This window comes from Myxocyprinus asiaticus, chromosome 21, assembly GCF_019703515.2.
Source record: "Myxocyprinus asiaticus isolate MX2 ecotype Aquarium Trade chromosome 21, UBuf_Myxa_2, whole genome shotgun sequence".
Lineage (NCBI taxonomy): Eukaryota > Metazoa > Chordata > Actinopteri > Cypriniformes > Catostomidae > Myxocyprinus > Myxocyprinus asiaticus.
In genome coordinates, this window is record NC_059364.1 from 19,827,815 (window position 1) to 19,971,993 (window position 144,179).

Below are 144,179 nucleotides of genomic sequence, written 5' to 3' on the forward strand. Positions count from 1 at the left end.
GAAAAATAAAAAGAACAGGGAATCTGAAGGGAAAAGAGCAACAGCTGCGGGCAGGATGATGTGGTGCTGAACATCAAATGAAATCGCAGAGAAGTGATGCAGCCAGTCAACCAAAATGGGACAGTGAGGGAAACAAAAGTATTTCACAAAATAAAGGACATGCATACATACTGAAATAGATTAATCCTCATGAAGATGCACAGACTTCATCAATATATCATTGAATCATTAACTAGTGTTTAAAAAAGGAGAACATTTTCATGCTTTTGATCTAAGACCCTGTCTTTGGCATGGGCTACCTCTTGCTGCTATGATTTTCTTTTGCACCTCATATAAATGATTATATTCAAATCTAGATAATCATTGAAAAAAGATGTAGCTTTCAGCAAATATAGAAAGTGAAGGCAAAATGCTCAGGCGCTCAAATGAACACCTATGCATGCAGAATTGTGCAATATGCATATCTAATTCTTAACTGGCTAGTTTAACTAAAGCGTGACAGTAGCCGATAGTCTTTATGCTTAAAGATACAGCTGTTTTATGCTTATTGGTTAGAAAAAATTTTGCTTTTCTAACCATTTTTCTTAAGGAATTAAATTAATTCTAACTTCTGAACAACAAACTTCCTTTGCTGAAAAGTCAGTTCTCAAATGATAATATAGTTTCTTATCTCTCCCTCCATGAAATAGAGAAATATAGAACTATAACCAGTGAGCCAATCCACAGACCCAAACATAAAGTGTTGTCTTGAAAAAAAAAACCTGGATCAATTCCAAGTAGCATCAAATGCAGGAACTCTCTCTTCCTTGTTTGCATAAAACCTCACCTATCCTGGTAAACTCTGTACATTTAAACCAATCCAACAAGTAGATAGTAAGCCTAGACAATTTTTTTAATAAATTAGATGTTTGAGAGGAAAGTCAAAGAAACTGCCACCTTGATGTCCAATTAAGGCAGCAAGACAGCTGTAGTGAGAAGCCCACAATAAAACATACCAGCTCTCCAAATACTACACTGCAATCACAGCCACTGACCTAAGCACAGATATTCGCCACTATGCCGCCCAAAAAGTCCCTGCTACTGTGAGAAGCAACTCGTGAACATGAGTGTTACTCAGACAGCAGTGGATGATTACCTTCTTACACAAGGCAGATCCCTCCAGAAGGCTTCAGATACCAGTGGGATCAAACTACAGGGCAGTTAATCTAAGCTTGGGCCAATCCGTGTGCATATGGAGGGCCACGCCAATGTGCACATCATGGACTCTCTAAATATGGCCTCTACCTACTAATAAATGATTTTATATAGACTCAAACGAATTTGTAATGGACAGACAAGCGTTACAGTTATTGCCACATAAAGTGTAAATATCTTTGACTATAGGCAGCAATCAAGATGTACTAATGAACACTTTCTTGAAAAAGAATTTTTTAAATCTCTTATATTTAGCTTTATAATCCTGTGCATTCTCATTTATTCGTGTCTTTAGAGGTTTACTCGGTGAGCAGAGTAACGTTTAAATCCCAAATAAAGCCAATATTTTACCACTAGGCGGTAATGCTCAACTGTAACCTACATGTACTTAATGCCAGGGAAGTATATGGCACAATTTGAATGTCAAGTTTACTACATGCTTTAGTGCAAAGACTAATGATTTTGACTAGGAAATTTAAATGGAATGAAACCTGTTTAATACACTAGCAGTGTCTAATTCTATTTCAATGTAAAATATACAGGAGGAAGTGTGCTGCAAACTGTGCCATAAACAGGGTTGGGAGGGTTACTTTTGAAATGTATTCCACTACAGATTACAGAATGCATGCTGTAAAATGTCATTTGTAATGTATTCCGTTAGATTACTCAAGGTCAGTAACGTATTCTAAATACTCTGGATTACTTCTTCAGCACTGGTAGATTTTTTCACTTGTTTTGACTATAAAAACTCTGCCAGTACAGTAAGACAAAATACACATTAAAAATACATTCTCAGAAAAACCTAAATATCTTATGCAGTGTTGTTTCTAAAACAAGATAAATCTAATTAATTGAAACAGGAAAACAATACAACAATTATTATCAGGAATATAATTTGTGCCCTAATGGCAAAGGTCTTACTATAAAAAAAATTAATTATGATCTAATGTGAATTTTCTTGATAAAAAAATATGATCGTGCCTGGTAACATGTGCATGTAAAATGGCTAGAAATAGCTTTTTAGCTTAGCGTAAAGCTGACAATTTACACAAGGTTTATTCTATTTCTTGTGCTCAAAACTTACTTAAACTTTCTTCTCTGTAACACATCATAAGAAACGTTTCACTGCTGTTCAAATGCACTTTGGATCACATAATTTATATGTATACATTTTTTCCATCTGAAAGGACTAAATATTAAATGAAACAAATTACAATAAAATGCAAAGTAATCTCTTCAGTAATCAAAATACTTTTTGAATGTAACTGTATTCTAATTACCAACGATTTAAATTGTAACTGTAGTGGAATACAGTTACTTATATTTTGTATTTTAAATACGTAATCCCGTTACATGTATTCCGTTACTCTCCAACACTGGCCATAAATATAAACACACTCGTGTTGTGTTTTGACTTGCAAATTAGCATTAAACTTTGCATAGTGGCTAACAAAGCAAGCTTTATATATATATAAAATAATGACCTACAAAAATCTACAGACCTGATATAGTAACAACAATATACAGGAACATAGATCAAACTAGAACAAATAGTTTATACCACAGAGCTGTTGCTAAAACAAAATTTACCAAAAGAGTAATTAACCCCTTAAACACATTTTTTTCTAATTTAAAAGCTCACCATTTAAACATACTGTGGACTTTTTGCAAAAACATTGTCAAATTATTTCAGAACACCCCTCCCCCCCCCCCCCCATTAAAAAAAAAAAAATAGGACTCATAATACTGTATATGTTTCCAATGTTATGATGAACATATATATTTTATATATATAAAATACAAATTTTTCCTAAATTCATTAGCATGTAATTCTGGTTCTGTTCACTCTATCTCCCTTTAACAAGTCTTATTGTTTTCACTAGATGGCAGCAAGTAGTAGAAATAATATTTTTTCCTCTTTCACCTTCCATCACAAAATGCAGATCTGGAATGTAGGTGGCGCTCTGACGCATCTCACCCCTTACAGATGTGCTCGTCCATAGACATTCAGTCTAATTATCAGTTCATGGAACACCCCCACTGTTTCATCAAATATCTAAGCCTCTGAGTGGACTAGAAGATTAATCTAGGTGTCAATAGAAATCTCCCATGAGATTCTCCCCTATGTGGTGATATAAAATATTTTATCACCAATAGGCAATAACATTTTTCTGATGATTTGTTTAGCATGCTTTTCCTGCGGGACTGCATATTTTGTTCTGGACATCTTAGATATAACATTTACACTGAATATTTCCATTAAATGGAAACACTTCAGTTTTTATTTCAAGAGATCCCATTGCAAAACTTGGGTTTGAATCTGACACTGCACATTCACTTACATTTATTGTATAAGACACAATTATTACACATTATACAAAAAACAAGAATATAATTCTTAAAATTTAGATCACCAACATTAAAAATATAGAAAAAGAAAAAAAACTGTAGAATTACAAATGATTTGTTGTTTGCAGTTAACAACGTAAGATGTTAATTTTGCTGATTTACAGTTGTTTACACTTATTCCTTACTTAGCTGTCCTGTGACAAAACTTCTGGAACAGGGATTAGAGCTTCCTTAATATCAAAGGCATCAATGATTTCCTGCAACAACAAAAAAAGATCAAGGATATTTATCATTTATCATAACAGTTTCATGGTAAATAACCATTATTTAAACATGGCAAACAACTTTCATTTTGTAATCCATCTTAAATAGCTCTGGAATTTTCAAATAATTTCCGTGGCAATTTTTGCCATTCAGAAAACCCTTTATTAATATTTGTTTTTAATTCCAACTCAAATTTGCTTGAATAGTGAAAATGTCAATCAAACACACAGTCATAAGGTACTCACCCTCCAGCTTGCCTGGCTGATGGAGACAACACATTGATGACGGACTGCAGATCCACCAGGCTCTATCTCACCTTCCTCTACTGGAGCTATCACACACAAATATTAAATATATAAATATCATCTGCAAGTAAATACACACTAAAAATGTATCTGTGCATCTGTCCCCTGAATGCAGAACCAAAACGGTGACTTGTTCATAAATGTATCAGCAATCTTACCTATACAAGGAAACTTATCCTTATTCAAGTACATCCTCGCCAGACCATCCTGAGGGTTATAAAAATAAACATTTAATTTGTATTATACTCCATTATGTGACCGATGTTGAAACTCCGCAGCTACTGTAGCCTCTTGACTCACCCTTATGAGAAAAGACGTATGGAAAATGTTTTCCACAGTCCGAGAGAAGGAATGGGGGTCGATGACGAATTCGTAATACGAAATGGGTAACTCAGCTGTTCCGAAAAAGGTTGATGGTGTTTTTTCATAGATTCTGCATTTAAAGAATTAAATCTGTGTTGTCAAGAACTACTAAGACAAATATGCTTACGGTCATCGGCGAAGTAACGGTGCAGACATGCAAGAATCCTTTCAACCTCCTTCTCTGTAGCCTCTTGGTGCGATTCTTCCATTTTCTTCAGCTGTGATGACAAGATATTTTGTTAACCCTAAAACAGGCAACATGCACCACAAGATACATACTCTTTAGTTTCTTATAGGGGTATGAGAACGAGTTTCTCACCCAGTCTTCTTACCATTTATCATAGTTGGGTCTGTTTTGAGTATGTGGGTCACATGACTTGGTTCAAATTGTTTGTGATCGTTAAGTCAGCCTGACCTAAAACCAACATGGCCGCCCATGGTGCAGGACATGCTGACTTTGTGATAATTAATTATATATTAATCTTACTTTTCTTCAGTAAAAAAAAAAAAAAAAAAAAACCTTTAAAACTGCTATTATTAAGATGCGGATGAAGAAAATTGTTCATGCTTTTGTTTAGCACATTTTGAAGTTTGCGTATCCCCTGAGATATGTTGCCAAATTAAGGGAAGAAAAAAGGGTTAATCCACTATATTACACATACACATTTATAACACTTACACATGTCATACATGCAACCTTAAAGCTAAACTTTTCTCAGTTTTGTTACAAACAGTGCTGGGTAGTAACAGATTGCATGTAATCTGGATTACGTAATCTGATTACAAAAATCACGTACTTGTAATTGGATTAAATTCAATTTTAAAATATTCGTAATCGGAGTACAGTTACTTTTTTATGGATTACATGATTACATATTAAGAAGGCAACGGCAGTGAATTGTTAATAATGTATTGATCACCCTAATCATTCTCTTGTTTTCAATCTTTTGCATTTTTCATTCTAAATCAGCATAACACTGATATAGCTAGCAACGCCATTGTTGTTGATTTTATGGTTATTAATTTTTGTTCATTTTAGAATCCTTTTATGTTGATTTTATTATTTTATGACCAATTAATATTTGTTATGTTTCTATTGTTTTATGCACTTAAAATGAACTTGTTGTCTCAGTGTTTTGAATTATAAACTTTGTCCATGCCCTGTCATTGCTGTTAGATTTAATATTTATTGTTTGTTAATTCATGTAATGTTTGATGATCTTTTTAAAAATGTCACAAGGCACTCTTTTTGTGAGGCTCTATTTGTTTGAAATAAAGAATGGAATACATTTTCTTTGTTATTGTACTTTTATGTTAAAATGATACAAGTTTATACTACTCAAATGCATGTGACATCAAATAAAATAGAATTAGGTTGGAAGTAATCAGATTAGATTACCCCCAAAAAATTTAATCAACAAGTTTACATTACTGGTTGCATTTTTTTGTCATGGAAATTGTAATCAGTATCTGATTACAATTCACAAGTAATCTGCGCACACACACACACATACACTCTCACACACACACACTCACTCGTATATGTTTGAAAATATGAGGAGAAGTCAGAAACTCATCATTTTTCGCATCAACTAAAACAGAAATATTGATGACTTAGACTTTTTTGCACCTTAATAGGGCAACATGTCCTGGGAGATACAACTCATAAAAATTATATAAATATATCAAATATATAAAAGATTATTTTAGATATGTTTTACTTAAGTCAAAATGATATAAAAAGTGACATGAAATGATTTCTTGCTAATTATTTTCAACTCTTGCCTGCTCTGGGGTTAATTTCAACATTACTTTTTGGCAGCCAACAGGAACTGGAACTAACCAGATAGATAACAAAAGATATTTGGAGAGAAAATGGATGCTTGCTTGTGCACACCTGAGTGGGGATAATTCGTTTTGCTTCTTTGCTGGGTGCTTTCCTTTGTCTTTCAACTCTCTGCCGTGGCGGGGGAGGCTCTGCCAAAAATGAGCCCAACCTTGAATAAAAAAAAATAAAAAAACATTAATGCAAATTTTATTTGTAAACTCTCCTAAAAGGCTATGAGAGGTATCTGCAAAAGATATAAACTTGTAGTAGGCTATTCATCACAACAAATCAGAACATTCTCCTTGTTAAAAGCTATGAACAAATATCTGATCTCTATACTTCACTTGACTAACTACAGACTTTACTCACATGTAGTGGAATGAAGGGGCTGTTTTGAAGCAGTACTCAGATCTTTTTGCAAGCTTCTGCCAGGCATCTTGTGGTAAATATCCATCGTTTCCATCTTGATTATCATCATCTTCCTCCAAACGATTCAGACCCATGAAGGACAACTAGAATGATCAACATGAAAATCAGTTCAGAGTGAAAGTGCAAAAGGTTACATTTATATTCTGAGCTGAAATACGAGATATGGCCTCTTCTTCTCCCTGTAACATACCAAATGCTCTGCAAATGCAGTAGGATCAAATGCAGAGCCTTCAGCATGTAGTTGGCTGGCCTTCTCCTTGCCCAGATCAGTGGCAAGTACCAAGAGTTGAGCGTCCAGTGCTGCTTCGCGAGCCTGTCTGACTGAAAGCAGAGACACACCACTGCAACCCCACAGAAGAAGATTCACGCAAACACCATAAAATCATCATACATAGAAACTGTGTTTGTAGAGGTGTGGCAAATCATGCATCCAATTAATGCACCGAATTGCAATAGTAGGTGCCAGAATATGGAGTGTGTATATTACCACTGGAAAACAGTTTGTTGGCCTCTTCTAAAACATCAGTGAGTTTATTGTTGGCAGGGCTCAACATGTCCTCACGATTTTCTGTGAACAAAAAGAACAACGCACTTTTCAAATATACTTTACACTACATTACTTTTGTAACTTAGAGCTGAAGTGTGTAATTTTTTCAGTGTTAAAATACTTTATCCTATACCAGCTTAATGTGAAGAGTCAGCTATAAGTAAGCAATTTGTGCATTTATTTTGCCGAAAAGAATAAAACACTGTGGACCGATTAAAAAAATGTATCTGTTTGTCTGGGTATCCCAACCAGCCCACCACAGCAAATTAGCTGAACCAATGGTGTGAGTTTGGGGGGGGCTATCTGTTTTGACCGACCAATGGAAGAAAACCTGTATGACAATAACAATTATTTTTGCAATTCCATTGCTCAGTAATTACACATTTTATCTTTAAATAGCAAACTGCATAAATAAAGCAAACTTTGACAGTCATACAGAGACGGAGATTTTGCAAATCTTATACTTACGTTGGACAGAATTGATCAGATCCCTGTACTTGCTTCTGATCTCTCTCCTGCGTGCTGGATCATCATCTTCCTCACTAATACCAGAGGGTCCGGCACCAATATCATCTTCATCACCAATATCACCAGCCCACTCTGGCCTGCTCCGCCCACCCACTCCATTGGATGGTCCTGCCTGCTCCTCTTGACTCCCTCGAGACTTCCTCTTCCGATCAGACATCTCCAGTGTTTGAAAAGCTGCTTGATTTTCTGTTCAGAAAGACACAGTAGTCAGGTCACGAATAAAAGAAAAACTTAAATTTTTAAAACTATGAATTTAAGTCCCAATAAAAACAAAAATTAAAACCATCTACCATCAGCCAAAATTATCTTTTACATTGATATGTTTTTACCCAAATTAAACAGCTTTCACCAAGGTATAGTATAGTATTGTACAGTATGTGGGACACTGAAAATAAATACTTTAACAGGACTCAACAATAAGAACCCGGTGCTGGTGTGAGATGGAACTGTCACTTGCACAAATGGGCCAGTACTGTATTGTCACAATGTCTTACGCTTGTTTATCATGTAAAAACATATATTTTTATTTGGTTTTGTGTGATGTATTGATTGTTATTGTGAATTCTGCTGATTTAAACTCATTACAAATGTTTATAGCTGGCTGATATAAATGAGGTTTCATTTAATAAAAATTGTGAAAATTACTTTTAAAAGAGTTGTAAGCATCAAAAGAAAAAATAATGTTTTTCATGGATTTACTTTATAATTGTATAATTTCTAGCTCTTATTGGAAATTAAAAACCTTATAAATTATTTGCATTAAATTGCTTTAAATATATATATTAGTTTTGCAATGGTATGAGATTTTCATGGTATGATAACCATCTCAGAAAATATCACGGTTTCACGGTATACAGTATTACACAATTATTATTATCAGTTACAATTACCCTTAAAGGAGTGAAAACAGAAGGTTTTTTTTTTTTTGGTTGAACAAACGCTTTACTATAATTGAAATTTGAAACAATTTTTTTTTTTTTATTGAAGTATGTGTAAAAAAAAAAGTCTCCCTTTTGAAAATACAATAAATAGAATAAGAAAGCTAACAGAATTATAAACATGACAAAAAATAGCATGTAACTATAACATGTTATATAACTAAAGCATGTTAGTTTACTTTAGTTAACTACTAAATGAAAAATAACATCAACTGTGTGAGCTTTTAAAGTAATGTCCTATGATAATTAACACATACTGTAGGTGTGCGACCGCACAGCCAGACTGCTCCTGTCTGTACCTTTAACTCAGTGGTTCTCAACTGGTTTTGCTTCAGGACCCAGATTTTACATTGGAAGTCAAGTGTCGAACCACCATAGTAAAAACATAACATGTATTTAATGCATCCTGGGTCGTATTTCCTTTTATGTTGCATAGTTTTGTTCATGGTTTTCAAGTACAAGGACATGCATCAAGTGACATTTTTGTTGTTGATGTCAAAATAAAATCAATATTTTTATATTATTTTCTCATAAACATGTTTTATAAATATAACAATATAAATGGTGTTACTAAAAATACATACATTTTTGTGAAAAGGTTGGCAAGTAAATATCTGAACTACTGAAAAGCAGAAAAAAAAACAATGTTTAACCTTGTTTTTTGTTGTTTTTTTTTTGGGGGGGGGGGGTTTGCTAATTCTTTTATAATTACTATGCATGCTGTTTTCATATTAAAAGAGAGAAAACGTGGGATTTTGTAATTTTAAAACATTATTTTGCACTACTTAAAATGAAATAAATTAAGGCAAAAGATGGTTAAACAAATGGTGAGCAGTCACAACATCTAAACATCCACATTCCCTTATACGTACGCACAGTATAAATACATTTTACGCTAAAAATTTACGTTGATTTAAAAAGAAATAATGCTGGACATGTCAACTCCCCCATGTGTTTCTGCTAATCACAAGGTAACGAGACAACAGTCCATGCTTCACAATGTATACCAACGAATCTTGCAGACATACGTCTTTTTAATAAGTTGGCTCATTAAACAATAAAGTAGGATAACTTGTATCTGGTGATCAGTGTAAATACAGAAATTAAAAGCCTTTGTACTAGTTGATGCTAGCCATATTTGTTGATTCCGGTCTTGCTATTCACTGCAGTTGATCTATAAACGCGATCAGGCTTAAAAAATAAAGCCAGTGAACAATCAACCAACACCGATGTATAGAAATCAGCAAATCATATTATACTACGTAAACTTACAAACTTTAAAACGTGCACAGTCCATCCCTGTCATTTGCATCAACCGTAAAAACTTCGCGGGACTTCAAGGAAGTTTATTTGCTTGCCATACGTCACTTCCGATAGCCTATATTTTTAGAGCGTGGTGATAGTTCGTGTATTTGATGCGATATTTTATTTTAAATGTAATATTTTGAAATGTAAAGAAGTATTTATATTGTACAGGTATAATTATACTGGGAAAATAAATACCATACACAAAATAAAAAATGGTCTGTCTATGTAAAGCAGATTTCTCACATTTTGTAAATGACGTTGAATTATATGTTAAAAATTCCATTTTAAAAAATGCACCGAAAACATGCAACAATATAAAGGAAATGCAATCGATGTAAAATTATTTTCTCTGTGATTATTTTCTCTGTAATGTTATTACGTGACTATGTACAAATACTTATTTTCTGTCTGACTGCAGATATTGTTGACTTTTGTATGACAAATTGCTTGCTATGTTCTAAATCGCTTTGGATAAAATTGTGTGCTGAATGACTAAATGTAAATGTATTCTTGTGTCATTTTTACCATATCGAAAATGCACAAAGTTATGAGTATGCGTTTTGTATCTTCAGCAATATAAGCTCATTAAATAAATATCTCCTGTGCAATAATATAATATTTGTGTGGACGAAAAGTGAAAAACAGATAAATAGCTATAGGACTTCTCATACAAATAGTTTCCGATCATAGAGTAGGGTGATTGTTAACTCCTCCCTTCTGCAGAGTAAAAAAAAAAAACGTTTAGGCCGCGTTTCAAAACTTAGAGAGTTTCCTACCTAGACAGCATTTCAATGTACCAAAATCGCAGCGAAAGTGCTGTCTAGGAAGGCGGATACTCATTTTTGACACCCAGCCATTCCGTGTCCGGAAATTAACAAACTCGTGATGTCAGGAGGAGTGGGAGAAAGAGACAGCACAAGAGAAATTAACGGTTATTTCGTATGATTTATGGACTATAGAGCTGACATTCGCGACCATGGAGTTAATAAGTGAGATGACCGTCGGAAGTGTTTTTAGAAGGTCGTGGATGACCGTTGGTCTAAAGTGAGAGTGTTACGCGTTTCACGCGCATCTTGTGCTTCCTATCCACATCGACTTTTATTTCTGCAAACATGACGCGACTTGCGCTGGAACAAGTGACCGATTTCGGCGATTTCACGAGAGGAAATGATTTAAAAGAGTTTTTAAAACAGGCGTACTCCAACATCTCCTCTGAAAACTGCCTGTCTGATGTTCGCGTGAGTCCAAATGGACGTCACATTCATGTTATTGTGCGTCAACCCAACAGTGGTCTCGTGACATATGATAAATATCTGAGACCCCATCTCATGCAGTCACAGAGACATGCTGATTTAGCGTTAACGCGGAATATGCCGATAGTGGATGTGATTTATATTGCCCAAAGCAAAGCGGATGACGGGGCCTCTGTCCTGGGAGTGATTTTTGAGAACGGAAAAGTGGAATTCTGGAAATTCCTGGAGTGCAAATCAGGCTGGCATTTACTACACACTGTGGATCTGTGTAACAGCCCCAGAGCAAAAGTGGTATCCGTGTGCATGTGTCAAAATTTCATTATATGGTGTGAAGAGAGACCCCAATCAGAGAGCTCCGGTAATGTGTGCAGCAACTTCAGATACTGCATATGCAAAAAGACTATAGAAGTCAATGAGGGGGGTGTCAATTTGGGCAGTGTGAAAATGGCATTGCACAATAATCCTCGATACATGGTCATCAGTTCTGGGGATTTAGCATACCTGCTGCCTGACATGAGGGAAACCTCTCCCGTGTATGCTTCCAAAGTGTTTCTAGCGTGGTCACCCGAGCATGATACTTTTAATGTGCATAGTGCTTGTATTGGGACACTTCTTATGAAAAGCTCAAACAAGGAATCTGACTTTAAGAGACTTGTTACAGACTGCATTGGCTTTCTCTCTTCCATTAATCCTCCAGATATATGTGGATTCTCACCTGCTGGTTTTGGAGATCTCCTACTTCTGCTCAGCAGTGGATGGGTGTGCATTTTGAAGAGGGACGGCAGTCTACAGAAGATATACAAATTGCCTGACAATTGCCTTAGTGCATGTGGGACATTAAATAGCCTGAATATATATAATGAAACCCTGGCACTAACAGTAGGCAGGACTCTCTTCTTAATCGATACAAAATGTGGTTTAGAATTGGAGAGAATAAGTCTGAAAAGAGAGGGCCTTCTGTTTATTAACTCTTTGGAAAGTCACTCTCCGCAAATGTTATCAGAGACAGGGCTATTTGTGGTCAAGCAAACAGAACTAGATGCTAAACCAAGGTCTTCGTCGACACATTCAGAAGCCATTGACTCCAGTGCACGCTTGGTTGAAGCTGTGTTTGAGGAGGCATGTAAATATTATCAGCAGAGAAGTCTTAGTAGCACACAGCTCACAGTGGAGAAGCTCAAAAAGGGGGGGATGTTTCAGGCTCCCATTTCACTAGCTGCCATCCTCAGGGATTACCTCAGCAACCAGAGGTCCAAAAGTGCTGAGAAAAATTCCTCAGGTCAAGAAAGGTTGATGCACTCGCTCGAATCCGAGCTTAGGAGTCTTGTTTTGCTAGAGGATGTTAAAACATCAATGGTTAAGGCCTCCAAGAAGGACTTGGAAAGCTATTGTGGAAGTCTGGTGCAGCAGGAAATATGCAGACTCCTCAGCTCTGAAATAGAGAAGGAAAACCTTCAATACCTGAACAGCATCTTCCATCTCTTTCCCACCGAATCCTGGCATGCCATGCAAGCTGTCCTGCATCTGAGGTGCAGCGGTGAGGGTTTGTTATCTTCCAAGGCCCCTGCTGAGTTGTGGAAAATCATTCTCAGCCCTGTCCAACCAACAGCAAACTTTGCTCACTGCAACGGTCAGCAGAAACACACTACGGTGAATGTAGCACTCCCTGTCTTTGAGCTGCTGTGCCACTCTATCTTCAAATTCCAGTCAAGCTGGCTGCCCAGGTTTCTCGAGCTGGCACAGCAGCAGGCTGGCGCTTCCTCTACCTCTTCATGGAGTTACAGTGTAAAGGAGAGCTCTGAGAGTTTGCCACTTTATAAACGGGCCTTGACAGTGCTCCCGTGCCAAGGGGCCAACCAACACCTTCAAGTGGAGCTGCTTTTGTGCAGTCAGAGGCCTAAAGCCATAATGCAGGCTTTGCAGATTCTCATGAAACAGGGCCAGTGGGAGCGGGTCACCCAAGTAGCTGAGAGGTTTTGCCGGCAGAGCCCACTTCTAAATAAAGAGATTTTCAGCACTCTGCTGTGTAAAGTGGCCCAACATAGGGACCTGGACCCATACTTGGACCTATTGTGGACCCTGTGCCCTGAGGACATGACTGTCACTAGCATACTTAATACAGTATTGAAAAACCTGCCTCCATCCACGCAGAACTCAGGACCATTTGAGGCCCTTGGCAGCCAGGTCACAATTGGCCTTCTGAAACCACTGCTGAGGAAAGTTCTCCAAAGGGAGACCAAACCTAGCCAGAGGTATGCAGATATCCTTCAGTCACCCACCACGCTTCCTCCACCTACTCCTCCACGCCAGGCAAAGGGACTGTCCAGAGCTGGTGCTGAGATGGACAGTGAGCTACAGGCATCTAAGCAGAGAACTCTCCCTGGTCCTCAAGTGACATCTTAAGCTGGTCCTCTTTGACTTTCTCCCTCACAAATCATATGGCTACCCTTCCTATAGAAAGTGGACTTCTATTCAATACTGATTTCCTGGTCTTAAGAAGTATTAATTACAATGCATGGTCTGAACAGAATAATGGGGCTTCTCTGAATCAGACGATTTTCATTAAAGCGATAGTACACCCTAAAATGAAAATGCTGTCGTTATTTACTCACCCTCGTATCATTCCAAACCTATTTGCTTTCTTTCTTCCATGGAACACAAAAGGATATGTTCTGCAAAATGTTTGGCGCTGTTACCATTCACTTTCATTGTATGGAATACAGATGCTAACATAAGTCTCTGTTTGTGTTCCATGGATAAAAGAAAGTAAAATGAGTTTGGAACAATGTAAGTGTGAGAAAATTACGACTTCACTTTATCCCTTTAACAATTAAAATTGTAAAGTACTAACTGCATTGTACAACTGTTTAATTACAGCTTGAATTATTACTGTTATAGACTGTAATATATGTTGTTGTAACGTTTATTTGGTTTACTGCATTTCATCATGTTTAGTTTATGGACTAGTCTGTTTTTTAACAGTATTCCTAATTCTCTTTTTTTCTAACCTTAAGAAATGTCCTTTTAATGAATCACCACATGCAGGCATGCTTTCACCCTGATCCTATTGGAAGGTCAGAGATGACTAAGCATTAACAGCTAATTGTCCTTATCTTCATTTCATGCTCTAGATAATTTATTTATAAGCCCTGATGTCTTTTTTGTTGTTTGTTTTTCTATTGACACTACAGTTGCCATCATATGCTGGTGTAATTATTTCAAGACAATCTCTTGTGAAGATCACAGCTAAGATTTATATTGGTCATTATTGAAGTGAGCAGGAAATGTACAGCAGCATATCATGTAATGTGCATGCTGATGTATCAAACTATTCAGACTTGGTAATTCAATGATACACATGCTAAATGCCTTACAAATGTGTTTTTAAAGGTTGCTCTTGTATCAACATATCCTTGACTTAGGACAGTGCTATTACAGGGATGTTAACATTGTAGAACGCAATTAAATGTGACTAATTAATTGCTGCCACTCAGTCGTTGTCGGCAAGATTTCCAGGTCTCTTCCTCAATCCAACAATTAAATGAGGAGCTATATTTCACTAAAGTGAGCAATTTCTGTCATGAAATATTGTGTAACTTCCCTCACAGACATCAAGGTTCATCATTAGTATACAAATAACTTCTGTTTTTTTGGTCAGAGAGGGGAATTCAGAATTCATACGAAGCCTGTGCAGCCGCACCCACTGCATTCCCTTAGGGCTAAGCAGAAGAAGCATTCATACAGCACTGCTTCAAATTGAATTGAACTAAATTCTATTATGCAGTAAATTAAAGTTTCAAACTAAAACACATAGCAGGGGCTTGTGCTGTCCTGAATCGGCTCAGCACAGCAAAATTGTATTTGGAGACCTGAAACCCTTTAAGTTACACTTCTTTCAGGGGCTTGTGTTGTATTGAATTGGCTCGGCACAGCTAAATTCTATTTGGAGGCCTAAAACCCTTTAAGTTACACTTCTTTCTCTTTGCAAACCACATGTGTGAACTAAGTATGACAGAGTATACAGAGGCCATTGAGTTTAAAAATTCCAAGTGGCTGCTTTGTTCACTGTGTACATTCTATGATCTAAAGGAATTACCTAAATGCACAGAAAATTAGATGCATTAGCCTATAAATAAATTAGATATCATTTTTAAAGGGATTGCTCACCCAAAAAAATGTAATTCTGTCATTGTTTACTCACCTTCTTGTTGATCCAAACCAGTATAACTTTTTCCCACAGAACACAAAGGAGATGTTAGGCAGAATGTTTGCCTCGGTCTTCATTTTTTATTGCATATTTTGTTTTTTTCACACAATGGAAGTGAATGGTGACTGAGGCTAACATTCTGCCTAACATCTCCTTTGTGTTCTGTGGGTTAAAGAAATTCATACTAGTTTGGAACAACATGATTGTGAGTAAATTTCACTTTTCGTTGAACTATGCCTTTAAGTTTGTGCGAATATGTTGGGGTAATTTTAAAAACAATTTATGCACATGTACTAATAAGTATTAGACAAACCTGTGCTAAATTCTGTCTGCTGAGGTTGATTGATCCATTTGATCAACTTGTTTGAATAATCATTCCAAGGCTTGGCATTGTTTAATGCTAAGAGAGCACATGAAATCATTTTTCCATGTACTGCACATAACATGAGAGAAAATGGATTTACATAATATCAAGACCAATTGCACGGTTATCCCTGGTATGCCCCTGTTAGCACACGTCTAAGTGTCCATGACACTTTATAATACAAATGCTTAGTAGACCTACTCTAATCTGACAAAATTTCTTTCATTCAAATTAAGTCAGTTTCATTCAGCCAATATAATTTAGTTGGATTAGGTCAAATCAATGCGCTATAGTAGTGTTAACTCAACATTATTAGGTTTGTCAGACAAGTGTTACTAATGTTTAATACATTTTCTTATTTTGGTCCTACTTAACTTGTTTTATTAATTATTAGTATATGCCTGGTGAGTAAGTATAAGGACAGTTTAACTGTTGCACTGTCATTTTGATAGCAACTGCTTATAGAGCTAAGCAGCCCTCAGATCAGAGGTCACTTGAAAGTGCAAGTCAATCCTCAAACTAACCACAAGTGCCAATCTTCACCACAATGGTAACCCCCAAAACTCCAGCCTAACAGACACACTTTTTAAATCCCAAAAAAATCAAGTTGTGACAAAATGTTCTAGAAATGTGTTGATTTAGTTCATTTTAATTAAGTAAACTGAACAACCTGCAAACATCCTATTTCAAACAATATTCTGGCACACTTTTAAACTGAAGTCTTTTTCAAGCTGTACAACACTAATGCTTTTTGAAAGCTACTATACTACATTACTTTCTAAACATGTAACATTTTCATCAGAGTATCAAACTCGTGAATAAAGTCTGTTCTGTGTGATAGCTGTTCCTTTCTCCTAAGCAGCAAAGATATGTGTGGAATGCTTGTTCCACTGCACTAGCACTGACTTCTCCCTGATCTGCACACTGCTGTCATGGCAGTTGTGTCATGTGGCCGCTGTTACAGGACAGAGTGGTTGCTGGTGGGGAGGGGGTTCTAGAGGGGTCATCTTTACAGCAAACAAACAAGTTCAGCATGGTAGTATGAGCACCTTTATTGCAATCAAAGAGTTGTGGTTAATTCATGAGGCTAGACAGAAATGTTTAACAAGACAGAGGTAAATGCACCTCTAGACCATACCTCTTCAAAGAAAGGTGATAACACTTGGTGCAAGGTAAAACAGTCTCCAGTTATTAATTGGCTAGTTAAAGAATTCCTCATTAAAACAGTCATCTGATAGAAATGTTTGGTCTTAAAAAAAAAAAACATTCACATTTTCAATGTCAGCAGTATGTCTATAACAGCATATCAATATTTCATATTGAAAATGTGGCATAAATAAATCCCTTGCCTGTAAGACCACATAAAGTGCTTTCTAAAACATGAACTTACAAGGTTGTCTTATAATAATAACAACACACACACACACACACACACAAATGTATTACAGTAGTTGCAATTTGTACTTTTCATTAATCAAACTATAAAATGCTCAAATAATTTTGTCACAAGAAACCATATTTATGATATATTCCACTGCACTAGAAGTGTCTTCTTTGGCATTATGTTTCCTACATTCATTGTCTACAGCAGGACAATCTAGTTTTGTTTATATGCTTATAATATAGCGGCCTATTATCTAAACCCCCAATATTTGTAGCCCAGGTAATTTCATAAATACACTATTACTACAATATTTTCAAACATCAAACACACTATGAAGAAATGAAAAAAAAAAATAAATAAAAATATATATATATATATATATATATATATATATATAATTTTTAAAGTGAACATTTTTTATATTAAGAATTCTTCATTGTATAATATAATATCATAATATTAGCCTAAATTAGGGATGTAATAGTTAAGGTTTCACATGGTTTGGTTTTCATTTTTCAAAGAGCCACTTTCTCCCACATTCATTGCAATAAAGAAAACAGGTAAGATCAGTTCTGTTGTCACTGTCAAAGACACTGTCATTATAAACTCCATGAGCGTTCAACATCACACTCAACTGAGATACTATGTTCCAAAACAAGAGAGATTTATCCACTATTTAGTCCAAAACTGCTCCAGTGAGAAGCCATAAAGATTTGTTCACCCTCTTTAGTGTTTTGCGGTGGTATAACGCAGCTCACTAATTAGCATTTGCATGGTGTCTCAACACCTTTATTGCAGGATAAACTATTCTTTTTCCTGTTATGACTTTTCATGACAAGCAAATATCTCTGTTAAGCTATTCAAATGAGTTTTACAGATTTGCGCTGATGAGTGACTTTCAGGTGAGATTGAGCAAGCATTCTTGATTGACAGGCCACGCGTGTGCACACATGCTGTTTCTATGAACGCGCCCGCCACTCTCATTAAACATAAGCTGTGCTCAGATATTCTTTGTTTATTTAATTCGTTACATCCTTTTGCAGATTATTTCCCCTTCTAACTGTGCTGTGATACCGTAAATAAAGGAACACCTCAGTTGAATTCATGCACATTTGATAGGCTATTGATAAATATATTTTTTATGATGAAATCATAACGCGGGACGCTAAAGATGGCTCGAGGGCCGCATGCGGATTTTTTGTATCGTTGGATCTTTGGTGTAGAAAGACTTAACTAAATTGTGCCCAAGACAAAAATGACCAAAACGGCAACTGCGAGTGGGGTAGCCAATGGGGTGGTCAGGCTTCGGTCCATGGTGGCCACGGCCACCCCTGGTCACCCCCTAGCTCCGCCCCTGCCCACGTGCCACGTGTTGAGTAGCGCTGCCAGCGCATGCAACGCTACGTAAAGAGACCTTGTCCAAAAAAGAACGATTCATAGCATTTATGGATTAATGTGATTGGACAGCTAATAATTAACATCAGAAAAATGCAGCCTCTGACTTAAAGTCATTTACGCAAACCTGGAGATATTAACATGATTTGACAATAGAGGTCACTGTTTCCCCAAACGTTGCAAATGTACAGTTCTATCTTTCTCATTGGTAATTTGTACTCATGACAGAAAAGATCTCGCAACCCAGCAGACAATGATCAGCAACCCACTTTTGGGTCGTGACCCAGTGGTTGAGAAACCCTGGTCTACAGTACAGAGGAAAGGTGAAATGCAGTAACTACACATTTTGTCAAAATTTAGACAATGCAGGATTTGGCTCACCTAAAGTCTAAAAATTGCAGTAACTACAATAAAACCATAAACTTTGAAGCAATTTTCTCAGCTTCAGTGTTGTCCAAGTTGTCCACTGTGTTTTGCCTTTTGTAGGCCAGTACTGTACAGAAAAATACTTATAATAAAAACCTAAACACATAACTAGAATTTAAAATTCTCAAATGTAGGTGTGTATGTGTTTTGAGTAAATGTTCATTGATCACTTGGTCAGTGTGCATAAGTTAAACTTTACAGTCTTTATAAATATTAATTATTTAAAGGTCAGTAATGGGGCGCGTGGTAAATTGTGCGTGGATCGCGGAGAGTAGCATGAGCCCCCCATGCTGTGAGTCTCCGCAGGGTCTTGCACAGCGAGCCACGTGATAAAATGCGCGGATTGAATGTCTCAGAAGCGGAGGCAACTGAGACTTGTCCTCCGCCACTTGGATTGAGGTGAGTAACCGCGCCACTATGAGGACCTACTAAGTAGTGGGAATTGGGTATTCCAAATTGGGAGAAAAAGGGGATAAAATGAAAAACATATAAAAAAAAAAAATTAAAAAAAAGGATTATGATAAGTCGAGGGCTAGGAGCTGCGTCAACATCGGCGAGGCTTTTCAGCGATGGAGAGACCTTCGAGAGGTAAAAGGCTTGAAGACGGATGCAGAAGTTGCTCTTTTTCTTCTCGATAGGTGGGTAACATAAATTTTGCTATGTTTCACAGAACCCATATATGCTGTTGTTGTGATGTTAGATTTAGTAGCAGAAGAGTTGTGTGTCTGGAGCTGGTGTGCATAAAACCGTTTTATCTTCTCTGCAAGTTATCTCAGCAGCAGCAACTTACTGTAGCAAATGTTTGCTAACCCACTACATAGCTAACGTTATTTTCATTATTTGCTGTGTTGTTGTTCATTCTAATCGTCTAATGGTATTTGTCCACACAACATTTGCAAAAGGTTTTATAGCCACGAAGATTTAAAAACACATATTTGGTAGCACCCTCTTCGGTCACTGTGGTAAAATCAAACTAAACAACCAACTCTCGCTAGTTGCTGTGTTATGTATGCTGTTTTTGTGCTTGCTGGTCTGTCGTTTATTAATGTATCAGATTATTACTTTGCTTCAGCTATGAGAAAGAGGCCTCCACTTCCACGCCTTAAGGCCCAAACATGCGGGGGGGGGGTTGTTTTGGCAGTTGAGTTCGAATATCAACAGTGTTTCTCAGGAATTGCTGAGTGCACCTTTAAGCACTGAATATGGGTTGTTTCCCATTTTTCATTGATGAAGATTTGAGTTGAGCCCTGGGAAAAGGATTCACCATGATGTGGTTGTTCCTGTACAAAGAGATATCAGAAACCATTTGAATTGATTAATTTCACCATCTGCTTCTTTTTTTAAGGTGTAAAGCAAGTAATGCTCTGATTTAGAGTATGGCAAGTCATGATCTACCACAATACATTTAGAAAACTAATAAGATAACTTACTCATAAACATCTGCATACTTCATCCTGCGGTAGTATTTGGCCAGCTTAACTGAGAAAATTATGCTGGGGATGAGGAATAGCATACACCAGCCCAAACTGAACCAAAAAGAATTCTGAGAACAGAGATGGGTCATAAAACACAGCAGTTCGACAGAAGTCCAATAGCCCATTGTTAAGGATTTATTATATGAAAATCTTGACCTCTTATAAATCTATATGCACTGTAAAAAAAAAAGAACCAAAAAACGCTAGCGATGATTCTGGATTGAACAATTCTTACCAAAGCCGCCACAAAATGACCACAGACTAGTTTTGCTGATCTATCTATTGCTTCAACTGCAGGCCCACAGCGACCCACCCTCTCTGTAATCTGACACAATACAACACAATAATATGAGGTCAGCAACAAGTTTGTTTAATATTATTTGACACCTTGAATATAAATAAATAGGTGAATATATATTTGAACATGTACCGTTTGATTTGCCCATTGAACGTATGCCAGAAAAATGTCCAACTGACAGTCTATGAATGTCCTGCTCATCTGCAGAAAAGGAGGAACAATTATTGTTATAATAGGCCTACTATGAGTCAGATTTATTTTATGTAATACATAATTTCTACAGTAATCATGTTGACTGATTTAGCTAAATATATCCCTTATCTTGCAGCACTTACACTTTTCACTATTTGTGATATGTTGTAGTTCAGGACGTCCTGAGCATAGTCAACTTTCAGGAGAACATTCTCCACAGTTGCCTAGAAAATAAATTAACAACAATTTGCTAACCAGTGTATAGCAGTGGTTTTATTTGTTAAAATGTAAAAAAAAAAAAAAAAAAAGGGCATTTTTAAAGTGAGAACCATAAAGAATTCAAATTTAATTTTTTTTTTTTTTTTTTTTACATTTTAACAAATAAAACCACTGCTAATGCACTGCTATACACTGGTTAGCAAATTGTTGTTCATGCTAGTCACACAGAAGACAATATACAGTATGTACATTTATGTATACTACATCCTATGTATTATGCAGCATTGCAGAGCTTTGGCAACAATAATGATTCCAGTGTTTACTTGCATTGATTTGTGAGGCTATTCCACTAAGATTCTTAATGGTGGAGTTCAGCTCCAGCTGCAAAGAAGAACATAATGTATGTCACTGTAAACCAAAGCAAATGATGCAAACTAGTGGAGTGCTTAGAATAAACATGTCTTTGTTTATCAAGACAACACTTTGTAATTAATTAATTCCTTAAATGTTAATGTCACATTGAACTGAAATTCAGATTCTGGGTACTATTTTTTCGTGTTGTTTTAACATACCAGCAAGGGCAAAATGGTAGAAGTAATCCCAGTCTGGAGGGCTCGCAGATCTTTAGCTTCACCATGCAGTTCATTTCTGATAATTTGGTTGCTCTGAAAGACACAAATAACCGTCACAGTCTGTCTCCCTCGTTTTCTTCAAGGACTCTTATTTTGAAGTATCTCCCATAGTTCACTGCCCTCATCACTTCCATCTGTTTCTTATTATCCTCACCTGTATTCCACCTGTGTTCCTTTTGTATAAATAGCCTCTAGTTTTGCCCACTCCTTTGTCAGTCCTTAAAGTGTTACGTTGAGTTATCGAAGTATTGCTATATTGTTAAATTGTTTCCTTGATTTGCTATTTTGTTATGTTAGCTCTAGCATTTGTTCCACTCCAGCGTTTGTTCCACTCCAGCGTTTATAATTAAAGGATTGAAAGAATCCACTCCTGTGTCTCCTCTCTTCCTCTTCCACTCCTAGACACCCAACGTTACAGAAGGACTGACCTACAAAGAGTACAGATTTACTTACCTGTTCCTCCCAACGTCCTCCTCACAAGACTCTAAGCGATCCCACTTATCCTCCTCTCCCAGAAAGCCAGACCCCGACAAGCACAACACATTTAGTCATGGAGCTGATTGGTCCTTTAATGGAATTATTTAGACAAAACCTTCCTCTCCTGGATTATACCATCAAATTCTGTCAACTCATCGCTTCCTCCACTGTCTCGGACCCCTACCTCTGTGCCATCTATGGAATGGGCTTAAACTTCCATCATCCCACAGCCCTTCCGCAAGTGGAGAATATTCCCTTTTTAGAATATGTCTGAGCCACGCTGTCCTTACATCTCCTCACACCTCTAACGAATCCTCCTTCCAAGCCTTCCACGACTCCTCCTTCCACACCTGCCAGGGTCAACGAGCCAGCGCCCTCGCCTGCCACGGTCAAAGAGCCAGCGCCCACGCCTGCCACGGTCAATGAGCCAGCGCCCACGTCTGCCACGGTCAACCAGCCAGCGCCCACGCCTGTAGCCTCGACTGCCACAGAGCCAGTGCCTGTAGCCTCGACCGCCGTAGAGCCAGTGCCTGTAGCCTCGACCGCCCCAGAGCCAGCTGTCGCCAATTTAATAGACCTGGACTTGCTCCCCACCCTAGTTCCCACCCTGACTACCCTTCATCCTCCGCTGGTTCCAGCCAGCTTAATGGAGACTCTGGTTCCATCCAGTACCCTGGCCCTTCGTCCTCTGCTGGCTCCACTCAAAACATTTGCTCCTCCTCCTCCTCCTTGTCAGCCGGCTCCTCCCACATCACCAGCTCGACCTTCACTCCCTGCAAAACCACAGGCAAGGGGATCTGTCGACCCTCCGACTCCACCTAGGCCCTCCGATCCCTCAACACCTCGGTTCTACGTCCCTTCGTCTCCACCGTAGGCCATCAGCCTATCAGCATCACCGGGGTCCCTCATCCCCCCAGCTCCTCCTTGGTCCAGCGGTCACCTGGCTCTGCCTTCAGCTCCACCAGGGACCTCCTCCCCTCCAGCTCCGCTTTGGTCCTCAGTCCCACCGGCTCCGCCTCAGTCCTCCGATCCCCCAGCTCTGCCTCGGACCTCCGAGCCTTTGGCGCTGCCTCGGTCCTCCGAGCCCCCGCCTCCACCATGGTCCTTCGAGCCTTCGGCTATGCTCCGGGCACTAAGATCCCCAGTTCCGCCCCTCGAGCCTCTCACGGCTCTGTCTTCCATGGCTCCGCCCCTCAAGCCTCCCATGGTTCCGCCCTTACAGCCTTCCATGGCTCCGCCTGCCTTTGTCGAGCCTCTCCTAGCTCCGCCCTCAGACTCTTCCACGTCTCCTCCTCCAGCGGTTCCGCCTCCTGACCCAGTCCCTGCCCTGTGGCTGCCTCCCAGGGTTCCGGATCCATTCCCAGCCCTGAAGCCACACCCCAGGCCCCCGGATCATCCTCCTTGGATCCTTCTTCACCTTCTGCGTCACCCTACCCTCCTCATCCCTCTTTGGGCACCAAGAGCCCCCTTTAAGGGGGGGGGTAATGTCACAGTCTGTCTCCCTCATCTTCTTCAAGGACTCTTATTTTGAAGTTTTCCCCCAGACTACATCTCCCATAGTTCACTGCCCTCATCACTTTCATCTGTTTCTTATTATCCTCCTGTATTCCATTCCCTCATTAGTTCCTTTTGTATAAATATCCTCTAGTTTTGCCCATTCCTTTGTCAGTCCTTGAAGTGTTACGTTGAGTTATCGAAGTATTGCTATCTTGTTAAAGTGTTTCCTTGATTTGCTATTTTGTTATGTTAGCTCTAGCGTTTGTTCCACTCCAGCGTTTATAATTAAAGGATTGAAAGAATCCACTCCTGCATCTCCTCTCTTCCTCTTCCACTCCTAGACACTCAACGTTACAATAACTGTATGTGAGTCCCCTCATTCACACTCCAGAACAGGAAGGCATTAGATCAAGACAATAACATTACTCACCTGTTTGGAAGCCAAGACATCCAAACTTTCTGCAGCCAAGCTCAAATTAGTCTCTGAAACATTAGTGATCTGAAAAATAAAATAATAAAATATTAGAAGCTTCACCAAGATTAATGCCTTTTGAAATTAGATGCCAAGCCCCATGTGTACAAATTATCCTTGATTTATTTTTGTTTTTATTTGTGCTACTGTTCTGTGCTTCACTGGGTACCTGCTGCATAATGCTGCCACATTTCATAGTACTGGCACTGCCAGAGAAGTTTCGTAGCTGGTACTTTATCTCCGGAGTGAGGATTGTGATATTTGCAATGTTGATTTGTGCCTGCTCAAAGGTCCGATAGATCTGCCCTGTGTACTGTTGAGAATCAGCAGGTTGAACTGTTATTAGAGTCTGATAAGTAAAAACTATTTAGAGATTATCAACAATTATCTTTAAAAATCAGCATTTACAAAAGAGTAATTTCTTACCGGTGAAACATTTAAAATAATATTTAGGTCGATAAGCTCATTCAGATGAAGTGTGGTCCATAAAGGCTTATTCATTTGGCAATCACTGGAAACGAGAAATGTATATAATATTTTGCACTGCCTTAAGTCATCTCATTCCATGCACACGGCACCTTATTTGTTGTATTTTTTTTATATTTCAATTTTTTTGCATTAATTTGTATGTTATTATACTTTTATTTTTACATGTGTCTCTTTCATTTACAACTTTTTAATATAAAGGGATAGTTCACCCAAATATCAAAATTCTTTAATCATTTACTCACCCTCATGCCATCCCAGACGTGTATGACCTCCTTTCTTCTGCAGGATACAAACGAAGATTTTTAGAACAATATCTCAGCTCTGTTGGTTCTTACAATGCAAGTGAATGGTGACCAGACATTTGAAGCTCTAAAAATCACAAAGGCAGTGTAAAACGAATCCATAAGACTCCAGAAGTTAAATTCATATCTTCAGAAGTGATATGATTGGTGTGGGTGACAAACAGATCAATATTTAAGTCCTTTTTTTACCATAAATCTCCACCTTCACTTTCACATTCACAAAGTGGAGATTTATCGTAAAAAAGGACTTAAATATTAACCTGTTTCTCACCCACACCTATCATTTCGCTTCTGAAGATATGATTTAACCACTGGAGTCTTATGGATTACTTTTATGTGGCCTATATGTGATTTCTGGCGCTTCAAAGGTCTGGTCACCATTTACTTGCATTGTATGGCCCAACAGAGCTTAGATATTATTCTAAAAATAGTAATTTGTGTTCAGCAGAAGAAAGAAAGTCATACACATCTGGGATGGCATGAGGGTAAATGATGAGAAAATTTTCATTTTCGGGTGAACAATCCCTTTAATAAACTATACTATTTATTGTACACAAAGAACAAAACTGCACAATGAAAAATAATGCAGATATGACAATCATTAGTTATGCTGCCTTCTGTGACTTACCTGTACACATTGGCAATTGTCAGGTTTGTCTTTAAATTCAGAGTCCTAGCCAGGTCAAACCCTTGAATCAGCCCTGGAGTATCAACAACCTTATAAAACACACACACACACACACACACACACACACACACACACACATTAGCTATAAATAATATAATTTAGCATATGATATGATACAATATGAAGGCTGAACCAACATTTGGAAAGTACCAAAGAGACGAATCTCTTGGCAAACTGAACAAAGTCATACTGACACAATGAGTCATCATTGCTGAAAATACCTTGATGAGTTCATTGTTCTCCCATGGTTTACAGACAAGGCTGTAAGTATTCCCTCCTACAATGAAAAGTATCAGCACCACTATCATGCAGATCCAGGAGACCAGGAAGCTGAAACCTACTCCTCTACATGGACATAATTGCAGAGGAAATAACTGCAGCTCCAATTATATATTTTATTGTACTGTATATCACAATGGAATGCACTGTAACAGGGTAGTTCACATGAAATACTACTGGGAAATACTTTTGATATGGCCAGCGACAAAACAAACTATTTAAAACCACATTTTGCCCATTATTTTATAAATATTTTTCATGACCTCGTATTAATAAAAAGACTACATGGAATAAGTTTACTTTTAAAAATTAATTATATCACACCACTTAAAATGAACTTGCGAAGGCAAAAATGTGATTAAAAATTTTGAGATTGTACTCACATCATGAAAAATATTCCTCCACAGTTGGATGTGCAGGAACGTTCGGTGGGTTTATCTTTGGGCTGTAGTCCAACTGGACCCAGCAGCAGACCCAGCAAATTACATACCACCACCAACAAGATCAGACAGCTCAGAATCAATCCAACAGCCCAGCTATAAACAAACAAAACATGTTTACATTTTACTTTGAATGGGAGATATTGATGGGACACAAACTTGCCAATAACAGAGAATCATGTAAAATTAAGGATACAAAATGGTGAGGAAATTACCTGATTTTCCTTGACTTCTCAAACAGTGGAGAATAATTTGAAATAGATCTCTGCATGTCAGTTAATGGGCTTGAGATATTCTTCAGGGCACCAAGAGGAAGATCTTTAGACACGCCTGAGATCTGGATTTTTAATTTTTCAAGCTCCCATAGAGCCACTTTGAAAAGCAAAAGATAAGACATTAACAACTAGACTGATCAGCAAATTATAAAGATATACAGTATACAAACATTAGCCTACACTACTTAACCTTTAAGTAAATAAACATTCATGGGTTTATATGGTCTTATCAAATGCAACACATTCACACTGGTTGTTTGGTTACCAGAAAGCAGCTTTACATACAGTATAATATCCAAAAAGTATTACTACAAACAAATTGTCCAGGTCACTAAACAACACACTTACCGAGCACACTTTGCCTGGTCTCATTTCTCACCTTCTGTGGAATGCTGTCAAAAAAGTCTCTCCCCTGGGAAACAGAAATTAATAACACTGACCAAATTGCTCTGCTTTAATGTGTCAATAGGGAAAATCTATTTTATATTTCTAAAGATTCCTTTTGTAATTAGAATAGAAGTAGAAAAGGGAGTCCTGCAACAGAGGGGATGGCCCCCACAGAGCCTGGATCTCAACATCTCTGACTCAGTCTGGCATTACATGAAGAGACAGAATCAATTGAGACAGCCTAAATACATAGAAATGTGGCAAGTTCTCCATGATGTTTGGAAAGAACCTATCTGCCGACAAAATTCTATATGCTTTATTGACAGCATGCACTCGAGTTGGCATGGAACATGGCACTCCAAAAGTTTGCACAAAAGCTGATGAGCCATGCAATGGCAGCATTATAATGCATTCATAATGTTTCATAATACACCTTATATGTTGCAACTTCTTATAAATAATTGCATTATTATACAGTACATTAATATTACATAATATTTACCTATTCAAAGTTATACCTTAAATAGTATAATGCATTATAACACAATAAACATTCACTTTTATCTGCAGAAGTTGTAATGTAATATATATATATATGTATGTATATTAGGTATCTCATATTGCTGTCATGCAAAAGAAGCATAGTTTAAACAGACGTAGAGCTTTATGACATAATCGTATACCATTATAAGTGGTCTTGGTCTGCTTTAAGTAAAGTTACAAAAGCAATGGGTGGTAAGCACTTGACACTTGGTGAGAAATTGAAAGGGATTTTAGAACCTGGGCTCACCAATCACAGGAATGGGCAATAGTGGCACAGGTGGAATCACCTGATTAGGCTTTCCCATCAAATGACCTGTTTGGCATGTCCGGCAGAATTTGGCTACATCTTTCTTGAGACCGGGCTAAAAGAAACGTCTGAGAATACGGCTGTAAGTTTTCATTACCCCCAGATGACCGGACAGCTGGTGATCATGTGCGAAACACAACACCTGCTGCCGAAAAACAGCGGGGACTATAATCTGAAACACAGCATTCCAGTCAAGGTCAGTAACAGCATTAGAACACCATTTACGCATTAGCAAACCATCTTCCACAAAGTAAGCAACCTTTTCCTCTTTGGCAATGTCAGGGTCCACAGCAGAGGAAAAACATTTACTCAGGGATTGATCAGCTTTTTGTGCAGTGATAATTTGTTCACAAGTGACAGACGAGGTTAAGTTGTCAGGGCTTGTCACAGCGTTTTCTGTAGCGTTTACAGACTTTGTACTTGTCTGGTTTCTCACAGATAGGGGAAGGTCAGACTGAGTTGGAGGCGATTCATTTACAAATACAGAAGCCATAAAAGAGTCAGTCAAGCTAATTCCATTGCCCATTTTACATGACCGAGCTCACGTAACAGTGCACGCAGAAAAAAAATCAGGATAAGCTTTGGTTAACTCACCTGCATGGGAAAAAACATCTGGTGTGTCCAACAACTTGAGTGCATGCTGCCATTAAAGCATATAGAATTTCCTCCTACTAGGTCACTCCCAAGTATAAAAGTTATCCCTTTTACAGGAAGTGAAAAACGTGCCCCAACCTTTACAAAACCAGTGAGTAAATCACACTGTAAATGAATAAGGAATAAAGGTACTTTTACACCACCCATTTCAATGCCTTGAATAAGCACACTTGAACCACAGTATGACTTTTCTGACAACGGCAACATGTCAGAGACAATAAATGACTGCGCAGCACCTGTATCATGCAGTATTTGAATTTCTTTTTGATCTTCACAATTACCAGTCAGTGAAATTAACCCTTTCATGAGAAATAGTTTAAAGCTACAATCAGATACATCATCATGGGGTACAGTACTGGCTATCTCTGGGACAGTTTTCACAAAACCTACACTCTTTGGCTGTGGCTGCAGTTGCTTTCGCTTCAGCGCAAGGTAGTCAGCAATTACGTGACCCTGCTTATGACAATAAAAACTCAAACTCTTTAGGTTGCAGAAGACTGGGTTTCGGTCGGGAGGGCTGAGATTGAGAAGACATGGACATTAAAGTCTTCTCGGTGTGCGCAGATGAACAAATTTTTATGCGCGAGCACAAATTCATCTGCTGGCACGGGTGCCTGAGACAACGAAGTCACCTTCTGCTCATTTAAATGTACCACAACACACTCAGGTAAGCAGAACTTGAACTCCTCAAGCAAAATTAACTCCCTCAACCCACTGAAATCAACAACTTTGCTTGCAGCACACCACTTGTCAAACAAAATGACTTTCTCCCATGCAAATTCTACAAAGGTCTGGTTTACACTTTTCTTATGGTTTCTAAATCTTTGTCTATTGGCTTCTGGAACCAACTCATATGCACAAAGGATTGTTGATTTAACAGTCTCATACTTCAAACTCTCTTCCAAAGAAAGTGTGGAACAGATTTCTTGGGCCTTACCAACTAACTTACACTGAAGTAACAGGGACCACACATCCTTTGGCCAACGGAATGATGCAGAAATGCGCTCGAAAGTGCTGAAGTATGAATCGACCTCCGTCTCCCTGAACTGAGGCACAAGAACTATATGTTTATTAACATCAAAGGTGGTCGAGGGTGGATCAACTACCAAAGAGACATTACCGACCGATACGGGGCTTGGTTGCACAGCCGAACCGGCAGCAATTTTCATTGCCTCCAGCTCTAGCTGTCGCAACTTTACCTGTTTATCGGCCTCCATTTCCAATCTGCGTATTTCCAGCTGCAGCTCCAACTCGGCCTGGCACTCTTGAACCCTCTCGTGCCTCCATTTACAAACAGGCCAGGAAGACTTTCAGCCGCGCTCCATTTTTAGACCCCATGGAGGCGGGAGAGAAAGTATCAAAGGGCGGCAATTCAGCTTTGGCCTCGGACTCCGCCTTGACCTCTGCTCCAGCCTCAACCTGCCCATTGTTCCGCTCGCCCACTGAACTGAGATGCTGCACACCAGTGCCAAGAGGGCCTGTCTCTTCGCCACCATAAGCACCCGGCAAAACAAGGACACTGAGCTCACTCAATCGATCAAAAATAATACCCTTCATTTCTCGTTTAAGAGCTTGCCTCACAATGGGAATATTATAATGGCCTGCAATGGCAACCAAATCATCCTTCCTGCATTTTTCAAACTGTTCAGCTGTTGAATTATTAATAAATACCTGCAAATCAAATGACCATGACTGTTATTGCCAACGGGTAAACCACGCACACACCAACACACCGCATCAATCTAAACCCTAACCAATACAACAACAACAAACTAACTCTAACCTGTTCCAACACAATTTCCACAGTACAAAAATAATTTTTAACAGCTCGGGAAATGGATTTTAACATCCCGGACGAGCCCCCAATAATGTTAGGACCCCAGATGTATTTTAAAAGGGGTAATAGGGTGTAACATTGACTATTAAAAATTACCTTATGTGCTGGACAAACAGGTAACCAAATAACAATGATGCGGAGCATCGTGGTTTACAAACAGAAATGTATAATAAAGTGAAAAGTGAAAGTGCAACAGTGAATGTGATATTTAGAATATTTACAAAGAAAATAACAAAACAAAGCCTAACTCACGTTAAGAACCCTCTACACTGACTACTAAACCAAAGAGAATGAAAAGAAAGTCTTCAGCGTCAGTGACACGCCCTAACTATTTTACACTTTATCAAAACCAAAAGTACAGTGGATGGCATTTGCCCCTAACCTAGTGTGTCCCCTACGTGTTGCGCAATGTATGACACGTGACCTGCTTACCTGTCCGCTTCTCCCGGTGGGCAAACATACACAGAATAAAAAAATGGCAGATGTAATGACTGGTTGAATATATATGGGATTGACGAGACTGATACACGAAAGCAGACTAACATACAGTATTTTACAAGCAACACAGAATCGAATTTTTAACAACAACAGCAGCAGTGATGGCAAAAGCAAAGTGATAGCTAAGGCTGGGAATCGATTCCAAATAGAATCGATTCCTCGATTCTGAGGCGTTTGGAATCGAGAATCGATTCGAAACGTTGGAATCGACTACAAAGCTGGAGTTGATTCCTTCCGGGGAAACCGGTTGATATTTTCGGACTGTGTTTATTTCCTCGACCACTGAACTACTACACATTTTAGAAGCCTAACAGCACTATACAATTTACAAAATGACTATCTTAATGATCATCAATCTGACTCCGAGTCAAATCCACTCCGTTTGTTGATCTGTATGAAGCAATCACACAAGCCCTTCAACATATCTGCTTTCCAGACCTGGATAGTCTGCCGGGTTGTTTTTTGTTTTTTTGTTTTTTTGTTTTTTTTTTACTTTGGATTAAACTAATAATCAAGTAACATAACAAATTTGTGACAGTAATTTGGCACACAGTAATAACTTCCCCGATGTTACAACACAAGTCTGCAACAAGGAGATGGCAGAGTTGAGTTAGCTTCCCAGATCACATCAATAAATCGGTATGTTAAAGTTTAAATTATAATTGTGCTGCACTTATAAAAGCGAGAATCTAACGCTTCTCTACTCGTTCTCGACATTTTTACAGCGTTTAAAACATTTTACATATATTTATTTTTTTAGTAGCCTACATTTTACACAATTTTACATTAAAATTATATAAAAAAAATAATAATTCAAAAACAAAAATGTTAAATACACGTTAATATATATATATATATATATATATATATATATATATATATATATATATATATATATATACACGTATATATTGTATAAACCAGTACAACAATGGATTTTTTAATAAAACTGAAATGTATTGTTTGGACATTTTATTCAGTGTACAAAAGGTAGTTGACAATTACTGTACATTTTAATATAAACCTCTTTCTAAACAAGAACTCATGCGTCGTAACATACAATTTAAATGGTGTTTTTTAAGATTATTTTGGAAATGTAAGATTTATTTCTTGGAAATGCAGGCGCATCTACTCAAACTTCCCTCAAATTGATCTCATGGGACTGAAGCATCGCGCTTTCGTATGTGCGTATATGCCCTGATTTAATCTTAGAATGGACCTATTAATAGTAAATGTCATTCATGCTATTATAAACAGTGCAAAGAACGATTTGCAGTGAGCTGTTTATTATGATATTTAACTTAGCCTCCCGGTTTTTTCGGAATCGAAAAAGAATCGATTAAATTGGTCTGGAATCGACTCTTAGAATCGATTCTAACGATTCCAAAACCAGGAATCAGAATCTGAGTCGATTCCCAAATTTCTGGAATCGAACAGCCCTAGTAATAGCGTTAGTGAAGCTGCTGCGGGTGGTCTGGGGGCTGTTTTATTACTCCTGGTATGGGATTATTGAAAAGGAGGGGTAGTGACGTCAGCGGGTTAATGATGATTGACGGATGAATGGACCAATAACGGGGATCTAAGAAAGTGAACGTAAACAGACAGACACGGGTAAAAAACAAAACGCATACAAACACGGCACAGGGACGTAAAAGTATTCTTATAAACAGCCATAACATAAACTTGTAACATACATTTATCTAAAAATGCACAGAATTTTGCCCAACAGGCTGTAATTGAAGTGGTACATTGGCCTAATGAAAATACCTATAACAAATTCAAATACATTATAAATCAAGAGGAGTAATGAGACTTAAGCTTTACTTGTTATATTTCCCTAAAAATGTTTAGTCACTTAATGAAAGTGATTTTGTATATGTCTAGGTTATTAATGTCTTAATTGGATGGACTGCACTGTACCATACTTTATCCATTGTATTTTAATGCTTTTTTTCATATCAGGGCATTTCTGTAGTTTTTATGTCTGGACAAGTCCAGTATAGAATCAGTTAGATTTTTTTTATTATTCTTGGGTGTGTTTTGTATAAGTAATAACAAAGATTTGGCTACATGTATGATCAACATGCATTCTTTTATCTGAGAATGAGAGCTACTGATATGTTTGAACTTTGTTACTCAACAAGTGTCTTTCTTAATGTCTCAGTTTACATTGAATGTGTTTTTCTTTGTATTCTGTGCATTTGTAAATAACTTCCATTTTACAAGCTTGTCTTGTAATGTCTTATAACCATTTTAAAATATCTTATGGATGTTTATAAAGACTAATTATGGGATGTTTGCTTTTGTCATTTTTACTTAAAGCATAACATATAACTTCTACTGCTGTGGAGACTGATGTTGTAATGCATTTTACTCAGCGGTATGATTATGATAAGTACAATATTTTATTATGATTGTGGTTAAAATTATTTATGTGAAGTTATAACATATAAGGTGTATTATGAGACATTAAACATGCATTAATGCATTTACAATACAATGCATTTTAAATATGGGCTTCATTAAAAGTGTTACCATAATCTGATCTGAATGAGTTGAAATGGTCAATGACAAAAATGTGCTAAAATTTGATTAGTGATCTGGAAGATCCTGATTTCTGTCTAGAAGATCTTTGTTTTTATTTTCACATTTCAATATGCTAAAATTGTAATTTTTACAATTCAACTGTAGTTTAATTGAAAAACTATATATAATAATAATAATAATATATATATATATATATATATATATATATATATATATATATATATATATATATATATACACACCCCATAAAAAAATTGCATAGTTTTTATGAATTATGAAATTTTATCCCAGTGAAAAATGTTAGCCATTTCAGTTTTTTGTTTGGACTAAAATTGCCCGCACCTTATTTGCCTGTCCAATGATGTCCACATTCTCTGCCTTGTTTACAGCAGACCTCAGGCCATTCTGATCAGGAAACTGAAAAAAAAAAAAAAAAAACGAATGAGAGAAACATATGTAAATGTCATGATACATAACTTTTACTCCAGTTTTCAGAGATCTCCTCCCGACCAGCTTAGACCAGTATCAATTTCCATACAGGTCTAGCTGGTGGACCAGCAAAGCCAAGCTGTTCACCACCAATACTTAATTACTTAATTTGTAAAACTGGTTGAGAGAGGAAGTCTTGCTGGTTGAGATATGCAAGTATCCAAAAAATATATAAGCCCCTATTTTAAGAGCGCAAGTGTTATGCGCAACACAATGCCTTAAGTCATAAGCGCAAAGTCAATGGGCATGGCCATGAAGTATTGGTATTTTTAGTACAAGCATTCAAGTCTAGGCGCAAGTGGGTTTGGCGAAATCACCCGCGCAACGCGCAAAATGCGTGACCAAGTACTGTTTAATTCCGAGGTTCTTCTCCGGTTATTTAACGTCTGCGTCCTATTATATAGTCCATTCCCTCAAGCACCAATTAATTAAACAAAGACAGCACATTGATAAGAAGTTGGTAGTGTAAATGGTCTGTATGCAATGAATTAGAAGAATTGAAAATTATGTTCTTCTGTGCATTAACTGCGTTCTTGATGAATGCCAGACATATTTCTATGACAGTGACACGCTCCTTTAATATGCATGGAAAATGTGATTCTTGTAAGAATTTGGATGTATGCTCCATTAAATTAAGTAATTATTATTAATCATGTTCATCGACTGACACACAAATCATGGCTTGAATTAAAAGTGATTGTATCAGAACGCACTTCACTTCTACCAGTCGATTTTGATTTTGAAAATTTTTATTAATTTATTGAAACCAAATTTATTCAAACCAAAAATATTTCTAAATTCAATTTACACTTCAAATGAAATGAAAAATAAAAATAACGAAGTGGTAAAATATATATTTTTTTTAAATCCAAACATTTTATTCTATCCAACTTGTTCCACCAGCCCCTTTTGCAGTGACTTAAAATTCACTATGACAACTGGTGGAAAATTACTAGTCAAAATTAAATCATAAATACAATTGTAAATATACAAGAATAGTAATACATATACACTCACTGGCCACTTTATTAGGTACACCTGTACATCTACTTATTCATGCAATTATCTAATCAGCCAATTGTGTGGCAGCAGTGTAATGTATAAAATCATTCAGATAGGGGTCAGGAGCTTCAGTTAATTTTCACATCAACCATCAGAAAGGGGAAAAATTGTGATCTCAGTGATGTAGATCGTGGCATGATTGTTGGTGCTAGACGGGCTGGTTTGAGTATTTCTGTAACTGCTGAACTCCTGGGATTTTCACGCACAACAGTCTCTAGGGTGTAAAGAGAATGGTACGAAAAACTAGAAATATCCAGCGAATGGCAGTTCTGTGGGCGAAAACGGCTTGTTAATGACAGAGGTCAGAGGAGAATGGCCAGACTGGTCCAAGCTGACAGGAAGGTGACATTAATCCAAATAAACACGCATTACAACAGTGCTATGCATAAAAGCATTTCAAAACACACAACATGTCGAACATTGAGGCGGATGGGCTACAGCAGCAGAAGACCCCTTCAGGTACCACTACTGTCAGCTTAGAACAGGAAACTGAGGCTGCAGTGGGCACAGAAACTGGACAATAGATGATTTGAAAAACATTGCCTGGTCTGACAAATCTGGATTTCTGCTGAGGTACACAAACGGTAGGCCCACTGCAGTCTCAGTTTTCTGTTCTTGGCTGACAGAAGTGGAACCCAACGTGGTCTTCTGCTGTTGTAGCCCATCCGCCTCAAGGTTCGACATGTTGTGCATTCTGAGATGCTATTCTTCTCAGTACAATTGTACAGAGTGGTTATCTGAGTTACTGTTGCCTTTCTATCAGTTTGAACCAGTCTGGCCATTCTCCTTTGACCTCTCTCATCAACAAGGCGTTTTCGTCCACAGAACTGCCGCTCACTGGATGTTTTTTTGTTTTTCGCACCATTCTCTTTACACTCTAGAGACTGTTGCATGTGAAAATCCCAGGAGATCAGCATTTACAGAAATACTCAAACCAGCCCATCTGGCACCAACAATCATGCAACGGTCTAAATCACACAGATCAAATTAACATTAACTGAAGCTCCTGACCCATATTTTGCATGATTTTATACATTACATTGCTGCCACACGATTGGCTGATTAGATAATCGCATGAATAAGTAGATATACAGGTGTACCTAATAAAGTGGCTGGTGAGTTTAAACATGACAATAAAAATAATAATTGAACAATAAAACATGACCTCTAGAAAGTTTAACACAAATCTCATAATTGTTTCTTTCAACAAACGGCTTCAACAGTGATTGAAGGGACATCATTTTGATGTTCTGTACTTTCAGAAATTGGACATGAACTTTATTACACCTGCTGATGAAATCTCCAAACTGCAAATGCAGGAACTGAATTTGGACAAGTTAAGAGGGGGTATTGAAACGTTGTTGTGCTAAGACCAAATTCTTAGGAAAATAGCAAATTGCGCTTTGCGCCACTTCATTTACATACAACACACCCACAGTTTGGGCACCTACACCCACAGTAGTGCCAACACTTCCACCCATGCCCAGTTGTGCTTTGTGCTGGCACAAAAACTGCGCTTAGAAGTAGCGTGAAAATTGGATAAGACGTTGCGCACGGTCGTAGCACGTAGTGCTGCGCTTTGCGCACTCACGAAAATAGAGCCCATAGTCTCAAATCAAAAAGAGCTTGCACATTTATTATTAACTGCTCCACAAAATATCTTTAATAAATAACCATGTGGTTAATGTTTCAACCCACACTTCTTAAGAAGACTCTTGTGTGGGTCGAAACATTAACCACATGATTATTCATTGAAGATATTTTATGGAGCAATAAGTAAGTGTGCGAGCTCTTTATTTTTTTCTTTCTTTGAGCTAGTTAGCCTAGTGCTGACACCAGCAAACCAGCATCCCATACTGGGGAACAGCATCATGTCAGGGAACACAGCTTATGTTGGTCTTTTCAGCAGGGGAATCATCACAACATTACACATCCCTTACAGCATTCCCTTTATTGTCTGTGTTTCAGTGTTCCTGCTTCCCATCAATGGGAGCATTTAAGCCTTTGCGTGCAACAGCTGAGCAGGTTATGCATATTGCTCATCTGTAGTTTGAGAAAAATTGTGTGTAGTAGACATGTAATCTAAGCTAGTAAATTGTTGTGCTTATTGTGCAGGTTTTACAGTACTACTTATAATGTTTCCATGCAGGAATATTAATGCAGAACTTACTGTGCTCTAAAGAGGGACCTGAGACAACAATTACATGTCTACAGCTCAAAGAAACTGAAGATAATTGTAGAACAGTTCGTTCACGCTTGTATTTTATTTGCTCTTAAATGTTCAACCTAAAATCTATCAGGAACACTGAAGTGGAATCAAAATAATAAGGATGCCTCACTAAGCAGCAATTACAGAATTCCCCAATGAGCTTTTTACTGGTTTGTGCCCATGATTACAGTTCTGGTTTAACTTACATCAAGATTTGCATCCACAGATAGTTTGTCCAGTTGTGGCTTAAGGGAAGTGCAGTTTACACATTCTGACTTGTGTAGAGTGGTATTAATGCGCTGCGACACTGCAAATAAATTAGCATGTAGCTCATCCACCTTTGGTTTCAACTGCTCCAAGGTCTTATTAACCTGCAGCAGTCCAACACTGGTGCTGTTTATCACTGGAATGGAGACAAACATAAAAAAAATAAAATCTTTCTTTGCTGTTTAAATCAACTGATTAATGAATGCTAGAAGGCTTGAACATGCATCAAAGTCAGTGTTCAACTAGGTTTGGGACAAAAACACCACAAAATTGGACAAAAAGTGCCCCCGTTGTGAATACCTCTGTTTTTAGTTATCTAACATTTTATATATTGCATAACCTACACTGTAAAAACGTTTTATCAGCTAACCTAAAAAAAAGTAACATCTAAATTAACTGGTTTTATCAGAGTCAAAAATGTTATTTAATCTGGTTTAAACAATCTGGCAAAATAGGTTACACTAACTTTTCTTTTTTTCAGTGTAGGATTCTATTCTAAGTCTATGTAGTAATGCGTTTAGCACATTTGGAGACACTATAGCGACCTGTTGCTGCATCTATGTGTATTCACTCAGAGTAGCGGTGTGTGTTGTTGATTTTGAAGCTAATATGAAGTGTCTTTTGATTAACAAATTTAAAATCTACTAGGAAAACACTGAACGCAAAGAAAACGAAGACAAACAACTCCTAAACCTGAAACAGCGATAATATCAATATCTACTCTGACAGTACACATTGTAGACTGTAGTTTATTGCGTCATGATATGTCTTGTGCATATATTAGAGCTACTTTTGTATATGATGTTGATTTGACTTCAAATAATTGATCATTTAAATTACTTGACATAAATGGGGCAAACAATTAATAAAAATAATCTCGGGCACTGCCATGCATACATAAACTATTGCAGGTACAAGCCCTCCTAACATTTCTTTTGGAGCACTGTGCATTGTCCAAATAATTCACAGTCACATTACTGCCTCAAACAGAGCATATAACCAGCTAAACACCTATAAGAATATTACAATACTTATTCTGCAGACTACTAGCGCAATAATTGGTCATCAAGGGCAAGTTGTGCTGGGTGGACTGCTGTATTGTTTGATGTGTCCACAAAGATGTACCTTGAGCTATTTCCATAATGGAGTTTAGTGCTGGACTGAGGGGATCTTTAAGACCATTCTGGATCAATTTGCCAATCAAGGGCCCTGTTTCTATGAGACAAACAATACACTAATTAACTGTGAGATCAGTATAAAACAAACATAGCTTAATAGCATTCAGGGTATCAAAAGAAAAAACTCTTGAGAGGTATGAGACGTACCATTTAAGTTATATTTAACCTTATCCACGGTCACTGAGCTCTCATCCACCACTTGTTGGATTTGCTGTTTAGAAACAGAAAGTTTAAGTCTAATGCTTTATCATTTACATATTAAATTAAATTCAGCCTTGTTTTTAAAATTTGATATGCATGTCACTTGTTAAGGTAAAATGCCCTGGCACATTGTTTACTGTAGGAATAAAGTTTAAGAAAAGGCCACAATATATACATCTGATGTGTAACATTTAAATTATTCATATAAAATGCAATGCTATACCACTGGAACAGAGGCAAGATAGACTCTGAAATGTTCCAAAATGTTGGTGAGTTCACTGGAGCTGTGCATCACAGTCTCTGAAGTGTATGTACTGCTGAGGAACATGCAAACGTTCCCAGCCCTGCACAGAAATTCATATTAATAATACAATTAATATAGTAATTAACAATAAAATTTACAATTAAAATATTATAATTAAAAATCTAACATTAAAAAATAAAAATAGTATATCATTAATAGACTATTAATATATCATCAACAATTGACAGACAAACAATTCCTCTCAATCAGACAGAAGATTCTGGTGTTTATACAGAAGAATGTATAGAAGAATACAACAATAAATAATTAGTGAGTATTTGTAAAAAGTTTAGAATCTGTAAGTAGTGTGTTAGCCATCATTTAAAGGGATAATTCACCCAAAAATGAAAACTCTCTCATCATTTACTTACCCTCATGACATCCCAGATGTATATGACTTTCTTTCTTCTGCTGAACACAAACAAAGATTTTAAGAAGAATATTTCAGCTCTATGGGTCCTCACAATGCAAGTGAATGTTGACCAAAATTTTGAAGCTCCAAAAGGACATAAAGGCAACATAAAAGTAATTCATACTTTACAGTGGTTAAATCTATATCCTCAGAAGTTATATAAAAGGTGTGGGTGAAAAACAGGTCACCATTTAAGTCCTTTTTTTAGTCTCAATCTCCACTTTCACATTCTTTTACTTTTTTTTTTTTTTTTGCGATTGCATTCTTCATGTATATCGCCACCTACTGGGCAGAGAGGAGAATTTATAGTAAAAAAAGACTTGAATATTGATCTGTTTCTCACCCACACTTATATCGCTTCAGAAGACATGGATTTAACCACTGGAGACGCATGGATTACTTTCATGCTGCCTTTATGTGCATTTTGAAACTTCCAAATTTTGGTACCAATTTACTTGCATTGTGAGGACCTATAGAGCTGAAATATACTTCTAAAAATCTTCAGCAGAAGTACATAAGTCATACCCATTTGCGATGTCATGAGGATAAGTAAATAAGAGAATTTTCAGTTTTAGTTGAACTATCCCTTTAAGATCACTAAATCTTAAATTCAAACTGGTGCTTACAGAATTAGTGCAGTGATGACAAATGTGGACCAATAAAAGCTCTTCCGCTTGCAATGGATGTTCGCTGTCTGTTCCTGGTACATGCGACCCCCGCAGTTGCCACAGCAACGACAGCAAGCAAAGATTAGGCCAATTAGAGGCATGAAAATGATGAAGAGGATACCAATGGCCACGCAGACCAGAAAACCTAACTCATACTGCAAAATCTGCCCATAAGTGAGAGAGGTTAGAAAGGTTAGTTGAGGGTGAATAACTCCGAGCTATATGTTACATTACAATACATATTAGGTTATGGATGAGATCAATTGAAAAACTTCTTGATGACTCATAATATACACATGCATTCTCATGTGCTGTGTTCCAAAGTACCCATGTGATCAAAGTTTACACAACACAATATGCCTGCATTGGCATCATCTGCCTATGGTAATCATTTCCTGAGCAATTTGTATACACATGCATATACTACAATTTGTTGCCATCATGACATAGCATTATACTAAGAATTTAACAGAACTCCCCTTAATAGGCCTGAAGCTATTTTTGATATGTAAAGTTTTTCTCCCTGTTAAACAAAGACTATTATTAATGGAAAGGATGTTTTAGGTACTTGTTTAATTTATATTCCTTAGGGGTTTCCTCTCTCCTGTCCAAGCAGTGCCAACTACATCTGAGTAAGAACAGCCTCCCTAAATATGACAAATCATCTAGTCCTACTATGGTCTCATAATTTGTCTTTAATTAACTGGAGATAGCCAATATAGCTCCCGACGCCCAAACATAAACACACAATAGAGTTCAATAGGGAGCTGGGGGGGGTCCTAGAGGCATGGCCTGGCGAGACAGGGCATGGGGCAGGAGACCAGGGCAGAGCCAGTGGCCTGAGAAGTGGCTCCAGGAAAAGAGCGGGGTCCAGTGGCCTAGGGGGTGACCACAGAGTAGGGTCAGGAGGTCAGGGAGGCAGCCACAGGACATGGTCAGGAGGCCTGGGAGGTGGCCACCAGACATGGTCAGGAGGCCTGGGAGGTGGCCACCGGACATGGTCAGGAGACAGAGGCTCAGGAGGGTGGCGGGGTCCTAGAGGCATGGCATGGCCTGGCGAGACAGGGCGTGGGGCAGGAAACCAGGGCGGAGCCAGTGGCCAGAGAAGTGGCTCCACGAAGAGAGCGGGGTCCAGTGGCCTTGGGGGTGACCACAGGGTAGGGTCATGAGGCCTGGGAGGCAGCCACAGGACATGGTCAGGAGGCCTGGGAGGTGGCCACCAAACATGGTCAGGAGGTGGCCACCGGACAGGGACAAGAGACAGAGGATCAGGGGGGTGGTGGTGTCCTAGAGGCATGGCCTGGTGAGACAGGGCATGGGGCGTGGCCTGGCGAGACAGGGCATGGGGCAGGAGACCAGGGCAGAGCCAGTGACCAGAGAAGTGGCTCCAGGAAGTGAGCAAGGTCCAGTGAACTGGGTGGTGACCACAGGGTAGGGTCAGGAGGCCTGGGAGGCAGCCACCGGACATGGTCAGGAGGTGGCCACCGGACAGGGACAAGAGACAGAAGCTCAGGGGGTGGAGCCGTGGAAGTCTCAGGGACTGGCCACAACAGGGGAACAGTCTTGGTGGCTGTGAGCACAGGCAGTGGAAGGGTAACAGTCTCCATAGTCATGAGCATGGGCAGTGACAGGGGAACAGCCTTCGCGGTCGTGAGCATGGACAGTGACAGGGGAACGGCCTCTGTGGTTGTAAGCAAGGGCAGAGACTGGGGAATGACCTCCGTGGTCGTGAGCATGGGCAGTGACAGGGTAAAGGCCTTCGTGGTCGTGAGCATGGGCAGTGACAGGGGAATGACATCCGTGGTCATGAGCATGGGCAGAGACTGGGGAGTGACCTCCGTGGTCGTGAGCATGGGCAGAGACTGGGGAGTGACCTCCGTGGTCGTGAGCATGGGCAGAGACTGGGGAGTGACCTCCGTGGTCGTGAGCATGGGCAGAGACTGGGGAGTGACCTCAGTGATTGTGAGCATGAGCAGAGACTGGGGAGTGACCTCCGTGGTCGTGAGCATGGGCAGAGACTGGGGAGTGACCTCCGTGGTCGTGAGCATGGGCAGAGACTGGGGAGTGACCGCCGTGGTCGTGAGCATGGGCAGAGACTGGGAAATAGGAGCCCTTCTTTTCGTCTTCTGCTTCCAGACGGCCTTGAGCACAGCTGTGGCGGAATTGGAAGATGGAGCCATGGCAGGCTCAGTGGTCATGGCTTGGCATGACGGGATAGGCGTGCTGACTTGAAAAGGTGTGGCAGACGTGGCGACATGGCAAGGTGGGGCTGCTTGACTAGGCATGGCAGGCATAGTGGTTTGGCTTGACATGGCAGGTGGGACAGCATGGCATGATGAGTCAGACATGGCATGACGTAGATGACGTGGCAACACAGCAAGGCAGGGCTTCTTGACTGGGCATGGCAACAAGGCATGACCTGGCAGACGTGGCGGCCTAGGCATTGCGCTGGCCTTGGGACGGACAAGTCTTCAAGAACTGGCTCGTGGCAGATGGGGAACTCTGGCTCGGTGGCCATGACGGGGAACTCTGGCTCGGCGGCCATGACGGGGAACTCTGGCTCGGCAGACTCGGACGATGGCGAAATCAGGGCAGCTGATGGCTCGGATGAGACGGTTACTGTAGGAGTGCCATGTTCTTCATCAGCCACTCCCACAGTGAAGGCTGAGCCACTCAATCGAAGAGCAAAGTCAATATTTTTGACCAAATTCCAACTATATCTGCCTCCAGGCAGCATGGAGGATATAGGCTCATTTAGCCCAAAACGGGAAATGTACTTAAAGGCGATCTCATTGAAATCCACCTTGCTAGCCAGAGCGCAGAAGTCTTCCACATATTCCTACATGGAACGGTTTCCCTGGCATAACTGCAAGAGGCAATCTGCTGGGTTCATGTTGATGGTTGAGTATACTGTAACGTTCAGGCAGGGCAGAGAAAGCATGAGCAGGATGAAGACGATGACGAGATGAATGTGAGAACCCAAGTGCAGTTTATTATTCAGCCTTGCCTTGCCTTGCCTTGCCTACCATTACACCAAAACAATACTCGACAAAGGACTAGAGAACTTGAGGGCTATAAATACACAGACTTGGTAAACAAGTTAACAAGACAATGAAACATGAACCAATAACAAGACTAAACTAATAACAAGATAACCAGGCAATAACCATATGAACCAATGACATAACAGAACTGATAACAAGACTCATGAACACAAACCAATGAGGAGACAGGACTAATAAACATAGTGGAACAAGAGGGACATATGACAGAAACATGACAAGGAACCAATAAGAACTAAACACGTGAAAACATGGCAGGAACAGGAAATCACATGACAGGAACGAGGAACTTAGTTTTCAAAATAAAGACATAAAAACACACGAAAACATGACACCTTACATACCTCTTTAACTGTGTCTCCTTGTGTGATTACACTTAAGTCTTCTATCATTCTAACCACCAAATCTACAGGGAACAAATATGCCATTAAGTCACATGCATTTCTTTTTCATATTTATTTACATAGCACAAAATAAACAGTGTTCAAGCATTTTGATTTTGCTTTAAGCTTCTCAGAGGTAAACAGTAATAATATGCACAAGGCTCTTTTACAACACCCAGTGAAATATCATTTGTTATTTGTTTTTTAATTGTTTAAATAGTCGTTGATGTGTAGCTAATAGGCATTGTAATAAAATACTTTACTGAAGCAAACGTAGAACAGTATGAATAGAAGTTTGTCATCACTGGAACAACATTGACTTGTTTCTATGGAGTAATATTCTATTCTATTGTTAAAGCAAGGCATGGGTCTGTAAAAAATAATTAATGTTTATAAATCTATCTAGTGCAGGGTGGCATGTAGAGATGTAGATCAAAAAGAAATTGTTTACATTTTGGGAACAGCTTTAACCTTTATAAGGTCTGCGATACAAATAAGTTTCTCTCATCTTAAAAGTTATTTCCTTCTCAGAAAAGACTGATTAAATATTTGCCTTTCCATTTGAAGTCCATCTAGATCACAACTATATACTTAAGAAGTGCACAGCAATAAAAAAATTAAATAATAATGGTAAACAAATGACTTTGGAATGGAAGGGAAGGGAAGGGGAGGTAATTCAAATCTCATGGACTTTTGCATGGTATTTGCACAGTGGTTTTGCTTCTGACAATTAAAGTGCTTTTATCCCCACTGAATGAATACCATGTTAAAAACAAACCTAGCCTATTAACCTCCAGTAATGAGCCTAATATAGCCATGCATAGATGAACCCAGGTAACAAGGATTTCTTGACAGATAACTCAGCTTGTAAACAGCATCTCCAACTAGCTTTTTCCATTTGTATTGAATACACCTTTGTTGAACATGTGGCCCAAGACTACATCTACAAACACATAAATGGTGAACTCACCTTTAGGGAAAGGATTGGGCTGGACAGAGCCCAGGAAAGAATTTACAATTGGAGACATAAAGGCACTATTGAAGGTCAGTTGAGAAGCTGTTATATTTGCACTTTGTAGCTCTGGTCTCATTGTTTCTACTGAACATGAAGGCTGCACACTCCCACATGGCAAAGGAAGCAGCAGCAAAAAGCATCTGCAAATGAAAGCCCCAAACTCCAAGCCATTCATTCTGGACTCCATCTTGATTAGTAGTCAATTATAATGGGCTTCCGGCTCATGTCTCTGTTCCCGTGGCTCTCAAAATTCACCTATAATATCATAATGAATGTCACAATTACAAAAAACAGCCATAAAAAATTTATAAAAAATATATTTTTAGTTTATTTAGTTTAACCCTCATGTTCTGTTTGGGGTCAGAGAAGTATTTTTGCTGCTTTTCAATTTACTTCATTGTTTTATGTCCTATCCATTTAAATTTGTAAAATCGAAGTTAACTTAATTAATTTGAGTTGGGGGTACATGAATACTTATTGTGGTGTTAATGTAGCTGTGGAGGTGTGGGCTTGGTTGAGCTTTCGTCCAGAGAGAGAGAGAGAGAGAGAGAGAGAGAGAGAGAGAGAGAGAGAAAGAGAGAGAGAGAGCGGGTGGTAAGTGTTACACTCTTGAAGATTAACTGCTTTATCTTGTTGCAGAAATGCTTGGGAGAGCTATAAAGAAGGGGAGAACATCAGAGGCGGGGAGAGGGACTGGAACGCATGTTCTCTGTGTGTCTGCGTGTTAATGTGTTTTGAAGACTTTGCTGAAAAGCAGTATTTGATGTCATTTACGTTAAAAACGGATCTTTGTTTGTTGTAAATAAATCCCACGTGGAATTGTTCTGCCGACTCCTGCTTCCTCCTTCCTCATAACCACGAACGGTGTTACAGTAGCATTGATAAAACTTGGCAGGGGATTCCCATTTCCCAGCATTCTTTGCACCAGACTCGATAGGGAGAGTAAATGTTAAACTTATGTGTTATTTTATGTGTTTTCATGTAAGATTTATATAAATGGGGATATTTGTTAGTGTGAATGTTTTATGTTGAGATTTAAAATAATTTATATTATGTTGGGGGTTACCATTACGGTGAAGAGCAGACTTTGAGCTAACAATAAGTATAGGCAGATATCCCAATGAAATTGATAGCTTGTTTTCTTTGAGCAAATACTGTGCAGACCATAGCATATAGATACTAAACTACACTCTGTAGTGCTTCTACATAGCATGTTTATCTACCATTTTCCTGACTTCTCCATGGGCGGCGCCATGAGACTTATTCTGGGATGCTCCACACTTCCACTTAGTTGTTGTTATTAGCTAGACTAACGTTACTGGTGATTGCGAGCAGCGGAAACTCTGGATGAATATGCGCTGTTATAGGGTGTTATAACAACTACAGGTGGCTTCAAAACTACTGTAAAATGAATGTCACAACAATAAGCCCCTACAAAAGCTGTCAATGCTGAAACATTTAGATTCATAATAATAATTTAATTAATTTTTCTTTATTTATCACACATTTGCAGTGAAATTCTTCTTTTTCACATATCCCAGCTAGGCTGGGGTCAGAGTGCAGGGTCAGCCATGATACGGCGCCCCTGGAGCAGATAGGGTCAAGGGCCTTGCTCAAGGGCCCAACAGTGGCATCTTGGCGGTGTTCGGGCTTGAACCCCCGACCTTCTGATCAGTAACCCAGAGCCTTAACCGCTGAGCTACCACTGCCCCTCAAACCATTTTTGAACCACCCGTCATTAAGAGGTTAAGTAAACACAGACTGTTCTTCCGTTTTTGACTGTTGTTAGTCATATTATAGTGCTTGGTAATGGAAATAAGTTGCAGAGCGGAAGTCTGTAGCATCCACATTGGAAGAACGCGCTAAGCAAAATGGGTAATTTCGCTGCCTGTGAAAAAGGTGGATAACATGCTAACATTTACTTTCACTAGTTAGTACATAAGAGTTACATTGACAAGTCTAATTTTGTTGGGTTTACCTAATTCAACAAGAGCGCAAGATCTTGCTGATGAGTCGGCTGTCACTGCCATTATCGCCATTGAGAAAGAGATTCTTATGTATTTAAAAACAGATGTTCTGCATGACCGTGTGATTGCTTAATTTATTAAACAGGAAAGGAGGACTGATTTTCACTTCAAGTAAATTGGTAAGTGCTTTTTGCATTGTTATAGCAACATCAGGAGTTTTGTGTAAATTAGGCTGCTTGAGCATTCAGTGTCGAATCAAGGTTTGAAAAGTAGTGCTGTGCGCCATTCAACTCGGAAAGTCGGATTTTACAACTTCCTACTAGGAAAAGTGCAATGGAATGCATCTTTAAGTCAGAATTACAACTTGTAGGCTTGTGCAGAAATTCTCAACTCCAATTTCGCCGAGATGCAGGGGCATGATATCACACAAACATGTGGACACTCAGGGAGATATACAAAGTAAGTGATAAACATTCACTTTATTAAGTAATATCATTAAATTAGTTTGTTTCCACATTATAATTCCAATATTATAATTTTAATGATATTAAAGCTTGTTTAACTAACGCCTGCAGAAACAGGTGTATAAAACATTATAATCTCTTTTGATAGTCGTACACCTGAAGCACAAATGCTAGTGCTGCAGCATTGTTTATCAGTTGGGTTGCTAGGAGACGTCTCTAATGAGAGTCAAACCCCTGCTAAGCTAACGGGAGTGGGGAATGGAGTGCATATTTGGTTGGAGATATCAAGTATAGGAATATCCCACATCCAACTTGAATGGAACGCAGCATAACCGTGTACCCTGACGAAACAAAATTTATTGCAAGCAACAATTAAATCGCAAATATTATTAGATAGATTTTTCCCGGTATTATGGACCTCCTTGGTAGATTCATATGAAAAATTATGATTTTGAATGTCTAAGATGTTCATTTCACAAACAGTCATGCTGCAGTTAAAATTAGGCTTGCTTGAGCATTAAGTGTCATTTCAATTCTGGCTTTCGTGTGTGGATGTGTTTTTTAAATGTCAATTGGTATTACTAGTTAGCTGCGACATAATGTATGATGCCCAAAAGCATAGGGTGTAAACTTGTGTTTTCTTAATGGCATGAATCATACTGAAGGCCTAGACTTTAAATGCATGGCCCGCCACTGGTTTCAACATATAGTAATACATTTTTTAAATCAAAAGTTATATATGTTAACATTAGTTAATGCACTATTAACAAACATAAACTAACAATGAACAATTTTATTTTTATTAACTAACATTAACAAAGATGAATAAATGCTGTTAAAAAATATATTGTTCATTGTTAGTTCATGAAACCTAATGCATTAATGTTAACGAATGAAACCTTATTGTAAAGTGTTACCCAAAAGAACAATACTTCTACAGCATTTGTTATTATTTCTTTCAATTTAAACATTTATAGTTGTATAAGTTAACATTAGGTAATAAAGTACGAACTTGAAAAATAGTGTATTTATAACAGTAACTAAGATTAATTAATGCTGTAAAATGATTGTTCATTGTTAGTTCATGATACCTAATGCATCAACTGCAGTTAACAAATACAACATTATTGTAAAGCGTTACCCAAAATTGTAATAAATCACACATCCTACATGAAAAATAAATAAATAAATCTGTTTTGGGGTCATAGAAACCCCAGATATAAAACTTGAATAAATGACATTTGTTTTAACATGCATTTCTCATTGTTGTACACTATAAAAGGTCACTTCTGCCATTTGTCTTTGTTATTAGTTGTAATTAGTTTTCTTGTATTTTTCTAAAATAAGTTAACAATGTAAAACAGAAGCAATGTTACTTTATTGGATAACACTCATATTTCTGGAAAAAAAAGAGCATGTCTACTTAGTGATACAACAGAGGGTTGAAGATTCAAAACTAGCTTTTGAAATAGCTTTGATTAGGTCTGTGAAACATATTGAAAGAATCTGACAAAATACTACTCTAGAGCATATTTTTGAGACCCAAGCTGATATGAAGTTCGGAAAAAAGCAGACTGTCAGGAATGGAAATTCTACATCCTCTGAAAGCTACAAAGCATATTTGTTTGAAAGCTTAAAGTCAACTTTAAACTCTTTTGTCTTACAATTTCAAACACAAAACAGAAGCAGACCTCTCTCTATAACTGCTCTTTATGACAGTATGTCAGACACATTTGAATAGGTCATTGCTGCGGCATCAATTGTATTAGCATCAACTTACTTAAAAACAGTAACCTGAAAACAGAATAAAAATAGAGGAAGCAAGAGAGAGAGAGAGCTAACATTGTTCAGAGGCAGGCACACACAAAAAACCCCTGTTGAACAGTACCTGTTGTCAATTTAGTCCTCCAGCTATTGTTGAATTTGTTCTTCTTCAACCCAGTTCGAACGTGGTGAGATCCAGTGACTGATCTGATCTGATCTTTCTCTCACAGAGAAACCTGAGGTCAACTTTGAAGCTGCATTGACTGAAGCAATAAAAGAGTGAGAGACATCGAGACTGAAATGGGGAGGGAAAGGAAGGGAGGCTCTAAATATCATTAGTGAACCAGAAATAATGGTCAGTTTTCAGAAAGGAAGTAAATACAAACAGAGGATAGGTTGCTTGACGGGGGTGGGTGACAGCATTTGATTTTTTTTATTACTTTAAAAGTAGATTTTTTGTTGTTGTTAAATTGACCTTGAGTGAACAAAGACAAATTTTACTTGAAACTACTGATGACAGTCAACAAAAATCCTTAAGGGCAGAGGAACAAACAAATGCACAAAATAACTCATAATCCAATCAGTGATTTTCAAATAGGGGTACACAAATTTAGATTTATTAAACCTATAAAAACAAAACTTACAACATATTATTGTAATAAAATAAATATTAAAATGATGTGTGTATTGTGTCTTCATATGTGACTAATAATATTAATGATAACGCAAAAAGATATCCAATATATCATATGTTAAATGGTGCATATATGGTGTTGATGAAAGGATATTTGATCCTTATTGCTGGGGCTGAGGGTGCTTAAAACAAAAAAAAGGTTGAGAAACACTGATAAAAGTGAACAAGAATGTAAAGATAAAGATGCAGTAAGTAATTTCTGCAATACACAGAATTCAGATTTAAAATTTCAAAGTGTAATCATAAGACCAATTATATTGTTGAGTTTCATATGGGTATATACTTGACCTATTTTTCACTTTTATGTTCCTGTTTGAACTTATAAATGAGAACATTTGTTTGTCAAGGATTTTTTAAACAGTTTCTTTATTGTTTCTGTTATAGGGTTCTGTGAAAAGCAGGATATACTTCCTGGTTATACAGTATATCTACCATGCAAACAAACAAGTTGGGAAACAGCTCCCACCGTAAAGCACACAGTGATTCAGATCCCAAACTATTTGCAGTCAAGCTATGCTTTGAATATGCCGTGCCAATAAGTTTTGACTATTAAAGCTTAAGGAAGTTTCTCATATTCCTAATATTTTGACTCTTGCTGTGCATGTTTTAGACACGTACCACTCATAATAGATGTGAAAACTTGTTTTATTGGTACCATACATCAATTGTCAATGGCAGACATTATAGGCAAAAATATATTTATAAAACAACCACTAACAAATGGGCTCTTCAAGGAAAGAGCACACCTGTGTTTGTGGCTGATTAAGTTAATGAACCCAAAACAACACTGTATTTTATGAGTGACAGATACATGAGAAATTAATTTAGGTTTTGTATGAAGTTGCCAAAAAAAATAAAAAAATAAAAATAAAAATCAGTGTGAAAATGATACAATTTGCTAGTTGAGAGGGAATTTTTATAAGGCAAATTAAGACCTTACAATGGAGTGCCCTCTGGTGTTTTAAAACCCAATACACTCTAACCTGATGGTGGCTTCTAGGAATTAGCAACCTGGATTTTATGAATTCTTATGGATTCATTGAATTTTATATAACAATTTAGGCTAACAAAATAACATAAAATGTGAAATTACATAAAGGCAACATCAAATACACAGCAACATGTTTTGTCTTGATATATAATGCAAATGGCAAAGACTATAAAAAAATAAATACATTGTACATTGACTTAAAACTATAATCTACCTTTTAGTTAGGTAGTTGTACCTTTAATGCATCTAGAAACATGTTTTAAGAGGTTCAGCTTTACTTTTGACATATGACAGATTCTTTAGCAAGGGGTGAAGGGAACAGGGTTTCTAAAGAAGAGTAAATAGAATTACACTTATACAGAACTTGGCTACAATCTTAAATATACAATCACAAATACATAAACAAAATGATGAAAAAACAAAATCTTTCTATAAATGTGTTAAAGGATCTTGCTCCTTGGTCTGTAGCATTAGGGAAGAAAAATTCCTGGGATCCTAAATTTATTATCTCAGTTTCTCAGAAAATGACACTTTCCTACACTTTTAAAGCAAACTAATCAGTGTGAATTACTGGGTTTACACAAAAGGTATTGGGTTTGTTCTGTTCTTTTCAAAAGGCTAAAACTCTCCAAGAAACAAAATGTTCATAGTTATGGTCTGGCCACCAGCATTTTGTCTCTGGACAAAATGTGCCACCAGCAGTTGTAATACGTTGTAGGATTTAGATCTGCAAACAATGAGACTGATACAGCTGCAATAGCTAATGTCTGATACATGCAGTTCCCAGACATTCATGCTATGATCATGTAATCTCATTTTTCAATGACAATTTAAACAGAAACAGATAGACAGTTCGGTGTAAAGCTTAGAGCAAAGTAGCATCTACTTATAATAATATTGATAACAATACAAAATGTGTTATTTTACATTGAGATTGACAGCATTTTCCAGTTAAAGATTATCAATTTTTGTGTTTTAGTAAGAACAAAATTCATCATAATTTTATAAGAAAAATAGATCCAAAATACAGTGACAAGAGTGCAAAGGATATTTAGAGTTTTTGTTTGCTTGCTTATTTTCTCCTTAGAAATTGCTATAAAAATAAAAAACAAAACAAAATGCAGAAAATGACAATAAAACACTTCTTTTGAGTCTGGCTTTATGGTCATGCAAGTTCTCCATGACCATTTTTGGCATGACCAAACTCAAGACCCTTTACACTTTAATTAATTTTACTTAAAAGGGCTTTACGTAGTGGTTCTCAACTCCGGTCCTCAAGCTCCGGAACTGTACAGGTTTTTGTTCCAACCAGGTCCTACAAAACAAATAATTTAGTTTTTAAAAATGGAGCGTTGGGTTTGAATCTGAGGTGCACACAATGGTCATATCACCAAACGGTCAGATAAAAGTGATCCTTTCCTGTCAATTGAGCACAACAGAAACGGCCATGCGTGTCAAAAGCACAGCGCGCACATAGAGAGACCCGAGGTTGGAACAATAACCCGACACGGCTGCCTTCACAAAGTCTGACTGAGTCGAGGCTCTATGAGATCAAATGGGCCAGACTAAACTAATGGTATAAAACAACTCTGAAAGAAACAAAAGAATCAACAAAACGTCATGTCTGATGGTGATAGTGCAGGATGATGAGGTGTTTAAATCTTGCACCATAATTTCAGAGTCTGACCAATTAAGAACTCATCAAGGCAGAAGACTTATGACAAGAATGTCGGCTTTAAGAACTGTCATGCGAGGGCCGATTTAAACAAAGGTGTGAATGTCCTCTGACAGCTATGAGCCCTTCGCTAGCCCCTAATACTTCTACTGGGATGACTGTGAGGTGGGGTTGTCATTTTTGCTCTCCTGGCTGGAGGGAGCTTTGCTGTTCCAGGGGCTGTTGGTGCCCAGGGCAGGGGAACTGTTGAAACTGTCCTCGTCGTCCATGCCATTGGCCGCATCAAACTGTGTGTTCTCCAGCCGTGTGATCAGCCTCTCATCCTCGTCCCCGAACTCCCCTCCCATCAGAGTGGGCTCTCCCACCACCATCACATCCTGCAGGGGACAGGAAGGGGCGCAAACATTATCCCCGCAAGCCGGGGGTGCTCCGTTGGGGACGCGGTGGCTTTCTACACCACATCGCAACTGCAGAAGGCACTGAGGAACTAGACCTTCACTATTCTGCCTGCTACAAGACATTTGAGCCCAAATCGTCAAGCCCAGCATTTAACCAGCCACAGGAACTTAAACCTTCAAGAAGTACTGTATGTGAAAAGGCTAAGTTCAGTCATTGGGGAACCAAGCTAAACATCTCTGCCACAGTGAAAAGATCAGCGGTGGGCATCCCGGATCCTTGAGCGCCGCACGGGTTCATTCCACCTCGGGTCTCTAGTATTGGCTGCGTCTTTGGAGCTCAGAACACCCTACCCCAACAGGCTTTAACAGACATCACAAAAAACCCCAGACCTGCGGCCCTAAAGGACCAGGGACTGCCCAGCATTGGATCATGTCCACTTGTCTCTATGTTGGGTCTTCCTATTATTACTCATAATCTTTAGAAGATCAATAAAAGCCTTTCTCACGTTCAACCCCCACCCTCCTCCCGCACCCCACCTGAAAATGGACGTCAAAATGAGATGCTTACAGGTACCTGGCTGGAGAGCGCAAAACTGCTGGCTGGACTTTTCTTTTTACTGTTGCTGTTGTTGTTGCCCCCACCCGAACTCATGGTGCTTCCACCAGACATTTTTCGTTTCCTTCGTTTGTTGGGAGCTTGTCTCGCAGGCTCAGCTGGAGAAGGAGCAGAAGACATCATATCTGAAACTCACAAGGTGAACACATAGGACATTTTTGTGGATGTTTCATAAACGTCAGATCAAATTGGCCTGGTTCTCACCTGGTGGGGCCACCATCCTCTGCCATTTCTGAAAAAGACAGGTTTTGAGGCAGTCCCGTGGACTGAGACTGTACGTCTTGTGTCTGGACATCAGCTCCTGCATGGGCTCCAGGATTACACAAAGCTGTATAAAAGGCAAAAACTACAGGTTACTGTACTTAAGTAGAGTAATTTAAACCTCCAAAAATTCTGAAAAATTAAGAGCAGATATAAGCACAGCCATAGCAGCTAGTAGGGCTGGGCGGTACGATGGTATATACCATAAAACTTTGCTACACCATATATATCGCGGTAAACATATTTGTGGGGCTATTAGTGGTCAGGACTACTTTACGATATTTAAGGTCTGTTCACACCAAATCCATGACGATTTTTTTAAACAAACTTCCGACAGAAGGTCTATTCACAGAGTCCATAAAAAATTAAATGAAAAAGTATTTCACTCCTGTACACTAGGTTGCGCTGTTGCTGTTCTAGAAACATTTATACCAGTCTCCTGCCCTACCCAGCTGTCAATGCTAGAGATTAACATATTGAACACTGTTAAAGCATTTATTTACCTAATTTGGCATAACTGTTTCATTATGTTCTTTACATGGTGTTGAGTACACGTATAATCTGGGTTTTTTATTCAAGTGAGTCAAAAGCGCTGTTGCATATTTATTTGCACATGTATTTTACTATGAAAATATTCCAAACGTACTCCTGAACCGAAATTGTCTGGATAATATAACACAAGGTATGGTGATATTAACACATGTGGAATAATGTACATTAAGAGTAACATGTATAGTACAAAATATGATGCATATTATTAAAAATAATATAAACACTGTCTCACTGTCTTTAATTTAAATTATTGTAATACTTTGTTATATTATCCTTGCAATAAAAACAGCAGTGCGGTTCTGCAATGCTGAAACTTGCTGCTATTTTTAATGCCATGAGAATATGACAGGAACAGTGATATACTGAATAATGTACATTTAGACAAAATAATTTTGCATTGCTGGTGTTTGCAAGTTGATTAGCATCACCAACACACTGGATTGAGCAGCTGCAGCGACTCTGGAAAAACGACAAAAAGTTTGTATCTCGTTGGTCTGTCAATTTTCATCGCAGTTCGAAGAAAGAAAAAAAAAAAACAATCAAACCACTCTCCTTAATAAACAACTTTCTGATTGTCGGCTTTTTTAGACCCGGTTTCAATAGCGCAATGGGATTCCATTGTTCCCGTTCAAAAGTTTGTTCAAACCAATCGCACCGAAAAACTGATTTGGTGTGAACACCACAGTGACAAAAACCTAATGCAAATATACAGAGTGGGATGTGTCCCACACCAGTCAAAACGTGGAAGAACTTGTTAAGGGGTGTAACGTGAAGGAGAGTTTAGAAATACAATTTCTATCCATCCTTCAGATCCCATCTATAATTCCAAAACTATCAATTTTATAATATTCGTTTTACCATTTTAAGTCTTTTGTTTAACTGAAACAAGTGTTGCATAATGTAAAACTGCTTTTGCACTGACGCCAGACTTATTTGTTATGAACAATTATCTTTTGATTTGCATTTGGTTTTGCCTTTAAGTTTCAAACTAGCAGAGAAAATTCTTAATTTCAAGTAGCCTATATAATTCTCAATAAAATATAAACAATTTTCCCCCCCAGCAAAAATCTTGCAATATATACTGTTGCCGTAATATAAAATGACTCATCCTTTAATAAAAGATTTTGGTCATACCACCAACCCCTATCAGCTGGATATGTTTTCAGATTTGTTTCTTTCTGTATATTAATGTTAAATTAACTTACTCGGAGGTAGTTCAGTGTCGAGTTAGATAAGCCACACCTTGTGATGTTTTTTGATAGCTGGTCAAGCATTTGAGGGTCTTGGGACTGTTGGGGGAAGAGTTGAATAAATCAACATAATTCATAGCATACATATGGTTTACACTCATACATTAATAGAGATGAGCACAAATATCATTATGAAAAACATCTACTGAAGCTTGGTGCATAACACAAAATCATGCTGATCATTTTGTTAACCCACTAAAAATAGTAAGGATAAACATCCAAAACTCACATGCATTGCCAGTATGCTCCTCGGCACGACTTCTCTGTGCTGTCTGATACTGAAGTGCCACGTCTTTATACGCATCATGTCATCAAACATAAACTCCAGGTACAGCCGGCCCTCCACACACACCTGAAGATACGAAAGGACTTCACAGTTCAAAAACTACAAGTGCAGTTCCTCCAAATGGCAGTGGCGGCCTCTAATGGCTAGATGGTGTTGTTCTTATTATAGAGCTTATTTAATGGAAGTACTTTGATTTCCATTTAAGATCACAAGAGTTGATGTATGCATTTTCTGACACCACATTCATTTTGAAAAGATAAATGAGCGGGCAACACATAAAGGCAAATTACATTATAGAAAAACTAACATATGACACAAACGTTAAGATTTGTTACTGATTAGCAACTATCTATGATGTGCATTGTATACCTATGGTCTTACCAATGAATCTTGTATTATTTTACTGTTGCATTGGCATCAGACTTCAAATACAAAGCCTGAATACAGTTCACCCAAAAATGAAAATCAATTCATTGTTTACTCACCCTTTTGTTGTTTAACCCCATATAACTTTCTTTTTCTTAACACAAAGGGTGAAATTGTGAAAAAATGTTGCGCTCAGTGATGTCATACAATGCCAGTTTCTGGTGACCACCTCTTCAAGCTTCAAAGGCCACATTCAGAAGCCTAATAAAGTATTGTATCTGACTCGTCTTGTTCTGAAGGAATAAGATCAAATTTGGTGAGAAACAAAACGAGATCTAATGTATTATTAAGTGAAACTCTTGACCAACAGTTGATCTCCTGTGCACGTTCATGAGTCTGCACACAATCTTTAGAGCTCCTTGCATGAGAGCAACAGTAGTTACGCTGTCGTAAGCGAGGTGGGGCGTTCAAGCAAAAACTTGTTTCGCTTCAACAGGACCGCCAGCAATATTAACAACAGAAAACACAACATAGCTAAACACAAACCAGAGAACAGAACTTACTAGACATGTCTGAAGAGTTTGTAGTTGAAGAATAGATGCATATCTATGCCCAGCCTTATTTTTTTGAACTGGAGTCCTCAATCAAACACACAGATAGAGTAGGCGGGAATGTCTGTCACCTCTTCTCCATCCTGAACTGGTGAGTATTTGTCACAGACCTGAAGAGAGTGAGACCTCTGCAAAAACATTCGGTAGGCGTCACATTTTCAGCCAAAATCAAGTATTCTTTAACCAGCTCATTAGATGCTGGCTTTAATATACTGTTTTGAGAAAGGTTTTGGAATGATGCCAGTTCACAGTGGACGGATTTACCCGGTGCAATGCTGAAAATAGAAAACAAGCAATTGATAGAATGTATTGTGTTTCTGTTTGATTTCTGAGTACTCCATTCCAAAAAATAAGGCTGGGCAAAGAAATGCATCAATTCTTCAACTACAAACTCCTAGTTCACAGTTCTTCTCTGGGTTGTGTGCAGCTGTGTTGTGTTCTGTTGTCACTATCACTGTGGGGGACATGTTTTTAGATAAACTAATCAAGTGTTCGCTTGAACGCACCAATGTCACGAGGGGGATATGTGAGCTCTTGCTCTTGTGCCCCATCATGAACATGCACAGGAAATCAACAGTCGGTCAGCAGTTTCACACCAAGCCTTATCGTATGCTTTCATAAAATCAATAAGTCTCATGAAGTAATTAATTAGACTTCTGAATAATACTTTTGCCTTCTTTTGAAGTTTGAAGAGGTAGTCATCATAAACTGCCATAGCATGACCTCACTGAGCACAACATTTTTTCTAAATTTTTCCCTTTGTATTAAGAAAAATAAAAAGTCATATAGGGTTATAACAACACAGGGGTGAGTAAACATCACTGAATTTTCATTTTTGGGTGAACTATCCCTTTAAGTAAGCCTCTAGGCGCAGTACTATGGAAATATAGTTCTTAAAACTAGGAGGCCATAAAAACAGAGGAAGGTGATACCTGTGTGAACATGGGTTTGCCATTCTGCGTAACCATGGTGCACTGGTCGCAGTCCAGGGACACAAAGTTATTATGGAAAGACTCCTTGGGATGTTTAAGCACATAGAAGAGTTCAGTGGCCCCACCCTCAAAAATACTTCTGAAGTATCGGGGGATCAATGTCCTACCAATGGCTGAAAAAGAATTTTGGATTCGGTTACAGGGAAAAACCTAACTACGAACATGTTTGCTTTTTTTTTTAGGTAATTCAAGTAACATTCAAATAAATTAGATGTGATCATTTCATAAAACGCTTGTGCAAACTAAACTCTCAGTTTACATTTATTGGATTGACTTTATAGGAGGGGATATTACTATATCGTTTGGGTCCATCTTCCAGACAGAATGTGATAGTCAGCATGGCATCATCTTCGAAAAACTCTGTAGTGAACGCATCCCACCACAGATTGTCACAGTCCTGCTGAAAAAAAGCACACAAACAGAAATGAACTATAATCTTTATAAAAGCTTTTTAAATGACAACATTTAAATGGATGGCATGATTTGCATGTATGTAAATTCACTACTGTTTTTATCTAGCAAATTAAAATGGGTGTACCATCACAGTCAGAAACTTGGTGAAAGTGGTTTATTACTACCTCTGTCCAATTCTGAAGCCTTTTGTTTAGCTCAAATATTCTGTAGTCTGTTTGATTTCCATACGGTGTGTGCCTCCTGTAACAAAAAAATATATCATATGATGTTATACAGAGCAGGCCAAATTGTGTTCAATAATGTATCAATCAATTAATTATTTATACTTTTCTCAAGAAAATGGCCAGATATTATAAGTGAAATTAGTATTTAGAGAAGCCGTACAGAGTCTGAAGGCTTGCAATGGTTTATGACTTGCAAAAATATCTTTTTTAATTTTTTTATTGCAAGAGACTAAATGCAAAGGTTCATAGATTTAGCACATCCACTATGCATTTAGACCCTGTCTCTCGCAAACATAGCCTACTGCCATAGACAAATATGTAATTGAGCCTTATAAGTTCTGGAAAAGAAAACCATTTAAACTGCAAATTGTATAAATATTAATTGCCAAATAAGGACAAAATTATTCAGTCGAATGTACTTACCCGATTCCAGGTTCCATGTAAGAGGGGGGATACATTGGTGTCGGTCTGCAATATAAGGAGATGTTATGAATTTAACACATCATGGCAAGACAAATCTTATACAGGTGACATTCATTTGAAATATCTGCAGTGAGAAAATGAATAGGGTACTTATGCCCATGGTACTTCAGAGCTCAATGCAATACAGATAGCGTAAGAGATTGTGGATAGCTAGATATCAAGTAACTACCCAAGTAAACCAATAATCACAACATGAGTTTTAAGTCTCACCCCACATCTCTATCCAGCATTGCGCCTGGGTGAAATGGAGGGAAGGCACTGCCGTTGGGAGGATCCTTTGGGGAGTACAGCTTGAATGACTTGGACGAACAGCCTACAATATGAAAGACAGAAAGGCAATAAGAAAGAGAGTACACACAAGAGTCCATTTAACATACAGACTATACACTTATATACTGTAATTATATCCCATTCATAGAACACACAGACAAGCCGACAAACACATCCATTAGCATCATAATGCATTCAGGCCAACTGCAATTATATAAGACATCAGTCTGGATCTGCCAAGGCAGTAAAGGCACTGTCTGTTCTTTTCTTTTGTTGCCATTCCATTACTGGGGTGAAATGTACTTTCATCTGAAGAAAAGGGTACCTGCATATACCTGCAATTTGTATTGAAAAAATATGCATGTATTTTTTTTTGTAAGACATCAATGATAAAGCCCCTCCACCCCCTTAGAAGATGCCACCATGTAATCACATGACTTTTCGATAATTTCTCTCTAGTGTACATCTAATCCAACCCCCAGCATTCAGTTCACTATATACTGTCCAGCTGTTCATGTTCACTACAACAAGGCTAGGCCTAATCTATTGATTTAAAATAATAAAATCCAACATTTTCAATAAAGCGCTCTTCATGTTTCTTGCAGATAATATACTTTTGACTATCAATTAGAATGTAATTACTAGGTCAGCATCACCTCATCAACAGCAGGAACAAGATTGTAAGGCCACACACACAGATCTACCCATCTTCTAGTCTGATGAACCACTCTATCAATGTTCTGTCTTTATTAAACAAATATGTGTAGCAAAAGCATTAGTGCTTGAAACCTCCCACTCCACAGGCCAATGTAATGTTTTGTAAATGCTGAGACAGTTCCTTCCTTGAAGCCTATTTTAAAATAACAGAAACTAAAATGTATTTAGAGAATCACGCCTTAAATTTCAGCCAGTTCCTCACACTAAGCTATCATATGTTTTCAGAAGATTTGGAACATAATGGATGAGTAGTATGGTCCACTTTTATGATCCTTTTAAGGTGCTTTTCTGTCATTTTGAAATTATATGGAAAAGAGTGGCCAGGATATTCTTAACACCTGTGATTATGGCTAATACTGGTGGTTAGCTCACCACCAGTGACAGACTGAGTGCATATATTGCATCCAACACAGACCACCAAGCTACACTGATGCTTTCTTGCAAATGGTCACCTAGAATAAGACAGTCCATTCATCCCAGGACAGCAATGCCAAAACAGAGGGATTTTAAACTGTGTGGGTTTTTCCATAAGCAAAGATCCTCAATATGACATAACTACCAATATTTACTATTAGACAAACGTGTAATGGCTTAACATAGTAACATCTGTGTAACTGACTCTTACACTAGACTTGATTATTATGTTGTATAATGTGTGCATGCTAATCATAAATATCATTCAAAGCAATTATAAGCCCATGATGTTAAAAAAGACTATGTACTGCATTTGAATACATATTAAAAACAGATTATTAATAAGCAATGCATACACCCATGCTCATAAGGCAGAATTAAAGCTTCAACCTTAATGACTGATCAGGAGAATCTAGGTAAAATAAAGCAATTGATCTTTCAATTTCACATTAGCACCCATAAAACAGAATTTCTGTTAAATCTGGCAAACTTCCACATTGTTGCTAAGCTAAATTCGAGGTGTAACCACACTTAAAATAGTAGAGGCACTTCATAATCAAGCGCCTTGCTCCACTAAGAGCCTAACAAATGGTGCTCTTAATTAGGAGTTTACGTCGTTTATGTATCTTAACAAACAAGCTCTGAACTAGCTTCAATATCTGTTTGTCTGCTGTGGCGACAAACTTGATAGCCTAGCTTAGCCAGGCCTAACTTCTCTGACAGACGGGTAAGGCCCAGCACAAGTTTGCGGATTATCCCAACAGAGTAAACAGCATCGCCAAAGCGACGCGACTGAATTTAATCTACTCATCTTTCGGTTTACAGCGAAATATTGCAATAAAACAATGTTTCACTGAACGAGCACACGGACCGCACCTGCGGGAATCCAAGCAGGAATTTACCGCTCTCTCCTCGGTCCTCCCTGATAATAAATATCCCGGTGGACTGTCGGTCACTGTTCTTAAAGCGAGGTGAACTGCATCATCAGCTTTACCCCTTCAAAACCATCACGCTGTGCAAAAGGCAGGAACAAATGCATTTGCAGGGTTGGTAGTTGTAGATAGTGTCAAAATCGGACCCGACTCAAGCGGGTAATGAAAAGTGCCCGAGCGACCCTTTGTTCTTTCATATGAACAATGGCACAAACCCTTCTTTCTCTCTGTGCAACCCCCCCTCAACACTCCCCCTGCTCTGCTGGAGCATAATCCCCTTGCATTCCCCTTCAACCAAACCTACACCCCTCCCCCAGACATAAACAACTGCCTTCATCTTCCTTCTGATATCCGTCGAAAGCCCTCTGGAAATGTTGTAAGGTTGAGAAAAGACACACACAGTTTAGACACCACAAAGCAAACTACATTTTTTTTAAATAAACAACTGTACTTTGGTACAACACATGAGTTAAACGAGTGAAAACTGTATTTTATTGTATTTTCAGCAACTACACACGTTTTGAAGACCCTGCTGATGGATGAATTGGAATTTCATCTCTAAATATCACGAGAGTAAAGCTGGTATAATTGGATTTAAAGGAATATTGCTGGTTCAATACAAGTTAAGCTCAGTCGACAGCATTTGTGACACAATGTTGATTACCACAAAAAATAATTTCGACTCGTCCCTCGTTTTCTTAATAATAACAAAAAGTTATAGTTACTGTGAGTCACTTACAATGGAAGTGAATGGGGCCAATCAGTAAACGTTAAAAATACTCACTGTTTCAAAAGTATAGCCACAAAACATAAACAAAAGGCCAGTTAACATGATTTTAGTGTGATAAAATCACTTGCTAATCTATTCTGTGTAAAGCTGTCTAATTTTACAACTTTGCTGACATGACGACGTAACACTGTAAACACGAAAACCCTAAAACGACAGTAAAAACAACGATTTAAACAACTTTACAGCTCAAATAACAGAAGTAATAATGTAAGTGCTTTTATAAAATTATCAGCTTCACATATCATCTGTGTTTAAAATCTCCAAAAATTGGCCCCATTCACTTCCATCGTAAGTGCCTCACTGTAAACTCGATATTTGCTTCTTCTTCTTTTTTTTTTAAAGAAAAGGAGAAATGAGTCAAAATTAATTTTTGTGGTGATCAACATTATGCCACAAATGCCGTCGATTGAGCTTAACTTGTATTGAACCTGGAATAATCATTTAACCTTGATTTTTGCTTCTTTTTTTTAAGAAAAGGAGGGACAAGTTGAAATTATTATTATTATATATATTATTATTATTATTATTATATTTTTTTTTGTAGTAATCAACATTATGCCACAAATGTTGAGGTTGAGGTTGAGGTTAACTTGTATGGAACCTAAGAATAGTCCTTTAATAACATGTATTGTTATAATGGCAATGATAACCTGCAGCACAGACATGGCCGATTCAAATCACAGCTATGCCGGTATTCAGTATAACAACTTGCTCGTGTAATATTATGTTGCTTAAATATTCAATTTATGTAACAATTATTTTGTTAACAAAATGCCTTTAATAATCTGCTGGAATCAAGCAGTATTTTTTTGTTTATTCTGAACTCTTCTCTCCCAGAAGGAGTGGTGTAGTAGGGGTGATCCATTGGTTCAGCTCAGGTTTCTCCAAAGTTTCAATCCTATGCCTGGAGATCCAGTTCCAACTTTAAAACTGCACTCAGTAATTTTCCCTCATTAAAAAAGTTTTACTCCTAAAGAAATGAATTCTAATTTTGAAACATATGTATAAAATCATGACCACTCACATGAGATGAAGACAGTCATATCAGTAACATCATAAAAGCAGTTTTATTCTACATGTAGAGGGGCTGCCATGATAGGACCACATGACCAGCCGAATACTATTCACTTAATCTCAGTAATCTACCTGTTATTGGACACTTTCACTCATGGGTTATATTAATCTTGGCTAACTGGGAGTAGTGAATTTCTACAATGGCTTCAGTAACTGAAAACTATTAAAACTGCTGCAGCATCCATGACCCTAGGTGTCAGAGTAAGTCCAAGATGAGATAAACCAAAAAAATTACTGAGTGCATCTTTAATGAAACATACTTCAACCAGTCTTCGGGTTGACTTGAAAATTAAATGCAAGTGAATTAGATCAGGTTTGGAACTAAACTCACCCTATCCTAAGTCGCTGTATCTTGGCACCGTTCTATCGCTATGTTAAGGAAACAAATTCTGCTGTCCCCAGTTCTGTGGCAATAAATAAAGATGCTGTTCTATCATGCTGAACAGAACTGATGATAACTCTTAAGATATCAATACTTACATTACATTTTGACAAAATAAGGTAAGCATGCTTTTCATAATACAAATTTTGTATTATATTTTCTACATAATGTGTTTTCCAGTCTAATTTGAAATGTTTTTCATTTAAGGTTGCTCTTGGTTGTATTAATTTGGCTGGGAGTTCAATCAGCACACAGTGCCATGCACAGACCTTAGCAGGGACAGGGGCGAAAGGACCTGGACAGACTGTGAAGAGAAATCTGCCATCAATAGTTGTTGAGGGTGGTGGTTTGGCAATAGTTGTTGATCAGGGAGGATGGGGTTCAGCAATAATTGTTGTGCAGGGAGGGGGGGGTGGGGGTTGTGCTGTAGTAAAGACACCTCCGCTTTAATCTCTGCACTCTTAAAGGCACCTCCGCTTAAAAGGGCACCTTTACATTTGTGAAGGGCACCTTTAGATTTGTGAATGAAATGGGTAGGGACTTGCGCCCCTGTAGCCCCCATTCTGTGCACGTCAGTGTCAGCACATAATGCATTCTCAACTGGCTGAGGGTCACATGTAGACACATGTGATGGGTCAGGCCTCTTTAAATTGCCTTTATTCACTCTCTCAAAGATTGAGCAACATTTCCCCCTGGTATCAGTGAACGTGCAAAGTCACAGCACTGCAGTTCAGTCATGAGCCAAATTTCACAATTAGAAATGAGTGTTGTGGGCCAGTGCTGATATAAATTATATAATCTATATAAATTAATGTGTAAAATAAGACAGGTAGCTCAACATGGGAATATTTACTGGGAGTCTGAAGACTTATAGATCGAATAAGCAAATCTTGCATCAAGACAAGCTGAACAAGAAAATGATTACAGCTAAACTTCTACTGGGGGCTGTTATAAAATGAATTTAGAAGCTTTATGGAGCTTTATTTATGTCCTTCATCTGCAGCAGTGAATTTGTCTTTTAACTTCATCCTCCACTTGGCCATGGTTGAGAAAATCTCTCCCCAATGAGGCCTCTGCTTGCCTCTCAGTGCTCCAGGGTCTCTTTGTTATGGCCCTGCCACATCTCTCCCAAACACAAGCACAGGAGTAGCCATGTGCCTCACGGTCACCCAGGCTGCTCACAGCTACATGGCTGGCAGAGTGCGATAATACTCTGGTGAGAGACAACTTATGTGAGGGCCATACTAACTACTGTGGAGGACTGGCTGCAGTACATATCATATCTAATGTCTATACCCACTCAGAGAAATGTCCAGGATTCACTTACTACACTTCTGAATTTCTAATGAAATCAGTTAAAGGGATAGTTCACCCAAAAATGAAAATTCTCTCATCATTTGCTCACCCTCATGCCATCCCAGATGTGTATGACTTTCTTTCTTCAGCAGAAAACAAACAAAGATTTTAGAAGAATATTTCAGCTCTGTAGGTCCATGCAATGCAAGTAAATGGTGACCAGGCCTTTCAAGCTCCAAAAATGACATAAAGGAAATATAAAAGTAATCCATACGACTCCAGTGGTTAAATCCATGTATTCAAAAGTGATAGGTTTGGTTGAGAAACAGATCAAAATGTAAGTCCTTTTTTTATTTTTACTATAAATCTCCATTTTCACTTTCAGATGTGAAAGTGAAACTAAACAGGCACCGCATGTGTCTTTCAGATGTAAAAGTGAAAGTGGAGGTTTAGAGTAAAAAAGGCCTGAATTTTGATCTGTTACTCACCTACACCTATCATATCACTTCTGAATATATGGATTTAACCACTGGAGTCATATGGAATACTTTTATGTTTCCTTTATGTGATTTTTGGAGCTAAAAGGGTCACCATTCACTTGCATTGTATAGACCTACAGAGCTGAGATATTCTTCATTTGTGTTCAGCAGAAGAAAGATAGTCATACACATCTGGGATGGCATGGGGGTAAGTAAATGATGAGAGAATTTTTGAGTGAACTATCTCTTTAAATCAAACCATAGCTCCCAATTAAGACTGCATATTAACATATTTACATATTAGCTGCATTTCTTAAAATGTTAGTCCCACCTAGAAACATGTGGGTTTGATTGTAAAAACCAACATATGGTTTTAAAGGAATGTTACAGGTTCAGTTCAGGTTAAGCTCAAGCAACAGCATTTGTAGCATAATGTTGAGTATCACAGAAAATATATAAAAAATAAATAATATATATATATTTTTTTTTTTTGCTTAGACATACATAAATATTATGCGTGTTTAATTTTACTGAGATAAAATCTCTGTACTACATGATTTTAGTGTGATTACAGTATTTACCGTCGTTATGTTGTCATTGCACCAAAGTTGTAATATTGGATATGACTTTACACAGATAAGGTCACTATAAGTGATTTTATTACTAAAATCATGTTAACACGTATAATGTTTTTGTCTTGTGGCTATACTTTTAAAACAAAGTGTATTTTAATGTTATGGACTGGACCCATTCACTTCCTTTCCATTCACCATCCACTAATGAGTGACTTACTAAAACAGCAATTTGCTTTTAAATTTGTTTTATAAATAAATGTGGGATGAGTCGAAATTACTTTTTATGGTAATCAACGTTGTTACAAATGCTGTCGATTGAGCCTAATTTGTAATATCTTGTAAGCCGGAACATTCCTTTAAGCTTTATATTACCACATGCAGTTGTTTTGTTAATATATTTTTTGACAGTCAATATGAAATAACAGGATGAAGCACAAACCATCTGTTGAATTATCTAAACTATTAAGACTAAATATATATATAAAAAATCAATTTTCACATTCGTATGGGAATATATAGTTCAATACAGAAATCTAAAGTATTTTGTCCTGTAAGACAGTGAACACTAATACTTAAAAAAGCAGAATTTTTGGGACAAGGGGTGAAATCCTCTACTCAACTGTTCCAACCAACCAACATCTGGCATAGCTTTAGGCATGACTCACATTGACATAATTTAAAGGTCTTCCTAAACTCTGATTTAAAGCAGACAGTGATGTTCTGGGGTGACCTAGCGGGGAGCATGCCTCTTCTGCCTCTTCAGCCCTTGAAGAAGGCAAAATTCTACAGTTGATTCCTTTCTTTTCATCCCAAACCTCTCTTTACCACCTAAAAGTCTTACACAAACGATTGCTTAAGACATGTACACAGCTAAGTGGACCCACTGGTGAATCAAATTGCCTAAGTGCTTTTTGTTTTCAAACATCTTTGGTATCTTTAAGCCATTAAATCACTGGCAAACATACTGTATGTTGAGCTGTTGGTCTAAAAAGTGTATGCTTAAAGATATTACAATTACAGTTATGTAATTTATGCATATTTAATTTAATTTATACATTTATGCACATTTAAATTATTCTGTGTTCCACAGAGGAAACAAACTAAAACATTTTTGGAACAACATGAGGGTGAGTAAATGATAACAAAATGTTCATTTTTGGGTGAACTATCCCTTTAAACATTCGGTGTGTATTCTACATGCTTCTGTTCTGTGGTGACAGCAGTGGCTGAAGATCTAGACTGCTAATCCCCTATCACCTCTTTGAACTAGAGCAAAACACTTAACCCCAGGTTGCTCCAAGGGGACTGTGCCTGTAATAAATGTACTGTAAGTCAGTGGTTGTCATCCAGGGGGCTGAGACCCACTAGGGGGCCTCAGGTTGACTTAAAATTCATTGAAAATAAGAAATATTAAAATAATTCAACTAAATTAGAATGCTAAAAAAATACTTTAAGATGTATGCCTACAAATTATAAACAGACACTTTCTGAAACTTCTAGAATCAAAAATTATCCATGATTAATTTATTGAACTAGTTTTGGGTGAGGGGGCCTTCAAATATTGTTTTGGACAGTGGGGGGCCTTGGAACTACCACTGCTGTAAGTCACTTTGGATATGAAAGTGTCAACTAAATGACTAATACCTAACTGTGGTTTTTGTTTACTTTGTTGTCCAACACTCTTTGCCATCAAATATAAGTACCATAAATGGCATAAATCAGCTCAGACACTTTAGGTGTTCCCTTCATGAAATACAGACTTCAGGTTGTAGAAGGGCAAGTTACTGTAGTGTCTGTTGTAATCAGACTCTGTGTGTTTCCCTTGGCAACAGCAGCTGCAGGGTTGGGTCATGGAAGTTTATTGTGGTCTCAAGGCAGGAGTAACTGAGTTGGAAATCAAAGGGAAGTAAACAGCTGATTCTCGTCTTCCTCATTGCCCCCAGCACCCTACAAGATACAGATGCCTTTGCTTATTCTCTCTTATTTCTGCAGCTCTGAAACTTACTCATTCCAAAAGGAAAGAAAAGTTGTTTCTCCTTGAAGGCAATGAGATTAAATGGAGAACAATTTTTGCTGACCTTTGTTGAAGTCTCCTGCTGCTGAGAAAAAGACCCCAGTAATCTCACATCTATGTCACCTCTAGAGTTTCAGAAAAGATCTCAAACATCAAGATTGAATATGAACTCAAACATTTCTCAACAAATTCTTCTAAAATCTAATTATCTGAGCTATGCTATCCACATTAATTGTATAGATTTTTTTACTGGATGTCATCAATAATTTCATTTGTGTCTATTTTTATTTCTCTTAAGGAATTTTGATACAAAGTTGATATCAAATTGAAACATAATTGAGAACTCCATAAAGTCCCCTTATCTATGAAAAGAGCAAACTGTTTCAAAAGTATAGCCAAGAGACTTAAACATTATACAATGATAGCAATTTTAGTGTGATAAAATCGCATACTGTAATACTGGATATAACTTTACACAATTAAGGTTAGTAAGCGATTTTATCACACTAAGTCATGTTAACACATATTATGTTTACATCTTGTGTCTATACTTTTGAAGCAATGTGTATTTTAACGTTTATGGACTGGTCCCATTCACTTCCATTGTAAGAGCCTCATTGTAACCATGATTTAGTGTTTTAAACAACGAGGGGATTATTCGGAATAATTTTTTTGTGGTAATCACAAATTTTGTTGTATCAAACCCGAAACATTTCTTTAATCATGATCACAATTAGGAATGTTAACGATTAATCAAGAATTAATTGTCATTAATAATTTGATCGTATAAGCTTATTGATCATCGATTAATTAATTTCAGGGCAAACGCATTCAGTAATCATGCCAGAAAATGTTGATACGGCTGTCTATACAGCATCCCGCTGGTAGAGGGCGCTTGCGCACTGTATGTTACATCTTGTCCGTGTCATAGAAGAATAACCACAAACAGTATTTGAGCGTTTCTGTATAAATTAACATAATGTTTTCTGCTTTAGGGCTGAAACGATTAGTCGACGTTATCGACAACAAAAAAATTGTCAACAACATTTTTTGTTGTCGAATAGTCGTTTGATCTCATTTAACGTAACATGAGATCACATTAAACTCTAATGATGACACATGAGAGCAGCACTGCAGTTCGCGCCTGACTGAGGAGAGGAAGAATTACACGGCTCACAGTCCAGACACACTCTGAACCTTCCAATCAGCTTCAGATGATGTAGATCGCAAAGTATGAGGGAATTATAATGCAAAAATACAAAATAAGTAAATACAGAAGCACTCTCGTTGTGGAATAAGCGGAGTCGGAGCTCTTTAAAGGAAACACCTTGGTGTTACATCTTAAATGCAGATATATTTAATGCGTTATAGCTTTATTAAAGTTAAAATAATACAGAAGCAGATCATGTAAATAACTACAAACTCCGAAACTGTCATTTCTCTGTGCGGTCAGCACCACTTCTATGAGTTGCGCGAATGTCCCGATCTAAGGGGGAGAGATTGAAACTGCACCCGGCTGATGCACGCTCTGTCGTGGGGATGCTCGTCCCTCGAGCGTGCACGCTTGCTGCAGCTAGATTATAACGTGATGACTCACGACTTATAGAATCATCATATATGTGTCACTGTGCATTTCTTATCGTGAAGAAAATTGGCAATATGCAGCTTTATTATTTATTAATCAGAGAGAGTTTTTTTTTTTTTTGTGAGTTAAAGATGGATTGAAGTGAAAAATAAAAAAGGTGAGACAGTGTAGTTTTCGCCCCATTATACACTGCAACAAAATAAGTTTTTGATTTGTTTCTGTTTTAGCTTGTTTTCCAATATAAATATTTAAAACTCCTGTAAAACAACATACATTTTGTTTAGCAGCTACGAATACTGCAGAAGAAAAAATTGTTATCTGAGAATGTTGAATATAATATAAAAAATACAAATATTTTAAAATATCTATAAGTCCTTTAAAAAAAGATACATTCACCTGAGAAGCAGCATATAAGATATTTAGACTTGCTTTTAGAGAATAGATCTTGAATATCGTTTTGGATTTCCACTCGCAGCCACACCGCTGTTCCCCCGTCAATGCCAATGTCCATGACCATGGAGGTCATTCCCTCGTCACTGTCTGTGCTCACGGCCATGGAGACTGTTACCCTGCCACTGCCTGTGCTCACAGCCACAAAGACTGTTCCCCTGTCGTGGCCAATCCCTGAAACGTCCATGGCTCCGCCCTCTGAGCCGCTCCCTCCTGACCCTGTCCCTGCCCTGTGGCCGCCTCCCAGGCCTCCTGACCCTGTCCCTGTGGTCACCCCCCAGGCCGCCAGACCCTGCTCCCTTCTTGGAGCCGCCACCCAAACCACCGGTCCCCGCTCCCTTCCTGGAGCCACTTCTCTGGCCACTGGCTCCGCCCTGGTCTCCTGCTCCACGCCCTGTCTCGCCAGGCCATGCCTCAAGGACCCCACCCCACCAGCTCCCTATTGAAATCTATTGTTAGTTTTGTTTATGTTTGGGCGATGGGAGCCGCCCCTTGTGGGGGGGTATGTCATGTTTAAATGTGTTTTTGTTGTGTTTTGTTTTCATGCCTTTTATTTTGTAATTAGTTTACTTCCTGTCCCTGTTTCTGGTCATGTGTCCCTGTCATGTGATTTCCTGTTCCCCTCATTTGTTCCTGTCATTGGCTGTGTCTCGTTTGGAAGGCTGCGTTCTCCGAAGATCACATTTGTCAGCCACATACGTCATCGAGGCTGTCTCGTTTCAGAAAAGGGAGTAGGACACTACGAATGCAGCCTTCGAATGCGACCTTCTTTCAAGGGAATTCGGAGGATGGAAGAGGTGTATCCTTCGTGGGCACTCACAACCCACAGTTCTCTACTTCAACGGAAATGTCTAAAAAAAATTACACCGATTTGCCCGTAAATATGATGTTCATACGCAAGGAATGTTAATTCCCAAGTTGAAGTACATAAGTAGATGGGTGCAGAGTATATAATATGTATAATTGATATATAATTAAAATAAAGTATTAGACTAAAAGTACACCTGTAAAATCTATTTTCTTTTCTCTTTACATCATTATAACTCTCCTAAAATGTACCTCATACATTCCCTTCTCACTCAAAGCACTAGCGCTTGTTAAAGAGTGGCGTGCTGTCATAGCAACCATGTTACGTTCCATTCCCGTGTGTCCTATGAAGGTCGTCTTGTTTAAACGAGGCTTGTTTAAAGGAGGACGCTCAGTATACTGCAGCCTTCAAAGGACGCGTCCTATCTAGCATGCAGCCTTCGAAACGAGACACAGCTATTGTGAGTATCTAGTTTCATGTGTCTTAACTTATTATCAGTTCTTTTTTATTGGTTCCTGTTTATTAGTCTTATGTTCATTACTTTAGTCTCGTCATTGGTTGTCAATGTCATGTGGCTACCCATGTCCATGTATTTAAGCCCTCATGTTTGCCATTGTCTTTTGTCAGGTATTGTGGTTGTGTAACGCTCTGTAGCTCTTGTTCATGGTCTTGTTATTGTTAATGTTCTTATTCATAGCTCTCATTTCATGTTCTCGTTCATGGTTTCATTTCATAGTTTATTCAAGTTGAAGTCAAGTTAAGTCTAGTCTTTATATTTTGTTTCATGTTTTGGATTTCCACGTCTTGAACCCAAGTGCAGTTTATTTACTTCACATCATCTCGTCTTCATCTTGCTCCTGTTTGTCTGCCTACAACGTTAGAGCCGAATAGTCGTTCTAATCGTTAGATTAATCGATTATCAAAATAATCGTTAGTTGCAGCCCTATTCTACATACACCATGATGGTGTGATTTAATTTAGTATAACATGACAACAAGCACTTTTAATTTGCTTTTCTCCTTGTTTCATCCCAACCTATAATGTCAGTGATTGGCGGGAAAGCACGAAGGCACATTCAGCTGACATCTCACCAGCACCAGAGAAACGGTATGTTATGTATGCTTATTTGTTGAATATTGCTAAATCTATGTCTTTAGAAGCGACATGATAGGTGTGGGTAAGAAACAGATCAGTATTTATGTCGCCCCCCCCCCCACACACACACACACACTTTTTCACTTTTGTGATTTGTGATGAAAAGGATTTAAATATTGATCTATTTCTCACCCAAAGTGATTACATTTATGTGAATGTTTTTTTTATTATTTTTTTTTTCAAAGGTCTGCCCACCATTCACCTGCATTGTATGGACCTACAGAGCTGAAATATTCTTCTAAAAATCTTTGTTTGTGTTCAGCAGAAGAAAGAAAGTCATACATCTGGGATGGCATGAGGGTGAGTAAATGATGAGAGAATTGTCATTTTTTGGTGAACTATTCCTTTAAGCTCAATTGAAAGCATTTGTGGCATAATATTGATTACCACAAAAATTATATTGACTCGTCTCTCCTTTTTTTTTAAACAAGGGGAAAAAAAGAAGAGAAAAAATGAGGTTACAGTGAGTGTTTTAATGAACTCAAAAATGTATACAAGTTATATATCTTGTAAAGTTTATTAACAGTAATTCATTAACAGTAATTAAACAACTGACACATTCGTACTAAACATAGCCTAAATGTATTAAACTACACTGAACTAAGAATATTTTAAGAGGAAAATGCCAAACCTTGCATTTCTTAAGTGTTTTAATTTAAATTATATTTAAACAGTAAGCTCCATACACATTATTTGGAGTCCTTCACCTGCGTTTTGCGGTATTAATGTTAACGATTAATCAATTAATTGATCATTAATTTCCACAACGATTGATTATGAAAATGTCTGACCATTGACATCTCTAATCACAATTACGGCATTTCATTTAGTAAAAAATTTTCATTCAGGTAGTAAAATAAAATGTGTTACTTGCTGTGTCGGAGTTGTGCAGTTGGCAAATGCCAACTCTCATCTAATATTCCCTCACCATCACTGACACGTGACACAACAAGCACTAACATCCCCATCTAATGCTGCCAATGGCTGACAAGTTGAGGGGAGCTGATTTTGAGCACAGGAAGCCATTTTGTTCCAGCTCTGTGTAATGAGACAGATCTGTGAGGCTCTGGAGCAATGAGTGTAGAGGGGGGATGTGCTCTCACTCACACACACACACACACACACAAACACACACACACACACACACACACACACACACACACACACACACACACACACACACACACGTTGGTGCGGCTATCCTTATGAGGACTCTCCATAGATATAATGATTTTTATTTTGTACGAACTATAGATTCTATCCCCTAACCCTACCCCTAAACCTAACCCTCACAAAACTTTCTGCATTTTTACATTTTCAAAAAAACTTCGTTTAGTATGTGTGCTTTTTTATTTTATTTTTTGTTTTTTTTAAGCTATTTGAATTATGGGGACACTAGAAATGTCCTCAAACCACATTTATAGCATAATACCCTTGTAATTACCAGTTTGTAACCTAAAAAAATGTCCTCGTAAACCACCCAAACCCACACACACACATGCAAAACACTCTGTCTGCACAGGCATTGCCAATCCAGCAGGGAAACGGTGCAGCTTCTCTTGACTTGACAGGCACACCCTACCCTTGCTCTTGGCTCCTGTGGCCGTTGTGCAACTTGAAACAGGCTAGCTTTGTGAGGTTGCTATTTTAGCTCTGCTTGAAGTTATTTCCTTCTAATCAAGGGGCCTTGTGACTTTCTGCATGAGGTTACAAAGCACATGCTGATATTGAGTGCCTATGAATGAGAGGAGGAGTGGGTGGATGTAGCTTTTAGCACCAGCAGAGATTTTCAGGATTTTTTTATCATGTAAATATCTTATTTTTAAAAGCTTCGGTATGGGTTGTTATCCTGCTCAAACAAAGTTATAAAATAAGCCATTAAAAGCAAGCAATCTATGCTCCGCAACCATGGATTTACTAAAGTAATATTGTAGTTACCATGTTTTTTGGCAGAAGCCATATTTTTAATGCAATTAATCATGTTATTACTATAGTAATATTGTGTTAACATAGTAACCATGCTTTAGTGGTTACTATAAAATACCATGGTGATACTATGGTTACTGTATTAAAACCATGGTTAATTTTTGTAAGAGAAGGTTAAGATTAGGTTTAAGGGTAGAGAATGGTGTGGGGTGTCTGTGGGACTTTAAATAAACACTGCAGTGATGCCCTGTTAGTATTTAATTAAGGGGGCAAATAGTATTGGACTTAGTTCAAAGAAGATGTTGCTATTTACACTTAGTGCAAATAGCCTCTGCCTTTATTATTATTATTAAGATATCCTGTTGTCTTCTTAATCTCATATAGCATTTCATGTTTCTAGGATACAGTAATATTTTGACAGAAGTTCATGTTATTAAGGCACATCGGGGGCGGATTTAGGCATGGGCAACATGGGCAGTTGCCCAGGGCGGCATGTGGGGGGGAGGCATGAGGCAACTTTGGGGCGTTCTCATTTACAATCGCCGCCGCCGCCATGGGGGTGGGATGAAGCGGGTTTCGCCCAGGACGCCATACAAGCTAGCACATATTACTTAAAATCTTAGATTCTGTTATTATGACGTAATTATTTGACATTAATAGTAATTTATGAACTAAAAGGTGTACTAAATAGCTGCAGTTGAATCGCAAATAAAAAAAAAAAAGCAAACAAATGTGTCCCCACTTAAGATATACTTAACTGAGGTGGAGATGCAATCTTTGTTTATTAAAATATAAAGTTGCATTCAAGCGGATTAGAACACAGGACCTTTTATACAAGGAGTGAATTAGTTACCACTTGACCACCCAGTCATACTCTTAATAGTTGAGCTGATTGATGTACTTCTCCAGTGACCAACTATATCTTATGACCAAAAGTAGCAGACGTAGAGCAAAAGTTTATTTTAGAGCTTGAACTGATCATCAAAACTGACTGTTCATCAAAACAGAAAATGTAAAATAATCTTTTACGAGCGCTCCTCGTTGCTGTGCGACTTCAAATTAATGCAGTGTAAGAATCTCGCGAGATTGACGAGAGAGGGATCCCTTCTAGACACGACCCGTAGCATTCTTTCTTCTCTGCTCCCTCTTTCCCGCCTCCCTCCACAAAAAAGGAAAGCAATCAGACAGGACACATGTCTGTGGAAATTTCCATGACTACGCTCATAAAAATGCACCCTTGCTAGTTAATTTTAAATAAATGTTATGTGCGAGATTTTGGCTTGTTTATCGGTGGGGTTGCCAGAGAGCCTTTCGTGGCGGGCTCTTGTGCTGAGATAAAAATCTGAAGAAACTGCTTGCCTTGTGTTTATGGCACCAAAACAAGCCCCACACTGGTCCAAACTTGCCTTGATACCTTTCATCTAAAACCCTGTTTTTAATCTTTATCGCATGGAGGAAGAGGACAGACATTACGTGCCTTGTAATAGTGATTATCTTTCCATAAAGAACATGAAGTTTGGTAGAGGCTACTTGGAAATTCCTGTACATGATCGAACATATGGACTCTATTAAAACAGTATTTAAGTGAGCCAGAGACTAACTTGTGAGAGAGATGGAGAGAAAGACTGGGTCAGAAACAAGGGTGCCTTGTCTAGCGGTGTAAATTAGTCCTCTCTGTTTAGGTGCTGGCGCACACTGGTCTCCACATTAAAGTCAACACAGGCTGTCAGAGCTTCCAGAGGAGTGAAGTGTAATCTTCTCAGTGCATTCTTGACCACACTTAGATAGATATGGATTTACATTACTGGACCCACAGGTCTGGCATTATATTAACCTTACAAACCAGGATCTCCATAGTTAATTTTGCTGCAGATTTGGACTGTGTCAAAAGGATAAAAAATACAGCTTTGTAATGTGCCCTGTCATTCTTAAAAGGATGGTTCATCCAAAAATAACATGTTTTACACAAAAGGAGATGTTAGGAATAATGTTAGCTTCAGTCACCATTAACTTCCACTTTATAGAAAAAAGATGCATTGAAAGTGAATGGTGACTGAGCCTAAGATTCCTCCTAACATCTCCTTTTGTGTTCCAAGGAAGAAAGTCATATTTAGCTTGGATTTAGATTGGAACAACATGAGAGTGGTAATGATGACATAATTCTCAATTTTGGGCAAACTATCCATTTAACTGTTTTACACAACATGGCTCATAAGTTATATGGCCAGTTTACAGTCTCCTGTTGCGATTGATCAGACCACAAAGTTCAAAATTGCATCTACTGATTTGAGAGCAAAACTTGGTTTAAGCACTCTGGCAGGACCAGGGTTGCTAGAAATTTGTATGAATATTTCGTCCCACCTCTCCTTGCTGCAAAAAGAACACTGATGTCCAACAATCAACATTTTTCATCAGACAACTAAAGCTTTTTGGTACAAAACAAATATACAGAATGAATTATGCATGTGACTGATTGTGCAACTCATCTCCTCTGACATAAATTAGTTAGGAGAAATGTTTAAGAACAGCTGCCAAAAATGTCTATGCATGTCTGAGGATATAATATTTGATTTCAAATGCCCTCAGCATTTGAAAAATGTTGACAATTCAGAAAACTTAAATTTTTGTTTGGTGAAAGTTTTTCCCATTACCAAAACAAACCTTATATTATTTCCTGTCATTGGCGCAAATGAGTAACTAACCCTAAAATGGTTTTCAGAACATGGTAGAGGATAGAAAACAAAGAGAAGTTTTTCTCAAAGAAAGTCATGTCGGTTTGGAACAACACGAGGGTAAGTAAATGATGACATAATTCTCATTTTTGGATGATTATCCCTTTAAACCACAAAAGTTAAACTACCATAATGTTTTATTCAAGCAAAGCTTTAACTCGTTTCTCTATGCAAAATACTTTTAAGAAGTGCCAACAAGGGCTGATGTCACATGACAAGGAAGGTGTTTGGGACAACTATAAAAACCATTGAAAGAGGCTAATCAGGTCACAGTAATGTCCAGGAAGTCAATGCTCAGAGTTAAATATCTGGTACAGCTGCGTGCCATTACAGGCACAAATAAACTTCTACAACATTTCAACAAATATCTCCATACAGTAATGCTATGGTTCCTCTTTCTTCTGATTTATTTAACATGCTCAAACCTTTCCAGTTGAAATAAACACACCATGGATATACAGCATACAATGCAACATATGACCTAAGTAGCTCCAGATTACTGGAGCATGAGTGATGTGAAATGTTCCAGGTAGGCCTCACGCTTTCATTCCCACAGAAGCTCTCCATGCAGAAGTAATTAGAGCTCTTACCTGGGCAAGCACAGCCTCCAACAGACATCTTCTCACATGTTTGGCACTGCTCTTAATGAAATGGTGTTGTTCAGTCCACGCACAGTTAGCATGGGCTTCTTCTGAGAAATAGAAAAGGGCAGAAAGGGGTGGGGAGTGAGCAGAGGGAGGGCACACAAAATAAAAATCTAGAAACAAGAGCTCAGTGCGAAGCAGGAAGTAGGAATTATACTCCTGCTTGACTCTGCTACCAGGTTCATTAATATGCAAATTGCAATCCATGTGGGAGGGAGAAAATATGAGAGTGAGAGAGAGTGTGTGTCTGTGTGTGTGACACTGAGGAGATGATCAGAGAGAGGGAGGGAGGAAGCAAAAGCCAACATTGTGAAAGTGACCTGTGAGGCAGATTTTAGAGCACACTGGTCATGTAATACTGTTTTTTTTTTTTTTGTTTTGTTTTGTTTTTCAGTAGATGTATTGCCCATTTTTGCCTTGTGCTGCTAACGGAGATAAACAGATACAGTCAGAGCCCTGAGGCATGGAGTCATTACCGCCTAGTGGAGCTACGACACACTGCATACACACACACACACACACACACACACACACACAGCCTGCCCTCCTGACGGTCCCTGGGGTCTGCTGCACAGCTTACCCCTGCAAGAGTGAGACACGCACTCTATCTGCTGCATGACTGATCTCTTTTCTTCTCCTTTTACTGCCATTCTTCTCCTCTCTGCTTGCTCTGTGCACTTCAGAAACCTCTACATTGTTCTACATTATTTTATCTCTCTCAAAAAAAAAACAAACAAACAAAAAAAAAAAAAGTACCAGATGGAAATACAGTGGTTCTGAATGAGTAGCATATTAATATGCCATGGTATTTATGCACAATGTTTTGTTGAGATTGACTTTACTGTTTTGTTTTTTTTTTTTTTTTACACCCTAATGATGTACATGTAAAGATAATAATAGTAATTTTTAAATTAAACTCTTATTTTCCTTTCAAATTATTTGAATGAGTTCCTCTGACCTAATCAAAACCCAGTAAGCAGATATTGTGCTTGTATAAAGTACAAGTTAAGCTCAATGGACAGCATTTGTAGAATTACCAAAAAAAAAATAATAATTTCGATTCGTCCCTTGTTTATTTTACAAAAAAATTTGGTTTCAGCAAGGCACTTACAATGAAGGTAAATCGGGCCAGACCATAAACACTGAAATACAAACTGTTTCAAAAGTTTAGCCAAAAGATGTAAACATTACAGGTGTTGACTTGATTTTAGTGTGATAAAAACTGTTCTACTACCTGAATTTAGTATGAGAAAATCACTTACAGGGTTTATGATCGGTATGTCATCATGGCAAATAAGTTGTAATTTTGGATATAATTTTACACAGATAATGTTTGTAAGCAATTTTATCACACTAAATTGTTAACACGTATTAGAAATAGATCTTGTGGCTAATCTTTTGAAACAGTCTGTATTTTAATGTTTATGGACTGGCCCCATTCACTTCCATTGTAAGTGCCTTACTGTAACTGTGATTTTTTAATTTATTTTTTTATAAACAAGGGTCGAGTGAAAGTTATTCAATCAATATTAATCAACATTAAGCCACAAATGCTTTCAACTGAGCTTAATTTGTATTGAACCCAGAACATTCCTTTAAAGTAGCCCAGAGCCCAACATAACATGAGGATTACATGGTATTCCATGGTATTTCTAAGAATACAATTGTATTTCCATTGTACGTATACAAAAAAACATGGTAACACCTTTTTGCAAGTGTAGTAACGTCCATTAATAAGTGCAGACAAGAAAATGGTTGTGTTAATGGTTACAGACAGTTTAGATTAAAAATGCAAAACCTACCTGGAGTATTAGGACATTGGAGAAACAGCCTAGTAAGGAGAATGCTAGGGGTGTCTAATTTCTTTAAGAAACCAGCCTTTAAAACAGCAATCAGCAATTCAGCAATCCATGGGACACAGAAACCAATAAGTCCCCTTGAATGTAGACGTTATTGCCTATAACTTTAGCAGTATAAAGAAATCTACAGATGGGCTTGTACCTTCCTCTCTCCTTGTGTTGGCTGCTCAAAGCCAAAGACTCATTGGCTTTCTCTTAGTTCCGGAGGACATAGAGAGTTCCCTGTCCACATGGCACCCGCTCTGTGTCAGCCCTGCCATTGATCCAACACCTCCCTTGTATTCCCTGGTTCTCCCTTCTCAAAGCCTCTTCCTCCAGTGGGCTGTGTTTCTAACTACCAAATCTCACACACCACTGGTCCTTTACATCCCCTGTCAAGCCTTCTGACAACTCCAGAGGGGGGAGTGAGCACTCAAAGGTTGAGAACAACCTCTTATTTTCACAGACTCCATATCCAGCATGTCTAGGGGAACAGACCACCGCTTTCTTCAGATCCCTGTTGTTACATGTCACCTGTCACTCAAACTCACTATGCTGACACAGAGACAACACTTGCCATGTAAGTCATCCCTATTCCATATAAGCACGAATGATCAGGCAATCAAATGCAAAATCACACACACACAAAAAAAGGAATATTTGATATTCAATACAAGTTAAGCTCAATCGACAGCATTTGCGGCATAGTATTGATTACCACAAAAATAAATAAATAAATAAATAAATAAATTTACTCATCCTTTTCTTAAAAAAAGCAAAAATCGTAGTTACAGTTTGGCACTTACAATGGAGTGAATGGAGCCATTTTTTGGAGAGTTTAAAGACAGAAATGTGAAGCTTGTAATTTTATAAAAGCACTTACATTAATTCTTCTGTTAAAACTCATGTAATATTTATGTCTAAATCATAATTTTTATAGTCATTTTAGGGTTTGTTGATGTTACCTTGTCATGGTAACAAAGTTGTAAAATTGGCTATAACTTCACACAGTAAAGGTTAGTATGATATTTTATCACACTAGAATCATGCTATCACGCTTATTGTTAATGTCTTGTGGCTATACTTTTGAATCAATGCGTATTTTAACGTTTACGGATTGGCCCCCATTGACTTCCATTGAGCCTCATTGGAACGCAGACTTTTGCTTTTTTTAAAGAAAAGGAGGTACAAAATAAATTTTTTTGGTAATCAACATTATGCCACAAATGCTGTCGATTGAGCTTAACTTGTATTGAACCCAAAATATTCCTTTTAATCAGTATTAAAAATCAGTAAAAACATGCGTAAAACTAGATCAATTTACCTGAGGAGCAAAATTGCGTAAGATATTTAAGGAATCTTCCAGGTTCAATACAATTTACTCAAGCTCAATCTACAGCATTTGTGGCATAATGTTGATTACCACAAAAAAATTATCTTGACTTTTTTCTTATTTATTTAAAAAAGCAAAAATTGCTGTTACAGTCAGGTACTGACAATGGAAGTGAATGGGGCCAGTTCATAAACATTAAAATACACACTGTTTAAAAAGTATAGCCACAAGACATAAACATTATACATGTAAACATGATTTTAATGTGACTTACTAACCTTATCTGTGCAAAGTTATATCAAATATTACAAATTCCTTGGCATGACAATGTATTGGCAGTAAACCCTGTAATCTGGTAAACGCCGAAACGGCAGTAAATATCTGATGTTATCACACTAAACCTATAATTTTTACGTCTTATGGCTAAACTTTTAAAACAGTGTGGCCCCATTTACTTCCATTGTAAGTGCCTTACTTTAACAGCAATTCCTTTGTGCGTGTGTGTGTAATAAAGAGTTGGATTTCTTATTTTTTAATGCTGTCAAATAAGCTTAACTTGTACTAAACCCAGAACATTCCTTTAAGTTTTTTATTCTTATCCCTATTCTTATTCTTATGTGTTTTGCATTTTTAAAGCATTAAATATTGTTAGATTTATGCTTAAAAATAATAATAATAATAATTATATATATATATATATATATATATATATATATATATGCCAGTGGGGTAAGACAAATAAACTTTCAGAAAAACAAGTCTTAATATCTTACGCAATTTTCTCCCTCAAGTAAATTAATCTTGGTATAAGGACGGTAAGCTATTTTACTGAAAAACGAGAGTAACATACTGATTTTTTTGTTTGTTTTTTGTTGTTGGTTTTTTTTGCAGTGCAGACACATTTTCAAGCTTGGACGCAGAAAACGAATCCTCAGCACTTGCTGAAGGTCCCCTCAGCTTTCTCTGTAATCATTTACTTTTGTGTGCCATTAATGAACTCATTTGATTTACTTTCCTCAGCCAAAGAAGAGCTGCAGTCCAAACACAGTGAGCAAAGAACAAAGAGAGCTGCTCCATGGAGGATAATTTCACATTGAGAGGTTTCTTCGTGATGCTCTTGAGGCTTTGAGGGAAATGGCTTTTTGTTTTCAGAGCCACAGATTGTCTTTGAAGCCTTGAGCCTCAGGAGATGCTCTACACCACAGACTGCACATTCAGGTCCCTCTCTCCCTCTCTCTCCATTTTTCAGTTACACGTTCTCACACTCTGACTCACAGCTTAGCTGAAAACAAAGATGATCCCACGGCAGTGTGAGACTATTGTTGAGGACTAGATGTTTACCTGCGTGTACTGACACACACTCACCTTCCCTCGCAGTCACAGCGATGTTCCTGCAGTCGTCGTACTGTCGAGATACAAACACAGAGAAGCAAGATCTATAATCAACTGCTAATCCAATTAACTACATGAAAACAATGCCACAAAATGCAGTCTTAAAAGGCATTTGCATCAACACATCACAATATCACAGTGCCAAGCAGCTTGACTTTGTCACAGTAAAATAGCTTCAGTTCAATCAAACCACATATAAATTAATGTAATCAAGTTAACATTGTTCCACATTGTTCAGTTCTAATTGCTCAGCACATTTTACCTCTTCAGAGTCTGCGCCGTTTGTGGCAGTTGAAGCTATGTGTATTGATGATCTAGAGCTGGGTCAATTAGCCCTAAAAAGCATGGACACACAGAGAGAGAGAGAGAGAAAGAGAGAGCAAAAGGAGGAGGCGGGAGAGAGTGCACAGATCCACTGGAATAAATATGACGTGGAGCCAGAGCAACTTCTCCAGCCCTCTGTACTCAGCGAGGGCACTGTCACCATGGCAACGGCAGAGCAGTGATAGCTCACCGGGGCACACAAGGCACGGCATTATTCTGTCTCTCACTCACTGGAAATTCACAGTTCCACTCAGACAGGCAGGCACGTAGGCAGGCAGGAGAACAGTCAGGCAGACAGGCACCTTGTTTTCAATTAGCTCTACTGGTTCTGAGCCCCACTATCCCAGTCACCTGTGACCTGCTACAAGGACAGACACTGCTTAATGCAAAGATTATTTGAGGTTATTTGGGAAGAGGTTCATATGGGTCACATATCATTATAGGAAAAAGGGATACTTGCAGACTCCATGTTAAAAAAGCAAAGAGTCTGTGTCAAATTGGCTGAAAGTCGAGGGTTTATATGGCATTGCCAAATGAGAGATTCATTAGTTTAGTTTTGGCAGAATGACAAAAGCAGCCACCTTCTTGCATGAAACTTCCAGTGGTCTACTGCCATTATTATAGATATAACTCAAATAGTTTGACCAAAGTTGAAATCAAGTACACTGGAAATTCTCTGCTAAAAACAATCAATCAAACAAACAAACAACTTAAACCAGCCTAAGATACGAAGCTGCCAGTTTATATGGTTTTAGAGAGATTTTGGGCACTTGTCACCTGGACAGGCTGGAACATCAGCTGGTTGACCAGCTAAAAACAAGGTTAGAGAGACCACATAAAACAGATAAGGAATAGTTCACCCAAAAATTAAAATTATCTCATCATTTACTCACTTTTTATGCCATCCCAGATGTGTATGACTTTCTTTCTTTTGCTGAACACAAATTAAGATTTCTAGAAGAGCATCTCATCTATGCAGGTCCATACAATGCAAGTGAATGGTGACCAGACCTTTAAAACTCCTAAAATCACAAAGGCCATTTAAAAGTAATCCACATGACTCCAGTGGTTTAATATACAGTATGTCTTCTGAAGCGATCCAATCACTTTGGGTGAGAAACAGATTCATATTTCAATCCTTTTATACTAGAAATCTCCACTTTCACTTTCAAAATGTGAAAGTGGAGATTTATAGTAAAAAGGAAATAAATATTGATCTGTTTCTCACCCACACCTATCATATTGCTTCTGAAGACAGATTTATCCACTAGAGCCATGTGGATTAATTTTATGTGGCCTTTATTTGATTTTTGGAGCTTGAAAGGTCTGGTCACCATTCATTTGCATTGTATGGACCTACAGAGCTGAAATTTTCTTCTAAAAATGTAAATTTGTGTTCTGCAGAAGGAAGTCATATACATCTGGGATGGCATGAAGGTGAGTAAATAATAAAATAATTGAAATGTTTGGGTGAACTATCCCTTTAAGCATTTTTTTTTTTCCCCCAGGGTTTTGCTTCAAGGCAAGTCAGTCCAGTCCAGTCGGAGGCCATCTTGGGAATGCTCCCAGGCAGCTTTTTTCTATGGATACAAGTAGTGTAAAAGTACAGCTCCTATCTACTTGAAAGAGGAAAGACCGAAATCTCCAAGATAGTTGGTCAAGATTACAATCAAATAACATTTCAAATCAGTAGTAAAATCTGACAACAATGATATAAAATGTGCTTCTTTAGCCCAGATCAGTAAAAAACAAAAAAAACAAAAAAAAAGATTTTTCAGGCTGGTCCAGCTAACGCACGTTCTCAAGTTAACCAACAGGCGATGTCTGTATCTAAAAGGTGACTGACTCTTTTACCTTCAAGGCAGAACATTTCTACACCCGCCTTGTTGGGTGTTCCAGTTTCTCCCATTCATTTTAATACACGTGGTCCTTCTCAGGATAAACAGTCTCTGCTGAGTCATTCCTAAGTGAATTAGATAGGGAAAATGTTAACATCCAGACAGTTCTCAAGAACTATAATAGGCTTCTTCTTAATTAGCTGTCAGGCAGTGTAAAAAACACTCCACCCAGTGGGCTGAGATGCAGTGTGTCAGAACTCATCGTGGATGATTCCTTCACTGTAATTTGCTTGCTTAGGAAAATACAGTATGTTTTATAAACAACAGTTCTGGCCAAAAAATATGATATTTTATTGTCCTTTGAGTAATGTCTGGTTCCTGCTAAAAGCAAAGCTGAGTAATGAGACAGGCAAAGAGGATGGAGGGGAATGTTGAGTGCCAAGTGATTCCATCCATGTGTTCCAGTCTTAACCAGTCTGAGCAGAAACTCCTCAGTGCAGCAGCTGCTACCGCTGTTCTAATGACGAGAGCCACACAATGGAAGGTGACCCACTTATTGTGCCACGTCCCTCAGCAATTCGCCGCCTCCAAAGACAGTCTGGCCCAATTTCGACAGTCCTCTTGTACACATTGTGTTTATTATGGGGTGGGAGGGTGTTTGATAGAATGCAGCCTTAAAATGATCTAGTGCAGATGCTGTGCCCACCCATAATAATAAGCCAACATAGCAATGTGATTAAGTCCACCTGGAAAGCAGAGGATTAATGTCTAGAGGTCTTCGCAGAAGATCTCCAGACAAGTTCATCAAAAGAAAAATATTGGCATGTTCCAAATTATTTTCCACCTAAATTTGGAACAAATATGGCAAATTTAGGACACACACCACTATGTGGAAGAAGGATATAGCTGCAGGCAGAGCTCCAAAAAGGGGAGGGAGTTCCAAACTGCCAGCAAATATATAGCAAGCAAAGATATAACTAACCCTTACCCTAACTGTGTGTGAAAGTGACTCCTTTTGGACTTGGCGCAACCCCCTTTTTTAAGTAACCCCGCCCTCTTTGGGAGATTCCACCCCCATTTGGAGATCTCTATACCTACTACTTGAAAATAATCTGCCCTACAGTGCCTTTAGCATCACATCCCTTTTGATCTCCGGCTAGTGGGATACTACATTTGAAAGAAAGAACACTTTTGGTCTCTGTACTGCTAAAGTTAGTTTTATGGTTTGAGTTAGTGTTATTATTACATATATAAGTAATTACTACTCAAATATATCCGGAAATTGGATGCGCTGTGCCTCTTACGTCACATCCATTTATCTGTTTCATTCATAAAATGTTTGCTCAGTAACACTGGATCTCCCATAATTGATGACACTATAAAACTATATATAAACTATATACACTGACTGAATTCTTTATTAGGAACACAATGGTCCTAATAAAGTTCCTGATGTGATCTTCTGCTCTTGTAGCCCACCCATCTCAAGGTTCGATGTGTTGTGCATTCTAAGATGCTATTCTGTGTACTACAATTGTACAGAGTGGTTATCTGAGTTACCATAGCCTTTCTGTCAGCTCGAACCAGTTTGGCTATTCTCTGTTGACCTCTCTTATCAACAAGGCATTTCCATCCAAAGAACTGTCACTCACTGGATGTTTTTTGTTTTTGGCACCATTCTGAGTAAACACTAGAGACTGTTGTGTGTTACAGAAATACTCAAACCAGCCTGCCTGGCACCAACAATCATGCCACAGTCGAAATCAATTAGAAAAGTTATCTTCTTAATGTGCTGACTCCAGCTCTGATTGTGGCAAATAGTGCAATTGTAAAGCTGCTTTTTAGACTGATCTGCCTCTGGCAACAGCAGCATATGCTGGACAATAGCTTGAGTAATTCAGTCAGCATGTTTGTATATAATTCAGAGCAGATATGAACTATCCTAAGCATGTGCACTTTATATATCATAAAAGCAAATAACAGTTAAATGTGGACTGAGGAAAATACTACATAAAAATGTTAAGATGCAAAATTTCCAAGCAAGTAGTATATGGACACTCACTGATCTAAATAAACATGAAGATGACAAATTCCCAGTCACTGCCACAATGAAATGAAAAGTCTCAGTAACACTGCATTATTTAGTCCTACTAGCACAGCACAACTATTTGTAAACAGCATCAAGAGTTATACATCTAATTAATCTAAGTACACTTCTGATGACTGAATTGATTGCTTCTGTCAACATTAGTTTCCAAGATACAGCATTTGATTTCATTGATAGAGAGGAGAGTTGGCAGGCAAAACAAACTGGATTTCCTACTGGTTGAAGCTGTGTAGCTGGTCGAAAAAAAGAGATGTAGACCAAACTATAGTATTACTTATATTTGAATAGTCTTGGCTTGTTCACAATCACAGTTAGTTCCAAACTTTTATGTCTTACGAATGTGAAAAGTTTAAAATAATTTTGCTTTAACATGCCAACATGCTTTAACGACATTGTTCATGTGTTGACAGTAACTAGGAGTAAAGGCAAGAGTAAGAAGAAAGATGTAAAATGGGCTTGCCAGAGCATCCATCTATGTATTCATGCAAAATCCACTGACAAGAATTCATAGACAAGTTTGTCTCTTTGCCAATAACAAAAGTTTAATACGTATGGATTAACAAATGTCAAAACTTTGTCATGTCAAATATGAGACTTACAACATTATTTTTTTATTATAAAGTCCTCTCAGGTAGTCCTGAGATTAAACTAAAAATAAGAAACTCTGCTTGAATCCATTCAGGAACAAGTTTGTTTGGAAAATAAACATAAATGTGAAGAAATCTTCAAGACTGTCATAAGGTTTTGGCCTTGAAACGAGCAGATGAATAAACATGATGCCTTTTCCGTGCTTCATTTTTGTTGTTTAGCTTGTTTAACTCTTGCTGTGAAGGAATTTGTATGAATTCACACTTTTCAAGGGAATCTTTAAGCCAAAGGTTTAGAATGCAAGATGTGTACAATTTCAGGCAGCCAATGACAATTTAACTCCAAAGATATAGGATCCTGTTCATTCCAGGAAGTAAGTAGAGGGAAATAAGGCCAGTCACACTCCATCTAGTCCATTTCTGTTGCATCAAGCTCTGCTAGAAATTTCTGGCACTTAGCGATGAGCACATTAATGGCCTCACTAACCAGGACATCAGGAGGGAGGATTCCTGTAGACTCAACTGAGACTGCAGAGAAAAGACATTGGGAAAATTGGACAATGCCATTCAGAAATCACCACCAAACAACAATGTCATGCAATACCCTTTGCTGTGAACACACATATGAAATGATCCCGAACTCTGCCAAGTTTCACCAAGTTCTTTAAGTCATCGTGCCGAAGTACTTCTCTGCTGCATGTGTCCAAACGACTGTTAACCACCTTTGCCACTTGCTTTCCTGAAATTCATTGTTAGTTTTAATACAACATCATCAAAATACCAAACATGTAAATAAACTGGAAGAACCCTACCATTGACATTCTCTAGTTCAATAACTCCAGTTGAGAAGCAGTGCTTTAACCTCTCAGCCTTTTCTCCCTCAATGGTCTGTAATAATGTGATTTCAGGAAGAAGTCTGTAACTTGCAGTGGCCACTGGAGAAAACTTTGCATGATCCTTGCCTGTGACGTGCAAATAAGTAGATGATAACAATCTCAAAACAGTTCTCTAGCTGACAAACCAAAGCCTCTTTTATTATTTTACCTATTCCTTTGACACAGTGCATGACTATATCAAGTTCCTGCCCTGGGCGGAGCTGTGCAAGCAAAATGTCCTCATGCACAGGACAAATCTTGGCATCTGCGAACACATCAGCCTGGTTTCCAACTGGGACCCATTTTATGTCACCAGAGTAGACTGAAAGCAAATACGAAAGTCTTTGTTGTTATAAATATTGTAACCACCACAGTGAAATCTAGAATGTTTCATCATTGTTTTGCAAAGCAATATATTTGCATATCTAACAGTATTCTGTTGGTTGTGTGTTACCATAGACTGATAAATCAGATGGTATTTGGCCATTTTGAGTTGATGAATACTGACAGATTACCGATAAAGTTTTGAGATGTTTTTAGTCAATTGAGTTACATTTAATTCCAGAATGTTAAAACATTTAATTCCAGCATGTATGTGTACATCTCAGTTGTTATAATTAAAGTGATGTAGCCTATATATATATATATATATCATACAATATATAACTTTAATATTATATATATATATATATATGCCTTGTTGATAAGAGAGGTCAACAGAGAATGGCCAGACTGGTTCTTCGATCTGACAAAGTATACGGTAACTCAGATAACCGCTCTGTACCATTGTGGTGAGAAGAATATCAACTCAGAATGCTGTTCTGTGATACGGGTTGGTGCTGTTTTGTGGGGGACCTACACAATATTAGGCAGGTGGTTTTAATGTTGTGGCTGATCAGTGTGTGTGTAGTATATATATATATATATATATATATATATATATATACACACACACACACACACACACACAGTTGTGCTCAAAAGTTTGCATACCCTGGCAGAAATTGTGAAATTTTGGCATTGCTTTTGAAAACAATACTTGTTGACCCCTCTCCAAACATAACACTTATAGTTGTGATCATAAAGCTCTATTTTGGTCTCATCACTCCAAATTACAGTGTGCCAGAAGCTGAGAGGCGTGTCATGGTGTTGTCGTGCATATTGTAACCGGGCTTTATGGCACTGGCTTCTTTCTGGCAACTCGACCATACAGCTCATTTTTGTTCAAGTATTGTCGTATTGTGCTCCTTGAAACAACCACACCGTCTTTTTCCAGAGCAGCCTGTATTTCTCCTGAGGTTACCTGTGGGTTTTTCTTTGTATCCTGAACAGTTCTTCTGGCAGTTTTGGCTGAAATCTTTCTTGGTCTACCTGACCTTGGCTTGGTATCAAGAGATCCCCGAATTTTCCACGTCTTAAGTAATTGAACAGTACTGACTGGCATTTTCAAGGCTTTGGATATATTTTTATATCCTTTTCCATCTTTATAAAGTTCCATTACCTTGTTACGCAGGTCTCTTGACAGTTCTTTTCTGCTCCCCATGGCTCAGTATCTAGCCTGCTCAATGCATCCACGTGAGAGCTAACAAACTCATTGGCTATTTATACACAGACACTAACTGAAATTTAAAAAGCCACAGGTGTGGGAAATTAAACTTTAATTGCCATTTAAACCTGTGTGTGTCACCTTGTGTGTCTGTAACAAGGCCAAACATTCAAGGGTATGTAAACTTTTGATCAGGGCCATTTGGGTGATTTCTGTTACCATTATGATTTAAAAAGGAGCCAAACAACTATGTGATAATAAATGGCTTCATATGATCACTATCCTTAAATAAAGGGCAGTTTTTTTGCATGACCAGTCATATTTTTAAAATCAGTGCCAAAATTTCACAATTTCTGCCAGGGTATGCAAACTTTTGAGCACAACTAATATATATATATATATGATTATGATATATATTTTTATATTTTATAATATAAATACTTTTTTAAACATCATGGAATCATTAAATAAACTGCACTTTACTCACCCATATGAATGAGATATAATTCCTTGGGATCTGAAGAGTCTTTAGGGGCTCGAGGATTCCTGGTGCATTTGACCTTTAGCTGAAGCTGGATTGTGTCAATTTCTGTGCCTTCCTCATCCTCTGATAAAAAGAAGAGACAGTTGTAATTTCACATCATTAATTTAACACAGTAATGCAGTAACAGGGACTACAAGGAAAATGTTTCTCAATCGGTTCTTTGGAGCAGAAATTTTATTTTTCAGTTCCAGTGTTCCGCTGCCTCTTTTCCAATTGGTAACCAGTTAGAACAAAAATAAAATGTTGAAAATGACAGTACTCTGTGTTAACGGTGGGTGATGTACCAGTTGCAGTGTTATGAGTTCTCAAGAAAAAAAAAGAAAAAAAAGAAAAAAAAAAAAAGGGACCTGGTCTGAAAAAAGCTCAAAATATGCGATTTGCCTCAACCAAAATAAGTGAAAATAAGCAATAAAAAAATTGTTCCCATGTGGGGGAATTATCAGCATAAAAATCATAACAAGCAATGTATACAGTAGCCTATATAAAATAACATCTTTTCAGTAAAATCTATTTTTTGTTAAACATATCCCCAAAAATATTTAAATATTTCAAGTATATTTCTAGCTCTCTAAAATCAATTAATAGCCTAAATTTTTCTCTCTCTCCTGCATACACACACACACACTGTATGGGCACTAAACGTCATCTTATACCGGCCAAATTATTTTAATAATTCAATTGTTTAATTATTTTATTTTAATTATTTGTTTTAATTACAGATCTGCTTCTGTCAAAACATGGCAGCATCAAATATGTGTTAATGTATCATATCTAACAATAATTCAGTGAAGGCTTGGAAACAACTGAGAAATGTACTATATACCTCAATATTTTTCCTTGCATCTGGATTAATCATACATATATATGTAGTAATTATATATAGTTGCCAAAAAGGTTTTCAGCATGTCACAGAAGGCCACATCCACAGTGTGCATTAAGGCAAAGAAATGTGTGATGCAGCAGTTTCCTTCAGAATCAAAGCACATGCTTATGGTATGTTCTACTAAAAAGAGTAAAGACCCATTTTTTGGGCAACAGGAAGTGGTGTAATTCCAAAAATTTACTGTGATAAACCATTTAGTCTTTGTTTTCATTAAAAAAAAAAATATTATTTTTTTATATCCCCTTTTCTCCCAATTTGGAATGCCCAATTCCCTCTACTTAGTAGGTCCTCGTGGTGATGCGGTTACTCACCTCAATCCGTGTGGTGGAGGACAAGGGCTCAGTTGCCTCCACTTCTGAGACAGTCAATCCGCGCATCTTATCACGTGGCTCGTTGTGCGTGACACCGCAGAGACTCACAGCATGTGGAGGCTCATGCTACTCTCCGCTATCCATGCACAACTTACCATGCTCCCCATTGAGAGCGAGAACCACTAAATCGCAACCACGAGGTGGTTACCCCATGTGACTCTACCCTCCCTAGCAACCGGGCCAATTTGGTTGCTTAGGAGACCTGGCTGGAGTCACTCAGCACGCCCTGGATTCGATCTCGCGATTCCAGGGGTGGTAGTCAGCGTCCCCCATTGGAACGAAATTAACCGGTAATTAACCAGTTACCAACGTGTAAAAATAACGTTTTCACTCCGGAACAATTGAAAGGGACTCATTCATTTTCGGTTTTCATTTTTGTTCCTTGAACCACTTTTAGTCCCTGTGCAGTGATCTCATAAGGGAAAACGACTATTTTGAAACTGCAGACAACATACATAAAGAATAATCAACAATTTAACAGCCTTATATTACTTAATTCAGTGCTGGTTATTATGTACAAGATAACAAACTTTTGTGAAAATGAACACCTTTAACTGTTAAACTGTGTTGCTCTAAAGCAAAAACATGCATTTTGTGTTTGCATAGTGTACTCACCCGCACTCCGGTACTCAAAAAGACGAGGATCTGCTTTAATGGGCACAAGACCAAGTCTATGGGCTAGGATCTCATCCTGAATTATGGACGTGTTGTTGTAAATGAACACTTTTTCAATTGCCATTGTTGGTACCTAAATTGAAAAAGCAGACAAGACAAAAAACAACTCAGATTTTATAAAAGCATTGTGTATCCCCAGCTCAAAAAATATAATGACTGTCCTCTCCTATTTTTAGAAAAGCTTATGGTTTAAAACAAGTGTATATTCAATTTTACGCTGTTTCAACAGTGTTTTGAGGGGTGATGTGATAATCTAAAATTCCCAGTTTTTGTTTTTTTTAAACCTCATATTAATCGAGAGACTACATGAAATATTTGTACTGTTAAAATGTTTTTGTTACAGGAGCATTTATGCTACACCAGTAAAGGCAAAAAGATTATACAAAGTCAAAAAGGAAACCCATAAAAGAAACAGTGACCAGTTAAAGGACCTAAGTCATACACTTCCCCAAACTTCATGTTTAATAATAATAAAAAGTTAATGGGCATATGTCAACCCATTATCTGAAGCTGACGGCATAGTACAGCTTCATCAAACATACCTCGGCAAGTAATATACGGCGAAAAGCATTTGCGATGGCAGCGTCTATTCCAACCATATCAAACTCCAAAGTGTTCTCGTCAGAATGAACAATATCAATCCTGAAATTCTGGAAGAGTAAAATTATACATATTCAGCACCAGCCAATTATGAAAATCCTGATTTAGCATCTAAAGTATTCACGGCAATGAATGTTATCCGTTAAATGTTATCCATATTATTATATCTGAACCTTTTTGAATTTTTCAAAGTCCCAAGTGTCATCGTAACCGGGGTAATTTCCAGGATAATCTGTAGAATGGACCTGTGTATGTTGGAATACAAGACATAATAGTTATATATAAGGCTGACAGAGAATACACTTTTAATAAACAATACATAAGTGGTTATTTAAATCAGATTAACTGCAAATGGCTGCAGTTTCTGTTCAAAGAAAACAAAATGACGTGTAAACGAGTATTACATAATGCTTAGGCTGATCATGGAAGAGCCAATAACATAAACCAACATTCAACACTATGTAATTTCGTCGCAGAGAGCATGACTTACATTTTTTACGCCAAATTCACCCAGTATTACCCTATCACGAATTTCATCCACGTTGTTCCTAGGCGCCGCCATCTTTGCTGTCATGCCTCACTTTCGCCAGTAGGGGACAGAAAAACATAAACTCAAAAACTTGTGGACATCGTTTTAAAGTCAGTATGGAACTGAGACCGTAGTGCTCTCCGGACGGTACTAGTTTCCCCTGAGGAGGTTAGGGAAATGTGTATTTCACAAACGTACTTTGTATCTCACACGTCTGTGTTTTTCTCACACAACCTATGTAAAAAAAATAAAAAATTCCAGAACAAATTACCTACTGTTTTTCGGCAACTCAAGGGTCCTCTGAGAAATCTAATCCAGTCCGAATGCGAATGCCATATTGCTGTAATGGAATTTTCACAACGCTTCACCTCATGTATTTTGATCTAAATGAACTACCGTTAAGATCGTATTTATATGCACGGTGTGCGTCAGTCTTCTGCGTGACTTTCAGTTTGGCTGTTGATTTTTTGCCATCCGACGAAAATAAAATAAAATAAAATAAAATCAACAAAGAGAGTCAAAACAGACTGGCAACTGCAATATCAGCGTCTGGTAAGATACTCACCTTAATTTCTCTGCTCAGTTTATGTCATAATTATATTTATCATTTAATTGGGTTTATTATAAGCAGCCACTACTATAAATTTGAATTTATAATGTAGGCTATAACTAATAAATTACAATTAAATTAAATATTTTTTTAAAATATATATATATGTTTTTTTAATTATAATAATTTTAAATTTAAACTGATAAAGTTTAAAAGCTACGTTCATTTTATCACCTAAATTATGTGTTTAACCTTCTGTAACGCCCACTTCTAGAAAACAGACACTCCCACCTCTGTAGTAAACACAGAGATCTTTAGTCCCGTCCGAATCAGTACATGAAATCTCAGATGTTGTGTGATAATAATTCTAACTCAAGTGTTGTTTAGAAAACGAATCCCGTCCGAATAGGGCTAATGAATCACTTATTTTGGAAGTGTCCTAAAGTGCAAGTCTTTTGGAGAGAGCTAGAGAACAAATATTTACAAAAAGAAGCCAATATTGTTTTTAATTTTAGTAACTGATGTAAAGTTAAAGTGTATTTCAATTGATAATGATTAAAATGTAGTATGTGATTGCATTATTATGGCTCGTTGTTATTATATACATAATGTTAAATGGACTGAAAAAATACCTGTATTTGAACAATTTAAAATTAAAACAGATTTTGTAACGATATCTAAAAGTAAAAATATAATACTATTTGATCTAATGTTTTCTGCCCTGAAACCTGTGTTGCCTGTGCACACATGATCACAACCACAGATAAAGTTAACATTTATTGTTTAATTGTTTTTTTGTTTTTTTCATAATATGCTGCTTTAATGGGCTTCATGAAAATGCTGTAAGTCATGCTTTTCATCTTAAATAAATGTAAGCTTCAATCTTATGTAAAGTCCTTCAGATGCCCCTGGAGCTCAAAAAACATTGTTCTTGCTCTATACAGTATAGAGGTGAAACTATAAAGTATGGAGATCTGCCAAAAGAATAAATACGTCGATATATGTCCACCCACACCCACACACACACACCCACACACACACACACACACGCATATATATATATATATATATATATATATATATATAAAATGTGTGTGTGTGTGTGTGTGTACTAATTTTCCTCTTATTTTAATTTATTAATGAATAATTATGTTTGTATTTATTGTTATTTAAAAAATTTTTTTTGGTTATTTATTTCTGTAGGATTTCCACATGAATGTATTCAAGCCTTATCAAAGTGCACCATGAGCGCGGGGACTTTTATTCTACTCTCATTATACTACGTCACTGAGATATTGCGCGCACACCGTGAAGGTGCATGTACTACGTTGAGGTGTTTCGAAACTTATACCTGACGTTAACTAATCGAACCAGCTTGAGTGAAAACATTTAAACACTATTAAAGAGACCAGAAAGGCATTCTTAGTTGCTCTCCTGCAGTTGTTTGAAAGCTTCTACAGCCTTTGCGTGTATTATGGACGGAACTGTGGAGAAAGTTCGTGTGGATGGGTCCGCGCGAGGCTTCACAAGTGCTTTCAGCGGAGACGAGAGCCGTGACACTGACCACAGCGAGTCACATACTGACGACGAGGTACGCTCAATCAAAATAGATTTTAGAATTATTATTTTAACTTATTTACAACCTTTTTTTATATATAGACCAGCCATATTTATTTACAAGGATGTTCTTACACACTAATTCCTCCTGTTTGTTTAAAGCGCTCCTTGCCTCTCAGGGAATTTTATCCCTATATCCGCTGTGCCCTCTGCAATGGATTTTTCATTGATGCCACTACCATCACAGAGTGTCTTCACACTTGTAAGCCCACCTTAACTGAGTTACAATTGATTTGTAGGTCATAAGCCATGATTTACTACGATGTTTTGTCTTACACACGTTTATTTAACTAGTGCTCTATGTTCCTCCTCACAGTTTGTAAAAGCTGCATAGTCAAGCACTTTTTCTACAGCAACAGGTGTCCAAACTGCACTATTGTAGTGCATCAGACACAGCCACTGTACAATATAAGGTAGCTTATTTACTCTTTTCTTTTTTTATTATTATTATTTCAAAACATGCTTGAGAGTAGTAGAATGTTCTTGTCAACTTAAACCTTGCCAGCTGTAGTGTAATTTCTTTTTCATAATGTAATCACTGTGAATAGGAGGATATAATGTTGTTTACTAGTTTAGAGATGCTTCCCACTAGAGAGTTAGTCTAGCTGTTATGTTCAGGACCATCCCTTGTGTCTAATTACTGCTACTGTGAGCGGTCTCACATTTGTCCCGGGGCCCTAAGGGATTCTTATGTTGTTTAGTGTTTAATTACTGATAATTTGTAGCTTGGTTGTCATGCCCGGTGTCCAATTTCATCCTTCTTTCTTTAAGACCTGACAGACAATTGCAAGACATTGTTTTCAAGATGATTCCATATTTGGAAGAAAGTAAGTGGACTTTATATTTAAGTCATTCAATTCATTTTTTGGCCCATAACTCAGTTCGTCTTTTAAGTTATACTTAAAGGAATATTCTGGGTTTAATACAAGTTAAGCTCAATCGACAGCATGGTGTTGATTACCACAAAAATTTCTTTCTAATCATCCCTCCTTTTCCTAAAAAAACTGGGTTCCAGTGAGGCACTTACAATGGAAGTGAATGGTGCCAGTCCGTACATTTTAAAATACTCACTGTTTCAAAATTATAGCCACGAGACATAAACAAAAATGTGTGTTAACGTGATTTTAGTGTGATAAAATCACTTACTAATCTTTTCTGTGTAAAATTATATACATTTTTACCACTTTGTTGCCATGACAATGTAATGCTGTAAATCCTAAAACCAGTGGTGGATTTCGGCATGGGCGACATGGGGTGGGTGGGTGGTGTGGTGGCGGCACGAGGCACCCCCCCCCCTCCCCTCCCCCGGTCAACAACTTAGGGGGCGTGTTGAAGCAGTTTTCACCCAAGGCGCCATACAATCACCTGCCCCCCCCCAATACAAGCTAGAACCGCTACTGCCTAAAACAACTGTAAAAATGCCAATTTAAACAACTCTACAGCTCAAATAACACAAGCTTAAACAGAAGAATTAATGTAAGTGCTTTTATTAAATTATAAGCTTCACATTTCTGCCTTTAAACCCTCAAAAACTGGCCCCGTTCACTTCCATTGTAAGTGCCTCACTGTTACTCAGATTTGTGAAGAAAAGGAGGGAAATACATTTTTGTGGTATATTTTTCTTGTGAGAAACATTTAACAGAAAAAAAATCTTTTTTTCTCTCTCTCAAGATGAAAGGTCACGAATATGTGAATTTTATAAACAAAGGGGGCTTGAAGTTCCAAAGCCAGGTTGGTTCCCATGAAGTTCATCACCATTTACTGATGTTTCTTATTGAATGGTCATTGTGTATGCCTTTAGTACATAATAAAATAGACTATTTTACTGGTGCTGTGGAATATATGAGATTTGAATCTGCTTATGAGGTGGTCCTTGTCTTTTTTTTATTGCAGTGGCAGTGCCAGCCATAGGCCCAGTGAAGCCACCTCCGAAACACAGGAAAGACTATATGCCTCAGTCTGTTTTCACTATTCCCTCAGAGTTAGATGTATCTCTGATGTTGGAGTTTGTAGGGTCAGTAATGTTTTTTTTTTGCAACTGTGTATACATCAGTGACATGATTTAGTTACTAGTGCTTAATCAACTTTCAAACTATAATGAAAATTAAATTTTCTTTGCCTCTGAAATGACTTTGCATTTCGGCTGACATCACCAAGCTCTATCATTTTTCAACCCTTTCCCGTCCTGTCACCTGTCATATACAGGCAACGCAAAGCTAGCTGCACTGGCAAATTCTAGCATGTAACGGCCATTTTTCACGATCCATTAAATTCCCGATAGATGAAATCAATCAGTCTTGCCATACAATTTTTTTTTTTGTTGAATATCCTGTTTCACTCTGAAATATGTCACATTACAGAGGTAAAATGGGCTGCGAATGTTGTTTAAAAAAATGTTTGGTGGGATGTTATTTTATCCATTTAGAATTGTTTGGATTGTAAAAAAATCCATACCATAATGGAGCCAGATTCACAAAATTAAGAGTGAATCATGCCATTCACCGAAAAGGAAAGTAATTTCAGAAGCAGATCAAGTTATTATATTTTGATAAAAGATTATGAAGACAAACATTTTTTAATTTGGAATAATGTGCACTGATGAATCGTTTACAAGCCAGAAACGCAAATTAAGAAAGTCAGTAGGATCGGTTTTGATTTGATGCTGTGAAGTAGGTTATGTAATGCATGTCACCACTAGATGGAGCTAATCCCAAAAAACAAAAAAAAAAGTCTTGACCTGTTGTGCTGAGGCCATGTGCTGCTGTCTTGGTTGAAAATAAAACTGAAAATCCCCATCTTAAAGGAATATTCCGGGTTTTATACAAGTGAAGCTGAATCGACAGCATTTGTTGCATAATTTTGATTACCATAAAAATAATTTTGACTTGGCCCTCCTTTAAAAAAAAGGCAAAAATCTGGGTTCCAGTGAGGCACTTACAATGGAAGTGAATGGGGGCCCAATCCGTAAACGTTAAAATACTCACTATTTAAAAATTATAGCCACAAGACTTAAACAATATGTGTGTTAACATGATTTTAGTGTGGAAGTTATAGCCAATTTTACAACTTTGATGCCATGACTGTAAAAATGCCAATTTAAACAACTTTACAGCTCAAATAATACATAAGTTAAAATAGAATAATTAATGTTAGTGCTTTTATAAATTTATAAGCTTCACATTTCTGTCTTTAAACCCTCCAAAAATTTGCCCTATTCACTTCAATTGTAAGTTCCTCACTGTAACCTCAATTTTTTCTTTTTTCTTTTAAAGAAAAGGAGGGACGAGTTGAAATTATTTTTTGTGGTAATCAACATTATGCCACAAATGCTGTCGATTGAACTTAACTTGTATTGAACCCGGAATATTCCTTTACATTTTTTATTACGGAGACAAAAATGTGTTCTGTACTTTTTCATCTGTTTTTTTATTTATTTTTTTACATCTTTGATTTACAGAGCCGAACAGGGCATTGAGAATTATAAGGTAATGTTCGCATTTTCTCAGTTAATTTAAATTTATATATACACACTACTGGTCAAAAGTTTTGAAACACTTGACTGAAATGTTTCTCATGATCTTAAAAATATTTTGATCTGAAGGCGTATGCTTAATTGTTTGAAATTAGTTTTGTAGACAAAAATATAATTGTGCCACCATATTAATTTATTTCATTATAAAACTAAAATGTAATTAAAAAAATTTTTTTTTAATTGATGACTTGGATCAAATAATAAAGAAAAGCAGCCAATAAGTGCCCAACATAGATGGGAACTCCTTCAATACTGTTTAAAAAACATTCCAGGTTGATACTTCAAGAAGTTGGTTGAGAAAATCTCAAGAGTACATGTCTGCAAATTCTAGGCAAAGGGTGACTACTTTGAAGATGCTAAAATATAACACAGTTGTAATTTATTTTGGATTTTGTTTAGTCACAACATAATTCCCATAGTTCCATTTATTTTATTCCATAGTTTTGATGACTTTACTATTATTCTAAATGTGAAAAATAAAATAATAAAGAATGAGTAAGTGTTTCAAAACCTTTGACTGGTAGTGTATATATTTTTAATAAGAGTGGAACACCTTTTTTGTTCTGTACCCATACAACCAATATCATGTTTCTAACATATAATGTGGCAAATATGTAGATAATATTAAAGCAAATTGCAGTATTATTGTGCTTATGAAATATAAACTGGGAATGTTTATTGCTTTTGTGTAGAATTGAGATGATAATTGTGGTGTAGGCCTGCTGAATTTTATTTTTTAATGTTGACTATATTTTCACCACCAAGCCCCTCGAGAGGAAGTATGTGCGTGTCTCAGGGGAAGCTACTGTTCGCCATGTGGAGCTCTTTATCAGGAGGAAGATGGAGCTGAGCCCAAATTGCAAGGTGCAATACAGTAACAGATTATTTTCCTCTCGCCCACAGTTTTTTGGACGCCACAATTTTACCACATTCTGAATCATAAACCACTGTAGCATCAAGGGTAAGGTCTTGCTATTAAACAGGTTGTTTTTCACTAAAGCAGAGAGATAAATCCTTGCTCAGAGTATATGTCAGGTGGACACCCCCCTACTGGGTCAGACGCTCAATAAATAAAACTGACAGGACTGGTAAAATGAACCAGACACCATCCTTCACACAGAGGAAAGAGATGCATTTGATGGGGGGAAAAAAAAATCTCCTTTTCTGTCTTGAGCAAAATCAGTCAGTCTTTAGAGACAGCTGTTGCTGTTTCCAGCATAAGGTCATGTTAAGAGTGTTGAAAGAAATGATGTTATTAAGATGTCCCCTTTCTCTTTCAACACTTCAGTGACTTCCTGTCACACTTCACAATCCTGCCATGTTGCTGTTTAATTAGTTTCCCCTAATCCCAATTCTGGATAAGGATTTGAGTCCTTGAAAAGGACCAGGACTCAGTCAAGCATAGAAATAGCTTTCTGCGCTTGTGAATAATACTGGATCTGTTAAAGAAGAAAATCTAAAGCGATATTTTTCATATTTATTTTATTCAGTTTTAACTACTACAGACAGAGACACCCGCCACCAGTTTGAGAGACTCATGCATATTCAACCTCTAACCCGCACAGAAAGTTAAATCCTATTTAGGATGAAGGACCTATTGGCATATACATATACGCAAGGCCCAAAATTAACTTTATGCCGAGTGAATTGGGAAAATTACCAGTCATTAATAATCCTTACTGGCCATAAAAGTATTTTGCATTATTGTTTTATTAAAAAATATTCTTTCCCGGAGAAAATTAGCAATACACATCCTGTGATGGTAAATTCTTGACTTGTTTTTTTAGTAGATGGTTTGTATGTATAGATTTGTATTGCTCATGTTGCTTACATCAGCAATGTTCAGACAGTCATTCTTACAGTTCGATTAAACCATGTATTAGGATGATAACTCGCAAAAGTTTTTAATTTCAACCCTGCATATGCATATATAGAGTAACATTGTTAATTGTTTTTATGCATACAAATGATGTGGGCAATAAATGTAGTGGCTTTTGAAAGTTAAGCACAAAATTGTGGCATATGCAGCAGTAATTAGTGAAGGCAGGTTGCATGTTGTAAAGCTAAACAACCGTACCTGGATTACTGGCTTAAGGTATTTTTCTGGCGCCCTGTCTCTCAGTCTTGATTAGCTAAGACTAATCTGGCACAGCACTGAGCCTCTCATAGTTCCAGGGACATCTGCAAAGATAAAGGAGGAAGATAGATGAGGGTTTTGTATGCTGTGCTCCAGGAGAGTCTGCTGTGCCTAACTGTTCATACTAGACTCTAAAAATTGTCTAATCATGTTGGGAATAGACTAGAGGCTATATTGTATGTACATATGGAGGCTTAAAGTGCATTTCAGTCTGATGTTTTAGGGTCACTGTGGAAAAAGTCAAGTCATTGCACTCTTCTGTAAGTTTGACTCCACCGGTACCCAGTGTGATTCAACATAACGTTGAGCTCTTATTAGTGGTGTTTGCTAAGTCAAGCATCACTATTTCTATTTGTTTGAACAAGCTCTTAACCCTAAGGTGGATAACTCATCCCACACCATTTAACTCAATTCATGCATTTTTTTGAGAAAAGGTGTGCTATTACTTTTCTTAGCAATCTGATTTATGATTTTTGCCTGATGGACAATAAAATTGGTTTAAAAAAAACAAAACATAGATTTGCATTTAAGGAAGGTCCCATGCCTTATCTAGTGGCAAGAATCATGGCAACAAGTTTTGTGTGGACAAGCACCACTCGTATTTTTTTTTTTTTTTACGTAATAAAGTTAGTTGAATGTCTGTACCTAACAGATTTTGAATCAATTGAAAATTCCATCAGAAGTTCTGAAAATATGACGGTAGGCAAAGATGTAATTTTGTGTACATGAACATTATATGTAAAAATTGGATTGCTTTTTTTAGCACTACAGTTAATTATTTGCATCTTTGGCAGGTTGATGTTGTATGTGGAGAGCATCTTCTTGAGCGATACCAGTCTTTGAGAGAAGTTTGTAACACCGTAGGAAAAAATGCATTGCAGGTGGGTGTCTGATAAAACATACTGCAATGCAAGTGGTAAAAGCTCTGTTTTTTTATTCACTTCCATAAGGATGCACTTCATGATGATCACATCCCCACATCTAAATAATGAACTTGTACATGAATACATTATACTCATACATATTGCAATAAGCACCCGGTGGCATGAAACCCCTTAAGTTGAGAAAACCCTTAGTTACAATAGTAAGTGTATTGTCACTTAGGGTTTTCTTAGTTTATGGGCTTTCTTGCAACCAGGCTGTACCTCAGTGCACTGATAGAAAATTGTGTAAGGTTAACTTATGCTTTACACCCTCCAGAACACTATAAAGTGTAAACTTTTAAGTTTAATGGATCTTTTAGAGATGCTCCCAGAACGCAAGATATGGAGAAAGTTACATTTAAGGGGTGTACATACAGGAAGCTTTTTTGAATTCAGAAAGGGCTAACATAATGCAGGGAACTTGACACACACATTTTTTTTTTCTACCAATTTGGAATGCCCAATTCCCACTACTTAGTAGGTCCTCCTGGTGGCGCGGTTACTCACCTCAATATGGGTGGCGGAGGACAAGTCTCAGTTGCCTCCGCTTCAGAGACAGTCAGTCCGCGCATCTTATCATGAGGCTCGTTGTGCATGACACCGCAGAGACTCCTCCATGTGGAGGCACATGCTACCCTCCGCGATCCACACACAACTTACCACGTGCCCCATTGAGAGCGAGAACCACTAATCGCGACCACGAGGAGGTTACCCTATGTGACTCTACCCTCCCTAGCAACCGGGCCAATTTGGTTGCTTAGGAGACCTGGCTGGAGTCACTCAACACACCCTGGATTCAAACTCGTGACTCCAGGGGTGGTAGTCAGCGTCAATACTCGCTGAGCTACCCAGGCCCCCACTTGAGACACATTTTAAAGTTTTAAATCTTGACCTGTTGTCTTAAAATATAAAGCTCATGGAAAAACAGTGAGACACCATATAACGGACAAAGATCTGTCTGTCTGACCAGAATATCACGTCTTTTAAAAATGTACAGGAACAGTTGCAGGTGAACTGCCAAGATGCAGTCATTCACAGAGCATTATCTATGGATAAGTGGCAGATATAAATAATGTCTGAGTGTACAGTTTTTTTATATTTATTTATTTATACCTTTAGTTTACCAGGTTATTCTCTTGAAATTAATATATTTTTTCTGAGAGAGAAATTGCCAAAATGACATCATAAAACGTAACAAGGAAAAACAAGAACACAAATACTGTACATAAAAAAATATTTTAAAATTACATTGACTATAAAATAAAACACTGACACTGGCCAAAATTGCTGTTTTAAAAGTCTTTGACTTTAGTCCAAAATACATTTAAATTTGAATGAAAAGTGTTGCAAGATATGTGGGCAACAGATGTATAAGTGCTTTATAAATAAAGGTGTACAAATGAGACGTACAAGCAGAGAGGGCCATTCAACATTTGCATACAGGATACAATGATAAGTTAAACCTCCACATCCAGCAATACATTTTAACACATCATGGTAAACTGTATCAAGCATCTGCAATGAAGAAACACTAGCAATCCTGTAGCAGCTACAAGTTTCTTTCCTAAAATAGAAACCCAACCTAACTCTCAGTATCTTACTCTCAAACTGAGATTTCATACTGAACCTAACTCTCAGTATGTAACAATACATTATCTGAACCATAATGTAAAGTGTTAGCTTTGCGCAATTACTGTCTCACTCTCTTCACACAGCATTTCATTAGAGACCCTTACCTAGAGCCTAAAGTGTTGCTGTCTCTAAAAATAGAATTTTACACCAAAAATGTGTGGTTGAAAATGTTTGTGCTTTTTTCCCCTATTCTCTGCCATTTCCGTTGTATTAATGTCGCAGTAGAGTGCCTTGATAAGCGCAGTTCTATTTGGTGTTTTGACATTTTCTATTGAAACAAAGTAAGAGCTCGACATGTCGAGCGTCTCATCCCTTTTTAGAAAAAAGCCAGTAGGCTTTAATTTACAGCCACACACTTATACCCCTTTCCACCTCCATGCTAATGGCTGAGCCCTTTTACCGGGGTAACTAAAAACCAATCTCAATACCGGCCTTATTTTCCACTGACTTGAAAACCGAATGATGATCTAACTGACAACATTAATAAACAACCAGCCCAAAAACGTACACAGCACATCACATCCTTTGCTTAGGATGAGTCTGGACACATTGTGCAAGTCCAATCCAGATGAATTAGAAACAATCATGTTAAAGATCACAAGATTTCAAAGTTTTGAATCACTATACTCTAAATATAAAGAATTGGTTGTTTGAAGTATGAAACAGGGAGGGTAACAGATGAAAATACACCTCACCATCACTGCATTAGCAGCTTCGACAAATATGCAAAAAAAATAAAGAAATAACAAAATGCATGGATGAATCATTCACATCAAGACCAGTAATATGCATTAAGAAAATAAAAAGGATCAGTTTTGATTTCATGCTGACATTTAAGGATTTTGCAAGAGCCTATTTCTATTACTACATTCATCATGGATGTGCAGTAATTTTTTGCCCTCTCAGGGAAAGTGAAATCGCAGAACACCGTGTATTTGATAGACAGGAAATTAGCGTTACAATTTCATACTCAGAAATCCATTGTGTTTAGTCAGTCATCAAAATGTTATTTCTTTGTAATTTATATTTTGTAGTCTTGGATTCCAACATTTATTATTCTCTTCCTTTAGAATGGCATGTTGGTTTTGCAGTTTGGACTGGTGCTGCCTGCTTAGTGATGAGAGAAGTTACAGAAAGACCAACTACTGTGAAAACCGCAAACTACAGTGCATAGCGATTTCATTTCAAGGGCTAAACTGAACTTTATCATAAAGATGACCTATGCAAAGATTCTTTGTCTTCCTGGTTGCCTTCTACTCAAAAAGCAAAATGAACAAGATGCCAGCATTGATTCAGCACATGCACTTAGAAACTGCGATGAACACTGTAATGGGTTATTTTCAGCAATTACTCTCTGATTGAACAATTGTTGCTATCATTTTCACATCCTCAATCTTTCTTTTGATGTTGTTTTATACCTCTGCAAATGCAGGAAAACAAAGCAATCATTTTGTTCTGTGTTTTAGAGGACTTCATATTTGAGATGCATTTTATTGCTTTAAAATTTCAGTTCTAGGTCAGATCTATTGTGGTTCTAACAGACAAATAGAAAACTGTAATTTGAAGAAAAAAAAAGATAACACTAAACATTGTACGTGAGTTATTAGGTTTCTCAATTTGTGAGCATCTGTGAAAGTATGAAAGGGGTTCATTGTCACCATTCAACTGTTCCAGAGGTGTTTAAGTCTTTCGGGTTGTTGTCTTTTGTTTGATGTAAATCTTTTTGTGCTTATTGAGCCATGATTTGGATGGTTACAGGGCCTTTTGAGGACAAAAGTCCTTGAAATATATGTTTTTATGTCTGCTGCAACATTGAAGTGAAACGTGTTTCATTTAATAAAACAGCATTTACTTAAGTCTGTGCTTGGCCAGACAGACCTCATTGCATATGTATGTTATGCAAATATGACACCCTTTTTCACTTAGTCTTTTTTTTGTGAAATGTAATCCTTTATGTTTTGCGAAATAATGTATGCCTTACTTTAGTTTACTGTTTGTAAAATGTTGATATTGGTATGAAAGGCTTATTGTCTACACTGAATTGTACATTGTGTACATTGACCTTAGTGTTATTCACATCAAATGCAATACTAGTCACCTGTAGGAGATTTTTTACTCAAGCCATTCTCACGAAATGCTCTGGAGAGACATAGTGAAAGAGTGAGCGGAGGGTTTGAAAGAGTGTCTGTAGAGACTGTAGAAATCGGTTTCCAAGGTAACTGCCTCCACTACCCTGCATGATTTCACCTGTCTGCAAGCCACATTAAATGAATGTCCTTTTGATTTAGATGTGACAACATCACAGTGCAGGATCAAAGTAAAAAAAAGAAATGTTCAAATCGGGGCCTGGAATCCAGGGCGTGCTGAGTGACTTAACATGCCACGTGATAAGATGCGTAAATTGACTGTCTCAGGCGGAGGCAACTGAGATTTGTCCTCCACCACCCGGAATGAGGCGAGTCACTACGCCACCACCAGGACTTAAAGCACATTGGAAATTGGGCATTCCAAATTGGAGAGAAAAATGAAAAAAAAAAAAAAAAAAAACTGGGGCCTGGGTAGCTCAGCAAGTTCGAGTCCAGGGCGTGCTGGTTGATTCCAGTCAGGCTTCCTTAGCAACCAGTTGGCCCGGTCTCTAGGGTGGGTAGAGTCACGTTGGGTTAACCTCCTCGTGGTCGCTATAATGTGGTTCTCGGTGGGGCGCATGGTGAGATGTGCGTGGATGCAGCGGAGAATAGCGTGAAGCCTCCACACACGCTAGGTCTCTGCGGTAACGTGATCAACAAGCCATGTGATAAGATGCGTGGATTGACTGTCTCAGATGCGGAGGCAATTGAGATTCGTCCTCCACAACCTGGATTGAGGCGAGTCACTATGCCACTACGAGGACTTAAAGTGCATTGGGAATTGGGCATTCCAAATTGGGGAGAAAAACAAAATTGTTCAAATCAAAGCACAAAAGAACTATTGCTTTTTTAATGTTCTGAAAGTGGGAATATACACTTACTGAGCACTTTATTAGGAATACTATGGTCCTAATAAAGTGCCTGACGTGATCTACAGTTGTACAGAGGGGTCATCTGAGTTACTGTAGCCTTTCTGTCAGCGAGAACCGGTCTGGCCATTGTCCGTTGACCTCTCTCATCAAGGCATTTCCATCCGCAGAACCTCCACTCACTGGATGTTTTTTGTTTTTGGCACCATTCCGAATAAATTCTAGAGACTGTTGTGCGTGAAAATCCCAGGAGATCAGCAATTACAGAAATACTTAAACCAGCCCATCTGGCACCAACAATCATGCCACAGTCGAAATCACAGAGATACAATTTTTCCCCCATTCTGATGGTTGATGTGAACGTTAACGGAAGCTCCTGACTTGTATCTGTATGATTTTGTTCATTGCACTGCTGCCACACCACTGGCAGATTAGATAATCTTATGATTAAGTAGGTGTACATGTGTTCCTAATAAAGTGCTCAGTGAGTGTAATATATAAACTGATCATGAATGTGTCCAATTTCAAGTATCCCTATATATGACCTTGACCTTTGGTTTCATGTCCATTTTGGCATTGCATTACTCATTGGAATTTTAGAAATAGGAAAGGCCATCCTGGTAATTATCAAGGGAATTTACTGTCCATCTGACCTTTTGCCATTAGGACAATGAATCTTGAAAGGTCATCTGGCTATGTTTTTCAGTAAAGGACTGTCCTTCAGACCAATGTGAAGCAGAAGCCATGTGCCTGAGTGGAGTAACTAATCAGTCTTTAAATGATCTGTCTGTCGTGTGTGGAGAGAGAGAATCCATTAGCCTTAAAATTGAAGGTCACTTTTTTTTGCCATTGAGAACAAGCCAGTAAATACACTTTAAATGATTACATGTAGCTGTAATAGAATATTGTATACAAAAGGCCCAAACCACAAAGTTTAAACCACAATTTTATGGCTTTTGTGAATTCTTAGAATAGATAGCCATTAAGAGAAGTAAAGGATCAATCAAAGAACAAATTTGTGATACATGTTTATTGATTTGGTACAGAGAGTTCAGTGATGTTGGAAAGAGTGATGAATGAAAACAGACTAATCTAAACAAACATTACATTTAAATTAATGCTGTTGTTGTGGTTAAGGCATACATGTGGTACAGTTGATGTAAGATTCAGTGGTTTGGTCCCTTATTGAATCTATGCCATAGTGCTCTCCAACAAACTTACAAATGCATCCAAAATCACTGAATCAGTGTTAATGATGGTTCAATCTTGGTCATCCCTCTATATTAAGGTGTATATTTCTGGTCCTAAAATCATTAACAGGTCTAAAATACTATGTCTGAAACTACAACAATTAAGAAAAACAGGGAATGTGAGGTCTACATTCTGGTGTGTAAAACCAGCACACTGCAGATATGACTTTGAAACACTGTGTCACAGTAACAATATCTAAAAGTTTAATTGCAATGATAACCTAGTGGAAGTTTGCATCTTTTGGCAGTGTTTACTGTGCCAAACATTTAAACTGTTATTAAGCAATGGTGTAGAAATAGCAGTCTCCCTAAAGAGTGAAAGACAGTTGGAAAATAACTATAGAAGAACAGTTTTAATTCTCATAATGAATAATGTATGTCAGATTTCAACATTTTAATTAGAATTATTATCAACCGTATCACTCTTTTCTGCCTTCTTCTTAGCAGTGGTTTCCTCAATGTTTTCATCCCACTTGGCTGCTGTTTTAGATTTGGTTTGCCCCTCCTCCTCTTTCTCTTTTTTGGGATTGCGGGTTGGGGTAAAAGCAGGGCGACTCTGATACCCATAGCTGATGCTGGGTGTGCTGGCAAAAGTCAACCCAGAACTGAAGTGGGTTTCTTCACCCTCCAGTAGCTTTCTATGAGGACAATGACAAAGACTGATCAGTTTTATCATTAAAGGGAAAGTTCAACCAAAACTGAAAATTCTGCGATCATTCAATCCCACTCATATTGTACATGTTTACTTTCATCCATGGAACACAAATGGTGTCAGGCCTTAGTTACCATTCAATTTCATTGTATCTTTTATTTTCTATACAGTGAAAGTGAATGGTGACAGCATTCTGTATAACATCTCCTTTTGTGTTCCTTTAAATCACTGAAACCATACAGTCTTATTGATGTGAAAGGAATTCATTTTCATTCTTATCCATCAGTTCTCTAAATGTGTAATCAATGTGGTAAAACTGAATAACTGGTACTTTACCTGTATGCTGCAATTTCAATGTCTAATGCCATCTTGACATTCAAAAGGTCCTGGTACTCTCTGAGGTGACGAGCCATTTCACTCTTGGTATTCCTAAGTTCAAGATCCAGCTGCCCAATTGTTTCCTGTTTAATGTGATTGCAAAAAAATTAATTATATATTAACTCAAGCCTTAGCACAACATATTGTGTTTGGTCCTTCGTAAGATGACAGAAATGCCATATTAAAAAATTAATTGCACATTGTAAATACTAATACTATTCTCAAATTGTAAACAAACAAATAAAAAATGACTGAAGTTAAATTGTTTTACTATTCTTACTAGTTTTAATTAAATTACCATTACTCTCTAAACCCTAAAGCTGTCATTAATAGAAAACATTTAAATGGTCCTGATTACAGTACTTGAAATGTCACATTTTGGAATAATAACTAAAATATATATATTCTTTAAACTTTGGCTTCGAGTATTATCAAATGATCAAGTACAAAATTGCGGATGTGTGGAAAACCCATAAGCCCTTGCGCTTCAATAAAACTGAATGGTACAGTGGGGGCCAAAAATATTGGCACTCTTTGTAAATATGAGCAAAGAAGGCTGTGAAAAAAAATCTGCGTTGTTTATCCTTTTGATCTTCCATTCAGAAAATTCACAAAAATCTAACCTTAAATTGAAGTAAAACAATTGAAAGAGGGGAAATATCTCATTATTAAGTAAATATTTTGCTTCAAAACACGTTGGTCACAATTATTGGCACCCCTAGAAATTCTTATGAGTAAAATATATCTGAACTGTATTCTCATTCATATTTTACATTTTTTAGTACACCTGGGTGACTAGGAACATGAAATTGTTCAACCATGACTTCCTGTTTCACAGGGGTATAAATATGAGGTAACACAGGCCAAATTCCCTTAATCATCAATCACAGTGGGTTAGACTAAAGAATAAAGTTCTGATGTGTGGCAAAAGGTTGTTGAGCTTCACAAAATGGGAATTGGCTATAAGAAAATAGCCAAAGCATTGAAAATGGCCATTTCCACCATCAAGGCAATAATGAACAAGTTCCAATCAACTGAAGGTCTTAAGAATCCTCCTGGAAAAGGATGCGTGTTTATATTGTTTCCATGCACAGTGAGGAGGATGGTTCAAGTGGCCAAAGAATCTCCAAGGATCACAGCTGGAGAATTGCAGAAATTAGTTGGGTCTTGGGGTCAGAAAGTCTCAAAACAAAAAAATAATAATTCAGACATCACCTACATCACCACAATTTGTTTGGGAGGGTTTAAAAGAAGAAAAAAAAGCCTCTACTCTTATCCAACAACAAACTCAAGCATCTTCAGTTTGCCAGACACTACTGGAACTTCAAATGCAACAGGGTTCTATGGTCAGATGAAAAAAAAAAAAGAAGCTTTTTGGCAGCATACACCAGAGATGGGTTTGGTGCACACAGGGATGGATTACCCAATGCCCATGGTTAAATGTGGGGCTGGATTTTTAATATTGTGGGGCTGTTTGTCTGCCAGAGGTCCTGGACATCTTGTTTGGATACATGGCATAACGGACTCTATCAAATACCAACAGATAAAAAATCAAAACCTGGCAGCCTCTGCCAGAAAGCTTAAAATGGGCCCTGGCTGGATCTTTCAGCAGGACAATGATCCAAAACAAACATAAAAATCAACACAAAAATGGTTCACTGACCACAAAATCAAGGTTCTGCCATGGCCATCCCAGTCCCCTGACCTGAACCCCATAGAACATTTGTGGGATGAACTGAAGAGGAGAGTCCACCAACATGGACCTCTGAATTTGAAGGATCTGAAGAGATTCTGTATGGAGGAATGGTCTCAGATACCTTGCCAGGTGTACTCCAACCTCATTAGGCATTATAAGAGAAGACTCAGAGCTGTTATCTTGGCAAAGGGAGGTTGCAAAAAGTATTGAATAAAAGGGTGCCAATAATTATGGCCAATGCGTTCTGGAGAAAAATATTTATTTTATAATGAGATATAATGTTTCAATTGTTTTACTTAAATTAAATGTTAGATTTTTTTAGATTTATTTGAATGAAAGATCACAGCCTTCTTTGCTCATATTTACCAAGGGTGCCAATATTTTTGGCCACCACTGTATGTATGTTTGGTCAAAACAAGGGAACTTATGTAGACAAATAAATTTTTTTTAAAAATGTAAAAATGTATATAATTTTAATTCTTATGACTATTGTTGTTGTTTTATTGTAGCTTGTTAATAATTTTCATTTGTGTGAAGTCACAATTAGTGGTGATTAATGTTACCTCAGGTGAACTTGGAGCCTGTTAAATTTAAACCATTATTCTTTACTCAGTTATACTGTAAAAATGTGCAGATTTATGTACACTGAGAAGTACTGAGGAGAATCCAATGTACCCTATGGCTAACTGAGATTCCAGTCATAATTTCCTTTATACTGTATAAAACCTGCTATAACTCAATTTAAACAATTAAATAAAAATACGCTTTAATCACAGATGAGTTAAATTTACTTGTAACTAGTTAACATTACTTTAAAAAATTAAGTTCAGTTTACTTGAGCCAATAAAGTGTTTACTTAGAAAAAGCATTCAAACCCGATTGCCTCAAAAAAACCTAAGTAGGGTCAACTAATCAGATTTGACAGTGCATGAAGTAATCTTATTTGTTTATCTGTTGCACTGTTGACATTTCCATGATCACCTCAAATAACACCATTTAAATGAGCTCAGCACATAATGTCTGTACCTAAATTAGACTGTATTGGTTGTAAAAGCTGATGTGAACCTTGATCTCTTGGCATTCAGCACAAGGTGAAGCTAATCTGATTTTACAGAGGCACTTTTTCACTCTTAAAAGATTAAAGGTTATAGATCAGGTTACGTGACATATAGAGTACTACATATAGGTCTAAAGTAGCCAATTCATTTTAGTTTGAGGTTTGTTTGTTTTGTTGTTGTTTTTTATGAATTGGCTATTTCATCTGGAAGTTAGTGTTCCACATTTGGAAAGCATTTCTATTATATCAATATAAAAATAAAATGAGGATCTCTTTCAGGTTTCTGTCAGCAAGTGAAAGTGACCTTGCAGAAACCTCCCTCGCACAATCTTCTTTATCAAGAGAGTCTTAGTAGAATTAACCTCAGCCACCCGCGCGCGATTAGTTCAGCACCATGGACAGGGCACGTCCAGAAATACATGTTTCACTTATTCAAATGTTAAAAGGTCACTAATCACAGAGAATAATCTCAGCCCCAATAAGTGAAAGGACAAAAGACGCTCGGTTTTTGGCCCAAACTATTAAGTTATTTAAAAATGCCAAACAAAATCATTTGGGGTACTTACACCTCTGCTATGATGAATGTGTTTTTTAATTTCTGAGTGTAAAGTCATTTTGATACTTTTTCTGAGGCTTAAAGTCTAAAATGTGAAAAAGTGGTGTAACTGTCCGGAGTCGGTAATAATAATAATAATAATAATAATAATAATAATAATAATAAAAGTTTCATTAAAAGCTGAAATTCTTGAATAATAATAATAATAATTGGTTATTTTTATTTTTGTAAATAAGAAGTGAAACAATTTTTTGGTAAAATATTATTAATATTTTATGTTAATATTAATAAAAAAGTATATTTTGGCGGTTACACCACTTGACATCACATCGGACAATCCGATTTGTCAATGACCCATGTGGATACCTGATAACCTGCGATCTCGGCATTGTGTGCATCTTCCATCTCACGGATCTGTCGTTCAAGTGACTCGTTTGTGCCTCGCAAGGTTTCGATTTCGATGGTTTTCGACTGTAGTTGTCTTCTGTAATCGCTGATCTCCTCCCTCGTGGCTCTCATGGCCTCATTGGTTTTAGTGGCTTGCTCATTCAGACTGGCAAACTTTGATTTGTACCATTCCTCAGCAGACTGCAGGTTTTTAGACGCAATCGTTTCGTACTGCCCACGGATCTCTTTGAGAGCCGAAGTAAGATCAGGCTTAGACATCTCCACTTCCACAGATATCTGGGCAGCTTGGATCATACTCGTCAACTCCGCCACCTCTTCGTCATGTACCCTTCTCAGAAAATTGATTTCGTCCAAGAGGGACTCGACTCTTCTCTCCAGGTCCACGCGCACCATCGTGGCATCATCCACGTCCTTTTTGTAGGCTCTGAGAGTCTGCTCAGCCTCCTCTCGCACTCGGATCTCCTCCTCAAACTTGCCTCGAAGTTTCTGCAAGTCTTCTTCGATGTTGTCTCGCTCGATGAGAACATGAGACCTTTCACTGTTCGCCTCATCCAGCTGGGCGCGCAGATCTCTGATCTCTTGCTGGTAGAGGTCCGCGAGTCTAGAAGGCTCGTTCTGCCGCTGGCGCAGGGTCACCAGTTCGGTCTCCAGCACTTTATTCTGCTGCTCCAGATTGCGCACTTTCTCAATAAACGTGGCGAAGCGGTCATTGAGACCCTGCAGTTGTTCCTTCTCATTGGTTCGAATGATTTTAAACTCGTTATTTAACACAGATGTTTGTGAGAAATCCACGCTGTCGAAATGGACCGGTGAAAAGGAAGATGAGCGGCCCGATCTCTTGTAATAGCCCGCAGGAGACGCGCTGCTGCGGGAAAGAGAGAGAGACCTGAAACCGCTGGAAGACATGGAACTCCGTGAAGAGGCATTGCTCATTCTAGATGAGGAACCGGGAAAGCGAGGGGATTCCCCGAATATTTTTCTATAGGATGAGGACATGTAATGGTCTGACCCGTGGCTCATCTTCGAAACAACTGAGGGAGTCTAAAAATGGGTTTGCTTCTTATTATATAGGCTACCCAGCGGACTGTCCCAATCAACTCTTTCATGTTACTTCTAATGGTGACTATAAAGATTATAATAACCCTTCAGAGCTTTCAAACATTGATTTAGTTATGTTTTCGAACAGATTTGACAATATACTTACACGGAAATAACATTAAATAGGCTATCTTCTCAAGTGTTTTAAACGGCTAGATGGAACTGTCCGTGTTTGCGCAGTGCTGATTGGACCCGAAGTTCAACAGATAAATCCATTGTTGATTTAAGATCTTGTTTGGATTTCTTTATGGCTTAAAATATACACACACACACTACCGTTCAAAAGTTATATATATATATATATATATATAAACTCAGCAAAAAAAGAAACGTCCTCTCACTTTCAACTGCTTTTATTTTCAGCAAACTTAACATGTAAATATTTTACGAACATAAAAAGATTCAACAACTAAGACATAAACTGAACAAGTTTCACAGACATGTTACTAACAGAAATGGAATAATGTGTCCCTGAACAAAGTGGGGTCAGTATCTGGTATGGCCACCAGCTGTATTAAGTGCTGCAGTGCATCTCCTCCTCATGGACTGCACCAGATTTGCCAGTTCTTGCTGTGAGATGTTACCCCACTCTTCCACCAAGGCACTTGCAAGTTCCTGGACATTTCTGGGGGGAATGGCCCTAGCCCTCACCCTCCGATCCAACAGGTCCAAGACGTGCTCAATGGGATTGAGATCTCAACAGAACACTGACATTCCTGTCTTGCAGGAAATCATCACACACAGAACGAGCAGTATGGCTGGTGGCATTGTCATGCTGGAGGGTGATGTCAGGATGAGCCTTCAGGAAGGGTACCACATGAGGGAGGAGGATGTCTTCCCTGTAATGCACAGCGTTGAGATTGCCTGCAATGACAACAAGCTCAGTCCGATGATGCTGTGACACACCACCCAGACCACCTCCAAATCGATCCCGCTCCAGAGTACAGGCCTTGGTGTAACGATCATTCCTTCGACGATAAACACGAGTCCGACCGTCACCCCTGGTGAAACAAAACCATGACTCGTCAGTGAAGAGCACTTTTTGCCAGTCCTGTCTGGTCCAGCGAAGGTGGGTTTGTGCCCACAGGCGACGTTGTTGCCGGTGATGTCTGGTAAGGACCTGCCTTACAACAGGCTTACAAGCCCTCAGTCCAGCCTCTCTCAGCCTATTGCAGACAGTCTGAGCACTGATGGAGGGATTGTGCGTTCCTGGTGTAACTCGGGCAGTTGTTGTTGCTATTCTGTACCTGTCCTGCAGGTGTGATATTCAGATGTACCGATCCTGTGCAGGTGTTGTTACACGTGGTCTACCACTACGAGGATGATCAGCTGTCCTTCCTGTCTCCCTGTAGCGCTGTCATTGCAATTTATTGCCCTGGCCACATCTGCAGTCCTCATGCCTCCATGCAGCATGCCTAATTCACGTTCACGCAGATGAGCACAGACCCAGGGCACATCTTTCTTTTGGTGTTTTTCAGAGTCAGTAGAAAGGTCTCTTTAGTGTCCTAAGTTTTTATAACTGTGACCTTAATTGCCTACCATCTGTAAGCTGTTAGCGTCTTAACAATCGTTCCACAGGTGCATGTTCATTAATTGTTTATGGTTCATTGAACAAGCATGGCAAACATTGTTTAAACCCTTTGCAATAAAGATCTGTAAAGTTATTTGGATTTTTACAAAATTATCTTTAAAATACAGTCTCCTGAAAAAGAGATGTTTCTTTTTTTTGCTGAGTTTATATAAAATACTGTATAGACCTAATAGACATTATGTATATAAAATATTTATTCTTTTTAATATCTTAATGTCTATTATGTATATAAAGTATTTTTTTAAATCTCTATAACTGACATAGCCTTTAATTTATTTGACATATATTTATTTATTTATTTACGTTATTGATTTATTAAAAATTTAAATTCAAGGTCAATTATGTTTAATATCTTATATTGATCATTTTAATTACTTAATATCTAGTAATTACATCTCTAAGATATACAGTATTTAAAAAAAAATCTCTGTAGCTGAATAAACACAAACATAAAGTGTACTTTTTTATTTTTACATTGTTTATTTTGCTGATGATGTTTTCCCAATAACAATAACAAGTGTAAACTGTCAGTTCTCCATATGGAATGATCAAGAGTGATTTATTTAATTAGAAACATATTATATAACATAAAATATCACATTTAATTTGGCATAAACTCGTGAATATATTTAAAACTTTCTTTAAATGTGTATTTTGATATTCCACATCTCCTGATATAAACAGACCATGTCATGTAAGCTATCAAATAAGCCCAAGATATGCAGTTGACAGCCAGTAGATGGTGATATTTCTCTTCTTATACAATGCCTTATTTTCTTAAGAGTTTGGACATCGATTTTTAGCCTACTTAATAATTAATTTTTAACACGTCTGTGAGTTACACTCGGACTCCATACGCATTGCACTAACGCAATAAAAATGCTACTATAAATAGTTACTATAAATAGTACTATAAAAACTGTTCCACTCTAGTTTTTTTGTGCAGCCTATTTTAAGATTGATTCTGTAATCTATGTCTCGTGTGACATCACTTCCACAGATTTTCTCGTGTGACATCACTTCCACAGATGTCACCAATAAAGCGTTTCATATCAATCGCATTCAATGAGTTATCATTATCAGTCTTTTAACTGAGCCGTAAATATTTCTTTGATGCGGTAATCATAGGCTGTGTCTCGTTTGGAAGGCTGCTTCAACGGAAATGTAAAAAAAAAAAAAAAAAAAAATGACGCCAATTTGCCCGTAAATTTGATGTTCAAACGCAAGGAATGTTAATTCCCAAGTTGGAGTACCTCAGTAGATGGATGCAGAGTATATGTATAAATATATTAATATATAATTAAAATAAAGTATTAGACTAAAAGTACACCTGTAAAATCTATTTTATTTTCTCTTTACATCATTATAACTCTCCTAAAATGTACCTCATACACTCCCTTCCAGAGGGACTTTGTTCCCTTCTCACTCAAAGCGCTCGCGCTTGTTAAAGAGTGGCGTGCTGTCATAGCAACCATGTTACGTTCCGTTTCCGTTTGTCCTACGAAGGCCGTCTTGTTTAAACGAGGCTTGTTTAAAGGAGGACACTCGGTATACTGCAGCCTTCAAAGGACGCGTCCTACCTAGCATGCAGCCTTCCAAACGACACCCAGCCATTGCGCTAGCGTTCGAGTCTTTGCGCATGCGCATTACACAAATAGCGCAGAGCTTGTCACTGTGACTGAAGGTGGCGAGGTAAGTAACCTACTTACACTGCGCTGCGCTGAAACCTGTTTCAATAAACTTTACTTGTCTCATTAAATCGTTGCAGGATGGTTGTGTATAGGAACGTTATAGAGACATTCGTATGGAAACTCCTCCATTTTATGCATTCAGTTTACGGCTGTAAACTAAAGGAATGTGAGTTAGCTGCTGTGCTAACTTAACAATCACGGAACTGCTCGTACACAGTTAGTCTTTATCCGTTTGTCTGAACGTTTTATGCATATTAAAACGGTAGCTGGATGAAAATAATGTGCATGAGATCCGCTTATTTTCCATTGTGTCAGACAAAGATGCCCATGATATCTATATTTTTTAAGCATTTAATTAATATTTAATTTTTATGTTACAGGTTATTTTTAAATATAGTATTGTTACTTTTCCTTATTAGCATTGCCTGCTAATAAACACTTTGTCTGAAAATGAACAAACATGAACTAGGCTATAGGCTACTTATTTTGGTATATGTTTATTCTAGTATTTACGAAACTAAAATAAACTATTGTCTGGCTTCTTCTGCCCTTATAGTTACACTGAAAGTTAAGAGCAGAAGCAATCTGCTCATTTCTATACGCTAGTTAATTGTTATTTTGTTCTTGAATAGTTCCTCTCGAGAGGTATCTGTAGAAATGTCAAAGCTTGTTCGCTGTAAGGGGTTTAAACTTTGTGTTTCAGTCAGTTTGCTGTAATACTTCATGCTCTTCCTGTTCATGGCTGTTTATCTTTTAGCCTGAAAGATTGGAAATATAGCATCCTGCTGTTATACTGACTTCTGAAACATTATAAATGATGCATTATAGATGTAGCCTAACTAACATGTTGAGAATCTATTTAGACTTTCTTTATCTCGTTTCTTCTTTTATTGTTGAGATTTTGCATATTATTTGCAGGGTCAGGTTGAGCTGATGCGCAATAATGTAACATGGTGGACTTTTAACCACTGAGTGAACCACTGCTGTGTGTGTTTAGATTTTTTGATGTTGCCCTTGCCAGAGTTGCCTTTAGCTTGCTTGCTTGGGGCTTAAAAAAAGACATCAAGGCATGAACTGGGGGCGTTATGATATTTAAGAAATTAGGGCATGATTTTCTGTAATGCTGCTTTAAGCTATGTATATTGTGAAAAGAGCTATGCAAATAAAAATGACTAGACCTGACTTTTTACTAATAGAAAGAGACTTAACCATGTAAAGAGAAATTGGTATTGTAGAATTGTCCCCTTTAAGTGTGGATATCTTTCTCGGCAGACTTGTAACGGTTAAAGATGACGACTTCTTGGAGTGATCGGCTCCAGAATTATGCAGAACTTCCAGCCAACATGGATGGTTTATCTATGAAGAAGTACAGAAGAGAGGCATACCACAGGTAATGGTGAATTTCATTCATGCTGTCAGCTTTGTTGGTGCTGTTTAGGCTAATCTAGGCTCTTGATTGCAAACTACTAAATATCCCTATTGTCATTCCTATAATCACTCCATTCCTTACACATGTAGCCATATCGCTCACCTGTTTCCATATCTATTTGTTATGTTCAAGTTAAGTTAATTCAGGCCTAATAATATATTATTCTTGTTACAAGAGTTGTTGCAGAAATGTTCTTGTACATATTTAAATGATAAAGTCTCCATTCCAGTTATGATTATTGTCATTCATGAAGACATTCTCATTAAGACATTTAACTTTTACACTCACAATGCATTTTCAGTATAAAAGCTCATTGCCTTAACAGTAATTTCCAGTGTAAATCTCTATATTTAGTGCAGCAGGTTTATAATTATCCTCTTTATTAAAAGAGATACAGGCATGACAAGGAGTATGTTTGCTTTTGCCATGCCGCTTTCTGGATGCACCTGTGTCTATGCACGTTTTTCTGTCAAGATCTGTCAACTTCATCGTTGAAACTACAGTATGTTGCCCTGCATGTGATGTAGGCAAGAATCATGTATTACCAGTTTTGTGCTCATTTAAAAAAATGCAGTGTTTTTTGACTATGCTAACGTATATTGAATATTTTCAAGTAATGAATAAATGTATTGCCTTAATAGTGGATATGCACATTCTGTCACTAATATGCCATATTTAACCAGGCCCGTGTTTCTTATTAAACAAGCAGACTTAATTTTTTTCATGTGCTATGGCAGGTCATTTTGGCCTGACAACATAATGCGTGCAAGTTCCTAAAATGCTGTGTTTTGTCTTGACAAAGCCAAAGAATTCTTTAATAAGAACACTCTTTAGTTACATGCAGAGTATACTATGCTTTCAAAGTTTTCTTCACAACAAACATCAACACAGCCAAAATGAGCAACATTCAAAGGGTATCATGAACAGACATGAATTGTCATTTATACAGTTGAAGACAGAAGTTTACATACACTTAGGTTAAAGTCATTAAAACTAATTTTTTAACCACTCCACAGATTTTATATTAACAAACTATAGTTTTGGCAATTTGTTTAGGACATCTACTTTGTTCATTAAACAAGTAATTTTTCCAACAATTGTTTACAGACAGATGGTTTAACTTTTAATTGACTATATCACAATTCCAGTGGGTCAGAAGTTTACATACACCAAGTTAACTGTGCCTTTAAGCAGCTTGGAAAATTCCAGAAAATTATGTCAAGCCTTTAGACAATTAGCCAATTAGCTTCTGATAGGAGGTGTACTGAATTAGAGGTGTACCTGTGGATGTATTTTAAGGCCTACCTTCAAACTCAGTGCCTTTTTTGCTTGACATCATGGGAAAATCAAAAGAAATCAGCCAAGACCTCAGAAAAAAAATTTGTGGACCTCCACAAGTCTGGTTCATCCTTGGGAGCAATTTCTAAACGCCTGAAGGTACCACGTTCATCTGTGCAAACAATAGTACGCATGTATAAACACCATGGGACCATGCAGCCATCATACCGCTCAGGAAGGAGACGCATTCTGTGTCCTAGAGATGAAAGTAGTTTGGTGCAAAAAGTGCAAATCAATCCCAGAACAACAGCAAAGGACCTTGTGAAGATGCTGGAGGAAAGAGGTAGACAGGTATCTATATCCACAGTAAAATGAGTCCTATATCGGCATAACCTGAAAGGTCGCTCGGCAAGGAAGAAGCCACTGCTCCAAAACCGGCATAAAAAAGCCAGACTAGAGTTTGCAAGTGCACATGGGGACAAAGATCTTTCTTTTTGGAGAAATGTCCTCTGGTCTGATGAAACAAAAATTGAACTGTTTGGCCATAATGACCATCTTTATGTTTGGTGGAAAAAGGGTGAGGCTTGCAAGCCGAAGAACACCATCCCAACCGTGAAGCATGGGGGTGGTAGCATCACGTTGTGGGGGTGCTTTGCTGCAGGAGGGACTGGTGCACTTCACAAAATTGATGGCATCATGAGGAAGGAAAATGATGTGGATATATTGAAGCAACATCTCAAGACATCAGCCAGGAAGTTAAAGCTCGGTCGCAAGTGGGTCTTCCAAATGGACAATGACCCCAAGCATAACTCCAAAGTTGTGGCAAAATGGCTTAAAGAAAACAAAGTCAAGGTATTGGAGTGGCCATCACAAAGCCCTGACCTCAATCCGATAGAAAATTTGTGGGCAGAACTGAAAAAGCGTGCGCGAGCAAGGAGGCCTACGAACCTGACTCAGTTACACCAGTTCTGTCTGGAGCAATGGGACAAAATTCCAGCAACTTATTGTGAGGAGCTTGTGGAAGGCTACCCAAAACATTTGACCCAAGTTAAACAATTTAAAGGCAATGCTTCCAAATACTAACAAAATGTATGTAAACTTCTGACCCACTGGGAATGTGATGAAAGAAATAAAAGCTGAAATGAATCATTCTCTCTTCTATTATTCTGACATTTCACATTCTTAAAATAAAGTAGTGATCCTAACTGACCTATGACTGGGAATGTTTTCTACGATTAAATGTCAGGAATTGTGAAACACTGAGTTTAAATGTATTTGGTTAAGGTGTATGTAAACTTCTGACTTCAACTGTAAGTGCACCAGAACAGTTCTTCATGTAGTGGCATTAGCTAGTATGCTCTGATGTAATATATAGTCCATGTATTCCTTTATTACAAAGCTTACCACAGGAACTGGCCCACTGTCATCCTTCTATGAGGTATGCTAAGTTTTGTTGTTGACCTGCAATGTTGACTGGTCATTTGTTTTTGTAATTTATGTTTTTTATTTTTTATTTTTTGCCCATGTAATCATCACAGCACTAAAAATACAAGATGAATAAAACCATCAATGTTTTTGGAATGTGCTGTGATTTTAAGTAGGTGTCCATAGGAAGACATATGATGGGATTTGAATCTGAGATCACTCCTTCATTCTTCCTTCCTTCCAGCTACATCTCCATTCTTCATGCTCTTTTAACACATAATTTCCCTGTAGCATAACAGCTAATTTGTTCCATGGAGTAAATGCAGATTCAGTTTTTATAGTCTACTGCAAATTCGTACTACCATTAATTTAACATTTCCATTATTTGTTTTTAGGAATGAACCTTTATTAACTTGTTACATCTTGATATTCTTAATAATTGCATTTAGGAAACAAGTGATTATAAAAAATGTTTATGCCATGTAAATACAATAACAAATACATACCTTTTTTAAAAAGTTTGCTTAGATAAATCTAACTCTGCTTGTTTATTACTTTTTAATCCCTTAACAATGAAAGCTCCCAGGTCTGCCCAAATGCAAATATCTGTGTCCAAGTGCAAATGTGATGGATCACAGTCTTTTATAAATTGGATATTATGTTTCATGTTCTTTATACATAATGTTAAATATACATATAGTGTATTGTTTTTACCAGCTGGGTTATGTCACTTATTCAGAAAAATATGTTTTTGAGGTTTGTTGTGCAGATGTGTTCAGCGGACTGAGTATTTGCATGCTTTATTCCTGAATGTATTTTTTAAAAAAAAGTTGATATTGCTCTATTTTTGGTCTTGAACGGTCATCAGCTCATGCCCTAAAACTTGATTTATTTAGAAATCAAGGAATATAACCTTGCCATTTGCTCCATTTTGCATCTCATATTTTGCTGCAGTTGGCTTAATGACAGTTGATGTCATTTAACTGAATGCATATTTTCTTTGTGTAGGATAATGTGGAAAATTCTGATTTATTGCTTTCACAGGCCAGACTATGTCAGTGCAACTCATTATTAACACTAATATGAACTCCCTGAGAGTTGAACAGCTCACAGGTTGTGTTCAAGGCAATGGAATAATACAGTCTGCTGACTCTAACACTGTTTGCAAGTGAGAGAATATTGAACGTCTATGACATTGGCCTTGTATTGATTTGTGTTGTTTACCTCCTCAGAGTTTTTGTCAATAGAAGTTTGGCAATGGAGAAGATAAAATGCTTTGGCTTTGATATGGACTACACTCTAGCAGGTAAGAATAAATAACAGTCTCTCAACTCGATGAGCTGTCTCTAAGACAGATAGGGTCTACATAGTGCCTTTGTAGTCATTGCAGTCATTTTATTTTGTATGGACACTATGAAGTAAGTTCAGAAAGATCTATTAAGAATTGCAAGGTGTTGCTAAATGGTAATATCCTAACTAAGTTAAACCATGATCTTATGAATTTGGTATTAAAGCCACACACGTACAGTGGTGTAATGGCTCTTTAAATAGCACCCGTTCTCAGCTGGCTCAGTTCTGAGGACTTATGCTTGACTTCTTGCTCTTTATTTGAGTAGGGAGGCTCTGAAACAAGTACTGTATGTTATCCTGATATGAGACGTGGTCCTCTTGATAGGTCAACATCTTATTTATGGGCTTCTATCCATAAACAAGTGTCAGTGTTTACAGGAAAGGGTTTTAATTTCATATGGTTAGTCAGATAGATAGGGCCTTGCCTGCCCTCATTGCCTGATGTCAACACCAGGTGTGAGCTGCTAAGTTTAATAGAGCAATGCCCATATGATGTGTAACGCTCTTCTAATTTCAGTGCATTGAACTTGCTTAGCTTTGCAAATGTTTCAGCAGAAAAAAAGTGAAGTGTTTCTAGCCAGACTTAGATGCTTTTCCATTTGAGGTCAACAAAATGTGTTTTATTGCACAACCATTTTGACTTTTATCTCTAGACTTATTATTACACTAATGATAATGTGTTAGTATCCAAGTTTAAATCTTAAGCTGTAATGTGTTCTTTCTGTTGATTAGTTGATAAGTGTTGCCATAATGATACGTCAGAGAGTTTAGGATTCTTTATGAAAGCTTGTTCACGGTTAAGCCTCGCGTTTTTAGCAATGTTGTCATTTCCTTACTCTCTAACAAGCAGAAGTCCATCTGCTTATTGGGGAAATGTTTATTCTGATGTTGTTTTCAGGTTCAAAGAGTTTTCCTGTAAAATGCCACATAATAGTACTGGTGCTTTGTTGGCATGCAAGTTCATACAATGCTCCCACAAGTATGTGGACACTTACTGTAAACCACTCAGAAAAATGTATGAATGTTATTGCATTAGTTTAAAAATAATCAAACCAAGTAGAATTTATTTGAAAGAAAGTAGCACAAGCACACTTTACAAGAAAGAAAAATGATAAAACAGAGTACATATGCTGTTAAAAATAAAGACAAAAGCATTTCTGGTTATTAAACTTAGTGGAATATGTTCATTGTTATGTCATAGTTACATTCTGTGGACACTGTACATTTAAACTTATTATTTAAAACCTTCTGATTAGGTACCAGTTATAAAAATAGAATGTGACAGTGCAATACAACTATATCTGTGGGTTTGTGTATGTTAACAGCTTTTACAAGAGCTCTTACTTGAGGCGGGATGTATATGGTACAGCAATAAATACTTGCAGCATGTAATGTGTGCCAGCACACAGTGTGTTTGTGTATCTGTTGGGATGAGAGGTAAAGTGCAGATCAGTTAATGATGTTCATTTGAGGAATTGTGTGGGACTCGAGACTCTACTGATTGAAAACTGATACTTTGCTGGAGACTTGGATACAAAGTGAGTAATAGTACCCATCTCAAGGGTGCAGTGGTAATAGAGCAGGATTGTAATCTAAGTAAATTTCTGTTTCATGACACACGTTGCATCTCAGCTCCATGCCTTTTCATCCTTTTGACTGGTTGTTCATAGCCTTGACAACAAAGCTCCTACCTTGAACTGTAAAACTGCTGTCTGGTGATCTAGTTAGAATTTAGGACACCTCGTTTTGCAGTGTGAATTGAGTTGTGGTTCCCAGAATAAAGCCTTTTATAAAATATGAAATAAATCAGTTCACCTAAGCCCTTTTGCTTCTGCAGACAATTCAGTAGTTCAGCTCTGGTTTAACAGGTTCCTTAAGGGTGCTCTTTGCTCTCCTTTTGACACCAAGAGACACCAAGACACAGTTACTGTGTCATCCACATAGCATTCATTCTAAAGTCCAATTATAGATTACTCTCGATCAGGGTTGTTGTCGAGGGGACCACTGGAAACATTGCTCCAGGCCCTGTGTTGAAAGGAGCCCACTAAGTTCTTGAATGGTCTAGCCTACCTATTGGGTGCAGGAGTGAGGGGACACCTATTCACATTTTGTGCCGGCCCTGCTATTATGAATGGGGTCTGGTTTGAAATAGGAAGTGAGGGGCACTATTAAATACAGCTGTGGGAGGGTAATTAAGTATGAACATCTTTCCTGAAGAGCACTGCACCCTTTCAACCCTCACTTTCACTGGTTTGTTTCATTAATAGTATTTTATTTTGATGTTCATTTGTGGTTTTCGCCACATGTGTACATTATTGTCACTGATTGATAGTTTTGTCTTTGTGTCCTTTCTTTGTTAATAGTGTATAAGTCTCCCGAGTATGAATCCCTTGGCTTTGATCTGACTGTGGAAAGATTGGTTTCCATTGGTTACCCACAAGAGCTCCTAAACTTTGTCTATGATCCTGCTTTTCCCACAAGGTGACCTGAAAGATCCTTTCCAGCATTTGTAATGCAGTCATCCTGTATTTTTATTCCATAATTTGATTAACAATTTTTTATATCTTGCAGAGGCTTGGTGTTTGATACAACTTACGGAAACCTGCTGAAAGTAGATGCATATGGAAACATTCTTGTGTGCGCTCATGGTTTCAACTTCCTGCGTGGGTGAGTCACACTCATAATTTAAGAGCTGTTGATGCCCTGGTTACTGAAGCATGGTGCTTATTTTCATTCGAATTATCATAGTTGAGCCACAATATAGACTGTTTCCATCTTAATATATCTGTTTTTATTAGATAATAAAAGCCTTCTTTTTATAAATTTTTACTTGAGTATTGCTTTGACAGTAAATATGTAAAGACATGAAAGCTCTCTCATCATATACTCACCCTCATGCCATCTCAGATGTGTATGACTTTCTTCTGCAGAACACAAACACAGATTTTTAGAAGAAAATCTCAGCTCTGTAGGTCCATACAATGCAAGGGAATGGTGACCAGGACTTTGAAGCTTAAATAAAGCACATAAAGGCAGCATTAAAGTAATCCATACGACTGGTTAAGTCCATGTCTTCAGAAGCAATATGAAAGAAGCAATTCAAGTTCTTTTTAACAATAAATTGTTCTCCGTGCCCAGTAAGTAGCAATATGCACGAAGAATGTGAATCGGCAAAAACAAAAAAAGAAGAACTCTTAGGAGAGAAGAGTGCTTAGGAGGGCTGTTTGAAAGTAGATTTTTAGTTTAAAAAAAAGGACTTAAATAGTAATCTGTTTCTCACTGACACACATCATATTGCTACTGAAGACATGGATTTAACTGCTAGAGTCGTATGGATTACTTTTATGCTGCCTTTGTGCTTTTTCTGAGCTTCAAAATTTTGGACCCTGTTCATCTGCATTGTATGGACCTACAGAGCTACAGAGGTAGTCTTCTGAAAAATCTTTGTTTGTGTTCAGAAGAAAGAAAGTCATACACATCTGATATGGCATGCGGGTGAGTAAATTATGTGAGAAGTTTCAATTTTGGGTGAACCATTCCTTTAAATTAGTACATTAAAAGAATATTCTGTGAATTATATTAAAGTCTTAATTGCACTTCCACCCAGCAAAAAAGTCATAGTTTGTTGTGTATTTGTTTTTATTTCTAGTCCAGATATAAGAGAGCTGTACCCAAACAAGTTCATTCAGCGTGGAGATACAGAGCGATTCTACATCCTCAACACACTGTTTAACCTACCAGGTAAAGAGTCTTCACTCCACTCCTGAATGCATTATACAATTTTGCATTTATCAACCAATATCAACAGCACAATATACAGTCTGTGCGTTAGTTAATATAGTTGTTTTTGTACTTTATCAGAAACGTACCTCTTTGCCTGCTTGGTTGACTTCTTCACTAGTTGTGCCAGATACACAAGGTTTGTTTTATTAATTGTACACCTTTCTTATTACATCACTATGGTGTTGAATAGGTGGTGTTGATGTGTAAATGTAGACGGTCATGTGTTAATATATTCAGGTTTCTGATATCAGAAATGCAAGGATTTCAGAAAGAGTCTTTTTGGACTGGAAAGGAAGTTTCTGAAAGTTAGAGTATTTTTGCATAGAACTCATTTATTTCAAAAGATAGAAACTTGGTGTTTCATTTCATGGTTCCTTTAAAAGGGCCTTTCTGAAACCGCTCTATTTATACCCTTTTAATGTAAAGTGTGATGGCACCATTAACATCTTTTGCATATAATACGTCCTCAGTTGTGAGATGGGCTTTAAAGATGGAGATCTTTTCATGTCCTACAAGAGCATGTTTCAGGATGTCAGAGATGCTGTGGATTGGGTCCATTTCAAGGTAAAGGCTATTTTTAGGTGTCAGGATGTTGCTTTTCTTAAAAAAAAAAAAAAAAAAAAAAAAAAAGGACTATAAATGTCAAACTATGAACAAAACAACTGCTTCTCTGTGACATTTCAGGGGTCACTGAAGGAGAAGACCGTTGAAAACTTGGAGAAATATGTGGTGAAAGACGTGAGTCAACCAAATAATAGCACAGCTATTTGCAGACATGCATTTTTGTGGTGCCCAATATCATGTTCTATGTTTATTTATATTTTACTAAAATAATAAAACATTTTGTGTGTGTTGATGTCTTTTGTTGTCTTTTTCATTTAGGCTAAATTGCCATTGCTTCTGAGTCGAATGAATGAAGTTTCCAAAGTGTTCCTTGTTACCAATAGTGACTACAAGTACACAGATGTGAGTCTTTAGCACAAGCATCTGACACACATTAATAAAGGCTAAGTTAAGATCATGTTGCAAAGAAAAAATCTATTGAATTTTGGTTAAATAAAAACAGATGCCTCCAGAAAAATAGAATTATTGATGTAGTTTTTCTCTTTCAGAAAATCATGACATACTTGTTTGATTTTCCACATGGTCCAAAAGTAAGTCATCTTCAGATTTTTTTTGTGTGTGTATTTTGTAAGTTGCATTTCTTTTTTTTCTTTTTTTTTTCTTTTTTTTTTTTGGCTCAAATACGCATTGAAAATGTCTATCAAGTGTCCTTGAAGCGGCACACACTGTACTGTATAGTAGAAACCCCTGAGGATGTGTGTCTATAACACGGTTGGGTACATAGTTTGAAGCAAGTTTTTTCATTAAAAAGTGTGCTATTACCAAGTATTGAGAGAAAGGATATGACAGAGTGTGTCAAGGGCCATATGAGAACTAATTGCTTTGCCTTTTTACAGCATACACAAAGACAAGTGACAGACCGAATTTGTCATTTATTTATTACAGGTGGGTAAACCTCATCAGCCCTGGCAGTCCTACTTTGACCTCATTTTAGTGGATGCCAGGAAGCCTCTGTTCTTTGGCGAGGGCACAGTCCTGAGACAGGTGGACACGGTAAGCTCTCCTAAACTTACAATAGTCAGATGCCATTAACCTGCAGGTGTAATATGGGTTTTTATTTCAATCAGATGAGTTTCCTATTGATTAGGTTGAATTGTTTAGATTCAGCCATGTGTCTGTTCTCCTGTTCTTGCAGACCACTGGGAGGCTTAAAATCGGTACATACACAGGGCCCTTGCAGCATGGCATTGTGTATTCTGGTGGTAAGCTAAAATGCGTGCTGGTTATGTTACTATTAAGGACAATTCTATTCTGCATTGCAAGATTGATTGTTTTTTCTCCTCAGGTTCCTCAGACATAGTGTGTGACCTACTCGGAGCGAAGGGGAAGGAGATCTTGTACATTGGTGACCACATCTTTGGAGACATCCTTAAATCTAAGAAGCGTCAGGGCTGGAGAACATTTCTGGTGATTCCTGAGCTGGCTCAGGAGCTGCATGTGTGGACTGACAAGAGCAGTGAGTCTCTTTGACCTGCAAACACACAATCGAGGGAAATGTTTGAGGACCGTTAGTAATCTTCATCAGAAAAGACATCTGCCATGTGAGCGGGTGAGGACATGCAGTTCACTGTGTTCTTTATTTATTTGCAGCGCTGTTTGAGGAACTACAGAGTTTGGACATTTTCCTGGCAGAGCTCTACAAGTAGGTATTATCCACTAACCCTTGCTCAGATGTTTGTGCATTTGATCACCTCCATCCAATGGCATGTGTGCATGCACTTGCGAGTCCCTAGAGAAGCACACGTTGCTGCCTGCTGTCTGCAGCCATTTGACGTGCAAATAAAGGGGTGCACAATCCTTTCTATTTTAAAACCAACAACGCACTGCTTCTCTTAAATTTAACTCATTCCTCACTGTTCTCACCCCATGCCTCTCTATTTCCTCTGGTACCTTTCTCTCTATATCTACCTATTTTTATATATCTTTTCTTGCCTCTGTCCATAGGCATTTGGACAGCAGCAGCAATGAGAGACCCGATATCAGTTCTCTTCAGAGGAGGATTAAGGTATATTTAAGCAATGACCACGTTTACATGCACCCTCGTAATGCGATTAAGGCAATATTGCGGTTAAACTGAAGCTCATGTAAACAGAATACTGAGATTATTTTATTGCGATTCTGCTAATAATCAGAGTAATGATAATTGCAGTAAGATATGTGGAGTACTCCTAATTTAATTGCTTTTCTACAGGCATGTAAACGCTTTAATCACATTTCTTCCACTTTGACCAAAGTGCGCCTGTGCTAGTGCTGCAGATACATAATGTTACGCTCAAGCACTATGGAGGACCGAATGTGACAATATTAAAAATAGATAAATAAATAAACAGATTTGCAAAGAAATGTAAAAAATAAAAATTGTATTTAGAAATAAGTACATTTTTTAATTGTACATTAGTGTTTATACATTTATTTATTTACATATGCTTTATTGTATATATTCCCACATTTGTTTATTTATACATTTATTTCCACATTTATTTCAAAATTGTTTAATTTATACATTTATTTATTTCCACATTTATGTATTTCTACATTTCTTTGTCCACATGGTAATGAGGGGGCGTGTTTGTAGCAATCAAGTTCAGAGTGCTCCAGAGTGAAGCTTGAAGGCCACTGTGACATCTTGTGGTTAAGTCACATAGGTCAAATAGGGAATGAATGATCTCTATTCAATGAATGACTTAGAGAAGGGCTACTCAACTTTGGAAAGCTCAGGGGTCGCAAAGCTGGATCCATGTAGCCTCTAGGGCTGCACTATTAATTTTTATAGAAATTCTTATATATATATATATATATCTCACCTCAGGTGAGATTGAGACCACACATGAGCACACACACTGTTTCTATGAATGCGTGCTGACAGACCGTCGCTCTCATGAAACATTAGCTTTGCTCAGATATATTCTTTGTTGTTTATTCTTTGTTTGTAATATTTTTGATGATGGGCCAAAAAAGTTGACTCGGGTAAAATGTTTTTTTTTACTTCTCAAGCACAAATCTGATAAAACCGAGGAGTTCTAGTGTGAAAGTTCTATCTGTCAATCAACTGTTGCTCTGAAACAAGATTTTTAAACTTGCCGGTTTTGTGCGTCTTTAAAAGGAAATAACCATCTGAGCGGGCAATTTAAAAGCACATATACATGCACAATAGGCTACTTCACAGAACTTCATCAGTGTGCCTGATATTAATACGAAGTGACACAGATGAAAAGCACAAACACCTGAAGTTTATACAGGTATTCTACTACACTAGTTGATCATTCTGCTCTAATCGTCAAGCTTGTGCTTAGGTCAAACGCAAGTACAATTTGTGCTGATTTTTTTCACTTTCTTTTTGTTCTTCTACTTTTTTGAGACCCTCACTTCGAAATCCGAACACAAGTGGTCAAAAGAGATGCATATTGTATTACACCAGTTGTTAATGGTGACTTGTCTCGCCCATCCACTTGTGATCGGATCTCCCATAATGCATATTAATACCAGATGTGACTGGGCACACACACACAGAGAGAGTAAAGTCACGTAAAGGTGGTTAAAATTAAAACTGATACACTAAATGCTTTTCTTGTTTCTTTTTTATCTGTCAAAATGATGGACAGCATTTGGAAACATCCATCAAAATTTAATTTTTTTTATAAATGATGGAGAATTTTCAGTTAAAGCAACCCCTGGTTACATGTATGGCTAAGTGATAGCTAATTAAACTAACAACAGTACAATTGTTTTATTTTTTTCAAATGTGTTAATTATCAAAAAATAAAAAAAATAGTTCACTACAAATTTAAACATTGAATAAATAAATGTGATCAGTGGGCAGACATTTGCTGTGCCTGAAATTACTCACTCGTTCATTTACCATTCACTACAACCTTTGGAGCGATTTTTCAGGCTGTTCTAAAGGGAACCAACCACATTAAAGATAAACACAGTCTAAAATCTAAACAGAAGTAGAGGATATTGGTTAGAAATAGGTTAATAATGTGTTGATCTGGCAAATGATTCCAAATTAATAGCTGTGCATCTCTCTTTCTTTGCCCTATTGCCTCCCTCGCTGTGCTGCTGCCCTACATACGTACTGGCCCTGAATAAATGCAAGCTTTTATCACCAACATCCACTGCGTTTACATTAAATATGATTAATACTTGATAATTTCACGTGTGCTGCCTTTTGTTGATGTCAAAGTGTCTGTAATGAGATCAGTTGAAGTTGCGGTTTTGTTCAGATTGACTGTCAAGATTTTCAGCCAAATCCCAGATGGCTGGGGTTTCTAAAAGAGTACACACAGGTATGGTTACCGTGATATGAAATGACTTAAAAAGTGTTATAAGATTTAAGTCATATCTCCCATCTCTAAGTCATTCATTGAATAGAGATCATTCATTCCCTATTTGACCTATGTGACTTAACCACAAGATTCAAGCCTTCAAGCTTCACTCTGGAGCACTCTGAGCTTGATTGCTACGCCTGAAGTGGAAAACACGCCCCCTCATTACCATGTGGACAAAGAAATGTAGAAATACATAAATGTGGAAATAAATAAATGTAGAAATATTCAAATGTATAAATAAATATGGAAATAAAAACATGTATAGATAATTAAAATTTAAATAAATAAATGAATAAATAAATAAATGTGGAAATAAATACAATATAGTATAAATAAGGAAATAAATGTATAAATACTTATTTATGTACAATTTAAACATTATTTATGAATGAATGAATGTTACGTTTATATAGCGTTTTTCTGACAGTACACTCAAAGTGCTTTACACAGTGAACAGGGGACTCTCCTCAACCACCACCAGTGTGCAGCATCCACTTGGATGATGTGACGGCAGCCATAGTGTGCCAGTACGCTCACCACACACCAGCTATTGGTGGAGATGAGAGAGTAGAGTTATAGAGCCAGTTAATGGATGGGGATTATTAGGAGGCCATGATTGAGAAGGGCCAATAGGGGGAATTTGGCCAGGTCACCCCCCTACTCATTATGAGAAGTGCCCTGGGATGTTTAATGACCACAGAGTCAGGACCTCGGTTTAACGTCTCATCGAAGGACAGTGCATTTTTACAGTATAGTGTCCCCGTCACTATACTGGGGCTTTAGGACCCACACAGACTGCAGGGTGAGCACCCCCTCAGGCCTACCTAATACCTCTTCCAGCAGCAATCTTAGTTTGCCCCAGGAGGTCTCCCATCAAGGTACTGACCAGGCTCAACCCGGCTTAGCTTCAGTGGGCAACCGGTCTTGAGCTACAGGGTGATATGGCTGCTATATTTATAAGTACACTTTTCTTTGCAAATATGTTTATTTATTTTTATATTGTCACATTCGATCCTCCATAAAGCACTTCGGAAACATTGCAAAACAGAAGCTGCGCTTCTTGGCTTTCCCTGAAATGGCAGTTCCTTGCAGAATCTACAGCCCCATAGCAAAAGAAAACATTTTCCTGAGTTGTGAATGTCCGTTTGCAGTCTGAATCGAATGTTTGTGAGATGAAATAAAAAAACATATGCCACAAAATAACGGCAAGGAAACACGTCTTGCTTGTAGAACACAACAACATCCAGCGCCCCCAGTGTAGTCTGACTCGCAAACAAATTACTGTTATGAACCGATTGTTTTTAGTGAATTATAACAGACAGAGCAACCAGTGTTGTCTGACAAACAAATGACTTATGAACCAGTTCATTTTAGTGAATCAAAACAGACAGAGCAACCAGAGTATTCCGACAAACAAATGACTCTTATGAACCGGTTCTTTTTAGTGAATCAAAACAGACAGAGCAACCAGTGTAGTCCAACTCACAGATTACTCTTATGAACTGATTCTTTTTAGTGAATCAAAACAGACAGAGCAACCAGAGTATTCCGACAAACAAATTACTCTATGAACCGGTTCTTTTTAGTGAATCAAAACAGACAGAGCAACCAGTGTAGTCCAACTCACAAATTACTCTTATGAACTGATTCTTTTTAGTGAATCAAAACAGACAGAGCAACCAGAGTAGTCCTTATTATTGCAATAATCAGAGTATTGGTGTAAATGTAAACATGGCCAAAGTCACATGAGCAGGAGTGCTGATATACTGTATACAAAAGTTCTACAAACAAAAAGTTAATACTGAGTTACTTTCATTCCAACAAAATGTGGCCAGTTTGTATATTTTATCCGGCAATAAAAATAGGCAAAATCACACAACTCCACTTCCTCTCTGCACTGCTCACATACTCTGGTCTGGAACACCACGAACATAGACAAGTAGAGTGATAAAAACATTGAAACGTCCCAGTGTTCTGTTACTGAATATCAGCATTCTTGGCACACGCTTGACCAATCAAATAAGAGGACCAAAACTGTTGTTGTAAAATTTCTGATACTAGGGTAGAAAAAAAACCCTTTGTTTCCTTCAAGTTCAGAATAATATGTTGTCTTTCTGTGTATCTGATCCTCTCAGAAAGTGACCCATGACATGGACATGTGTTATGGGATGATGGGAAGTCTGTTCCGCAGTGGTTCTCGTCAGACTCTTTTTGCATCTCAAGTTATGCGTTATGCTGACTTGTACGCTGCATCCTTCATCAATCTGCTGTACTACCCCTTCAGCTACCTGTTTAGAGCTGCCCATGTGCTGGTGAGTTCAACAAACAGACAACAGTTGTAATAATCATGGATACACTGGTCATAAGAGAATGAAATCCGAAAATGCAGAGCGGAAATTGTCCCAAACAAGTGAAAATGAAAAAAACTTGTTATTTAGAATCAGAATCAGCTTTATTGCCAAGTATGTTTACACATACAAGGAATTTGTCTTGGTGACAGAAGCTTCCAGTGTACAACAATACAAAAACAGCAGCAAGACATAGATAATAATAAAAAATAAAACTAATTATACACATACGTACAGACAGACACATACATACATACACACATACACATGGGTAGTGCAAACCTAATACAATCTGTTATATGTTATGTACAGTGCAAATACAAATCTGTTATGTACAGTGCAAATGTTTTTGTTTTTGTTTTTCCTGAGGAATGAAATGGCAGAAGAGGTTGGATGTGTTGGATAAATATAAGAAAGACTAAACTGTGTATTGCACATAGTTATTGCTCAATGGGGCAATTTAACTGTTCATGAGATGGATATCCTGAGGGAAAAAACTGTTCCTGTGCCTGACGGTTCTGGTGCACAGAGCTCTGAAGCGTCGGCCAGAAGGCAACAGTTCAAAAAGATAGTGGGCAGGGTGAATGGGGGGTCCAGAGTGATTTTTCCAGCCTTTTGTCTCACTCTGGAAGTGTATAGTTCTTGAAGGGGGGGGGGGGGCAACCAATAATCCTCTCAGCAGTCCGAACTGTCCTTTGTAGTCTTCTGATGTCTGATTTCGAAGCTGAACCAAACCAGACAGTTATTGAAGTGCAGAGGACAGACTCAATGACTGCTGAGTAAAACTGTATCAGCAGCGCCTGTGGCAGGTTGAATTTCCTCAGCTGGCGAAGGAAGTACAACATCTGCTGGGCCTTTTTCACAATGGAGTCAATGTGGTTCTCCCACTTCAGGTCCTGTGAGATGGTAGTGCCCGGGAACCTGAATGACTCCACTGCTGCCACAGTGCTATTTAGAATAGTGAGGGGGTCAGTGTTGGGGTGTTTCTCCTAAAGTCCACAATGATCTCCACCATTTTGAGCGTGTTCAGCTCAAGGTTGTTTTGACTGCACCAGACAGCCAGCTGTTCAACCGCCCTTCTGTATGCAGACTCATCGTCATCTCGGATGAGGCCGATGACAGTGGTGTCATCTGCAAACTTCAGGAGCTTGACAGAGGGGTCCTTGGCGATGCAGTCATTGGTGTAGAGGGAGAAGGGTAGTGGGGAGAGCACACATCCCTGGGGGGCACCGGTGCTGATTGTACAGGTGCTAGAAGTGAGTTTCCCATCTCACAAGCTGCTGCCTGTTCGTCAGAAAGCTGGTAATCCATTGACAAATAGACATGGGAACAGAGAGTTGGTGTAATTTATTCTGGAGTATAGCTGGGATGATGCTGTTGAAAGCTGAACTGAAGTCCACAAAAAGGATCCTTGCATGTGTCCCTGGTCTCTACAAATGTTGCAGGATATGATGCAATCATATGTTGACTGCATCATCCACAGACCTGTTTGCTCGATAAGCAAATTGAAGGGGATCTAGAAACGGTCCAGTGATGTTCTTCAGGTGGGCCAACACCAGTCTCTCAAATGATTTCATGACCACAGACGTCAGGGCGACAGGTCTGTAGTCATTAAGTCCTGTGATTTTTGGTTTCTTTGGGACAGGAATAATGATTGAGCATTTGAAGCAGCATGGCACTTCACACTGCTCCAGGGATCTGTGTGAAGATGGGGGCCAGCTGGTTAGCACAGGATCGAAGACACGCTGGTGAGACGCCATCTGGGCCTGAAACCTTCCTTGTCTTTTGTTTCTGAAAGACGCGGCTTACATCATCTTCACAGATCTTAAGTGCAGGTTGAGTAGCAGGAGGGGGGAGGAGGGGGGATGCAGGAGATGTTGGTGTTTGTGTGAAGTGAAGGTCAGAGTGGGTGTGGGGTGTGAGATTGGGCCTTTCAAATCTGCAGTAGAACACATTCAAGTTGTCAGCCAGTTGTTGGTTCCCTACAGAGTTGGGGATAGGAGTCCTGTAATTTGTGATTTGTTTCATGCCACTCCACACTGATGCAGGGTCATTAGCTGAAAACTTGTTTTTCAGCTTCTCAGAGTATCTCCTTTTAGCCACTCTGATTTCCCTGTTAAGTGTGTTCCTGGCCTGATTGTACAAGACTTTATCCCCACCCCTGTAAGCATCCTCTTTGGCCTGACGAAGCTGCCTGAGCTCTGCTGTAAACCACGGTTTGTCATTGTTGAACTTTAAATAAGTCCTAGTAGGAATGCACATATCCTCACAGAAACTGATATATGATGTAACAGTATCTGTGAGCTCATCCAGGTCTGTGGCTGCAGCCTCAAAAACACTCCAATCCGTGCAATTGACACAGGCTTGTAGTTACTGCTCTGCTTCATTGGTCCATTCATTTACAGTCCTTACTACTGGCTTGGTTGATTTTAATTTCTGCCTGTAGGTTGGAAGAAGATGAACCAGACAGTGATCAGAGAGTCCCAAAGCTGCTCTAGGGACAGAGCGATATGCATCCTTTATTGCTGTGTAACAGTGATCCAGTATGTTCCTGTCTCTGGTGGGGCATGTGATGTGCTGTTTGTATTTGGGCAGTTCACGTGTGAGATTTGCTTTGTTAAAATCCCCAAGAATAATAATAATAATTGAGTCCGGGTATTGTTGTTCCATGTCTGTGATTTGATCAGTCAGCTGTTGCAGCACCGCATTCAAACACTTGTTTGGCGCGATGTACACACTCACCAAAATAAACGAGGAAAACTTCCGCGGCGAGTAGAAAGGCTTACAGTTAATAAAGAGCGCTTCCATATTAGGACAACACATCCTCTTTAACATTGTTACATCTGTACACCAACTTTCATTGATATAAAAGCATGTTCCACCGCCTCTCGTTTTCCCCGTTAACTCCGTGATGCGATCTGCTCTGAAAAGCTGAAGGCCCTGCAGATATAATGCACTGTCCAGAATGGCTTCACTCAGCCAGGTTTCTGTGAAGCACAAGGCAGCAGAGGTTGAAAAGTCCTTGTTTTTGCATGTGAGGAGATGTAGTTCGTCCGTTTTGTTAGGAAGAGAGCGGAGATTTGCAAGATGAATGCTCGGCAGCGCTGTTAGAAATCCGTGCCGACGGAGTTTGACCAGCGCACCGGCTCATGAACAGCAGAGTTGCGCCTCCAACTCAAATGTCTAACAAAACATCTGAATATTCGAAAACCAGGAAAAGATTGTCTGGTACATGCTGTCAAATGTTCAGCAGTTCGTCTCTGTTAAAACTGAATGGAAAAAGATTACTAAACACAGGACAAACAAAAACAACAAAAGAACTGAGGAGCTCCACACCGAGGCAGCCATCCGCGGCACCATTTAGGGGGTATTTTTAGCACAACTTGGATCGGCTTTGGTTGTTTATAGTCACTGTGGAACACCGCTACTTGCCTCATTAATAAAAAAAAATTAATGTGTGGTCCCAGGTGTATAATGGCTATTTTACTACTTCTAATGTTGCTTATAAAATCCATTTTATAATATTAGTTTAACTGTTTGTTTTTTTTAATCGTTTGTTTAAAACTCAAGTGTAACATAATGTAAAGCAGCTGTTTTCTCAACTTATTCATTTGTTATGAATAATCTAATTTTTTGGTTTGCATCATCAAGTTCCAAACTAAAAACTAAATAATCAAATGACATACTGTAAAGTTCTTTTTAAAAGTGTTTAATTCAGTAAATTATCTAAAAATAGCCATTACCACATAGTTATTTAACCTCGTGCAACCCAGTGTACACATACTTGGTCATTGTATTTTGCCTTCACTATATACAACACGTAATTTTAATTAATTTAAACTCACTGATCTCAGTTCAGGAGACTCTGAGGGTTAAATTTTGACATATTGAATCATGCGACAAAACATGGCGCCGACCACAGTGGAGTTTGTCTTTGAGAGAAACGCCAACAAAAGTACATCTAGAAACATTATTAAGATTTTACGCTGAAACCTGTTTGAGTCAAAAGATTAGAGTCTCTAGTTTCATCCAATATGCCATTTTTTTAAATTTGAGTGATTTATTGCGAACCGCCATGCTGCTAAACGCAATGTACATTACAGTGGACAATAGCACAAGTTTTTCATTAGAAATCCTTTATTTACTGTGCATTATCACATTAAGAATTTTTTTTTTCAGAGGCTTTATATGGAGTTAGGATGAAAATACGGTGCATTTCAAACTGTGTTGAGACCAGTGCAGACAGACAGAAGTCATTCATTAAATAGGGAGCAAGGGAGCATCTTATAGCTTTCATATGAAGCTAAGTGCATTCTATCCAAACTTCTATCAAAAGTTCAGTTTCAGTCTGCAGATGATGTTTGAAACACTCAACATGTTTGGCAGACATGGGACAATAGTAATCAGTACATAGATTCAAAATGTATAATTTTATTTTAACTTGGTTGGCAGTGATTGGATGATGCTGGCCATTAATTATGCTAATTATGATTGGTAAAATAATTTAGCAATGGCTGTCACTTGTTTGTTTGACAGTGCAAAGAGAGAACATTGAAGTTTTGTTGCCAAAGTAGAAAAAAAACATTGTAACATAAAAGTTAAATAATTTTATTTGTATAGTTTGTCTGTAACATCTATACATAATGCACACAGCAGTCATGCTCGGGTCTCAGGAGGTTTATATATATATAAAGTTTGGGGTCACTTGCCTGAAATGTTTCTCATGATCTTAAAAATCTTTTGATCTGAAGGCGTATGCTTAAATGTTTGAAATTAGTTTTGTAGACAAAGATATAATTGTGTCAACATATTAATTTATTTAATTACAAAACTAAAATTTTATAAAAATAAAAAAACATTTTTTGAAATGGATGACTTGGACCGAATAATTAAGAAAAGGAGCCACTATGTGACAAGCATATAGATGGGAACTGCTTCAATACTGTTTAAAAAGCATCCCAGGGTGATACCTCAAGAAGTTGGTTGAGAAAATGTCAAGAGTACATTTCTGCAAAATCTAGGCAAAGTTGTTAAAGTTGCTTGAAGATGCTAAAATATAACATAATTTTGATTTATTTTGGATTTTGTTTAGTCACAACATAATTCCCATATTTCCATTTCTATTATTCCATAGTTGTGATGACTTTACTATTATTGTAAAATGTGAAAGAAATAAAATAAAAACATAAAAATAATGAATAAGTGACCCTAAACTTTTGAATGGTATTGTGTGTGTGTGTGTGTATATATATATATATATATATATATATATATATATATATATATATATATATATATATATGTCTGGCTAAAAATTACTATACTGTGATATATTTTGTTACAGTGGTGTTAAAATGACTCATACCATGATATAAGATTTTGTTCATATTGGCCCTAATGGGCAGCAACGGCATTATGAAGTCTTGCAGAAGATCCATTTCATGCAATAAACTATAGCAACTGCTTTTGTGTCTGTGGTTTATGTTTAGATGCCTCATGAGTCCACAGTGGAGCACACTCATGTGGACATTAATGACATAGAGTCGCCAATGGCGACACGCAACCGCCACTCCATTGACTTCAGAGAACGCGAATGTAAGAGACATCAGCTCACCCGCTCCATAAGCGAGATCAACCCTCCCCACCTCTTCCCTCAGACACCACAGGAGATCACGCACTGCCATGATGAGGATGATGATGAGGAAGAGGAAGAGGAGGAAGAATAAGCAGACCTTTGGCATTACTGTTAAACTGGATTCAGGTGCTTCAGAGATGTGTCTATGGTTTAAACAAGTTTGATCTTTGCATATACATTCAGCCATATATTTTGTCGGGATAAAAGAGAATATGTTTATTTCTTGCATTGTATATTTCAAACCAGGTTCCATATTTCGGAGTCTGATGAGAGTACGAAGCTAAAACTGGGGCTTTTGTAGTTCCAGAATCTTATTTTGAAATTAGGTTTAAGGAAATATCTCCATAAGCCTTCGCTCACAAAACCGTTTGTGGCCACACTTGAAAATGTGTTGAAAAAAATATTAATAATAATGAAAATATTTAATTGATTTCACTGTTTTGGTTAACAGAGATTTGAAAGTCCCTGTTTAAATTGCATAACAAACATACAATATTTGCATGATATTGAGGGAACATATAAAGCAAGATCTGTCTCTGATTTAGTTAAGCTTGAAATAATAGCATGCATACTCATACTATGGCTGCATGAATTCTTTTCGATTGCATCCAAAGTTTTGGAGATGAGCCATGTAGTTTGCTTGGAAGAATTTCCTTAGAAATGTCACACCAACAATGAAAGCTTGCGAAGTAGAAGACTGCACCTCTCTCAATGGCTGTTAAAATGTTGTAACAGATTATCATGCTTCTTTTTTGTCAGAACTGTTAGTATGCAAACTGCTGTCATATTATTGGGTAATTTCTAAACAAACATTTAAAAAATGAAACACATGCAACTTGCCATTTTATGCATGGGTCACAAGTTACTTGGCAATGCTGCATAGCTGAAACTGAAGAGTAAAGAAGTCCTCAACCTCACCTTTTTTAATGGCTGCTAATAACTGCTTGGAAGAATAAGCCAACATTGAAATATCTCTTAGGAGCCATTCAGACCAAATGCGTTGTTGCGCTAAACAACAAGCTAGACTTCGACATTGTCTAGTTGTCTAGTTAGTAAGAACTTCCAACTTTTAAAAATGTGTCCTCAAGGTGCTTTCGTTCTGTTCTATTCGTTGTGCTGCGTCTAGCTTTTTTAGCGCAAGAACGTGTTCAGACTGAACTGCCCCTTTTGTACTCACCATTACTGTGTTGATTGTTAGACCTTGAATCTAGAGCATAGATTCACGATTTGCTATTTTTATATTCAATGATATACAGAATATTTTAATTTCAAAAAATGTTGTTTGAAGTTAGTGCAACCATAACATTTGGGTGGAGACAGTGATTTAATAGGGAGAGGGCTTATATAAGCAGGTGTGGTTGTATTAAATGGAACCTGGCCATGGAAACAAAGCTTTGTTGGTAACAGTGGACCAAAAGGAAGAGAGACTCTGTCAAAATGAACATTTTCTAAGCCATTGTGTTCAGGTAGAACCTACAGTACAAGAACAATCCAAAGCCTCTGTCTTATGGATCTGGACCCTGTATGTCATGAACTTAATCTGGGGACTATTACTTGAAGGATTTTTCTTTTCTTCGATTGATACAGTGCTCAAATTAGCACTTTGGTGCTTTTGTCTTTTAGATGTTGTTTTGAATCAAGGAGGGAATTTTAGATGTTTGAGATGTAAATCCATTTATAAAACTACAGTATTTCTCTTGGATCATTCGAACAGTATTTTAAGTTGGGATAAGAAACAAACTGTGGGCTTGAGTTCTCTCAAGATGACCTTTGCAAATGTGATCTCTGAAAGACCACAGAAAAGAAGTGATGCATCCATAACCAAAGACTGTCTTCCCATGAAGTAATCAGTATCCAATGCATTTCAATCAATCACAGGTTCTGTTGAAGATTATTGAGCATTTTTTGGCTGTACTGTTTGATAGTGATATTTTTTAGTTATTAAAAGACTTTTAAAGGACTTTTAGTTATTTAAAGTAATTAAACCCCTCACTTTTTATTTTTGGCTCTTCCCTTTAGGGTAGATCTACTGTATATCGTGGGTGTATTTACATTGATTGTGTTTTAGATTTTTCTGTACTTTTGATAATTGTTTTAAAAAAAATGTTTTTTTGTTGTTGTTTTAGTTGAAAACAAAGGCCTGTGAACAAATGTTTTTAAAATTGTTTCCTCCTTTTATTACTTTTTGATTATCGCTTATTAAGATGTTCCTGCATGTTGTTTTGGGATGTTTTGCGTGCGTGCGTGTGTGTGTGTTTAGGGTTTATCTTGTGCTTTACTGTGAAGAGAACTATCACAGAAAATGCGAGGACTCGATCTTACTGTAATTTTAATTTAGCAATCTGAATGCTTTCTTATGACCTGTGTTTATATACACACTGGCGGCCAAAAGTTTGGAATAATGTACAGATTTTGCTGTTTTGGAAGGAAATTGGTATTTTTTTTCTGATTAACACTTTTTATTGATTCACACATTTGAAACAGAAAAACAAAACATATATTCATAGAATCAATAGTTTATTTGTCCTCAAAGAGGAAATTTGTTTCCACCATGGGTGCGTAGAAAACATAAACACAACAACACCATACATATTAACCAAAACAATCACAAACATAGAGAAAAAAGAAAAAAAGATCATACAACGAGTTCCAGAGCACAAGATGGCATTACAATGGCTGATGTGTTTAAAGCTAGTATAGCCATAGGAACAAAACTCCTACCATAGCTGGCCTTTCTGCACATGGGTAGTCTATACCTGTGGCCAGAAGGGAGGAGGATGAAATACTGTTAAAGTGGATGGTCTGGATCATTTAACATTGTATGTGCCTTCTGGAGCGTATGTGAAATGACACAGTCCAATAAATTAGGGGTAGGAATACCAATACCATCCCCCCAGACTCTGTTTTATCAGGGAGTAATACACTGAGATGCCTCATGACCTTTTCCAAAAGCAGCAATCACCAATCCCAGAGTATCTGCCACTCTAGGTGGGTGTATACTACTCCCACAAATAGTACAAAGCAGGTGGCGCAGCTGTAAATACCTGAAGAATTGAGACCTGGGAATCCCAAAATGTTGAACCATATTTTCAATGGATCTCAACACTCTATTCTCATATAGGTCACCGAGCGTATTAACCTCCCTCACAATCCACACTGTCCAGCAGAAAGGGAACTTATTAATACATAATTTGGGGTTCAGCCATATGCTTGAAGCAACATTTAAATAAATGTCTGAATTAAACACTGGACACTTTTGTCCATAGTGTGCAAATGTGAGATAACAGGGTGCAACTTAACTTCACTGGTTAGTTTGATAGAAAGGCTTTGCAATGGCGAAATAGGGGCAAGAACTTCCTATTCAATACAAAACCAGGAAGGGGCTCTCTCAGGTGGAAGCAACCAATGAGCCAAATGTCTGAGACCGAATGCATAATAATAAAACAAAATCTTGGGTAGGCCTAGCCCACCTTTGTCAATTGGCCTATGTAACTTATTGAAGTGTAATCTGGGACGTTTACCATTCCAAATGAAAGACTTTGCTATGCTATCAAATTGCTTGAAATAAGAGAGGGGGACATCTATAGGGATAGATTGTAGCAGGTAGCTGAATTTTGGAATACAATTAATTTTAATAACATTAACCTTCCCAGTAGATAAATGTAATGAAGCCCACCTGCCAACATCGCTCAAAAACCTTTAGAGGTTAAAATTAACTCTTAACTAAATCACACAAATTTGCTGGGAATAAAATACCCAAATTCTTAATTCCCTGTTTGGGCCACTGGAAGGCACCTGGCTGGAAGGCCGTTACTGGACAGTACGCTGTCAAATCCAAAGCTTCGGATTTAGACCAACTGACTTTGTATCCTGAGAACTTGGAAAAGGAATTAATAATTCTGTGGAGGCAAGGCATAGATCTAGTAGGGTCAGAGACGAATAATAAAATATCATCTGCGTAAAGCAGAAGTTTATGCGCCACACCTCCCGCAATCATCCCTGGAAAATCATCCTCCTTTCTTATTGAGGCTGCTAATGGTTCCAGGGCAAGACAGAACAATAATGGGGAAAGAGGGCAACCCTACCGGGTTCCCCTATCCAGAGTAAAATAATCTGAAATTAATCAGTTCGTTTGAACTGCAGCTACCGGTTATCTATTAAGTAACTTAATCCACCAAATAAAAGTATTCCCAATCTTAAAAAGATAGTCCCATTCTACCATATCAAACTCCTTTTCAGCGCCAAGTGAGATGGCAGCGACCGGAGTCTGATCGTTCGCCACTGTCCACATGACATTAATGAAACACCTAATGTTATCACAAGAGTTACGGCCCCGAATAAACCCCACCTGATCTATATGTATAAGAAATGTCATAACTTTACTCAATCGGTTAGCCAAAATTTTTGACAATATTTAACATCTTAATTTTTAATATTTTAGCTGGATCAGGGAAATTGGACGGTAACTCTTACACTCGCTTGGATCTTTGTCCTTTTTTAAGAATCAGACTGATCCGGGCTTGTGTCATGGTTGGCGGAAGCTTTCCATTCTTTAATGATTCCGTATAAACTTCTAGCAAAAGTGGAGTCAGTTCTGTAGCATAAGATCTAAAAAATTCAACAGCAAAGCCGTCTGGCCCCGGAGCCTTGCCTGTAGGCAAGGCTTTAATTACCTAGCCAAGCTCCTCCAAGGTTACCTCACAATCTAGAGAATTTTTTTGCTCAGTCGTCAGTTTAGGATGTTCTAATGGTTCCACAAAGTTTCTAATATCCTCTTCAGTAGACGAAGACGTGGAGCTATAAAGATAAAGATAGTATTCTTTAAAAGCATTGTTAATATCAATGGCCGAGTTAAATATTTTACCACCAGCAGATTTCACTGAGGGAATGGTAGAAAAAGACTCTCTCTGTTTTATATATCTAGCCAGCAGTTTTCCTGCCTTGTCCCCCGACTCAAAGTATGACTGTCTTGCCCTGAATAGCCAAAACTCCACCTTCCGTGACAAAATAGTATTATATTTGTATTTCAATCGGATCAATTCTCTGAGGCCATTAGACGACATTTGGTGCTTCAGCTCCTTCTCGGCACTTTTAATGTTCCCTTCCAATTCCACAAGTTCTTGTGCTTTGGATTTTTTGGTGAATGCGGCATATTGTATGATCCAACCCCTAAGAACTGCCTTAAGTGCCTCCCAAGCCACGCCCACAGAGGATACTGAGGACCAGTTGGTCTCCATATAGACATTGATTTCAGCCTTTAGCATATGTTGGAATTCAGGATTTTGAAAAAGGGATACATTAAAGCGGCAACTATATGATTTGCTTTTCATATGTGGCAACACCTCTAAACACACCAGGGCGAGATCTGAGACTAAAATGTTTCCAATTGAGCAATCAACAACAGATGAAATGAAGGACTTCGATAAAAAAATTCTAGAGTAAATCTTATGGACTGTTGAAAAAAAATTATAGTCCCTACCAGATGGGTTCAAAAGAGTCCAAGCCCTGATCATCAACATTAGGTGCATATATATTAGCCAAAATAAGACTTTGTCCCTGAATTTTAGCTAAAACAATAATGACTCTTCCTAATTTATCTTTACTGTGTTTGAGACATTTTAATTGTTGATGTTTACTAATCAGTGTAATGACTCCTCTGCTCTTACTCGAGCCAGCACTA

The 144,179-nt window shown here is 37.7% G+C and overlaps 8 protein-coding genes across 23 annotated transcripts; 3 read left to right on the forward strand and 5 right to left on the reverse strand.

Annotated features, from left to right (window-relative positions):
• Nucleotides 1-3,521: 3,521 nt before the first annotated feature.
• On the reverse strand, nt 3,522-10,130 carry nsmce4a (NSE4 homolog A, SMC5-SMC6 complex component). Its single transcript, XM_051647792.1, has 11 exons — nt 10,018-10,130; nt 7,748-7,993; nt 7,220-7,300; nt 6,923-7,053; nt 6,673-6,815; nt 6,373-6,472; nt 4,603-4,693; nt 4,413-4,507; nt 4,271-4,319; nt 4,053-4,138; nt 3,522-3,800 (listed from the first exon to the last, which is right to left on the reverse strand). The coding sequence occupies exons 2-11, from the start codon at nt 7,962-7,964 to the stop codon at nt 3,729-3,731; spliced, it is 1,065 nt and encodes a 354-aa protein (XP_051503752.1). The 5' UTR covers nt 7,965-7,993; nt 10,018-10,130; the 3' UTR covers nt 3,522-3,728.
• Nucleotides 10,131-10,931: 801 nt separating this feature from the next.
• Nucleotides 10,932-14,799, forward strand: LOC127412228 (BLOC-2 complex member HPS6). Its single transcript, XM_051648441.1, has one exon. It carries the CDS (start codon nt 11,166-11,168, stop codon nt 13,707-13,709), a length of 2,544 nt encoding a protein of 847 aa, XP_051504401.1. The 5' UTR covers nt 10,932-11,165; the 3' UTR covers nt 13,710-14,799.
• A 125-nt stretch (nt 14,800-14,924) lies between these two features.
• prom2 (prominin 2) lies at nt 14,925-49,293 on the reverse strand. Its single transcript, XM_051648442.1, has 24 exons — nt 49,160-49,293; nt 44,796-45,095; nt 43,787-43,848; nt 40,339-40,544; nt 39,220-39,340; nt 38,943-39,006; nt 38,743-38,832; nt 37,557-37,753; nt 33,933-34,007; nt 27,166-27,229; nt 26,758-26,914; nt 26,486-26,638; nt 26,045-26,168; nt 25,764-25,852; nt 24,771-24,855; nt 24,514-24,657; nt 24,303-24,371; nt 21,839-21,931; nt 21,594-21,647; nt 21,191-21,271; nt 20,988-21,056; nt 20,793-20,882; nt 20,513-20,625; nt 14,925-20,362 (listed from the first exon to the last, which is right to left on the reverse strand). Exons 2-24 carry the CDS (start codon nt 45,025-45,027, stop codon nt 20,272-20,274), a joined length of 2,523 nt encoding a protein of 840 aa, XP_051504402.1. The 5' UTR covers nt 45,028-45,095; nt 49,160-49,293; the 3' UTR covers nt 14,925-20,271.
• A 1,283-nt stretch (nt 49,294-50,576) lies between these two features.
• LOC127412119 (LIM domain-binding protein 1-A) lies at nt 50,577-81,982 on the reverse strand. Of its 13 annotated transcripts, XM_051648208.1 has the most exons (13): nt 81,917-81,982; nt 81,628-81,667; nt 77,038-77,138; nt 59,059-59,161; nt 58,789-58,833; nt 58,306-58,381; nt 58,022-58,127; nt 57,668-57,840; nt 55,702-55,824; nt 55,428-55,511; nt 53,614-53,737; nt 53,362-53,534; nt 50,577-52,772 (listed from the first exon to the last, which is right to left on the reverse strand). In XM_051648208.1, the coding sequence occupies exons 3-13, from the start codon at nt 77,063-77,065 to the stop codon at nt 52,542-52,544; spliced, it is 1,266 nt and encodes a 421-aa protein (XP_051504168.1). In that variant the 5' UTR covers nt 77,066-77,138; nt 81,628-81,667; nt 81,917-81,982; the 3' UTR covers nt 50,577-52,541. The 13 variants fall into 13 exon arrangements, with proteins under 13 accessions (XP_051504168.1, XP_051504169.1, XP_051504174.1 ...); XM_051648209.1 differs by lacking the exons at nt 81,628-81,667; nt 81,917-81,982 and having other exon boundaries at nt 58,022-58,124; nt 77,038-77,200; XM_051648214.1 differs by lacking the exons at nt 81,628-81,667; nt 81,917-81,982 and having other exon boundaries at nt 53,368-53,507; nt 58,022-58,124; nt 77,038-77,199.
• Nucleotides 81,983-85,977: 3,995 nt separating this feature from the next.
• On the reverse strand, nt 85,978-92,602 carry LOC127412270 (DNA-directed RNA polymerases I and III subunit RPAC1-like). Of its 4 annotated transcripts, none has more exons than XR_007892400.1 (9): nt 92,495-92,602; nt 92,178-92,249; nt 91,947-92,054; nt 91,345-91,477; nt 89,419-89,538; nt 87,555-87,707; nt 87,373-87,472; nt 87,115-87,249; nt 85,978-87,038 (listed from the first exon to the last, which is right to left on the reverse strand). XR_007892400.1 is itself a non-coding variant. In XM_051648501.1 (9 exons), exons 1-9 carry the CDS (start codon nt 92,576-92,578, stop codon nt 86,920-86,922), a joined length of 1,074 nt encoding a protein of 357 aa, XP_051504461.1. In that variant the 5' UTR covers nt 92,579-92,601; the 3' UTR covers nt 86,060-86,919. The 4 variants fall into 4 exon arrangements, 2 of the variants coding, with proteins under 2 accessions (XP_051504461.1, XP_051504462.1); XR_007892399.1 differs by having other exon boundaries at nt 86,025-87,038; nt 87,133-87,249; XM_051648501.1 differs by having other exon boundaries at nt 86,060-87,038; nt 87,323-87,472; nt 92,495-92,601.
• Nucleotides 92,603-94,396: 1,794 nt separating this feature from the next.
• Nucleotides 94,397-106,532, forward strand: LOC127412282 (polycomb group RING finger protein 6-like). Its single transcript, XM_051648515.1, has 10 exons — nt 94,397-94,674; nt 94,803-94,902; nt 95,017-95,113; nt 95,472-95,527; nt 96,372-96,431; nt 96,594-96,714; nt 98,158-98,185; nt 98,998-99,096; nt 101,164-101,250; nt 103,995-106,532. Exons 1-10 carry the CDS (start codon nt 94,558-94,560, stop codon nt 104,037-104,039), a joined length of 810 nt encoding a protein of 269 aa, XP_051504475.1. The 5' UTR covers nt 94,397-94,557; the 3' UTR covers nt 104,040-106,532.
• A 31-nt stretch (nt 106,533-106,563) lies between these two features.
• Nucleotides 106,564-112,936, reverse strand: LOC127412281 (alpha-internexin-like). The gene is made up of 3 exons (XM_051648514.1): nt 111,875-112,936; nt 108,158-108,282; nt 106,564-107,807 (listed from the first exon to the last, which is right to left on the reverse strand). The coding sequence occupies exons 1-3, from the start codon at nt 112,934-112,936 to the stop codon at nt 107,564-107,566; spliced, it is 1,431 nt and encodes a 476-aa protein (XP_051504474.1). The 3' UTR covers nt 106,564-107,563.
• Nucleotides 112,937-116,150: 3,214 nt separating this feature from the next.
• LOC127412163 (cytosolic purine 5'-nucleotidase) lies at nt 116,151-143,244 on the forward strand. The gene is made up of 18 exons (XM_051648305.1): nt 116,151-116,297; nt 117,569-117,686; nt 121,661-121,734; nt 124,142-124,259; nt 124,350-124,445; nt 125,428-125,519; nt 125,640-125,697; nt 126,032-126,125; nt 126,246-126,299; nt 126,444-126,527; nt 126,674-126,715; nt 127,071-127,178; nt 127,321-127,387; nt 127,471-127,641; nt 127,776-127,827; nt 128,130-128,190; nt 132,652-132,828; nt 138,354-143,244. Exons 2-18 carry the CDS (start codon nt 117,586-117,588, stop codon nt 138,588-138,590), a joined length of 1,686 nt encoding a protein of 561 aa, XP_051504265.1. The 5' UTR covers nt 116,151-116,297; nt 117,569-117,585; the 3' UTR covers nt 138,591-143,244.
• The last annotated feature ends 935 nt before the right edge of the window (nt 143,245-144,179 follow it).

Bases quoted from the DNA above. Each gene is read 5' to 3' on its own strand.
- nsmce4a (XM_051647792.1), bottom strand. From the start codon at position 7,964: ATGTCTGATCGGAAGAGGAAGTCTCGAGGGAGTCAAGAGGAGCAGGCA. The intron at 6,816-6,922 runs GTATGTTACAGG...TGATCATTCTAG, and splicing joins CTGCATTTGCAGAGCATTTG to TTGTCCTTCATGGGTCTGAA. The intron at 4,694-6,372 runs GTGTGCACAAGC...TTGTCATCACAG, and splicing joins AACGAATTATCCCCACTCAG to CTGAAGAAAATGGAAGAATC.
- LOC127412228 (XM_051648441.1), top strand. From the start codon at position 11,166: ATGACGCGACTTGCGCTGGAACAAGTGACCGATTTCGGCGATTTCACG.
- prom2 (XM_051648442.1), bottom strand. From the start codon at position 45,027: ATGGAGTCCAGAATGAATGGCTTGGAGTTTGGGGCTTTCATTTGCAGA. The intron at 26,915-27,165 runs GTAAGTGTGTTG...TGCTTTTCAAAG, and splicing joins GACCAGGCAAAGTGTGCTCG to TGGCTCTATGGGAGCTTGAA. The intron at 25,853-26,044 runs GTATTTTCAGCA...GTGTTTTATAAG, and splicing joins AGAACAATGAACTCATCAAG to GTTGTTGATACTCCAGGGCT.
- LOC127412119 (XM_051648208.1), bottom strand. From the start codon at position 77,065: ATGTCTGTTGGAGGCTGTGCTTGCCCAG. The intron at 58,128-58,305 runs GTAGTAATAAAC...GCTTTTTTTCAG, and splicing joins GGCTTCAGAATTGGACAGAG to CAGGACTGTGACAATCTGTG. The intron at 57,841-58,021 runs GTAATATCCCCT...ATTCTTTTTCAG, and splicing joins AGATGGACCCAAACGATATA to CCATTGGTAGGACATTGATC.
- LOC127412270 (XM_051648501.1), bottom strand. From the start codon at position 92,578: ATGACAGCAAAGATGGCGGCGCCTAGGAACAACGTGGATGAAATTCGT. The intron at 87,250-87,322 runs GTAGGGTTCTTC...AATGAATTTCAG, and splicing joins TGAACTAGAGAATGTCAATG to GAAAGCAAGTGGCAAAGGTG. The intron at 87,039-87,114 runs GTATTGCATGAC...TTTTCTCTGCAG, and splicing joins ATGTGTGTTCACAGCAAAGG to TCTCAGTTGAGTCTACAGGA.
- LOC127412282 (XM_051648515.1), top strand. From the start codon at position 94,558: ATGGACGGAACTGTGGAGAAAGTTCGTGTGGATGGGTCCGCGCGAGGC. The intron at 94,675-94,802 runs GTACGCTCAATC...GTTTGTTTAAAG, and splicing joins AGTCACATACTGACGACGAG to CGCTCCTTGCCTCTCAGGGA. The intron at 99,097-101,163 runs GTGCAATACAGT...CATCTTTGGCAG, and splicing joins AGCTGAGCCCAAATTGCAAG to GTTGATGTTGTATGTGGAGA.
- LOC127412281 (XM_051648514.1), bottom strand. From the start codon at position 112,936: ATGAGCCACGGGTCAGACCATTACATGTCCTCATCCTATAGAAAAATA. The intron at 108,283-111,874 runs GTATCCACATGG...CACATTAAACAG, and splicing joins CCGAGATCGCAGGTTATCAG to GAAACAATTGGGCAGCTGGA. The intron at 107,808-108,157 runs GTAAAGTACCAG...TTGTCCTCATAG, and splicing joins ATTGAAATTGCAGCATACAG to AAAGCTACTGGAGGGTGAAG.
- LOC127412163 (XM_051648305.1), top strand. From the start codon at position 117,586: ATGACGACTTCTTGGAGTGATCGGCTCCAGAATTATGCAGAACTTCCA. The intron at 124,446-125,427 runs GTGAGTCACACT...TTTTATTTCTAG, and splicing joins GGTTTCAACTTCCTGCGTGG to TCCAGATATAAGAGAGCTGT. The intron at 125,698-126,031 runs GTTTGTTTTATT...ATACGTCCTCAG, and splicing joins AGTTGTGCCAGATACACAAG to TTGTGAGATGGGCTTTAAAG.